The following is a 144179-nucleotide window of genomic DNA, read 5'->3' as shown; positions in this document are numbered from 1 at the left end:
ATCTCTATTTGCCCCATTTGGACCTCTGGTGCAGATAGTTGACTTCATATTCTTCACTTCATGGCATGGTATCTTCATCAGTTTGTCAAGCCTTTTGCATTTTTAAAATATTTTACCCTCTATCTTTAGTCTGTATTAAATCACTACCACTCTCCAATAACACTTTAAGATATTTTAAATATATTCTTGGGTATATATAGTCATGTGAAATAAATAGCTTTATGTCATACATATGTTTGTACTTATTTCTATATAATTCACTTACAAAAATTATATTTCTGAATTAAATACTTTTATATTTACTATACTTTGAAGTCTTCTGGCCCAAGTGGAGAAACATTTTTGAGTGTCTGTCTCTTGCACCTTTCTCTTTTTTAAGTCGATTAGTTAATAGAAGCCACAGTGTCTTAATGAAAACTTACTTTAAGAGGAACTATTTTGTGCACACAATTTAAAACAGTGTTTTAAAACAGTTAAACTGATAACATATAAACCAATGTAGGCAGTATACTTTAAATTTATCTTATAATTAGTCTTCTTTTTCTTGATTTATAAATGTTCAGTGTGTATTACTTACTCAACAGTTCAGCATAGAGAACTTCTTTGCATTTTTATAGCATAATATACCTGCAGTTTTATGAACATTATTGTTTTGTATAAACAAATTATTAACTGAATTATTAAGACATATATATTTATTGCTAATGAGTCACTGGCTTTAAAATCTAAGCTCTGAAGCATAAGTTGCAAAACTTTAGCTTATTGCAATTTGTTCTAGTGAATCAATTGCTCCTTATCAAATGTTTAAACTGGAAAAAATATGTAATGTCTCCTTGTGCTGTTTTTCCTATGCAGAAAATAGCGACAACAGTTCTTCTCAGAACTGCAGCAGTATAATGAGGGCCTAGAACATAATATGAACACAGCACACGGATATAATAAGCATTATTAAAATTATGAAGAGTATACAGATGTGCCCTTACAAATGTGCAGAAGTTATGTTTATTATTTTTCTTTATTGTGTTACACTTAGTGGGAGAGAGTATGGTCAAATGCAGACTGAAAACTTTCTCATTTTTACTTTTACTTCACTCACATCTAAAAACTCTGCATTCATCTAATTCTTATTTTCCTATTAAAACTTTAGGATTTTTAGTTTTAAATTTCATATATAGAAAATTCCATTATTTTAAAATTATAAAGCTGTTTTTCCAGGCACTACACAATCTCAAGGGTTATGTTAATGAGAGTCCAATGACAAAGTTAAGAATTACAACTTGAAGTAATCTCAGAAAAATAACAATTATCTCAATATTTGCAATTATATTTAAATAATGCCTCACATTGGAACTCGTAGTTTTCACCAATATATCATACTTTATTTATAAACTAAACATTACTCTGACAAGAATATTAGCACAGATTGAACAGGGGATAAAATTTGTAAAGAAAGAAGATATGCCAAAACAAACAAATTATATTATTTGTGCTTCCAACATCATGTGGACCAGGCATAAAAACCCACAACCTCTGCTGTTACTACTGTACACAAGAGACTGTTACTATATGTGCAATAATGCAAGGCAGTCCCCAACCAGAGATATTATATCTGTTAAAATTAATAAATCTAGACACTGAAATTTTAAAACATATATTTAAAGAAAAACAGGATTACTATGTTCTAGATATGCAATATTTTTGTGGATAATGCAAAACAATAAAAACAAAATAGAAATTCTGGCCAGGCACAGTAGCTCACGCCTGTAATCCTAGCACTTTGGCAAGCCAAAGCAGGAGGACCACTTGAGGCCAGGAGCTCCAGATCAGCCTGGGCAACATAGTGAAACCCAGTCTCTACAAAAAGTAAAAAAATAAAAAATAGCCCAGTGTGGTGGTGTATGCCTGCAGTTCCAGCTACTCGGGGGGCTGAGGCCAGATGATTGCTTGAGTCCAGGAGTTTGAGGCTGCAGTGAGCTATGAATAAGCCACTGCCCTTCAGCCTGGGCACAGAGCAAGACTTTATCTCAAAAAATTAAAAACAGGCCGGGCGCGGTGGCTCACGCCTGTAATCCTAGCACTCTGGGAGGCTGAGGCGGGTGGATCTTCTGAGCTCAGGAGTTCGAGATCAGCCTGAGCAAGAGCGAGACCCCATCTCTACTAAAAAATAGAAAGAAATTATCTGGCCAACTAAAATATATACAGAAAAAATTAGCTGGGCATGGTGGCGCATGCCTGTAGTCCCAGCTACTCGGGAGGCTGAGGCAGGAGGATGGCTTAAGCCCAGGAGTCTGAGGTTGCTGTGAGCTAGGCTGATGCCACGGCACTCACTCTAGCCCAGGCAACAAAGCGAGACTCTGTATCAAAAAAAAAAAAAATTTAAAAAAAAATAGAAATTTTATGAAAAAATACAATAGCTGTGATTAAAAACTGAATGAATTGGTTTAATAGCCATCTGAAACAAGCAGAGAATTGGTGATTAGAATAACATGTCCAGATTGAAGCATGAAGGGACAAGAAAATGTACAGTACAAAAAAGAGAGCAAGAGACATAACACGCAGAGATCTAAAATTACATGGGATTTATGAAGAGATCTAAAATTACATGTAATTTATGTCTCAGAAGGAAATTAGAAAGAAAATGGAAGCAAAATTTAAGGAGACAAGGGCCAAAATTCTGCAAAACAGATGAAATATGTCAAGCACAGATTTAAGAAACTCTAAGAAGCTAAAGAAAACTACATGAAGTTACATCACATAAAACTGCATGGATGGTTCAACATATGAAAATCAGTAAATGTGATACACCACATTAACAGAATGAAAGACAAAAATCATATGGTCCTCCCAATAGACGTGGACAAAAAAAAAGCTTAACAAAACTCAGCATCCATTCATGATGAAAATTGTCCATGAATTAGGTATGGAAGGAATGTATCTCAACACAATAAAGGCTGTATATAACAAACACGCAGCCAACAGTATACACAATGGCAAAAAAGTTGAAACCTTTTCCTCTGAGGTCAGGAACAAGACAAGGATGCTTACTTTCTCTATTTAGCATAATACTAGAAGTTCTATTTATAGCAATTAAGTAAAAGTAAGAAATAAAAAGCATCCATATTAGAAGGAAAGAAGTTAAATTGTTCCTCATTACAGATGTCATGATATTTTTTTATATGGAAAACCCTAAAGAATTTAACAAAAAATGTTAAGACTAATAAATGAATTCAGTAAATATGTGGGATAAAATTGTGAATTGTGCTGCTATAAACATTGAAGTGCAGGTGTCTTTTTAAATATTTTTTAAAATTTTTTTTACTGATACCTAATAATTGTACATATTGATGGAGTACATGTTAATACATCTTGATATAAGCACACAACATACAATGATCAAATCAGGGTAACAGGGACCTGATTCACCTGAAACATTCATCTTTGCTTTATGTTTGGAGCATTTGAAAACTTCTAGCTATTCTGAAATACAATAAACTATTGTCAACTATAGTTGCCCCTTTGTACTACTGAAGATCAGAACTTCTTCCTTGTGTTAAACAGAATTACCCCTTCACCAACATCTCTTCATTTTTCCTTTAGGTAAATACCCAGTAGTGGGATGACTGGATCAAATGGTAGTTCTACTTATAGTTCTTTAAGGTATATCCATACTCCTTTCCATAGAGGTAGTACTAGTTTTTCATCCCACCAACAGTGTATGAGTTTTCGCATCTCTCCACATCCACGCCAGCATTTGTCATTTGGGGACCTTTTGATAAAAGCCGTTCTCACTGGAGTTAAGTGATATTTCATTCTGGCTTTGATTTGCATTTCCCTGATGATTACAGATGTTGAAAATTTTTTCATATGTTTATTGGCCATTAGACTATCTTCTTTTGAAAAGTTTCTGTTCATGTCTTTTACCCACTTTTTAATGGGGGATTTTGATTTTTACTTGTTGATTTGCTTGAGTTCTTTATACATTCTAGTTATCAGCCCTTTATTGGATGTATAGCATGCAAATATGTTCTCCCATTGTGTAGGCTATTTGCTCTAATGATAGTTTCCTTGGCTGTGCAGAGTCTTTTTAATTTGATCAGAACCCATTTATTTATTTTTGTTGTTGCCATGATTGCTTTTGGGGTCTTCTTCATAAATCCTTTGTCCAGGCCAATGTCTGTAAGAGTTTTTCCAACATACTCGTCTAGAATTCTTTTTTTTTTTCAGAGAATATTTATCTTTTTATTTTTTTATTGTTTTTTTATTTCAGCATATTATGGGGGTATGAAAGTTTAGTTTACGTATATTGCCCTTGCCACCCTCCTCCCCGCCAGAATCAGAGCTTCAAGCTTGTCCATCCCCTGGATGGTGTGCATCACACTCATTGTGTATGTATACACCCATCCCTTCCCCAGCCCCATATCTGCCCGACCCCTGATTAATGTTATTCCTAAACGTGCTTTTAGGTGGTGATCAGTGAAACCAATTTGATGGTGAGTGCATGTGGTGTTTATTTTTCCATTCTTGGGATACTTCACTTAGTAGAATGGGTTCCAGTTCTATCCAAGAAAATATAAGAGATGCTATATCACCACTGTTTCTTGTAGCTGAGTAGTACTCCATGGTTTATATATACCACATTTTATTAATCCACTCATGTATTGATGAGCACTTGGGTTGTTTCCCCATTTTTGCAATTGTGAATTGCGCTGCTATAAACATTTGGGTGCAGCTTTTTTGTAGAATGTCTTTTGTTCTTTTGGGTAGATGCCCAATAACGGGATTGCTGGATCAAATGGTAAGTCTACTTATATCTCTTTAAGTTACCTCCATATTGCTTTCCACAGAGGTTGCACTAGTTTGCAGTCCCACCAGCAGTGAATGAGTGTTCCTATCTCTCCACATCCACGCCAACATTTATTGTTTTGGAAGTATTTGATAAAGGCCATTCTCACTGGAGATAAGTGATACCTCATTGTGGTTTTGATTTGCATTTCCCTGATGATTAGAGATGTTGAGCATTTTTTCATATGTTTGTTGGCCATACTTCTGTCTTCTTTTGAAAAATTTCTATCCATGTCCTTTGCCCACTTTTTGATAGGGTTGTTTGATTTTTTCTTGCTAATTTTCTTGAGTTCTAAATATATTCTTGTTATCAGCCCTTTATCGGATGTGTAGCATGAGAAAATTTTTTTCCATTCTGTAAGTTGTCAGTTTGCTCTCATGACAGTTTCTTTGGCTGTGTAAAAGCCTTTTAATTTATGAAGAAGACCCCAAAGGCAATCACAGTAACAACAAAAATAAATAAATGGGACCTGATTAAATTAGAATTCTTATAGTTTCATGCAGTTGCAAAGATGTGGAAACAACCCAAGTGCCCATCAGTATGAGTAGATTAATAAATGTGGCATGTGTATAACATGGAGTACTATTCAGCCATAAAAAATGGTGAACTGATAGCTCTTATATTAACATGGATGGAAATGGAAACCATTCTTCTAAGTGAAGTATCACAAGAATGGAAAAACAAATACTACATGTAATCACTATTAAATTGGAACTAATTGATAAACACTTATGTGCACATATGGAAATAACATTCATAGGAAATCAAGTAGGTGGGGGGGAGGAGGGGATGGGTAAATTCACAACTAATGAGTACAATGCACATTATCTGAGTGATGGACACACTTATAACTTTGACTCAAATGGTACAAAAGCAACTAATGTAACCAACACATTTGTACCCCTATAATATGCTGAAATAAAAAAAGATGTGGGATACAAAATCAACATACAAATATCGCTAGGGTTTTGATACACCAACAAAGGACTATCTAAGACATTCTATACAAGAGACATCTGCTCTAAAATGTTTATAGCAGCACAATTCACAATTACAAAGATGTGGAAACAACCCAAGTGCCCATCAACATGTGAGTGGATTAATAAAATGTAGTATATGTATATCATGGAGTTCTCAGCCACAAAAAACAATGGTGATCTATTGCCTCTCGTATTGTCCTCGATAGAGCTGGAGCCCATTCTACTAAGTGAAGTATCCCAAGAATGGAAAAACAATTACCACATGTACTCACCATCAAATTGGTATTAACTAATCAACGTTTATGTGCACATATAGTAGTAACATTCATCAGGTGTCAGGCAGGTGGGAAGAGGGAGGAGAGGATGGGTATATTCACACTTAATGGGTGCTGTGCACACTGTCTGGGGGATGGACATGCTTGAAGCTCTGACTCCAGTGAAGAAAAAGCAATATATGTAACCTAAATATTTGTACCCCCATAATGTGTAATAAATGACTATCTAAAAAATATATCAAGCAAATCCTAGTTACAATTACAAAATAAATGAAATACCTAGGAATAAATTTAACAAAGGAAGTGAAAGATCTTTACATTGAAAATTATAAAACATTGTTGAAAAAATTGAAGAAAATACAAATAAATAGAAAGATAACCCATATTCATTATTGGAAGAATTATTGTTGTTAAAATGTCCATACTATCCCAAGTGACCTACAGATTTAATGCAATACATATCAAAATTCTAATGACAGTTTTTACAGAAATAGAAAAAAATCCTAAAATTCATATGGAACCACAAAAAACAGCAAATAGCCACAGCAATCCTGAGCAAAAAGAACAAAGATAGAGGCATCACACTACCTGATTTCAAATTATTCTATGAAGCTCTAGTAATCAAAACAGCATGGTACTCCCATAAAAACAGATACACAGACAATTGAAATAGAATAGCAAGCCCAGAAATAAATCCACTCATTAAGTGGTCAATTGAACTTCTCCAAGAAAGATGATGAGAACATGCAATGGAGAAAGAATATTCTTTTCAATAATTAATGTCGAGAAAGCTGGATATCCATAAGCAAAAGAATGAAATTGGACCCTTATCTCATGCCATATACAAAAATCAACTCAAAATGGAGTAAAGACCTAAACATAATCCCTGAAACTGTCAGAATAAATATGATGGTTCCTCAATAAATTAACAACAGAGCTAACATATGATCAGCAATGCCACTACTGGGTGAATATCAAAAGGAAGTGAAGTCACTATGTTGGAGAGATAGCTGCACCCCAATGCTCATTTCAGCATCGTTCACAATAGCAGGAGCTGAATTTGGGAGCTATTGGGTGATGTCGGTCAATAGATACAAATTTCAGCTAAACAGAGAGAATAAGTACAAGAGATTTTACAACATGGTGACTATAATTAATAACAACATATTGCATATTTGAAAATTATTTAGATACTATATTCCAAATGTTCTCATCTCAAATAAACCATAAGTAGAATATAGGGTCATACATATGTTAATTAGTTTGATTTAGCCAATCCACAAGACATAGGTATTTTAAAACATCATGTTGTACACCACAAGTATATACAATTTTTATTTGTCAATAACAATTTTTATTGATCAATTAAAAAATAAATTTTAAAAATTATTATACATGGTTCTCAAAACACAAAACCAACAAAACAGCAAAGCAAAAGAAGAAGAAAACTAAAACAACAACAACAAAAAAAAACAAACAGAGATTATTTTGAAAGTAGCCAGGGAAAAAGGGAGTATATTAGCTCTATATTAGCACCAATAGTGATAGCTGACTTCCCCCCAAAAAAATACTGAAGCCAAAGAGTAGTAAAATTATATCTTAGGAATGCTGGGGAAAAATTGCTCATCTATAATTCTGTGACTAGCAAAAATATTCTTAATAATGAAGGTAAAAATAAAGATATTTCCAGAGAATCAATGTAGTGTTTGCTGCCTCCTTTTTGTAGCTTGGCTAAAATTTACCAGACGATAATGACAGAACAAAAGCAGGGTATGTATCTGTTTTGGTCAAAATACATGAAAATAGTTATTCATTGGAAAATTGAAATAAATGATTTTTCATCCTCAAAGCACCATCATAGAATGGTTCTGGGGGTATTATACCATGGTCGAATCTCCTTTGTTTAAGCCTTTGTTTGATTCAGCATTAAATATCGTTCCTCTCTACCCAGGTACGGTCCAATTGCTTCAGATTGAAACTGGTATTAATTAGTAAAGGGGTATTTGTTGGGTTCTTTACCAGTTCTCTACCTTGAGTTTCTTTTTATAATCGCACCCTATACCCATGCACTGCTTTCCTAACTATCTTGAAATGCTTGAAGAGTCGGAGCAAAAGAATATGCATAAATGACAAGGGCAAAGGGAAAAAATAAACTTATATGGTTCCCCTGTGAGCTGTATCTGTGGTCTCTGAACCTGGCAGGATTTCCAGTCCTTCTCTCCTTTCCTGAGGGCTCTTTCATAGATTCTCTGGAGATTTTGTAATTTTCTCTCCTGAAGTTCCCTACTACAGAAGAGCTAACAACTTCCTTTCTCATTTCCTAGAATCTCTCTTTCAGTTTCTTTGTTCTAGGTCTTTCTACCCACTAGACGACACTTTGAGATAGAACCCTAAATGACTTCAAGCCAACACTCCCACTCATGTGGCCCACACTGAGTGCGTGAGAACTTCTGCATTCCTCATTTCAACAAATTCAGAGTGCAGTACTATAGTGCTATAATGGCAGTCTCCTGATCCCACCTCTCTAAGAGTTGAACTCTTACTTCTAGGTTTTTCAGGCAGGAGTCATAGCCTAGACTGTGTCTCCCAAATGTAGAGTAGGATACTTCTTGAAAGCAGATATGTCTCAGTAAACATTTCTTATAAACCACCCTTCCTAAAAGATATTCTCCTCGTAAACATATTCTCTTTTCTCTATGCTCTGATCCATTTTTTAGTTCTTAATATTGCTGATGGTTTTAGGAGTTCTGAAATTTCCTATGAAAATCACTGTATGTGTATTTCTTTTCTATTTAGCTTAGAATTTAACTTTCTTATGTCTTGGAACCCACTAATTTTGATATTGTATTTTCATCAGTTCTTTGTATTTTTGAATGACTGAATAAATAATTATTTTAATTTTGATGCAAGAATTTCTAAATACTTTCTATATTAAATATAGATATATTAGTATTATTAACTTCTCATTGCATTCAATATACCCCAATGTAATTTGATTTAAGTATGGGAAGATGTTCATTTTAAGACTCAGAAAGAGAAAGTTACGGCTTTTAATTTTACTTACAGCCAAAATACATATTATTCCCTTTTAAGAATAAGAGTCAAGGAATAGTGAGAAAGTCTGGAAAGAAAAATTGTAATCCAGATCCTATTAATAGTAATAGAAATTTTATGCTTGAGAGACAAAAGAAAAAGAAGTTTGGCAAAGTTGGATAGGCTAGACGTGTATCCCAACTTGTGATGCTTATCCAAAGTGAGGCTATTTTGAGTTTTGTCAATCATTATAGTCAAGTAATTGTGACATAGTCTCTCCAGTAAAGAGCAGCTTTAAGTACAGTAAACCCATTTTACACATCAGTGCATTAAAGAGCATACTTCTATAAAATATGATTGTCATGGTTGTCATCATATCAGTGAAAAAAAGTGGAGAAAGCCATAAAGGAAAAGTTTACTGAGCATATCAGAAGGGGTGGGAGAAGGGGAAGACATTTCTTACAACCAAAAGCATATCCTATGGCTACATATGTAGCCCTTACCTTGTAACTATTTCATGAACTTTCCTTACACAATTCTGTTTACAACAACTAATTTAAAGGAAAATTAAAAAATCTATATTGATATCAGTTTTTATTTGAGAAACAAATGGACTTCACAATAAGTCCCTACAATTCTGAGGTATCTATACTGACATTCATAACTCCAAGAGAGCTCTGTAATGTGGGGATTCCTGAGTGGCTGAAGAAATAATGATATATACATTCATTGCTGCTCTCAAAAGCTAGAAAATGAATGTCTCTGCAGTATATACTCACTGAAGTTTATATTTTTAGATTGTAATTCTCTTCTTTTCTGAATCCCTCAACCCCAGCTCAACATTATTTTTGAAGGAATGAAAGGTATATGAAACGTTTGACATTCAGAAGATTCTGCTGCAGTTTTCAGGTCATCTGCATTGTCTTCTATATGTATTATGAATTTATTTCAAATGGGAAAGGATATCTTGCATAATGAGGCAAAGCTTTTAAACAAGGTGGTCTTATGTTTAAGGCATTGTTCTATTTTATGAAAGCTTAGCTCTGTCTTAGTTACACAAAAAGGGAAGATTTAAAAGCATGTAAACCAATAATAGTTATTCAATGTAAGCTGTAAAGGTAACTTACTATAGGCACTGGAGATTGAGATGGGATATTGTATTTGCATATATACAGTATATGGAAAACTATTCTACCATTTTATAGAGCAGCAATCATATTTAGTTTAATGTCTTTTAAGTCCCATAAAATGATATTAGGAAATTTTGCTATTTGGATGGTGAGCAATCAAAGCTGTGGTGTTAACTCATCATAACACTACTAGTTTGACTCTTCAAGCTTCATTAAATTGGAGATATAAATATGCCAGATCAACCAAATGAAATTGGAATGCTCCTATTTCGGGGTTTAGAGTCGGCTAAATGTGTTTGGTACCTTTTTTATATTTGTGGTTAGGTACTGTGCTTGCCTACCTTGTGATTGCATGGCCCTTTCAACGAGAATCAAGATTAATGGATATCATTAATTCTCAACTTTATATCATGACTCTCCTGAGGATCCTGTGAAACAGACATGCCCCAAATCATCTCGCTCATCTACCGCCTCATCTTTTTTTTTTCTTCGTGTGTACCTAACACAAGCCCAGAATGTGTTTTGGGGCTTGTTCCAACTAATAGCCTTTCAGAGGTAAACAGTGGCAGTACTGTGGGGAATTTTGGAACAACACAGGAGTCACAATAGTCAAATCACCTAATTCTTATAACCTATATTTTGCCAACTGAGTATTTGGAGTTTGGCGGGTCTGTCTCGGCAGCCTCCCTTGGAACTTGCTAATTGATCCTCAAAATGAGGAATAGTGATCTACACTGAAGTTAAAATATTTAAATCATTTCGACAAAGAGACCAGAAACAAAATAAATTGTCTTTTATAATTTTTAACAGGTTTTAAAAATACTTAAATGTTGAGGAGAACATTGTTATAAAAATAGGCAATATTTCTATTGTATTCTGGGGTCTATTACTAATTTTCCTTTAATTTTCTATGTCTACACATAACAAGAGCAAACAAAAGTCATCTTGAAATTATAATTCTTCCTTACTTCTTTTTAAGAAATTCTACACATCTAATGAATTAAGATTTTGGTCTTATTTTGTTCTAATAGAGCCATCGCTTGGAGGCAATTACATGACTTACACATGACCCTCACACATTTAATACATTTAATACTATGGGCGTTAAGACTCCTTTCTTGCTGCCATAGGCTCCTGTGAGATGATTTGAAGGAGAGAGTTGAAAATGAAAAGCAAATCTTTATTCATTGCTGAGAATATGGAATAGGATAGACGTGATCTTAGAATCCAAAAATGGAACATAGGCAACATTAAACAAAAACATAAATACTACTAAGTTTATAGTTGCAATACCATATACTGTCTTACAGTAACATTTATTACTCTATTTTTAATAGAAAGTATAAACTTACTCAGTTTTACGTTAAAAGATATGTTGCCAGTCAAGCCTAGAAATGTAACCAATATTTATAAAATTGTTCATTAAAAAAACATTCTGAGTTCTAAATAATAAATTTATAAATGCCAGTTTATAGACTGGTGATCTGCTGCAATTTGTTCAATAAATGGGTATTATAACCCTGATTGATCCCTTTTTATACTCTTAAAACATTTCAAACCATCTCTTTATCCATTACCAAGCCACATGCAAAGGACATTGATAAATAATTGAATAATTGTTATTTAGCAGGGTTTTATTTATATTTTTGGTTCCCTACAAGTATTTTGAGCTTGTTCAAAGTAATTATAATTAAGAAAAATTGACTGATATTCATTAAAATTTATGAATAAAAACAGACTAATTTGGTGAAAATTTTAATAATTCCTGCATTATTTTAACTTGTGATTTAATTTTCTCAGAATTCAGTTAATCTTTCAGCTTTCATAATTCAGGTTATGATTAGCCGTCAAATTGCTGCATTATTTTTTAAGCTAAAATTTATTTTAATATAAATGATTGAAAGTTACATGCAACGATTGAGAAATAAAAATAGACAATTATACTACTTTAATATAAGTTTGGATTTTTTACTAAACTATTTATAGCTAAGTATAACTCATACTAAAGAATACTGTCCTTTCATTCTTCAGGGTACAGGGAGTTCAAAACCATTTACTGATAGAAAATATCTCTTACCCTTATTTGCTTACTAGGAACATTGTCAGAAAACTCTTTTTACAGCTCAGAGCCATTATGTCCTGGAATGTCAATTGAAAGTTGTTTGCTTGGTTTCCAGTAGAGAGTTAGTTATTGTGTATCTGTCTGCACTATTCTCATTTTGAGTGACAATCATAGACTATTCTGCTGAATACCACCCCTGTCATTGTTGGCGTTTGCTACTTGACGATTTTGTCTTTTTTCACCTTACTCTTTACAAGTGGATAGAAAAATCGGGTAATTCATCAGAAGAAATACACAGTTAACTCAGCTTTCAAAACCCTGCCTGCTGTCATTTTCTATAGTTAAGATTTTTACCTGAAGCATTGAATGTCTCACCCTGACATCAGACTGCAGTAATTAATCATTAAATAGTGATTGAAGCAGTGGACCCCAGAAAATATCTCCATACACTACCATATGCCGCAGCCAGCTGCAAGCTAGTACTTAGAGAGAAACAGCACAGAGGAGAACAGTGCCTGACAGTTCCCTGCTGTGAAGTCCAAGTACAGTGTGCTTCTAACTAAGGGCCAAAAACAGAACGCTTGCTTGAGTTGACCTTCATTACCTGACACTGTTTAAAAGACAAAATGTCAGTGTTAATGTAGTGGAAGTTTAAACATTTAATCACATTTTAATGAGGACACCAGCATTTTTTTCACACTTTACATTATTATTTTTCTTAGTTCTTTTTTCTCTTAACAACAAAAACAAATCATTTTAGCAACATATATCTGTTCACAATAAAAGGAATTTTAAAATGGACTACTCAGTAAAAAGAAAAAAACGGAAACCAAATCCAATACATTTTAAAATCTTTTTTTATTTTTTAAGGAATGACTAGAGGGAGACATGGGTGTTGTTTTCAAATACTTAAAGGGCTATTTTGTAGAAAAGAAATAAATCTGTTGTCTGTTTCTCCACAGGGAGCTAACAGATCTCATGAGTGGAAGTTATTAAAAGACATATTTGAACTTAATTTAAGGTAGAATTTATTACCAATTAGAACAGTCTAATAACGTAACAGCCTCTGTCTTGAGGTAGTGAGCTTCCCAATACACATAGTGACTCCCATTTTACAGAAATGTAGTGAGGTTGTCCTAGGAATCTTTCAATGGGTGGGATGTGAGATCACACAATGCTATCAAGAGTTTTAAATTCAAGTTTATAAACAATAATGACTAACTACAACATACTTAACCTTGGAGTGGATATTTTTATTGATTTATTCAATTTCAAAATATATTCAAAATAAAAATATCAACCTTATTTACTGAGTATAGAAGATAACTCTTGTTTACAATAGAGATTTTATTTTTGCTCCAATAAAAACTCTTGGCTTGCATTAGATATAGTATGTATACTACCTCTATTTTCCTAACAGAAATGTAACTAACATTCAAGGATTTTCTTTTGAACACAACCTTCAGAGCTGACTGCCAAATTTACACCTGGAGAAAGATTTCTAATTAGGGTTTTTGTTGTAAATTTGGATAATATTTTAAAAATAGAATTATTAATCTTAAACTAGAAAGTCTACACAAAATTGTATGATTCAGAACTTCCATCTTAGGATATTATTGTATCTCCATTACATAGATGAAGCACCCCAAATTCAGAATGGTTAAATAACAGTACTCAAGGTAGTAGATAGAATGTCTGAGTATACAACTGAAGTATTTGAACATGAAGCATTTTTCATAGAACTTCAGTTTATGGGATTTTCCTGCCAACTGTTTTAGCTATTGACATATAGAAGTAAAGCTTTGCTCTTCTCTCCCAGATAAGAGCAAGAGTAATAAGCGTATTTGGAGAAATAAAAAGATATTTAATATGTTAAATCATAAATATTCTAGGTTGCACTCTTTTTGTTTTATCTAGAAACTGTTGTTTTTGTTTTACTGTTTACTTTATGCTAATACTAGAAATGTTTATACAATGACAAAAATATGAATTAGTACATTTACAACTCTACGTCTAGGACTGGCAATATTTTCCTCATGGATGATACTGCATGGCATTTAGTGGTACTTTTTATTATTGTGTGTATATATGCATTTGGGTGTATAATTCCTTCAAGTAAGAATTAAGGGATTTCGGTGAAGAAGATATTTGAGGTTATCTTTTGATTTGCTGAAATATGATAGTTTTCCTTTTTGTTATAATGAGAATTAGATTCAAGAATAGTTCACAAATGGAAATTATCTGATAAAATGTGTGAATACAAGCTCTTTACCAGTGAAAGGTCCTAGTCATGATGACCTTTAATATATTTTTTCCTTTTTCTTTAGGATTAAAGTATGTTAATTTATCATGCCTAATTTTAGATCTCAGCCCTATTTGAGATACTAGTGCTCTGTGCCACTACTTCTGCTTTTTAAAGTAACAGCTGCTTACTCTAAGATTGCAGTTAGTTGAAAATATATCTATCTTTAGTTTATAGCTTATATGCCTTTCTTGGTGGACAGATGTCCCCAGTTTTCTTGTGATTTCCCTCCAAAATTCTATATTAATCCTCAAGACCAAAAGATAAAAAAAATAAAGGTATATCTGTTAAGGCTCGATTTCCTAGTGTATATTTTTTTCAGATTGATCCAGATTTATATTTCAATTTTATGCTTTTAATTTCAGGTTATTTTTTGTTATATGTACCTAAAATATGGATATTTTCTAGACTTGTAGCATATTGGGAAAAATCTCCTAAATTAATGGTAAGCATTAATCTACATTTTTCATGAAGAATTAATACTTCAGTCAAGAATAAGTAGTAAAATAACCTGATTTAGGACTGAAACATCTGTTTCCTTTTCCCATTCTGAACAAAATTTCATTGAAGTTAGACTTGTCAGTTTCAACAATCCTTTTCTTTAATTTTTTTTGTTTATATATGACATATAGTTAAAAGTATTTGGATATATAGTTTAAAAATATGAAATCAAAAAGAAAATCTTCAGATGATCTCTACTTTTAGAAAATGCAGTTTGAAAATTCTGGGCAAATTTGGAGTATCATATAGTAGCGTTATGAGTGAGGCAATATAGGAGGTAAAAAAAAAAAAAAACGAAGTTAGCATTTTGTTTCTGTCAGTTTCTTTGTCAAACTCTTGAAATATGTACCGTTTAGTACAAAATGTAGCTTTTACAACACTGACTAACACATGTTGGCTAAAGTGGGCTTTTCATGACACTAACGAAGGCACAAATCCAAGCCCTTTGTGTGACATAAATACAAATAAATATCAATTACATTTTTTAAAAATTCAAACCAAAATAAATGAAGCTACTTGAGAGGTACTATATATCTATCTAACTTAATTTGATGTGAAAAACTGTTCCTTGAAAAACATTATACATCTTTCATAGTATAAATGTGAAGCAATCAAAATCACTTTTAATTAAAGCTCTTTCTCAGTTCACTAAGGAATACTGAGAGAGTGCCAAACTATATTAATGCACTCCATTATGACTTTGACTATATTTTACAACTTGAAAAATTTTCATTTTTATGGTGCCATCAGCCTGCTACTTAATAGAAAATGTTTTATTGACATTTATGTTCTTTACCTAATGATGTGTATTTAAATGATGGCTGTCATCTTCATTAGAAGTGACTATTGAAAGAGTAATAAGAGTGAGAATGGGGAAACCTGGTCTCATTCTAATTGTACAAACTGAGAATATAACCTTGGGCCAAACATTTCACCAATTTGGCTACAAAGTTTAATCAAAAATATATAGTTCTAGCATTTTATGATTGTTTTATTGTGACTTATTATGCTTACTGATATATGAAACATATGTGCTGGGTGTAAATATAGATGTGTTCTGTTTTCTATTTATTCTTAAAAATAAATGTACTAAATAATTATTTTAAATTTTTTAAAGTCTAAATTTACTAATATTGTCAATGATAATTGGAAAAATATCAGACTTGGGATAGTAGAAGTTATTCCAAAGATACAATCTGCTAATGTGCTCAGTATTGATTAGCATGTACCAGTGGAAGTCATTTAGAATACAATTATTTTTCAGAAAAATCTAGTTCCTTCAAATAACTATAGAATTGTAAGTTACATTCAGTTTTGATTTAGTTAATTTTTATTAGCATTGAACAAGGTAGTAAGAAAAATATTCATTGCAATCACCACTTTGTTCCTTGTCAACTTATAATTTCTGATATTTTGCTCTTAAAGGTACACTTAGTACTTTGTTTTTAAATAAAATTTGTCAGTGAAGTTTTTATCTAAAATAAAGAAGCTGAAAAACAAATATACTAAACATAACCAAAGATATTATATTCAACCTTTACTTCTATGACTAGCAATATAACATAGCTTAATTTATGTTTATGGTGAAGTATTGAATAGGAAACAAATCATATTTATTTCTAAAACTTCCCACTCACATACTCTATTTCATCTTATTGAGGAACTATATTATTTTTCTTGGTATATTACCTAATTAGAATTTCTATCATTTCTTCAAGTATAATTATAACTCTATTCTTTTCTGGACTATGTTTTTACCTTGTATATAGTGCTGCTGCTGCATGAACATACTGTTTTGTAATTATTTATTTTTGATGCCTATGGTAGCCAGCCTTCAAGGTGGCCCCCAATGGTCCTCATGTAATTTCCCATGTAGCCTACTCCCATGTTGAACCATGGTTGTTCTTGAGTGACAAAATGAATACAAAGTAAATGGTAGTGTTTGACTCCCCAAACTAGGTCATAAAAGCCAATGTAATTTCTATCTTGCTTTCTTCACTTACCTGCTCTAGGAGAACCAACTGCCATGCCATGAGGAAGCTCAAGTAGCTCCATATAGAGGGATAAAGAAATTGAGACTCCCAACCAACACCAACACCAATGTCCCAGCCATTTGAGTGAGTCCTGTAAGACACTCTAGCCAAAATCTGACTGTGACTTCATAAGAGACTCCAAGTCACATCTACCCAGTGTAGCCACTCCTGAATTTTTGGCCCACAGAAACCATGAGATATAAATAATTGAGCATTGCTGCTTTTAGTCATTATAGGTTTGAAGTGAGTTATTAGACAACCATATATAACTAATACAATTTCTATAAAAGTTTATTGAATATATGGACTATAATTTTTTCCTATTGATATTGCAGATACTTAGCACAGTGCTTTCCACAAAGTAGAAGCTCAATTTATGTTTGCTGAATGTAAATGAAAAAATTTAAAAGTGATCCCTTTGCTGATGTTATAGGTTTAGAACTAGCTCAAAAAGCATTGAACATCTATTACTCAGAATTATCAGAAAGAACTCTTCAACATAAACTTTGCCAAAAAAACCACAAATATTATTTAAAGCAAACATAATATGAAATAACTTCATGCATCAAGAAAACTGATCTATTTACTTAGAGCCAAAATTAATTAACTTATCCTAGGAAGCCTAGCCATAGGAAGGTCTACTCAAAATTAAATATTTCCTAAAAGCTATCTGAAATCTTAGATGGTCAAGGAAGTTAATTTGTAATACCTACACTTAAATTTTTCCAGGTTTATATTCTTTTACTATATTCTATGGCACAATTCACTTTTGGATCTCAACTTCTTAGGCATACCAATAGAAACAAACCAAAAATACATTTTTAAGAGCCAAGACTTGAATTAATGCTGCCTAGACATCAATTCTTTTTTTGAATCATTAGATCATCAGAAAACTGGATTGAGTTAATTATACTTAAAAACAACACCTCTTCATTGAATGAAGTTTTAGAATATTTCCTTATCTTTTATTGAGAAGTATTCTAACAATCATAGGTAGAATACTTCTGAATTAGAAAATTTTGTTAGATATCAATTTATTAAAATTGATTATATTAATAGAAAAGAACAATTCATAATGACTCAAAGAAAAAACAAACAAGAATTTTACCAGGTTTAGGTGGAAACAAGATTTTTTACAAAAGATATGAACCAGGATCAAGACTAGACCTATCATCTGAACATTTTTTGAAAAGATTTTATCAATAAACTGATGAAAAATGATTGGGATTTGATACCAGAATGTCTAACATATCACATATATTTTATCAATTATTTAAATCATAAAAAGTTTATCTCCAATATCCCTTGCCTCCAAATGAGTCATTTTTGTTGTCATTCTATATTCTCATGTTGTAAAATGACTTTGAGCATCTTTAAAAAGAGATTCCTAAACTTCACATAGACTGTAGTAGCATTTGTCACAGTCCTGATGCTCCCAGATTAGATATAAGACTTGCATAATCAACACTGTAACATGAGGAAACCTATTTGAGTCAACTTTACATAAATATACCATCGATTTTCAAATCTACTAATTACAGCTTCTCATTTTGAATATGTCTGAGACTTTTTTTATAAATTAAATTTGGTCAATTTGACACTATAATTTGATTATTTCATGATCAATACAAATAGGAATAGGAAATAAAGTTATGGTTTTTGTAAGGAGCAATTTGCTTAATGCCTGTGCAGAAAGAAAGATCACAAGGGCAATGATATCAAAGCAAAACAACTCACCAATTCATTGTATTGACTATAAGTAGATGCAATCATCTTAAGGCAGAGAATGAAAATAGAAGTGAAGAGAATATCATATTGAAAAAATAATTAAATTGGGGATTTAAAATGTATAGAGATTTATAACATGATCCTTATTGGAGATATTCCTTAACTCTTCCCAAAACCAGCTTTTAGCTTTGCAGATTTCAAAGACATGATTTTTTTCTTTGCCTTTTCTTAATCATCATAAAGAATAACAAATTGTCTGAAAGATATTCTTGGCAACTAAATATGAATGGAATCCCTCCTTTTGGTCTTTTGATTGTTCAGATGACAATATGTAAACTCACCAGTTAGGAATCCTGCCAATTAAAGAATTAATCCATATAGCTGAAACTTTCTCTCAATCGTTTACTTTATTAAGGAAGAATAATCATTTTTGTTGGCACTAGCTTGTACTTTGGATTAACTAAATACACTCCTAAAGTCATGTTTCTTTTCTTCCCTAACTTATTTCTTTCATTTTCAGGAAATTTTGCTTCTTATTTTCTTAGTAAAGGCTATAGCTCAACCCACTATTTGACAATCTGTCTGTGAAAACTACTACTTAGCATTGATTAGCTTTGCCAGATACTTTACACATCAATGCTGTGTTTATTTATTTTGTAAGTATTGTATTTATTCCTGTATTATTTGGTGTCCGTCCATTATAATGTCGGGTATGTGAGGTCAGAGGCCTTGTTCCAAAGTTCACAACAGCGTCAACCTTACAGTACTTGCTTTATAAATATTTGTTGAATAAATGAAATTATGACTGTAACAGTGAAGATGATAAAACCAAAAAATTTGGAAGTACGGTGTTTAGTGTTAAAATATTAGCAGTATTAACAATTTTTAGCATGGCTGACCTTGGTGGGAGTCAGTATGCACGATGTGCATTTATATCCTTGCCAAACTGTTGACCAGAAATCAAACTCATATCAAAATCACAGAAATGATTTCCAGACATTGAGTCCAATTCTGGGTAGTACCAGTCTAGAGGCATGTCCTGTTGGTCCTTGGGTCTAACTTAATTCCTTCTCTTGGAAAAGGGAGTAGAAATAACACATCAACAATCGATGTAACTGATTGGACTGTCCCTATTTTATTTTTCTCAAGGTCTTGGGTTGAAGGTTATCACAATTATCATTTAATTTTATTTTTAAAATGGAAAACTGAGGCCACAGAGGTCCTCAGGAAAATATGTGGAAGAACTGGGATTTGAAGCTTTTGTGTGCAATTCCAGCACTACTTATATAATTAAACAAAGCTTTTCTGTTTGAACATGGAAGATATGTAAGATGTTTGGAAACAACGGGAACTGAAAAGTTTACATCTTTACTTCTATATAAAAACATATATGCTTTAAAAGAGTACTTACCAGTGAGTCATGGGGCATAAAGATTAAATTAGAGATACAAGGCATTTTTATTTAATATATATATTTAAGAGAACAAAAAGAAGCAGAAAATATTAATCACATAATAAAATATAGTACATTATTTTAATATAATGAAACATATGATGATATTTTAAAATAAAATAATTAACATAAAAAGTACATACATTAGACATTTCATCTGAACTTTTTAAAGTAAGGAAATATATACTTGTACCTAAGACTTAGCCTTAATATGCCCCTGTGGTGCCTCTTTAATAAAATAAAGTATAAAAATTTTCCCACTCTTCACAGAATTTTACAATATTGAGTCATATTAGAGTGGATAAAGAATACAGTTTTCCCTTCATTTTAACCCACAGGTTCCTATTTTCTGGCATTTTGAATAAAAGAATACCATAATTAACAATATGATTCAATGTATAAAGGATTTAAAAATTTATTAAGCATAAACATATAATGCATGTGTGTATATATATATGAGTCAATATCTGTTTTAGTCAGCCATTTGAGCAAAAAATAGTACTTAAAATAGTACTTAAAGAATCTGTATTTATCATCTTCAGTGATTCAAGAATGGAAACCTAATCATATTTTCCAATTATAAAGGCAGAATATGATACTTTTAAAGTATTTGAATTTTTAATTTTACATAGTTTATATTAATACAATCTCAAAGCAATCTAAACTGTATATGAAATCATTGAGGATTCACAGAATGGTCCTCTCATCATAACATTTTTGAAAAACAAACAGATGTTGGGGAAGATATATTGAGGTATCAAGTTGTTTTCTAATGCCTTCAATTTGAAATACACAAAGAGCCAAAGTTTTTGTGTTTCTATGAAACAAAAGTCAAATGACACACTCCTCTCAGACTCAGAAACACATAATAGAGCTAGGAACCAATACACAACACAGAAAATTAATAATGTAAATGGCGCATTAGCAGAAACTTAAAAAACATTTGCTAGTTCATTCAACAAAGTCACTGAAGTTTCAGACATATGACAAAGACATAGACAATGTGACAAAGACACACAGACATTTGATTAGTCAAAAATTATTCATACCTGGGTGTCCAAAGAGAGTATTGTTGCCATGAATGCTTCACTTCAACCTTTTCTCCCCCTTTCTACTTTCTAATCTTCCCACTTTACACATTCATTTTCTGATGCAAGAAGACAAAATTTCCAAGGTCTGGCCTTGTAGTAAAATGACTGACCATGCAAATTAGAAAAAATAAAACGTTCCCTAATCAGGGTTGAGCAACAGAGTATTAGGTATGTGACTACTTGTAACCTCCTGTAGGAGAAGGCATGTAGAGCTGGATATAAGGGGGGAAAATGGGTGAAATAAAACAATAAGAATAGGACAGCTTGGTTGAAAGAAAAGCTATTTGTGGGAGGAAATAAGACTCTTTCAGGAATTTCTGTAATCTAAAGTCTGAATAAGTGGCTAAATATCTTTTTTGGTCAATGATGTACTTTTAGCACCTAATATATTTGAAAGAACTTTAAAATTAAAATATTATAATTCTTTGTTTTTACTTCTATTTATGTGGTGAATTACATTTATAGATTTTCATATGTTGAACCATCCTTGCATCTCTGGGATGAAGCCCACATGGTCATGATGGATTACATTTTCTTGATGAGATCCTCTCAATAAATGCAGAAAAAGCATTTGACAAAATTAAGGAATCTTTTATGATAAAAATGCTTAACAAAACAAACATAGATGGAACTTACCTCAAAATGATAAAAGCCATACATGACAAACACACAGCCAACATCATACTGAACAGGGAAAAATTGAAAGCATTCCCACTTAGAACTGGAAATAGACAAGGTTGCCCACTATCACCACTTCTATTCAACTTAGTATTGGAAATTCTAACCAGAGCAATCAGACAAGAGAAAGAAATCAAGGGTATCTAAAGGGAGCAGAATAGGTCAAACTATCACTTTTTGCTGATGATATGATCCTATATCTAGAAAACCATAAGGATTCTCCAAATAGACTGTTGAGTTTGATACATTCAGAAGTCTCAATTTAAAAAATCAATATGCACAAATCAGTAGCATCCTTATACACCAACAACAGTCAAACTGAGAACCAAATCAAAGACTCAATACTTTTCACAATAGCAATGAAGAAAATAAAATACCTAAGAATATATTTAACTAAGAGGTAAAAGATCTCTACAGGGAGAACTAAAAAACACTGAGGAAGGAAATAGCAGAGAAGGTAAACAGATGGAAAAACATATCATGCTCATGGATAGGCAGAATCAGCATTATTAAAATGTCTATACTACCCAAAGTGATCTACAGATTCAATGCAATCCCTATACAGTACCAGCACCATTTTTTGCAGATCTAGAAAAATAATTCTACACTTTGTATGGAACCAAAGAAGACCCTGCATAGACAAATCAACCTTAAGCAAAAAGAACAAATTGGGAGACATCAATTTACCAGACTTCAAACTATACTAGAAGGCTATGGTAACTAAAACAGCATGGTACTGGCACAAGAACAGAGATATTGACCAATGGATCAAAACAGAGAATGCAGATACAAAATCATGCTTGTACTACCATCGATCTTTGACAAAGCAAACAAAAACAGACACTGGGGAAAAGAATCTCTATTAAATAAATGGTCCTGGGAAAATTTGGATAGCTACATGTAGAAGACTGAGACAGGATCTGCACCTTTCACCACTCACAAAATTCAACTTATGATGGATAACAGACTTGAACCTAAGGCATGAAACCATAAGAATTCTAGAAGAAAATGTTGGAAAAATTCTTATGGACATTGGCCTAGGCAAAAAAATTATGAAAAAGACCCCAAAGGCAATCACAACAACAATAAAACAAATAGCATCTGATCAAATTAAAAAGCTTCTGCACAGCCAAAGATACTATCACTAGAATGAATAGACAACCTACAGAATGGGAGAAAATATTTGCAAGCTATATATCTGATAAAGGGCTGATAACTAGAATCTATATAGAACTCAGAAAAATCAATAAGAAAAAATCAAACAACCCCATTAAAAAGTGGGCAAAGGACATGAACAGAAACTTTTCAAAAGAAAATAGTCTCATGGTCAAGAAACATGAAAAAATGATCAACGTCTCTAATCATCAGGGAAATGCAAATCAAAACCACAATAAGGTATCACTTAACCCCAGTGAGAATGATTTTTATCAAAAAGTCCCAAAACAATAAATGATGGCATGGTTGTGGAGAGATAGAGACACTCATACACTGCTGGTGGGACTGCAAACTAGTACAACCTCTATGGAAAGTAGTGTGGAGATACCTCAAAGAACTGAAGGTAGACCTACCATTTGATTCAGCAATCCCACTCCTGGTTGTTTACCCAAAGGAAAGAAAGGCATTCTATAAAAACGACACCTGCTCTCGAATGTTTATAGCAGCACAATTCACAATTGCAAAGATGTAGAAACAACCCAAGTGCCCATTAATACATGAGTGGATTAATAAAATGTAGTATATGTACACCATGGATACTAGTCAGCCACAAAAACGGTGAACTAATACCTCTTGTGTTAAACTAGATGGAACTGGAGACCATTTTTGTAAATGAAGTACCACAAGAATGGAAAAACAAACAATACATGTACTCACCATTAAATTGAAATGAATTGATCAACAACTTATGTGCACGTATGGAAATAACATTAATCAGAAATCAAGCAAATGAGGGGGGTGAGAGGATGGGTAAATTTACACCTAGCAGGTACAATGCACACACTATCTGGGGGATGGGCACACTTATAACTTTGACTCAAAGTACAAAAGCAATTTAAGTAACCTAAATATTTATAGCCCATTATATTGTGAAATTAAAAGGAAAGAATTCTTTTTTTTATTTGTGGCTCCTCGAATATAAAATTGTTCCAAGACTGGACTAAGTGGTTATTGTTTTTCAAGGAACAGACAAGAAGCAAAATTATCACAATTATTCACTCAGATAAGAAATACTGGCAGAGATCCTGTTGTGGAAAGAGAGATGATGAATGTAGCCTAGATATTTGAAGTTGAGATACATTTGAAATGCCAAAAATGACATATAATATAGGCTGAACATAAAAGCTTCAAGCTCAGAAAAGTTTTCTGGAGAAAGGAACAAATAGCAGGTTGATCAATAATACTTAGGGCCAAGAAAAGACTCATCTATGTCTACATCATGGTAAGAATGACATAGTGTATACAAAATTGACATGTAGCATAAAGAATATTGAATTGGTTCCTGGATTTTCCTCATGCTATAGTCATTCTTAATCATTATACTCAAACTTTTGTTAAACCTTGAAATATTTTTTTTAAATGATGGGGAAAAATAGTAAATTTCATGAGCAAAGTGAAAAAGAAAAGGACCAGAAACCATAGATTTTGACATAAAAATATATGCTCAAATTTAGAGACAAAATGAATTTGTAGCAAGAGGTAACCTTGGATTATAAAATCTAGTTATTCTTAAAATTTTGGGGGGAGAAGATTAAGACTGAATGTCTTATGACTTATAAAATGAAATGCTGAAGTGGTTTTATTTTAAAATTAAAGAAAATTGTAACTTAGTAAAGATATGAGGATGTTTATTTACATATTTTAAAAGGAGAAAATAAATAAAAAAAAACCAAATTCACAAAAATACAAAAAAAGATTTAGAAAGGTACAAAAAAATGAAAGCCTATACCATGAGCAGGCCCCCAAAATAGTTGCATATGGTGAAAGTGTGGGTATTAATGTGTAAGCACAGTGCTAGAGTGGCAAAGAGTAACAATAAAAGCTGACAATCGATTAAAAATATTCTTTCTCTAAGAAAAAATGTAAAATGCTCCAGGAGAGAGATTTAGTCCAAAAAATCCTCAGTTCTTAGAACAGTGATTAGTATGTAGTTGGCACTCAGTAAATGCTTCTTGAATTAATATGTGAACACAGAGATATATGGATGAACACACACATACATACACAGAGGAATATATAAAGAGAGAGATGAAAATTACTTCACTTTTGCTGTGGAATAATATAAAAGTATTAAGCTGGGAGTGGTAGTTCATGCCTGTAGTCCAAATTACTTGGGAGGCTGAGGTGGGAGGGTTGCTTGAGCCCAGGAGTTTGAGTCCAGCCTGGACAACATAGCAAGACCCTGTCTTATAAAAAAAATTCTTAAAGTATTATAAGGGTCCACGATCCATGTTGGAAAGAGGACAGGTGAAGAAGAAACCCTCTTAGTAAGTGTAGTGAAAATCATATAAGTAGTGCATTGTTTTTAACAGGACAATCATTTAAATATGTTTCTAGTAGCTAACAATTCCCTAACAATTTTAAGAGATTTGTGTACGGAAAGCTATAACTAAACCATAAGCATAGACAAGCTGAGAGGGTGATAGAACAAGATCTGCCTTCTAAAATGGCTTCTGTTGATTTGGGGATTGAGCTGCCGCCTATGTTCAAACAATTTGATTTTTTTTCCTTATCATGTCTGCCCTCTGTTGAAGACATAGGGTGCCAATAGAGAATTAATCATATATTCTGATACAAAATGTTAAAACTTTTATTTTTTAATTAAAATTCAAGTAGCTAAAAGTGGATACAGTAGACAGTTGGACAGACTATTTGGCAAACTCTGTGTTTGAGAATAAAAAAAGAGAGAAAGAAACAATTTCTTTACATGAATGCTTTGGATCCCTCTTCTCTCAGCCATTCTTGGTGCATAAAGTGAAACTTTACCCCAAATGCATATTATTTGGAAACAGAAAAAGCTTTTCTTGTTGAAGGGTACAATGGAAAATGCATAAATCAACCTTCTCTATTTGGATGACTTTGGTAATTTGCATTCATCTGTTTAAAGAGAGATGTCTTTGGAGACTTCCTATTTTTACATAAAAATTACACTCAGCATCTCCCAGCCTCTTTTGTTCACTAAAATTAGATTTGCTCGCTTATACAATTCTCAGGGCCTAATTTCTTCTGAGAGAAGTCACATGCTATTTACAGCATGCCCTCTTCTCACTTACCTCCCTTCAAAAAAAAAAAAAAAAAATTAAATAATAATACGGACTGCAGTCCTCCTTCCATAGCAGAGTACACGTGCTAGTGATTCATGGTGAGCACTCCTGTGGGCAAAAGGCCACCTCACTATTACAAATCAGATAAGAAAAAATGGCAAAAAGTGAGGTTTGCAAGTACCATGCAAATTTGTGAGAGTAATTACACTGGCCTTCAAAATTAATGGGCTGTTAGAAGACCATCCATGAAGCAGTCCACCGAATCTGTGCCTTCAGCAATTCTAGTGTGTGTCTGCATTAATGGAGCCCTAACTCTTACAATCTCTAAGACTGCTCTGCTTATCTTGGCTGTAGTGCAGTATTCTACCCACTGGATCTATAACCACACTCTAGTTTGGAAAATTATTAGCAGGGCACTTGCGGGGAAAAGTATACCATACTGTAACAGAGAAGGAACATACCAAAAGATAATAAAAAATGAACAGCATATTGGCCTGGGGGCGGTGGCTCATGCCTGTAATCCTAGCACTCTGGGAGGCTGAGGTGGGAGGATCACTCAAGATCAGGAGTTTGAGACCAGCCTGAGCAAGAGCGAGACCCTGTCTCTACTAAAAATAGAAAGAAATGATCTGGACAGCTAAAAATATATAGAGAAAAAAAATAGCCAGGCAGCGTGGCACATGCCTGTAGTCCCAGCTACTTGGGAGGCTGAGGCAGAAGGATTGCTTAAGCCCAGGAGCTTGAGGTTGTTGTGAGCTTGACGCCACGGCACTCTAGCCAGGGCAACAGAGCGAGACTCTGTCTCAAAAAAAAAAAAAAAAAAAAAATGAACAGCATAATAAACATTAAACACATATTTTTAAGACTGCATGTACAGTACCTCTACTGTGTTCTACTAGCCTTTAAAACAAACCACATAGTACAATTGAAAGAAATGTAAAGTTATGTCCCTTGCAAGGTGTATAAACTTTGTCAACCAGTTAGATCTTTCAAGGCCTCGGATTTTCATTTGTGGAAGAGGAATCATGCTATGTACTGCATAGCATTTGTAAGGGTACCTATGTCAAAACAGCAGGCCAGCTTCATGGACATGCGACCTGTGCTTAGAAGTGTCCCATAGTTGTTTTAATGCTCTACTGTTGGTGTCTGGCGATTCTTAGTAATTTTTGACTAGGAAACTTCAATGTTCACTTTGCACTGGGCCTATAAATTACACAGCTCATCCTGCAAATTAATAAATCATCCAGCTCAGTGATTGCCATATGTTAAGTGTTCAATATCTGTCTGTAGTCTCCTCTTTGTCTCCCTTCTTCTCCTCCTAAACATGCAGGGTCAAGGGCAAAGGGAATGTCTGCTGTTTCGTACTGGCTTCTCATGCTCTTACGCTCTAGGGATCAGTTGATTTCATTTTCTCTTCTTGGCTGCCTGGAGATGTAGTTTTGGTTTTGGTGTTCAGCTCAAATCAACTTTTTGTTATGGCTTTGGCTCTGGTGTCAGGTCCTGGCTTTGGAAAACCAAATCAGAGAACTCCTAGTTTATGTCAGTTCTAGCCACTTGTGAACCAAGTTTTGTCACTAATGGCATAATCTCGTGGGTACCTTTATACCTGATTAGTGTAATGATGTTAATATTAAAAACAAGTTTGGCATTTTAACATATAGATGCACATTCAAACTTAGGTAAGCATCCAGATCCAATCTGGAGTAAAACTGGTTCTGAGGTACTTTTTGGGTTGAAATCTTATCAGTTAGTGATTATAAATGTTTACTTTTTATCAGAGTAGGAAAATGCTGCACAAATTCATGGTTGTGAAGCTGTTATTTGTATGTTCAAAAACAATTAAAAACTTTTAGATAGGTAAATAGTGAAATGAATTGAGAGCTAATATGAATACCAAGAAAGTAAATTATACAAAAATACAAAAATCTTTAAAAAGATTATATTTATTTGAGCCAACAAATTTTATGTAATTTAAATAGTAATTCTAGAAAGAACAATTAATATTAGATTATCTTATGATTTTGATTGATATATAACTAGGCAAGATAACATTAAGAACTCTATATAAATTTTAATTAGTTAATTATACTTACAGCATGAATCTTTTTCAAGAAAACAGTTATAACTGATAGTATTTTAAAACATAGTGTCAGGATAAAAACAAAGAATCAACTCCCAATCTCAAAATTTCATAAAGGAAAAAATTTGAAATTTTTTACAGCAACATTCACAACCAACAGTATATAGAGTATGAGAGAAAATGAAAGTGACATTAAAAATTAGATATCTCAAACAGATAATAGTCTTCGAAACAACAGATTTAATAAGAATGCATCATCATCATTATCATTATTATTTTACCAGTAGAATAAAATTGCTCAATAGGAGACTGAAATGGTCTTAAAGTTCTCCTACTTTATTTTTGTTTTGTTTTTGCTTTTGTTTAATAACCTGATTGCAAAATAATGTTTCACAATAGTAGATGCTGGCAAAGCAAGCCAAAAAAAAAAGAAAAATCTTGCTCCTCTACCAAATTCACTTATAAATAGCAATTTATTTAAAACAGCAGATGTGCAGCACAATGCCCAAAGCAGTAATCTATTAGATGATGGTACAAATAAATTCTTGTTTCTCTACTCATTCCAACTCTTTAAAATTTAATATTATATTATTTTGTATTAAAATTTTAGGTGTATTTGTGAATACCAGAAATTTGATATTTTATGATCATGTTAACTTTAACACTTGTTCTTTTAGTATTTGCCAAACTATATATTGTAGATTTATAACTACCTCTAAAAAATAAGAAACATGAAAAAGTTAAAAGATGAAAAATTTTTATGGTGGGTTTCCTTGCATATAGTTCCCAATTCACTTCTGATCTGTTACCTCTCTTGGACCTTTGTTTTTGGATTATTCCTGAGGATAAAGCTCCCATTCAATCATTTATTTTATCATTTATGACATTCAAATAATTTCATCAAATTTTTTCTTAGTCATTATATTATGTATTGAAATTATTTTTAAATTGGCTAAATTTTTTCTAACTATAATAACATTTGCATCAGATTGGAAAATATAGTATTAATGGCATATATCACAAAATACTGTAAAATTACTGTGTACTTTTTTGTAAATTACATATTAAAACTTCACCTTTTTTGTTTAAATTTGAAAAAATCAAATTTTAGTTAACAAATTTAATTCTTAAATTTATGTAGAACCTAAAAGTCCTTAATATCTTTATTTACAAAATTTGAAATTTTCATAAAATACATACTAACAAATGTATTCATTTTTCATATTTTGACTCTGTAAACATTCATTTCATTGTTTTCTTAGTGTTTCTTATTCTGTGTCTGCCACACAACATTAATACAAATGAACCCATATCCATCTCTCTGAGTCTTCTATCTTAACTGGGAGAGATTAATTTTTATATAAATTTATATATAAACACAGATTTTATAAATATATATACACATATATGGTATATGCTGTGGTAAGTTAGCATGTTATTAAACATATTCAATTTTCCATTTTAAATGTAAATTCAAGGATGAAATGCTTATTAAATTCTTAAAATACTAATTATTGACATCCTCTATTTGGGGGCCAATGCAATGCTAGAAAAATCAAAATGGTTCTCTATTCTTTACCTTTTGCTAAATGAGGATGAAATATATATGTCATAATAGGTGTTCTCAGTATTTAAATACATTATAGTTCTGTTATCTAATGGTTTAATATTAGAAGAAAAATAACACACTATTCTTCCCAAGTAGTATTTGCATACAGATGAAGTCAGCTTAAATCTCTTGTTTTACTTTTGATTCATTCATTCATGCCAACTATTCACAAACATTGTTGTAAAGGACTGGCAAATATAGTAATGACATAGAGAGGCAAAATGCTTAATTTTATAGGGCTTACATCATAACCTACTGGAAACCATAGAGAATAAATTAAGCAGCAGATAAAGCAGTTGGGAAGGCCTTCCTGAGCTGAGGTGAGGTCTGCATAAAGGTGCATTGGTAACCGAAAAAAACTAAATGGAACATGAAAAGCACTTGATCCCTTGAGAAGGGTAAAATGTTTTATCATAGCAGATTGTGGGGAAATTGTTGAAAGATAATGTGTCGAGAATATCTTTTATTCTGCTTTAGCAATGATTGGAGTCAGGGAGCTATGGCTTGGTTTTGCACATCTAAGACTAATGTATTATTATTTCATCCCTGGAATGTAGTGACATAGAAAAATATCTTTCTGATTCTTACAAAAAATAAGCCTACAGTCATTATTCCAATATCTCAAAATATGTATTAGTACTCCAACTCCTAGTTCTCACCTAGTTTCAAGATAAAAGATATAGTGATCATTTTATTCAATAGTAACTAAAATACTTATTTCTCCATTTATTTTCTTTATGTTCATTTAAAAAAAAGCAACAGCTTTAATGAGATATAATTCATATACCATACAAAGAATCTATTGAAAGTATACAATTCAATAATTTTCATTTATTCTTAGAGTGTGCAACCATCACTACATCTAATTCCATAAAATTTTCATCACCCCTAAGAAACCATGTACTCATTAGTAATCACTCCCTTTCTGACCATGCCTGACCTTTAGTCAACTCAACCTAATTTCTGTCTCTATATATTTGATTATTGTGGACATCTTATGTAAATGGAATCATGGAGTATGTAATCTTTCATGACTGACCTCCTTCAGTTAGCATAATGTTTGTGGAGTTCATTCATGTAAAATGCAGCAGTATTTCATTTTTTTTTTTGGCAGAATAATTCCATTGTATGAAAATACCACATTCTGTTTATGCTCTCATTGGTTGATAGGCATTTGGGTTGTTTTCATTTTTGGCTATGATTAATAATGCTGCTGTAAATATTCCTGTACAAATTTTTGCATGGATATGTGTTTTCATTTCTCTTGAGTAAATGCCTACAAGTGGAACTGTTGGGTTTAACCTTTTAAGAAACTGTTTTCTAAAGTGTCTATATCAGTTCATATTTCCACCAGTACTGTGTGAGAGTCCCCATTTCTTCACATCAACACCAACGTGTGCTATTATCCATCTTTCTGATAAGTGCCATTGTAGTAAGCGTGAAGTAGCATATCATGTTAGTTTTGGTTTGAATTTCTCTTATGGCTAATGGTGTTCAGCATCTTCCCATGTGTTTATTGGGCATTTGCATACATTTTTTGAGAAATGTGTAATCAATGTTTTGCTTATTTTTTTTTGACTTTTTATTATTGAATTAAATGTTTTTATGTATTTAAATGCAAATTCCTTATCAAATACATGATTTGCAAATATTTCCTTCTATTTTTGAGGGTTGTATTTTTACTTTCTTGTGTATTTTGATTCACAAATAATTTTTATGAAGCCCAATTTATATTTTTATTTTGTTGTTTGTGCTTTTGGTGTCATAGCTGAGAAATCACTGCCTAATTCAATGCGCAAAAATTTACATATATGTTTTCTCCTAAAAGTTTTATAGTTTAAGTCTTTGATCCATTTTGAGTTAACTTTTACATACAATAGGAGACAGGTCCAACTTCACTCTTTTGCATGTGGATATATAGTTGTCTCTGCACCATTTGTAGAAAAGATGATTATTTCTTACATTTGATTATCATGACATCTGTGTTGAAAAATCAATTGACTATAAGTATTAGGATTTATATTTTGACTCTCAATTATATAACATTGATATAGATGTCAATATTTGTGTCAATACCACACTGTCTTGATTACTGTAGCTTTATAACATTTTTTAAATCAGGAAGTGTTTAGGCATTATATTACAATTGGAAATGCTTAAATTAAAAAGAAAGAGAAGAACAATCAGATTATTAGCCTAACTTTCTAACTTAAGAAACTGAAAAAAAGAGCAAATTAAATTCAAAGCAAACAGAAAGAAAGAAAGAAATAATAAAAATTTGAGTGGAAAATAATGAAATAGAAAAGAGAAAAATAGTAAAGAAAATCAATAAAATCAAAATTGGTATTTTGAAAAGAACAATCATTTTGACAAATCTTTAGCTATACTGACCAAGAAAATAAAAAAAGGGAGAAGATTCAAATTTCTAAAATCAGGAATGAAAGAGGGGATATTGCTAGTAACTTCACGGAAATACAAAGGATTTTAATAGAATACTGTGTGTAATTATATACTAAGTAATCAGATTATTTAGATGACATGAGCAAATTCCTAGAAACTCATACATTAGTTAAACTGACTCAAGAAGCAGAAAATCATACATACCTATAACAAGTAAAGGTGTGAGACAGAGAGTTAGGATCATGGGCTCTTCTCAGGACAAAGGATTCCCTGCTTTGGTACTGTTCAGAGCAATTACTTCACCTGGGAAGAAGGATAAGGGCAGGCACTCCATTTTGGTGTTGCCCCACTCTGATCCTATCTTGTGCAACTGCTCTGCCTGAGGAAGGAAGGAATGCTTTAACAGTCTGGAAATTCCCCAGCCCAGGCATGATAGGATTTAAAAAGTGACCTAGAGTAACCTAAATGTAAATATTATGCCATTAGCTTGAATCTGCATTGTGGTTCATCCCTTAGGTGGGCTTTCAGACAGGGAGCTCATATATATGCAGATGGAATTTTGAAGACATCAGTTGATCATCTGATAACATACCACACCTCCCAAGACAGCCCTCCTCCAGAATGGGCTAATGAAAGGAAGCAATCCACAAATTCAGGGAGAGAGTGGATCAGTCAGTCAGTCAGTGAGTTGGTCTGTCTCCCTCCACTCTCAGAGACAGACTAGTTTTGTTCTACAGTAAAGAGCTACTCCAGAGAAACTGCTTCCTGCCTGGAGTTACTCCCTCATATTGGTCCTGCTAGTAACTTTTCCAGGTTAATAGTTGGACTTGACACTTTGGTGTGTCTGGTCATTCCTTGGCCAAGAGCACACCAAGAACCGAGGCCAGACTGCCACTATGACAAAATGATTAAATCAGTAATGGAAAAACTTTCACAAAGAAAATTCCAGACTCAGATGGCTTCATTGATGAATTTTATCAAATATTGAAAGAATATTTAATAGCAAGTCTTCACAGACATTCCAAGAAATAGAAGAGTAGAGAACTCCCAATTCATTCAATAAATTATTATGTAAAAATTATATATAATTATATAATTTTGAAAGAAAGGATTGTCAGGTTTTCGTCTGAAATGTCAGTTCTTGGTGCGCCCATGGCAGAAGAAGGACCAGACACACCAAAGTTAGGCAAGCATGAAAATGAGGTTTATTGAGGAGAGAAAGATAGGATTATAGGGCAAGAGCAAGATACAGGTTTACAGAGCATGATACATACTCTGTAGATGACAACCAGACCCATTGTCACAGCAAAGGGAGAGTAGAAGGAAGGGCACAAAAGGGGACTTGGTTATGGTCAGGGTCTTGTTTTATGGTGCTTGGATAGGGACCTCCCTGTGGTTCAAACATCATCATGGAACCACTTTGATTGGACAGTTGGGGAGCTGCATGACCTGAGTCTTACTGCGCATGTGGGTTCTAGGTCACTTCCCAGACTTTATGGTACCTATGCTGCTTGGCCCATGAGCTAGACAGTCCTCTGCATTCTTTTGCAGCTGGTGCACCAAGTTCTGATTGGCAGATTTGTAGAGTATTCCCTCCTCTCCCAGGTATGGAGAGAATTAGGTTGGGGCAATTACACCAAGGCAAAGCACCCACTTTGGTCCCTAGGTGACCCGGAATCCCTTACTATCTACCTAACAGGATTAATGTATATTTTACTCCTTTCTTCTCTCTTAATTGATTTTCAAAAACTCTCTAAATAACATGGGTATAATTGTGTCTTTGGGCCCATAACATGTAGAAATGTAACATATTTGGCAATAACAACACAAAAAAGCAGTCAAAGCAAAGCTACATAGAGTGAAGGAATGAAACTGAATGGAAACTTAAATCCACTAAAACAAAAACAGTAAGAAATTGTAAAAAACAAAAAGGTCAATGTAAATTCTCTGTATACACATTTGTTCTCCTGCCTTCAATCAGATTCTTAAAAAGACATAAAATTATATAATAAAAAGTATAATTATAACTATATTGTTGGTCTGTAACATACATAAATACAAGAGTATAACAATAGTAACACACACAGGAAAAAGAGGAAGTAGAGATATATAGGTATAACATTTCTATATATCATTGGAATTAAATGAGATAAACCTGAAATAAATTCTAATAATGTAAGTATTAATATATAATGAAACTTACAGAAACCACAAAGAAAATAACTAAATATATGGAGAGAAACTCCATAAAAGAATTAAAATGTTACACTAGAAAATATTCATTTAATGAAAAAGAAAGCAGTCAAGGAGGAATAATGGAACAAAAAAGACATGACACATAGAAAACAAAAAGCAAAATAGCAGAGTTAATCTGACTAAATCAATAATAACATTAAATGTGAGTAGTTTACATAAACCAATTAAAAGGCAGCGATTATATGAATATATTTAAAAAACATGATCCAACAATATGCTTTCGACAGGAAACAAACTTTGGATTTAAAGATAAAAAAAGATAGCAATTAAAAATATGGAAAAGGATCTGTCAGGTCATGCAAAAAAAAAAAACAACTATGAGAAATCTGAAATTGCTATACTAATATTAGACTAAACAGACTTTAAAGCAAGAAATGTTACTAAAGATAAAAATAAACATTTTACGACAAGGACCCAAACAATCAGGAAGATATAACAATTGTAAACATATACTCATCTTAGATCAGAGTCCCCAGACACCTGAAGCAAAACCTTACAGAATTTAAGGAAGAAATACACAATTTGGCAATAAGAGTTGGAGCTCAATACCTCACTTTCAGTAAAGAACAGATCAACTAGGCAGAAGGTCTACAGTAATATGCCACCCCACACTGTCTTCCATCCTTCTTGTCCCTGATGAGAAATCAGCTATTAATCTATTTAGGACTTCCTTTTATGTTATGAGTCATTTTTCTTTTGCTGCTTTCAAAATATTCTCACTCCTGGCTTGCAGCATTTTTACCATGATGTATTTGGGTATGTATATCTTTGTGTTTATCTTGCTTAGAATTCATTGAGCTTCTTGAACAGGTAGATTGAGGTTTTTTTAAACCAACTTTGGGAATTTTATCGCCATTATTTTTTTGAATGTCTTTCTGCTCTTTTTTCTCCTCTCTTTCTGATAGTCTTATTTCACTGCACTTTATGGTGACCCACATTTCTCTGAGGTTCTGTTTACTTTTCTTCACTATTTTATCTTTGTGTTCTTCACATTACATCATTTCTATCAATCTGTCTTCAAGTTAGCTGATTATCTTCTCTACCATCTCAAATCTACTGCTGAGCCACTCTAGTGACTTTTTCATTTCAGTGAATTTGTTTTTAAACATCAGAATTTATATTTGTTTCCTTTTTAAATAATTTTTATTTTGTATTAATATCCTCAAATTAGTTATTGTCATCTTTTTTTACATTTTTAAGTGTCATTTCCATAGGTCTTTGAAAATATAAAATTTATAATGTCTGCTTTGAAATAATTTCCTGTTAAATCCAACAGCTGGACTCTCTCATGAGCAGTTATTGTTGCCTGTTTATTTGTTTGTCTGTTTTCCTGTATGTGGGTTCTTTTCCTTTTTCTTTGAAGGTCTAGTAATATTTTATTGAAAACTGGACACTTTGGGTATGTACTATAATAATTCTTGATACTACCAATCCTCCCTTATCCAGCTTGTTGGTGGTGGTTGCTTATTTATTTCTGTAGTGACTTGGTAGGACTATTTTATTGAATTTCATTTTCTCCTCAATGTAAAGCTAATGATGGTGCTTCTCAGAAGATGTAGCCTTGTGTAACTGTACAATCACCCTAAAATTACAATGGTTTTTGACTCTTTGGCTGTCTCTTTCCCTGACCTTTCTGCCTTTTCTGCATCATTCTCAACTTTTAGGTTCCATGAATTTGTCTGCTGATTGATCCATTGTTTCAACAATATCTTAGGGACATAAATTGCTCTGTGGCCTGCTTCTATTAAATATGAGTCTCTTTGCAGGTGTAGTATTTGAGGCCAGACTCTGGGATAGCTTTAATTAGTTGTCTCTTTCCACTTTTCTTTCTGGCAAACTAGCTGGCCTATAGTTTATCTTGTTTCTCTAATGGAGATACCCGATTGCTCTTAATGCTTATCACCAAAATATCCATTTTTTTTTTTTTTTTTTTTAGAGCACTCACTGGCTTCATCTTCCCCATACTGTATTTCAAATAAAGTGAGTTCCTTTGGGGATATCTTTAAAGTTCTCTGTCCTTATGGGTTGTCTCTCCTTCTAGGCAGAATTGTGAGCTTTTGCTCCAGAAGTAGGATCAGGGACAATGGGACTGTATCTCTTAGACAAATAAATACTTCTGATGATGAGCAGAGCGCTCAATGGGGGCAATGGCCTCTGATTTTCTAACTTGCTTCCCTAGTAGTGGAACCTTTGCCCAGTGAGTGAGCTAATGAAAGTGTGATCCAGTTCCCAATATCTTCACCTGCCATCCTTAGGGTTGAGCATCTGCCCAATGAGTGTGGGCTGGGTATAGCAACTGAGACCCAATTTCTTGGCTGCACTTGCCAGAAATTTAGCCTTTGGAATTTGGAGCTGGTGGAGAGGGACTGTGGGGAGGTGGGGTGAGAAATGCTAGCAGTTTGCCCCTTCCAATAAGAAATAATATCCCATGACTGGGAGCATAGGAGCTGAGGAACTCTGTTTTCTGGGGCACACTCAACCAGATTTGAGCAACTATGCACTGAAAAGAGGGAACAGGTTGTGGTTCAAATGCCAAACATTATTATTATTCTTACTAAAATTAATAGATTTTCTTGTGTGTTTATTCATTTACTGTATACCCTTAGGAAAAATTCCATATACATTAAATGATTTGGGTTTAAAAACATAATTTTCAAAAGTTATGGCTGTTTCCTGGGGAAGGTAGGTTCATGGAGCTCCTCATGCCACCATTCTAGAAGTTTCTTCATGTATTTTTAGCACGTATTCATGCAAGTTTAGAAAGGAACTTTGCCAAGATATGCACCTGCACTGAGTAAAAAAATAAAGGAAGAAAAAAAAAAGGAAAGAGAAAAAAAAGGAAAAATTAAAAAATAGAAATAGAAAGGAAATTAAATTGTCTTCTTTCTCAAATTTCTTTAAAACTAAGATTTCAGATTTTTAATTATAGAACATTTATTCTAGGGTGGTGAATCATTGGATGAGAAACCAGTAGAGAGGTAATATCATGTCTATTTTTCTAATTGTACCTACATAGGTTGAGACAATACAAATTGTGCTTATTTTATTTGATGATATTGAATAATTATGATAATAATGATTTTAAAAGTAATGAAATTTATTTTAGAGACCTTAGATCATATAAGAAAAAATATGGAAATGAAATTTAGAGATGAAAGAGGAAATATTTTATATCAATAAGCATTATCATTAAACTTTAGCATCACGTAGGAAAGAAATAGTGTACCTTGTTTACTACTAAATTGAAGTTTTATGTTATAAACATTCTAGTGTTTCAAGCTATGAAATTTTAAATTATAATGCTATGACTTAAAGTTTTTTTGTAGATGATATAGCATTGTAAATAACTTGTGCAAAAGCAAATCATTCCACAGAATCATCTTTGATCTTCTAGAAAGTTGTGCTCACTTTCTCTCTCTCTTTCTCTCTTTTTCTCTCTCTCTCTCCCCTCTTAACAGTTTTTTTCAGTTATTTTGATGTCACTTTTTTTTTCAATTGCACATGTTGGATGGTTTTAAATGCTCTTGGTTCAAAGATCTCATTTGTTTTTCCATTCTTGGGATACTTCACTTAATAGAATGGGTTCCAACTCTCTCCAGGAGAACAAAAGGGATTCTATACAAATTGGTTTCCCTGATCATCACCTAAGTGCACATTTGGGAATAACACCAATTGGGTATCTGACTGAGGTGGGGGGGGTGGGGGGAGGGGATGGGTGTATACCTATATGATGAGTACAATGCGCACTGTCTGGGGAATGGACACGCTTGAAGCTCTGATTCAGGGGGATGGGCGGGACACGGGCAATATATATATATAACCTGAACGTTTGTACCCCCATAATAAGCTGAAATAAAAAAAAAAAAGAAATAAAAAGATTGCATTTGTGACTTTTGCCTCTTATACTTCCTTGTCATTTACAGATACTTCAAGAATATATGGCTGTGGTTCTTGAAACTGCCTGGTATTGGCACAAGTGCAGGGACACAGACCAGTGGAACAGAACAGAAAATCCAAATATAAAACCATCCTCATATAGCCATCTAATCTTTGACAAAGCAGACAAAAACATACTCTGGGGACAAGAATCCCTATTCAATAAATGGTGCTGGGAAAATTGGATAGCCACATGTAGAAGACTGAAACAGGACCCACAGATTTCACCTCTCACAAAAATCAAATCACGATGGATAACAGACTTAAACCTTAGGTGGGAAACGATTAGAATTCTAGAAGAAAATGTAGGAAAGACTCTTACAGACATTGGCCTAGGCAAAGAATTTATGAAGAAGACCCCTAAGGCAATCACAGCAACAACAAAAATAAATGAATGGGACCTGATTAAATTAAAAAGCTTCTGCACAGCCAAAGAAACAGTCACAAGAATAAACAGACAACCTACAGAATGGGAAAAAATTTTCACATACTACACATCAGATAAAGGACTGATAACAAGAATCTATTTAGAACTCAGGAAAATCAGCAAGAAAAAAATCAAACAACCTTATCAAAAAGTGGGCAAATGACATGAATAGAAATTTTTCAAAAGAAGATATAAGAATGGCTAACAAACATATGAAAAAATGCTCAACATCCCTAATCATCAGGGAATGCAAATCAAAACCACAATGAGATATCACGTAACTCCAGTGAGAATGGCCTTTATCAAAAAGTCCCAAAACAACACATTTTGGCGTGGATGCGGAGAGACAGGAACACTCATACACTGCTAGGGGGACTGCAAACTAGTGCAACCCCTGTGGAAAGCATTATGGAGATACCTTAAACAGATTCAAATAGACCTACCATTCGATCCAGCAATCCCATTATTGGGCACCCACCCAAAGGAACAAAAGTCATTCTATGACAAAAACACCTATACCCGAATGTTTATAGCAGCACAATTCACAATTGCAAAGATGTGGAAACAACCCAAATGTCCATCAATTCACGAATAGATTAGTAAATTGCAGTATATGTATACCATGGAGTATTACTCAGCTTTAAGAAATAACGGTGATATGACATCTCTTTGGTTCTCCTGGAGAGAGTTGGAACCCATTATATTAAGTGAAGTATCCCAAGAATGGAAAAACAAGCATCACATGTACTCACCAGAAAATTGGTTTCCCTGATCATCACCTAAATGTGCATTTGGGAATGATACCAATTGGATATCAGACTGAGATGGGGGGTGGGGGGAGGTGATGGGTGTATGCCTACATGATGAGTGCGTTGCGCACTGTCTGGGGAATGGTCATGCTTGAAGGTGCTGACTCAGGGAGGTGGGGGTGGGGGGAGGGGATGGACGTATAACTGCATGGTGAGTGCCAGGCGCACTGTCTGGGAATGGACATGCTTGAAGCTCTAACTGGGGGGGCGGGGGGAGGGATGGGCGAGACATGGGCAATATATATAACCTGAACTTTTGTACCCCCATAATAAGCTGAAATAAAAAAAAAAGAATATATGTTGTGTTGAGATTATATATACATACACTTACACGTTTAGCATTCATATTTGTGTTCTGTAATTCATCAAATGTGCATTGTTTACCTCCCTTCACTATTAAAAAGAATGTTAACTGAGTTTCTTTCTTTCTTTCTTTAACCATGTGATATCTCCTTTTTACTTGGTCAAACTCTTTCACCTCTAAAATAGAGATATTAATTTATAAATCCATTTTCTTAGTATAATTTTTGTAATAAAAATAAATAAATATCATAAATATCAAAGATTAAATATGTAATATTTAGGCCTGATAATAAAACATAAATAATGTCTTCTGCATTACTCTATCTAGTTAACCCAAATATCTTTGACCTGAAAAGGGTTAAATTATGCTCTACATACTCAAAAAGTTGAACTAACAACTAATGCTTAACATTTTTTTTTAACATGATTCGCAAATGGATTATTTTTCAAATGAGGCATGAAACGTCTTAAGTCCAATTATATATTTTTAAACGAATGACTTATCATTTACTTGTTTTTATAATATCTTGCTGAAGTTTATAAGCAAAATTAAGCCCAGCTAACTGCTTATTCTAGGTTATATAAGAGTTGGAGTGAGGAAGGTAATTCAAAACACAAATCCTACAACCAATGTACATTTATTACTGCCTACAGGCTATGATTCTTTTCCAATAAGGAATGTTTGAACAACTTTCACTGGTAGCATGCTGTTGCTCTCTGTTCAAGGATTAATTAAAACATGTTCCAATAAAAACCTCTAGCATGAATACATGGAACCAGAGCATGTTCTGTGTGCTGTGCCTTCTTATATGATAAGCCATACTTTCCTTCAATGGATGCACATTGCTTACGTTTTTAGAACTATTAAGCTGGAATAATTATGGAACAATCTAGGCAATGTTCAATAGCCCATGCAGATGCCTGACAGGGCATGTTGTCCCTTAATTAGAAATTTGAATGCCTAATGCTTGTATATTAACTGAAATAATTGGATAGATGTTTTACATTTCTTTCACTTTTATTGACATTGAAGCCAGACTAGCTAGACTCGTGTATCTTAAAAAGAAAAAAATATATATGTTATTATATGTTATATAGTAATTAAATATATAGATGAATATTATATTTAGCAGACATTGTTTCAATGATTCTGTTTGTATTTTTAGCCCAACATTGATAGGGAATTTTAGATTGTCATAGATCCTGAATCATCTCCTATTACTACCAGATAACTAAGCTAAATGTTTCACTTTTTTTTTTTTTTGGTAAATGCGTGCTCTAATTAGGTTGTATAAACACTGTGCATTTGTTTTAGAAGTGTGTTGTTAATATAGTATAAACATATACATTGTTTATATTTAAAATACTTGGTAACTTAGTGTTTATTCACAAGTATTAATACAAGATCAGGTTTTAAACATAACAAATTGCTCTCTATTAGGAATACACATAATGACCTATTTCCATAAACATTTTTAGTAAGAGATATCTTGATGTTCAAAACCCTGCAGACATTTTATGGAAATTAGATGATATTTCGCAGAAGTACATCAGAGCCATATTGGTTTTACTTAATATTCTGAGAAGGGGATCATTTTTGCTTGATATATGATGCAAAATAATGGATCCTAAATGAAAGTGAACAAGAGCCTTTATATGCTTAAGTATATATGTCCCTTTGTTTTGCTCATGCACCTGGTTTATGAGCAAGATTTTATGCATAAAGCAAAAAAGATATTATTTTGGAACTATGTGCTGTGTGTGCCCTCACATGTATAATCAGGTTAATGTTGATTATATATGGAAAGGAGAAGTGCCTTCATAGGCTCAAAGAGTCCTAAGAAATATCAGTTTGGGGAAGAAAAATATTTAACAATTAAAATTGCTCAATTTTTTGAAGAAAAATATAGAGTTTATCTTACACTAGAGAGTTGTAGGATTCAGAAATGTTTAATGTCAAACAAAGATATGCATATCAGCTTTTCTGTAAACAATACAAATTATTCCACTTTAGATTAATGGGATAGTCATGCAAAGCACAAGGACTAGATGCTGTGTAGGGAAACACAGCTATACTTCAGAAGAAGATGAACTCTCCTTGCAAGAAAAGAGTTGAAAATCATAAACTATCTTTCTAATTTTGTGTTATAATTCAGAAAGGCAGACACTCTTTCCCATTTTTAAGCAGCCATTCAGCATATACTATTTTTTACATTTTATTTTGTCATTTTAAAATCAAAGAATCCATATTATTAATAATATGTTAGATTGATTTAAATAGCATACCAACTCTTCTTTTGTCATTTGTGTTAGAATATATGATAAATAATGCATATATTGACCTGTACTTGATAGAAAAAGACATACATTTTAATGAAAAATAACAGCAAAATTATTAATAGAACAGGAAATGCTCAATGCCCAACAGTCATTCCTTCTAAACAGCAACAACAAAAAAGTGGAGTCATATTAATGTATTCAACAGTGCCTTGGTGACACATCAGATGCCAACTGTCATTACATGCTTGTTATGCACTAAAATAAAATTACGAGGTTTTGCTGACAATTACTGCAGAACATAGTATGTCACATTTTTAATTCTTTTTTTTTCCTTTTTTGGGAGGGTTATATTTTATTTTAATTTAGTCTACATGCAGGCTAAAGCAAAAAAAATATGTAATATTGAGATTGAACTAAAAAATTACATTCTGTGACATATAGAAAATGCACCTAGAAATGAAAACATTCTCTTCTTTGATCCCTTGTTCTTTATTTCACTATCTTCTTTTTGATAGATATAATTTTATTTACATAAATTTAGGAGAATATATTTTTAATTCAAAATATCCTTTGTTACCAAGCAATAAATCCTTTTGGAATGGAAATTTACAGAAAGAATTGTTTACAGGAATCAACTATAATTACATGTAATTCATGCTGCAGCTGCTTATAATTGTAGTTTTCCCCAGGACCTTTCTCTACTTATAACCACCCGAGAATTGCTTCCTTGAAAATGGTTAATCGGAATAATAATTTTTCTATAACTAGATGCAATGGAATTAAATGATTAGTGAGAAACCTTTTCATTAATAATCAGATGAAAAGATAAGTTTGGTGTGACAGCAAAAAATTTCTAAATACCTACTATGTGTAGAAAATTGAATAGGGTGATGCAAGTTAGGATACAAGGCAAATGGAAATTATAATCTCTAACTCTGAATAATTTAAAATCTAGCTGGAGGATTAAAAACATACCCCATCTAAAAACTTGTGTGATGGATAAGTTGAAAAAGTCCAAAAACAGAGTTATCATGTTCTGACTTTCCTAAGTACAAGACTAATTTCCTTCACAGAAGGATAAAAGCTAAAAAAATTTCTCATGCAAACTGGCCCATGAGACAAACGCAACACTGGATCTTCCTTTGTATATTTATGCTACTGGGCTTCCAAAAGACCATGTGATGCAGTGAAAATACATGAAATTAGCAGTTGGTCAAAATGTAGTTCAATATCCACACTATCACCTTGTGGACAAATTGTTCAACTTATTTGGGGCAAATTATTTGAGGTTTCCCCCAGTCAAAAAATAATCATAAATAGCTATCCCTTGATTCTCATAGAGATTCATTCAGATAATCTACATGAAATCCCAACTCGCCCCGTGCCTAGGAAAAAATAGGCTATTACAATAGAAGGAAGAATCCCGTAGGTGACATTGTGCTTAGAGCTTTGTCCACCTCTGGGCACTAGAATGTTTTATTACAACAATGATCAGAGGGTTAATATTGTCTATTTATATGCAATTCCTAGGGGTTTCCTTGATTTAATAATTTATGAAGAAAAAATATTTGTGCAGAAATTGAACCCATATTACATAATTAAATCCATGTACATTCTTATATATGCATATAAATATATAATATACATGCCGTACACATTTGCTTTTATATGACAAACATGAAAGATATTTATAGGATTCTGAAAGAGAGATATACTTCTCTCTTGCGTAGAAAATGGTGATGTCTTCTAGAATCCATTCAGACTAGGCTATCTTCTGTGTGTCTATTTAGAGAGTTCTTATGCTTTGTGAATATATTCCATCCAAATACAGACTATGTCTATTTATTGTCCCAATAAACTATCCCTCCAGGTGATCACAACCTTATTTAGTCCTGTCTCTTTGAATATGGGCTAGTCTTATGACTCATATTGAACAGTAGAATGTGATAAAGTGACTCCAGGGGACTTCCAATGATAGGTCACCCTTACATTCTGATCCCGAGTCTCTAGAAAACCCTGCTCTGTGAGTGCATAGACACCACATAAAGGTTCCAACTACCCTGAGACAAAAGAGGATATCCCGGATGTTAAGGTGACACTCCAATGCCTGCATCGTGACCAGACTTGGTTTGTGAAAGTTACAGATTTTCCAGCAGGTGCCTGGAAGGCTCTGACACCCATTCTCTGTGTGCAGCAGAGTCAAGATCCCAGGAGTCACATGTTGACCAATAAGAGACAGGAAACAGTAAGGAACCAGCAGATAAACTGCATGATCTTCCTTCCTGTAGACGGAACATTTCAAGATGTAGCCGTTTGACACTGAAGATACCCTAAGAGATTCAAACGCTAGCTGTGCTCATGGAGATTCTATGGCTCACACGTTCATAACCCTGCTTGTGTTCCTTTCTAGTCTACCACTGCTTTCTCACTTCTCATTTTTCACTCACTGCTATTTCTCTGACGTGTCCCCTCCAATAAAATGCTATTGTGCAAGATTTTGCCACAGGCTCTCTTTTATAGGGAATCCAGTGGAGACAGCCAAAAAAGGAACATTATAAAATAAACTGGCATGTATAAACATAGATTGTAGTAGGAAGACTGAAATCTCAGTCATTAGGTGACACAAAATTGTCTCTTGCAAACTGTATATTTTCCAAAATGTTTTGGAAGGCTAAGGTTTACTAAGTTTAAATGTTTTAGCTTAGTTATGCAGTCACCACCAGGCCTCCGTTCTGACTCCCACGTATTATCATTGTCTACTCTGGGTTTGATTTAGGATACAGAGGCAAAATGTTTTTTGGTATAAGTATGCTAAATTTAGACCCTGATTTTATTTGCAAGATAATTTCAAATTTAAATGCTAGCTGTATTCAAGCAATGCAAGTTCTCATATAAAGACAACTTTCAGTAAATACTATAATGAACTCTTACTATCTACATTAAAGGGAATGCCATATTGCATAAAAGAGGTCACTTTCTTGTGTAAATGTAAACATTTTATGAGGCAGGGAAAGTGCTGCTACACAGTCTGTACCTCAGTGTCTCCAAGACCAGGGCTAGAAGTCAGGAGAATTAGCTGCAGGTGCTTAGGGTTTAGAAAGCGTTGAAGGGACGAAAGGCCAATGTGTTGGCTCCAGGTTAGTTCTTATGATCAACTATTCTTTTTATCTTCCCATAAGACCACCTCTCTCTCGTTTGTTGCAAAGGATGGGAGGATGAGGGGAGGGGGGCAAGAAGGAGTTAGGATGTTTGATTTCAAATAGGAAATAGCATTTCTCAGATGATGGCCCTGTAGCAATGAGAAAAAGCACATTAGTTTAAGCAGACTACAGAGGCCACCGGGGGTGGAGAATTCGAATTATTCACGTAATTTAAAGCATCAACAGTAAATCAAGACAATGGCCTATTCGGTCTTTAGACCTGTGCAATTTCTGGCCCCTTTCCACACATTTTTCTTTTGTTTATCTCCTGAGAGATGCCCACATGTGTACAATACAAAGAACTGAGTCATAAAAGCAGAGGCCTGTTAGCCTCCCTGAGGACCAATTAATGGTGCTCCAAATCTTGTGGGCAGGCAGATAAAAAGGATAGAGCGAGTGAAGGGGAAGAGGATGAATACTCAACGAGAGTAGGGCAGGATTTTTTTTTTTTTTTTCAGATGTTGGAAGGGACTTCTTTAGCTATTCTTATCTAACTTCTTTGGGGTTTGTGAGTGTTTTTTTTTTTTTTTTTCTTTCTTGTTTTTTCTCTCTCAACTGCTTCTGTAGTCCCTCTAGTTCTAATGGGAACAGAGAGAAAAGTAGCACTTCAAAATACCAATTAGGCTTTCATCTGAACTGATGACAGCACGAGCCTGGTTGGGAAAAAAAAAAAAAATTAAAAAGGCCATTTAGAATGTTTCTGTTTCTCCTTTCATATATTGGCAGTTTTATTGATAGGTGCTTGAGTTTGTATTACCATTTGTATCTCCAAGCTGGATATTACTGTGAATGCAAGGAGCTTTGTAGTTCAACCTTTAACTCCAATCTCACCCCCTATGAGTCCACAGGCCTTTGAACAGCAACGGAATGGCACTTTGAAATCAGGAGTTGAAAGTGTTTGACATGGAAAGGGGAGCTTGAAAGTCTTGCTCTTTGAACCTTTTCTTTTCAAAGTCCCACAGAAAGTACAGGCAGGACAATAATGGGCAGGCTGGGGGCTCTCTGGGTGAAGAGGAGATATGTGGTAATGAGGTTTTAAGTGTTTCCCTGGCTCCATTCTACTCTGTTTCCTCCGTGAGAGAGAATTAAAGCTGCCTTAAGATAACACAGTCACCTTATGGTGGTAGTAGCTGAATTTTTCTTTTTAACATGTTAATTCATTGCATAATGACATTATAAGAAAAATCCAGCCAGCCAGTGAAAATTAGCGAGTGCACATGAGAATTTTCTCTTCCCCAGGGAAGTTGGAAAATGTGGCATTTGTTCCAAAACTTTCCACTGACTGGGCAGTGTTGAATCCTGAAGCTAATCTACGGAATGAAGAATGTGCTGCTTAACATTACTCAGAAGCAGACTTAGCCATTACTGCGACATTTCCTCTGCTTGACCAAAAGGTGAATTACATTAGAATCCACCACTTGTTTCGAAATCAGATTCAGATCATTGATGAGTATGGCGAGATAATATTATACCTTAACTTTTGGGAAATATAGCTTTATGTCAACATAATGGAAAGATAAAATTGCAGGGAAAACAGCTCTATGTGTATCTTCTATTAATCATTCTTTCAGTCTGAAGATGTTTTTGACCCAAGACCAGCACAGCAATTTGTTCTTTGATTCGTATACCTGAAATTTATTTTAATTCACAGATTCCCTCCTCCATATTTTTTGCAATTTTTAAAAATGCTTTCTTGTAGTGACACAATTTAGTGTTTCATAAAAGCCTTCTTTTGACCAGGGCACACTCCTTGATACAAAGTTCACGTTATGGTGATGGGATGTAGTCAAATAAGACAGATTACAAGGCAAAGAAATGGTTGACATTGAATTTGATGCTTTTAAAATAATAATTTACAAATATTTTTGTTCTGGTGGCTAAAATAATTAAGTCATATTATGTGGAAATTTAAACAAGTTATTTTATCATCCTTTGTTTAACCTTATACATGTGTGTCAAATTTCATAAAGGAAAAGAAACTGGCATATTTATTGAGCATCTATTATGTGACAGACACAGTATTTTACAAGCTGCTATACAGATGTTTTTCCATTTGTCTTTTGTATATCCCAGAGATAGAGATATTTATCCCTACTTTACAGATGATCTTGAGGTCTAAAGAGGTTAAATAGCTAAAACATTATCACAATGTTTAAAAGTAGTGAAATTCAAATTATATTTATTCTCATTTGTTTTTTGAACTGTATGGTAAATGAAAATAATTTATTAATAATTAAGACATATTTAGAGTAAGTTAAATGGTCAGTATGCATTGTCATTTCCTATGACAATTAATGCCATTATGGTGATGACAATGAACTGCCTTCTTAAAGAAAGAGAAATTAAAACACATTTAGTATAGTTTTAAGGACTTGGAGAACAAAGAACATATCCTAATTCATAAGTGCCCAGCTTTTGCAAATATTCTGATTAACCAACAGTAACATGCAATTCAGTTATCAAAAATGATTGGAAAGTCCAGGATCTGGAAAGAGCTACCTAAATTCCTTATATAGATGCCTTTTAACCATAAATTATCTCAGTAATTAATACAAATATAAGGCAAATTTTCATCAAAACATGTCATTTTGTGCTCCAGTACTAAAGTAATTTGTCCCATTTTTGTGGCCATTTCCAAAAAAAAATGGACTGGGGTATCAGAACTCTCTAGGTTGCTACAGCTTATTGATTGGCTAACGAGTACTTTTTTCCTTGAGCTTTGAAATTTTAAAACACACATTTATTTTCTACCATGAAATGGTATGTTTTCTTGCATAACTAACACTTACTATATTGTGATTACATAATAGGGGGTTAAAAATAATGACGGTTACTCTAATAATCATAGATCTTTGTGAAATCCCTTTTGGCAGTAGAACGCTTCATTCTCTCTACAGGTTTCTTGGATAACTAATTTGTGGTTTATATTTTCTCTTTTCTGACCTGTTTGAGATGAAAATACTTTGTTATAGTAAGAATATTTTTATTATTTAGTTTTACCACAAACATTTACAAACATGTATACACAGATACATTGCACAATACTTACATGTTACATACATATGCCAGTATATTAAATTAGCAGGAGTCCTGGAGAGAGACTGCCTGGGCACTGAATCCCGGCTCACATACTTCTTTTTTTTTTTTTTTTTTTTTTTTGAGACAGAGTCTCGCTCTGTTGCCCGGGCTAGAGTGAGTGCCGTGGCATCAGCCTGGCTCACAGCAACCTCAGACTCCTGGGCTTATGCGATCCTACTGCCTCAGCCTCCCGAGTAGCTGGGACTACAGGCATGAGCCACCATGCCCGGCTAATTTTTTGTATATATATTTTTAGTTGGCCAGATAATTTCTTTCTATTTTTAGTAGAGACGGGGTCTCACTCTTGCTCAGGCTGGTCTCGAACTCCTGACCTCGAGCAATCCACCCGCCTCGGCCTCCCAGAGCTAGGATTACAGGCGTGAGCCACCGCACCCGGCCCACATACTTCTTAAATATGCAACTTAGGACAAGTTACTTAATGTCTCTGTGCCTCTCTTTACTCATATGCAAAATAGTGATAATTAGTATAACAAATTCACAGGGAAGTTGTGAGGATTAAATGAGAAAACAAAAAGTAGTGCACAGCACAAGGTAAGCAATAAATAAACTAGCTGCCATTGTTATTAAAGTCACAGTGTCTTTATTAAACGCTCTGGTGGCCTAGCAACCATACATACCAAAAGTTCAAATAAAGCCATAAATAACATGAATTTCTTACATCTGAAATATTTTTTAGAAATACAAAATAATTTTAATTATGCTTTTTGTAAATGCATTATTATTATCATTGTTAATACCTGTGGATGAATTAAACAGTTTAATTAGTCAGCCCAAGAGTAATTATGTAGGTTTCATGTTAGAACACAATTTCTCACTAAATTTTATTTACTATAATACTGATGAAAAAAGAAAAAAAAACAAGCAAATAACAGTTTGACCAATTCCTAGAAGGGAAGGTAACATTCCAAAAAGCCCCTTGATTAGAATTGGTTGGCAATATAGATTTTAAAAAATATATTTATATATATATTGTTTAAATGTATATGTATGTGTATATATATATGTGTGTGTGAGCATGTGTGTGTATGTATCTTTGTTCAATGTGGTCAACTTTAGATTGGCAATATTGAAGTTTTTTCTGCCAAAAAAATCAAGTTTTTATTTTCTTCCCAAATGATGAAGTTCGAAAATGATATATTAAAGTGGAGGGAAAGATTTAGAAACACAATAATAAAAAATGAAGAGTTTTTATGTGGGTGAAAGGTTATGTCAAAATATTTCCTTCTTGCTGGGTGCCGTGGCTCACGCCTGTAATCCTACCACTCTGGGAGGCTGAGGTGGGAGGATCGCTTGAGTTCAGTAGTTCAAGACCAGCCTGAGCAAGTGTGAGACCCTGCCTTATTTAAAAATTAAAAATAAAATAAAATATATCTCCTTCAAGGAAGTCAAATTGTCCCTGTTTGCAGGTAACGTGATCATATGTGTAGAAAATCCTAAAGACTCCACCAGAAAAATAGAACTATAAAATAAATTCAGTAAAGTTGCAGAATACAAAATCAATATACAAAAATTAGTAGTGTTTATATATGCCAGGAGTGGATTTCCTGCAGAAAAAAAATCAAGAAAGCAATGCCATTTACAATAGCTACAGACAAATAATACTTACAAAAAAATTTAACCAAAAAGGTCTCTACAATGTAAACTATAAAACATTGGTGACAAAAATTGAAGAAGAAACAAATAAATGGAAAGGTATCCTGTGTTCATGACTTGTAACAATTAATATTGTTAAAGTGTCCATACTATCCAAAGTGATCTACAGATTCAATGCAATCCCTACCAAAATACCAATGACATTCTTTTCAGAAATAGAAAAAAAAAATCCTAAAATTTGTGTGAAACCACAAAAGACTCCAAAGAGGCAAAGCAATCTTGAGGAAAAAGAACAAAGCTAGAAGCATCAAACTATCTACTTCAAAATCTATTACAAAGGTATAGTAACCAAAAGAACATGGAACTGGCATAAAAACAGAAAAATAGACCGATCGAACACAATGGAGAACCCAGAAACAAATCCTTGCATTTCAGCAAATTGACTTTTGACAAAGTTACCAAGAACGTTGGATAAAGGACACTATCATCAATAAATGGTGCTGGGAAAACTGAATATACACATGCAGAAATATGAAACTGGTCCCCTATCTCTCATCACATGCAAAAATCAACTCAAAATGATTTGAAAACTTAAATGTAAGACCTGAAACTATGAGAATACTAGAAGAAAACATGGAGAAAGTGCTTCATGAGATTGGTCTAGGAAAGAAAGTTTTTGGATAGGACCTCAAAAGCACAGGCAACAAAAGCAAAAATAAATAAATGGAATTATATCAAACTAAAAGGACTTTTCACAGCAAAGAAAAGTATCAACAGAGTAAAAAGACAACCTACAGACTGGGAGAAAATATTTGCAAACTATCTATCCAACAAGTTTGTTTTTATCCAGAATATATAAAGAACTCAGACAACTTAATAAATAGCAAAAAAAAGTAGTAATATGATTAAAAATAGGCTAAAGACCTGAATATTCATTTTTCAAAAGAAGACATACAAAAGGCCAGCAGTTACATGACAAAATGCTCAACATCACTAATCATCAGGGAAATACAAATCAAAACCACAATGAGATATTACTTTACCCCAGTTAGAATGGCTACTAAAAAGGTGAAAAATAAGAAATGCTGGGAGAATGTAGACAAAGGGGAACCCTAATACACTGTTGGGGGGAAATGTACATTAGTACAGCCATTAAGGAAAATAGTTTTCGAAAAACTTCGAAAAACTAAAAATAGAACTGCAACATGATCCAGCAACCACTACTGGGTATACATACCTCCAAAGGCAAGGAAATCAGTATGACAAAGAAATATCTGCAATCGCATGTTTATTTCAGCACTATTCACAAGAGCCAAGACTTGGAATCAACCTAGGTGTCCATCAGTGGATGAATAGATAAAGAAAATGTGATACACAATAGAATACTATTAAGCTATAAAAAATGAAATCTTGTCAGTTCATCAACATGGATGAACCTGGAGGACACAATGTTAAGTGATAAAAGCCATAATGACAAATACCACATGATTCACTAATATTTGGAATATACAAAAGTTAATCTCATAGAAGTAGAGAATAGAATAGTGGTTACCAGAAAGTAGGAAGTGTGGAAAGAAAGGGGGATGGGAGCAGGTCAGTCAATGGCTACAAACTTACAGTTATGAATTAGAAGAACTAATATTGTTAAAATGCCCATACTACTCAAAGCCGTCTATAGATTCAGTGTAATACCTACCAGAATACCTATGACAATATTCTCAGAAATAAAGGAAAGAATAATAAAATGTGCATGGAAACCACAAAAGATCCCAAATAGCCAAAGCAATCTCGAGCAAAAAGAACAAAGCTGGAGGTATCACACTCCCTGACTTCAAAATATACTACAAAGCTATAATAACCAAAACAGCATGGAACTGGCATAAAAACAGATACATACATCAATGGAACAATGTCTGTTGCTATTGTAAATGAGATAGCTCCTAATATTTGTAGCTATTGTATTGCTTTTTTGATTTCTTTTGCAGCTAACTCACTACTCACTATTGATATAAAGAAACGCTACTGATTTTTATATGTTGATTTGTATTCTGCAACTTTACTAAATTTATTGAGTTCTGTTTTCTTGGTAGAAGAATAAGGTATACTGTATTATTGCATAGTAGTGTGACTATAGCTAATAACAATGCACTGTATATTTCAAGATAGCTAGAACAGAGGGTCTTGAAAATTTATACCACAAAGAAATGATAAAGCTTTGAAAGGATGAACAAACTAATTACCCTGATTTGACATTATATAGTGTATACATATATTGAAATCTCACACTATACCCCATATCATTATGTGTCAATTATGAATATTTTAAAAAATTCCTTGGAAAACATTTTGAAAATTAATTAAAAGTGAATATAACTCTCTTTATAATAAAGTCATTTTAGTTTTTTCAAAGTTTTAGAGAACTAACAATGGTCATATGTTAATTTTTTATTTGTCATTAAATCTTAACAATCTGAAACTCTGTTTACAGACAGTAGCAATTCTTTACACAGCATTCCCTTGTGTGTTTGAGATTTCTTGTTTATTTTCTTCTGCAAGCTTTGGGTTTGGTTTGTCCTTCTTTTTCTATAATAGTTCCTTGAGATGTGACATTAAGTTGTTAATTTGTGATCTTTCTGTCTTTTTGATGTATACATTTAAAGTTATGAACTTCCCCTTGGGAACTGCTTTTTCTGTATGCTATAGATTTTGAAATCTTATCTCCCCTTTGCCATTTAGTTTGAGGAAAATTTGATTTCCATTTTAATTTCATCATTGACCAAAGTATCAGCCAGCAGCAGACTGTTTAATTTTCATTATTTTGTGTATATTTGAAAGTTGCTTTTGGAATGGTATCTAGTTTTATTCCACTGTGGTCTGAAAAGATATGTGGCATATTTTAAATTTTTTTTGAATTTGCTGAGACTTGTTTTGTGGCCTGACACATGATCAGTCCTGGAAAATGACCCATATCTTTGTGAGAAGAATGAATATTCAGTAGTTTTGGGGTAGAATGATCTGTAAATATCTGTTAGGTCCATTTTTTTCTAGTGTCTAATTTAAGTTCAATGTTTCCTTATTCATTTACTGCTTCAATAATCTGTCCAGTTATGTCACTGGGCTTTTGAAACTCCAGCAATTAAGATGCTAGTGTTTGTTTCTTTACTTAGAACTAGTAAATTTTCTTCATGAATCTGGAACCTCCTGTGCTAGATACATATATATTTAGGATTGTTACACCTTCTTGTTGAATTACTCCTTTTACCATTATGTGATGATCATGTTTGTCTTTTTTTTTTTTACCATTGCTGATTTAAAGCCTATTTTATCTGATATGAGAATGGCTACTTTCTCACTTTTGGTTTCCATTTGCATGGAATATTTTTTCTATCTTTTTACCTCGAGTCTGTTTGAGTCCTTGCATGTTAGATGTGTTTCTTGGAAACATAAATGGCTTGCATTGTGTTTTTTTATCCATTTAGCTAGTCTATATCTTTTAATTGGGGGCATTCAGAACATTCACATTCAGTGTTAGTATTGATATGTTGGATACTGTTCTGTTCATCATGTTGGATCATACCCTGTTTTTTTGTTTTCTCTCTTTTGCTATTGTTGTATAAGGCTGCTGAGCACATACAAATTTCTGTGTGTTTTTATGCTGGTGGGTTTCCATTGTGCCATTCCATGTAAAATGCCCTTCAGAGATTTCAACAATTTCCTTTTGTTTGGAGCCCATTGCTGTGGATCTATTCTGATCCTATGGGGATTTTGAACTACCTTATTTTTCATGTTGCCAGAATTCTTTTGCTGATTTCTTTTCATCTGAAACTTCTTCTCTCAACTCAGGGCAGATAGGGTTGTGGGACACCTGGTCTCCTTTGCTGGGAGCTCTCCTACTTAGTGGGAATAAGGAGAGGTCCCTAGACAGTGTTTTTGTGTTCTACTCAAGAGGAACCACCAGGCAGGAGAGGGGGGAATGCACTGAGGGCAGGTAACACAGCTGTTTTCCCTGTCATCCCTTTCTTCTATGGTTGTCACAGTCTGAGCCAGTGCCGGGAAACTTTTATACAGAGTGGTGAGTTGGTCCCCAGGCCACAGTGGGAAGCTTTGGCAGTGGGCTAGGAGAGTCATTCTCCACAGGGATGTATGGTGTGGGAGTTTGATTTGCATGGGCCTCCCTGTGGTGGTAGCAGTGGTTGCTGGGTGAGGCTATTTAGGCAATGATCCCAGATGTGAGGACTCTGGGTGTTCACTCTGCTCAGTCCCAGAGGAACTTACGGCATGCTGATCTGCAACAATGTGCAGGGGGCAATGTTACAGCAACCATGCAATGCTGGATGTGATTGAAGTTGCTGATGTGCATTGGACCATGTGCTATGCCAGTGAGCTTGCAGTACTCAGGGCCACTGGGACATGTGGGGCACTCGGCACAGTGGTGAGTGGGTTTCAGGACATTGGCCCGTGCGTGGGTGGGTCATGGGACATTGGTGGGTGCCTTGGCATACTGCAGGGCTTCAGCCGGTGGTGGTGTGGTTTACAAAAACTTTGTGGATGTATCATGGGGCTTAAGGTGGTGGCAGGGTGGGTTGTGTGACCTTTGTGGGTGGCTGGGCACATTGTGGGACCCTGCCCAGTGCCTGGGTGGGTCATGGGATCTTGGTGGATGTCTGCATGGCATGTGGGACCTTAGTGGGCCCCTGGGAGGGTAATGGGACCTTGGTAAGTTCCTAGGCTCATCACAGGATCACAAGTGGTGGTGGGCATGTCATGGGACCTTCACAGGTGACTGAGCAAGTCACAAGACTGTAGCCATCAGTGGGGCTGGTTGTGGGACCTTGGCAGGATGTTGGGCACATCTTGGGACCTTGGCCAGTGCCCTGGACCTTGGTAGGTGTCTGTGTGGGACACAGGACCTTGAGGAGGCACTTGAGTGGGGTGCAGGATGCAGGACTGCAGCCAGTAGTTGGGCAGCTCATTGTGTCAATGGGTACCTACTTTGTTCAGATCCCTTGGAGGCAGATGGTGTGGAAGAGGGATGAAGGGCATGCATAGCACTCAGACACAGTGCATGTGAAAGCAACCACCCTCCCTGCTCTGTCTCTGACCTGGCATGGGTAATGGGGAGGTGGCTCCAGTGGAGCCAACCCCTCTCCAGACCACACACTCTGGGGCTGAGAGCACAGGATGGCATCTATTGCAAAGACCTTGGATTGGAAGCTGGCAGGACTTCATGGTGCCCACTCTCGGGTGCAATACTGCTGCAGTTTCCAAGCAGCTCTCTGATCATTTTGGAGGCCTACTGTTGTGGGGGATCCCCCTTGCAACTTGGGTTGCAGTGTCTGCTGGGGAGAGTACAGAGTCCCAAGGATCTTTCCCTTGACTCTTCCCCACATGTCAATGCTTCCCCCAGCTATCTTCTGATCTTGCCAAGCAGATTACCCTGTCTCTCTCTCCCCCACTTTGGGTGTCTCCCATTGCTATCTGAGGATTCACAATGCTCTGTCTGAGATGGTTCATCTGCAGGTGAACCTCTACCCACAGTCCTTTCCTTGAGATCAGTGAGTGCAGGCTGCAGCTAGTCAGCCATCTTGGCCCCATCCTACTATAGAAAGTTGTTATTATAAAAGCACTTTGATTCTGGAGCATATGTCTTTTTCTGATTGACCTTTTAGTAAGCTAGTTAATTGATAATTATTTTTTCTGATTTTATTTTAATATTGTAGTTTCTTAATGAACAGAAGAATTTTTCTCACAAATCAATCAAACCAATCCTTATACAAAAAACCAACACATATACTTTTTGTAAAACAAGAAGGATTAAATGTTGTTTAGAAAACAGCTAACCGAATTCTCACCATATGCAAGTTTCTTTCCCCACATTTAATTATTTTGTGAACACCTATTAGAAAAATCTAAGTCACTAATAAATTGATTGAATTCCATCTGCCAGATTTAATCTTTATAGGGGAAGTTGAAGAGTGAGTTTGATTTTCACTAGACCTCAATTTTTCCATAGGTCAGATGAGTTTTCCTAAAATTATATTTTAGAAAGTCTTTTTGAGATTGGCAAAAGAAAGTAGTTATGGGTTGCTCAATATGATTCCCAGGTTTTCAAAATGGTACTAACTTAGACCAAGTCTTAGACATTACTGGGCATACCTGAAACTTTATACTCATTGAACCTATGTCTGTAAAACTATAGTGCCTATAGTTAATGAAACTGTATTGTGCACTTACAAAATATGTTAAGAGGGTATATTTTATATTAAATGTTCTTACAACAAAAGACACAAACAAACAAAACAAAAGGGCATGGAAACACTTTTGGAGGTATATATATATGTTTTACCTTGATTGTGGTTATAGTTTCATAGGTATGCATATATGTCCAAACTCATCAAATTGTATGCATTAAATAGGTGTAGTATTTTTTTATATATGAATTATAGCTGAATAAAGCTGTTTAATTTTTAATGGAAGAAAGAAGAATTAGAATTTACTAAAAAATGAAATAAAATGTGTACTAACAAAATTTGGGCTACTAAAAAAATTACTAGACAATCCCCATAGACATTGATAAAAATTAAAATTAAAATTTCCTGACTTATTCCTGTAGTTTCTGACTGTTTAGGTCTTGGATGTAGACAAGAAATTGTATAGTTAAATATGTCCTTAAGTGATTTTAATGTGTTCCTAAATTTCCGAAATTTAAGAAACACAAGTCTAAAAACATTTTCTTCTTCTAAAACATTAATGTGTCTTTGTGATAAATTATTTTTAAATGACAAACAGTAAAGAATTTGATTGAGTTTTCACTCAGACTCACACACCTTTCTAGCTCCTGGCTTTAATTTCTGATTGTTAGGCTGAAAAAATAAATTGAGAGTGATGGAAAATATAACTGGGTAACTCAAAATAATTCATTTTTAGTATAAAGTGAAATAACCAGTCTTATGAGAAAGAGTTGAAAGAACTTCCCCCACCCCGGAGCTCTGAGGTTTCATAAATGAAATGAAATTGACAAGCTACTAAATGAATATTTTAAGTGTATTGATGCATTCTACCATCAATATATTTTTCATTTATTTCTTTATTGTTGTTGCTGTCATATAGATTAACATTTCACAACAGCTACTGCCACCATATTCAGCAGCTGTCGCATGGAATCATAACCTAAAAGGTTAATGGCCAGTGTTCTGAAGTTAGATTTCTTAGTTTCAAATCCTGGCTCTACCTTAAAATTACTCTGTGACTTTGGTAAAGTTTAACCATTTGATGAAAAAAATTCAGTATAATGTTTTTATCTACCTCATAGAGAGGTGATGAGGATCACATGGGATAATGCACATGAAGTTTGTATCTTATCACCTGGTGCATAAAATACATTCAATAAATATTGGCCATTGTGATTAACATTATAATTATTATGAAATGATTGGCTTTAAGAAACCTCAAAACAAAACAAATACTTTCTATGACACTGCTGAGTAACTAATGCATTCGTGCTTTCATTTAAAAAATATTGCCTACAGAAGATCCTATAGTCTCTGTTGTCCAAAGGATATATCACATTAAATATGACTTTCATTATCATTGTTAAAAATAGTTTTTTTTTCATATTTAGATTTTTTTATCAAATTATGCATAATGCTAATTTAAAGAAACACCTAATACTATAAGACTTATTACAAAGAACAGGAGTCTTCTCCTTTTATCTGCTAATTTTACAATTCCTAGAGGGAAAAATTTTCACCTATAGGTAGTTCTCACATAGCTGCAGACCCGAATCCCAGGGCCAGGGACCAGTAATGGTCTGTGGCCTGTTAGGAACTGGGCGGAGCAGCAGGAGTTGAGTGAAGCTTCTCCTGTATTTATAGCCACTCCCCATTGCTCGCATCACCACCTAAGCTCCACCTACTGTCAGATAGCAGTGGCATTGGATTCTGCAATATGGTGAGTTTTATAATTATTTCATTATATATTACAATGTAATATTAATAGAAATAAAGTGCACAATAAATGTAATGTGTCCATGTAAAAATTGTCTTCCATGAAACCTGTCCCTGGTGCCAAAAAGGTTGGGGACCACTGTCACATAGAGTGGCAGTACTGGACCATAGAATGACTGTGCAAGGTGACACTATTAAAGCTATGTTAATAACCAATGGGAAAATAAGGATTGGTCTGTACCCTTTAAAAATGTTTGCCAAAACAATAAAGACTCTTAATGCCAGTTATAAATATTTAGGAAAATGAAAAAAGTAAAATTAATATTTCATTATGATATTATAATTTAGAATTTATTTTTTGGTAAAAAACCCATCGAGTAGTTTGAGCAGTACATGCCTTCTCATTGTAAAACATACAATAAGGAATGAGCATCTTTTCTATGCCTTTATTAATCGTCATACTCCTTTCTGAACATTTTACCCTTTGCCCTTCCAATATCATGAATTATCTCAGGGGTTATTAATGTGAAGTTTTTACTGACATCACCTCCTCTGGGAATCTTCATCCCCTTTGTCACAACTACTTTTCTCTTTTATGTTAATAAATTCTCCTTCACTAAGTTACTCTAGCTGCATACCTAGAGTCTTTGGAAATGCAGTGGTGTTAATGCTCTCATGGTTAACTGTTTTTTCTATAATCCATTTATGTCTTTCTTCAGAATTCACTTCCAGCTTTATTACTTTCCATTTACTTGTGTACTTTCATCCCTTTAAGCCAATTACCTGTTTTACTATGAATTCTTGTAAAATATATCATTGAAAGACAATTATGCTTACACTGAATTACAGGTGTGCAATGACCAAGCACCAACAGACTTTGAAAGTAACACTGAGTTCAACCACTGATCATGATACACGTCTTTTATTTAGGTAATGATTTGTGGACTGAAGAGCTAGCAGTGGAGTTTTTACAGTATGTAGTTACTCATAGTACTCCATGGCAACTGAAATTTGAACCCTGTGTCGGGGAACTTGTATTATTTAACTAAATTATAGTTACTGAAATTTGCACATGTTGGAAAGCTACAAAGCAAGGACTGCCTAGAAGGGCTGAAATTTTTGGTACTTACTTCAATGCATCTAAAGAATATAGTTATATATCATAATATTTGTACTCAATTATATTTCAGTTTTAGCCATTTTCTTTTGGCCTTCCACTATAGAAGAGAGTAAGTTAACTTTCTTTCACCACCATTTCACTGTTGTCACTACATCCATACCTACACATGTGTGCACACACACAAACACATGCTTTCCTTCCCCACAACGTCCCGTTAAAATATATCACAATTTGTTTTTTTTCAATTAATTTATGCTAGATTTTACTATAGTAGCAAACAATCCTAATATATCCATGACTTTAAAAAAAAGTTTCATTTTTTTGCTCAACATCTTCAGTGAGTAAATGTACATCTTAGGCTTGGACAGAGCATTAGAATATTAGTATTTCCCTAAAGCTGAAGGGCAGGAAAATCAGTGTATGCGTTCTCATTATGTACTCTTCACCTATCTGCCTGTTTTCTTCTTTCTTTTGTGGTGTCTGGTGCTCCAATCATCACCACTGGTAAACATAATCATAATAATGGTGTCTTTAATAGAAAAATAAAAAGGAAAGGAAGTAAGGAATATTTTCTTTTTGGAATTCTGCTTAAAGAGATTTGTTTTTCTACTTGGGAGTGGTATAGATAATTAGATAGATGGATAGATATATAAATATATAGATAAATGGATAGATATATGTAATTATAAATATTATCACTCATGAATATTGGTTGAGTGGCTCTACAACTAGGATTCTGTATAGAGAAAACTCTATAGCTCACATTAGCAAACCAAAAAAAAGTTAAAAATACATAAATAGAGTAGCAAGGAAATAAAAATTTTTTAAAGCCATATATTTTTGAAATAAAGATAAATTTTTGTGGAACATATGGAAAGAATGAGAGCATGGAATCAGCATTTCCTTCTATTCTCAATACTCTTGGTTAGAGAAACATTCTTAGCCATTAAAAAAGTTTTACAGACACACTGAAAAAGAGTTTTATTTTATTGGAAAGATGTATTGGCCTCACTCTCATGGCATATATATTTTTGCATTCATACTTCCTTTATCTAATTTTATCTTTTGTATTTAAGGGATAAAAATATCTACCTGTAGCAAATATACAAACACTCCCTCACTCCAGACATAAATTCTAATAAACGAAAGAGGTAGGCCATAAAACCACAGATTGTTTAAATATATGGGGTCTCTGTGATAATATGGCTTTTCCTTTTACTTCTTAGGAAACTGAAACTTAGAGAAGTTAAATATAAAAAAAAATGTCGTATATCAAATAAAGCAACTGCTTCCCACTTTGCTTCTCTATTCAGTATACTATAGTGTTTTTAAAATATTATTTTTGTATGAAATTATTGTTCTTTACTAGGTAAATCATTATATCCCCAAGGCACATGATTATTTCTAAAAGTCCCAGGCCTCTCAAAAGTTATTACTCTTCTTTGATTGCCCCTCAACAAATATTTGCTGCTATGTGTGTTTACCCTATGCTAAGTATATCATTAGTAGGCAAAAAAAAAAAGGTCAATTTGATACTCTTCACCAATGTTTGAATTGACTTTTAATAAAACAGAAGGAGATGTTCTACTAAAAAGCTTGAAAAAACTGAATTTATATCTCCACCTTCACCTTCTACATTAAAACATCCAAGGGTCCCAGCTTCCTTCACTGATGAGAAATTGATCACCGCACAGCCTGGTTAGAGTGATGCAAATGCTTTAATCAACAACACGTTCCATGAGGATGCATTAATCAGTATAGGTTAAATAATAAAAATTTTGATATTTAATATGTTTTTCTAGAACAATGGGAAGGTTCAGCACCAAGGCAGCAATCTAGGTAGCATAAGGAAACCACAGCAATGTCTTGCGCCTCCCAGGGAGAACCCTGCACCAGAGTCGACTTGGTTCATCACAAGCACCACAGAGAACACCAATACCAATATCAAATAGAAAACGCAGGTAAAGTTTTAAAGGGCCACAGAAATGTCAGCGCAGCTGGGTTTTAGATGATCTCTACAGAAAGCACAGATTTAAGAAAACTCCAGGACAAATTAACACTTGGAATATTCATCGTTACATAGTGAGATCTGTATTATGTAGGAAAAGAAAAGGAAAATGCCTGAAATAAACAACTAAATTTTAACTTTCAAAAAGGTATTCAAGTGTACAATGTAAATAGTTCTAAATATATGTTTATATATCCATCACCAGCTTCTTGGAAATTTTATTCAGAGCACACATACACCCCCCAAAAAAAACCCTGAAAACTGGGTTCACTTTTGAAGCTCATACTTTATTGAGGATTCACTTCACAAATATAATTTTTAAACAAGAACATGTAAGTTCAGATTTAAAAAGACCCACAACAAACATTTATTTCATTGATCCCCTACGTTGTGTGAACATTCTGCTAGATATTGTGTGGAAAAGATGAATATGAAACAATGTTTGCACCTTTAAGGTGCTTATATTCCACTCGGGGAACAAACACATAATATATTTTAATATTATCTAGTAAATAGAATACTATACAAAATGTAAGAAGAAAACAGAGAAAGTACACCCAAAGCCATCTATGTATTTAAGAAAAGGCCTTCTGGAGGCGGTGCCCTGTAATTTGAGTCCTCAAGAGTAAGATTCAAATAAAGAAAGTCGGTAGAATAATTCAAGCAAAAGCAATATGTCACAATGTGTTATAGAAGAGGAAAAATAAATCGCAAGCACCTTGACAATTCAACTCTAAAGTGGGAGGCAGTTTTATTCTACCTAGTAGAAGCCCAGTAAACAAAAGGTACATCTGTATGTCATGTAGGGCTTATTCAAATATAATTAAATGTTATCCCGCTGAAGAAACAAAGCTGAAGATAATTTTTAGTTATTCTTAGAGTTGTATTATATATCCTTTAGATCAGAATGTCAGGTTAGATTGCTTACACAGAAATAAAAACATATTAAGTGTTTAGCACATGTTATGGAATTAGAAAACAGTTTAATATTTAAAGAACTTTCTTTTTTTACTCTTTCTTATATTTTTCTGCATTTCAAAATGCAATGCTGTTTAATGAGCTTTAATGTATATTTTTATGTTTACATTCTAAGATCTAGATCTAACTTGTAATTTAGTTTACAGAACATATTTCAATATCTGAAACATAAACATTTTTGTTACTTTTTCGCTAAGATAACTTTAGTAGAAATTAAGTGGATTAATGAATTTTCTTTTACATTGCCATCATATTCATCTTCACAAACCCAGCAGAGAGCTTTTCCTTTAGTAATATTAATACAGCTAATATACACTGAGGCCTTCTTCTAATCTCTTTACTTGTAATAACTCATGCAGTGCTCACCAAAACTCCAGTAAATAGATATTATTATTGTCTTTATTTTAAAAATAAAGAATCTGATGCACAGAGAGGTTAAATGGTTTGCCCAAGTTCACATGAGTAATAAGTAATGAAATAGTCCACTTTAAACCTCTGGATTTTAAATACTAAGTTTCGCTGCCTCTGAGAATCCAATATAGGTTTATGATGAGAATAAGCTAATGCAGAATAAAAAAAGAGTTTATATAAATATTTCCTAATTGATTTTTAACACTATTTCAAACTAAACTTAATGTATTTGTTACATTTAAGAACCTCATTAAATAACCTAGGAAGGTTTCTAAGGACTAATTACTGATTATCAAGAAAATAACATCAGTTTCTGTCATATTAAATAACCAATGAACAGGATAATTTTCTGGATGTTTCTCACTTCTTCAGAAGAGTTGAAGGCAAGCAGAATAACTGCAATGGGATACATGAGAAGGACATATTTTTATTTGTTATATTCCCCTAAATAAAAGATTTCCATTCAGGGAACTCGAGCTAGCCCATGAATTTAGCCAAGAGTATAACAGTGGTTCATTTCTATAACAGAGAAGAAAACATAAGTCAATACAGCCAAGAAGATCAACATTTTAAAATGAATGATGATAAGTGATGAATCAATTTTGCCTATTACCATGTTATAGGACCAAGAGAGAAAAAGGATACTTAAGAGTTGAAGGGTAGTAAATATGGAACAAATAAACTAAAACGGTATAACAAAGTACACAATCAACCTATGGAATACACTACCACAAAATGTAATATCATTGAATAATGTGAATTGATTTTTCAAACATCCAGGGAATTTTATGACCATAGAACACATTTGTCTTCATATAAGTTAAAAAAGATGGTAATCAAATCTCATGTTTCTGGAAAGAAAATGATTGCCTATTAGACATTATTTTAGATAATGTTTTTATTTGGTTTCCTCTGAATTATAGGCTGGCAGAGGGAGGATACTAATAAATTGCTCTTTATTCTTTGGTATATTTTTGCTTGTCTCATGTTGTGGCACTTGTCTCATATCACTTTGTATTATAGCTATTTTTGCACATATCCAAGTCTTTTTCATCCTCCAATTGTTATCTGCCTAATGGGAAAAACTTAGTGTATTCGAACCTATGATTTCCAAATTATTAATGAAGTGATATACTATTATAAGGGATCAATGAGTGTTCTCTCTTAGGGAAAGAGTGAGCTATTGGAAAGATATAAAACATAATTTTAATATTCTTCTGAAATGTTGCTTAGAGAAAGAGAATATTTCCTTCATCTGTATTTAGGTATAAGTAACATGATTAATAAGATATATTATGCAGCTTTTTTCCAGAAATTTTACTATTTTATTATTTTTTCTGAGATATGCAGTAGATATTATTATCCTCAAATTATATAAGGGAAGTTGAGCACTAGTGACAATGTTACAAGTTCTATATAATTGTTGGAGGTAAATCTGAGAACCCAAGAAGACATAACCCCTAATTTCCAGCTCACGATATCCCTGTATACAAGGCTATATCCTCAGACATTTTAAAAATCTCCAGAACTGAAGTATCCCCCGTAGGTAAATAACCATTGTCCCACACCAAATTATAATTTATTTCATTGACTTTTTAGCAATAGACTTTACTATTTTATCAGTACAAATTTGGCATGAATGTTTAGATACACATTTTGGAGAGAAGGATGTGAGGAGGCCCCAGTACTACTGGTAAGAGTGACCTGATTGTGAAATAATAAAATGATTTAGTGGCACAACACTTGAATGAGAAAATAATTCAAAGAAATACCTGACCATCCTCTGAAAACCAAGCTTGTATATCCCACTACCTTCATAACACATCACATAGGACATTTTATAGATACTTCAAACTTAATGTAGATACTCTAAACTACTGATATTTTATCCCAAGTGTTCTTGTCCCAATTCTCATAATTTCATTAAAATGTCAGTTCCATATTTTCTGTTTCTTAGACCTAAAAAATCGAATTGATCTCCATCTGCTCATGCTTTCACATTCTACATAGAGTCCATTAGCACATTCATCCAGCTCCAGTCTGACCTTACCATACACACTTAGACAAGTGCCAGCTCGGTCCAAGCCCATCATCTCCCACGTGGGTCACTGTCACCTCCTGATTGGTCTCCTTGTCTTCACTCTTCTGATTCATCTCATTTTAGCAACTAGAATTATCCTTTCACAATAAAAGAAACATCATGTTAATCTCCTGATCTAAACCTTCTCTTGGTTTGCCATCTCATTGATAGGAAAAATCAAAGACTATCTTCTACAGGGCCCTACATGATCCTCTGGACTCTGATTACATTTTCAACTTCTTTTCCTGTCACGTTTTCTCTCTTACTTTCATCCAGTCATGTTCTTCCTGCCATTCTGCAAGCGTGCCTAGCATGCTCACTTTTACTCCTCTTCTCCTGACACTCAAAAGGGTGCATATGTCATTCTGATCAAATGTCACCACCTCCTCAAAGAAGTCTTGTATGATGATCTCTAGCTAAAGCAGGAACCCTAGCCATAGTGATACCATTTATTACTACTTGGCATTACATTTTATATTTACTTATTCCTTGTCTGAGTTCTTCACTAGAATGTAATTTCCATGAGCACAGGAACTTCATCCACTGCAATATTCCTAGTACTAAAAATAATAACTATCACATAGTAGGTGCTCTGTAAATATTGGATGAATAAAGGAGATTATATTTATTTTTATTTATGTAAAATATGTTTAAAGATTACATATATTGCTTGCTAAGCTCAGTTCAACCAATTTGAATGCATGTACATACATACAGGTGCTCCTAATTTGTTAGATGTTTAATTAGTTAAGTGGCAATTTAATTGGGAGGGAAGAGCAATATAACAGACTAATGATAAAAATGGAGAGAGGCAAATGAGCAAGAGAAGAGAAACTCAAGGAAAGAGGAAAAGGAAAGAAAACACATGAAAATAAGGAGAATCATTAGGCTGACACTTAAAACTAAAGTAGTGTATGTGGGGACAATGAATAAAGTACAAGAGAAACTTGTAAAGAAAATACATGGTTGGTTATTCTTCATAAAGTGTGGATATTGGGTTGTACCAATGGGCAAAACAGAGTAAGTAGTCAGCCCAGAGACTGGAGGTTGCTGGTTAAGATGTGTTCCTTAATGTGTGCTTTTCTTCTTGGCCGTCTGCCTCACCAAGACACCCTTCTTATAATAACTGAGAGAAGAATTGCCAGCAATGTTAAATGACTCTGGCTCCTTTCTTTTGCCCCCAGATTCTTAACAACGATAGTTGTTCAGGTCTGTAAGTCAAATCATGACATCTCTTTAAACTCATACATATTATTTCCCTGGTGCCAGAAGTTGATGTGTCATGGAAAGATGGCCTACAGCTATGCTTTATAAAGCTGAAAAAATAAAACACAAAATGTTCTTCCGGTTGTCAGGCATTCTCCTTATAGCTAAACCATCCTGTCCCGCTTCATTCTGTTTGTTCTGACACGTTTGCATGTCAGGCCATCTATTCCCTTTTAGAGTGCTCTGTTGATAAAGTGCTTGGTCATACTAAAAGTCCTGGAGAGCTCATCGGTGCAAGATTTTCACTGAACTAGCTGCTTAGAAAATTTTTCATGGCAAGTCAGCAAAGCTTAAGTGCCTAGCCATTGCCAGAGTACAGCTTCAATGAATTGGCCAGGCAGTTGTTCTGTGAGTTGTTTGTAACATGCAGTATGTCTATGCTCCATGTTTTGACATACTTGTAAATTTATCACTTGAGCCCTAGAAAAAAACTGAACTCACCTTTTTTATTTTTTGCTATTTTGAAAGTGATCACCATTACAACTAAATTCCATTTATTGAACTCCATTAGACTCTTGATATTATCAAGAGACACCTCCAGAAATGTAATATAATGCCCATGTGCATTAATGTCACTAAAGTACTTTCCATGCAATATAAGAGGAAGAGTTGAAAAAACTCCAATTGGCTAAAGATGCTGTGTGGTTTGCTGTACTCGCTTTTGAAATATCAGCCCTCAATACTAATTATTCACCTATTTCAGAAAATTACTATTTATTTTAGGCTGTGGACCCCGGATCTCTTGCAAATACTCAAATCTGAGTATGATAGTTCTTGGGTATTAAGATTCTACTACATGGCAACCTTACATATATCTCAATCTACTTGTTCCCTTGAACAGTGTGGAATGCCCTAAGCTAAACTAAGAAAAGCAGAAACTGGTTATCAATTTAAAAAATTAGCAAAAAGTAAATCATTCTGTTCTAGGTTAATATGACACAAAATCAAATGTAGAGTTGGAAATTATTTTATGAGAAAATTACTAGGATAATTATTGAATTTCACTAGTGTCGTTGACAAAGGGAATTAATTTGGTTAACTATCTCAATTTTCATTTAATTTATCCAATTTTATGAATGATTCAAAATTAAATTTTTGATTGAAAATCATTTCAATAATTTGCTTTCAGAAACTAGCCCAAAAAGTATGTATCTGTACATTAAACAAATCCTTAAGATGGTTTGTAGATCAAAACTCATTAAAAGTTAAATAGTCTCCCTCATATAAGAAACTATACTATGAAGTACTACTCAGCCTTAAAATAAAATGGTGAATTAATACCTTTTGTAACAACTTTGATGGACCCAGAGACTATTCTTCTCAAGTATTGGAAGAATGGAACAGCAAATATCACATGTACTTGCTATTAAATTGAAACTAATCAATCAACACATATGCACATATGGCAGTAAAACTCAATGGAAACCAAGCAGATGTGGGGGTGGTCGGGTCAATATGCACCTGATGGATGCAATGGATGCTATCTTGATGGGCATACTTACAACTTTGACTCAAACTGCACAAAAGCAAATCATGTAATCAAAATGTTTGTACCTTCCTAATATTCTGAAATTTAAAAGAACAGTTAAATAGTCATATGCTATAAAAGTCTAAAGTTATAAAGAGTAATAATTAAAAATTTTGAGAAGATAAATTAGTCATAATATCTATATTCCATTAAAAATTGATTTGAAAAAATTTTCTTGCAAAAAATTTCTTTTAAAATACTGAAAATATCTAGATTACTTGTTTATGTACTTCAAATTTACCCACTAAAACCATCTATCACTCCACTTTTGTTTATTCATGTCCATCTTTGAGGAAATAGAAAAAAACATCTTGAAAAATAACATCTTAAAATTTCTAGAAGAAACACGGAATGGTCAATGGAGTTTTAGACATTTAAAAATATCCCTTTAATGTTTTTTTTTCTAATTGGTGTAACTTTATGGGAATCAGAAGGGATATTGAGAGATTCATTATCTGTACACTTAGCAGTATGCAATTAATAGATCTCAGAGGCTGTATAGGCTTGGCATTCCAGTATTAAAAGTTTCTTGTTTATCATTTCTTTGTAATAAGACAGATCACCATGCATGTTCAAAATTAGATAGTAATTAGATAATAGTAATACATAAAGCAATAGTACACTTGTAGAGAAAGCATTAAATTTAATAACATCTGCTACAACTGAAGAAAGGTATCAAATCTAATTTCCTGTGAGATCTAGATCAATTTAATCTTTGGCAGTGAAAAGAAAATTACATAAACTCATCCATTTATTATTTTTTCTATACATATTTCTATTGCCAGATAGCCTAGATTTCAATCCGTATTTCACCGTGTGGGAATTGTATAACTTTGAACATTTTTTTTTTTTTTTTTTTGAGACAGAGGCTCGCTTTGTTGCCCGGGCTACAGTGAATGCCGTGGCATCAGCCTAGCTCACAGCAACCGCAAACTCCTGGGCTTAAGCAATCCTACTGCCTCAGCCTCCTGGGTAGCTGGGACTACAGGCATGCGCCACCATGCCCGGCTAATTTTTTCCATATATGTTTTAGTTGGCCAGATAATTTCTTTCTATTTTTAGTAGAGACGGGGTCTCGCTCTTGCTCAGGCTGGTCTCGAACTCCTGACCTTGACCGATCCACCTGCCTCGGCCTCCCAGAGTGCTAGGATTACAGGTGTGAGCCACCGCGCCCGGCCAAGAATTGTATAACTTTGAACAAGTCGCTTAACATCGGTGAGTCTTTACTTTCTTATCAGTAAAGTGGGCATAATAATAGTAATAATTTCATAGGATTGTTTAAGATTAAATAAATCAATTCATGTAAAGCACGTAGCAAAGATCCTGAGATTTTGGAAACATTTGACTTCTTACTAACATTTTTATATTTTTATGTGCCAGAACCCATAAGAGACATTAAAGCTATAAAAGTAAGTAATAGGGATATGGTTTCTATTCTCATTAAAAACTAGATTAAAAGCTAGTGGTTAAGAGGGACAATAGCTAAATAAATGCACATCATGTAAGATTATGACTGTGACAAGTGACATAAAGAGGTATAATTTTCTATGAAAGCTGTAATAGGGAAATTTGACATAGTAAGAATGACTAGAAGCTGTTTTTGTTTTTGTTTTTAATGGCAAAGGGCAGAGCATGGATTAAGTATTTTCAAAAGGAGATGCATATTTAGTACAAGAAGGCCTTAAGGTAATTGTCATTATGCAAAAACCAGCATCTACAAAGCAGAAATACTCTTTGGTTTTTTTTCGATAAAAGGTATTTGAACAACACCTAATAGAACATTAAAATACCCCCTCCTATCATGAATAAATTCTCAGCGTACCAGGTGAATGCAGTTACAGGGACTCAGCACTTAAACATGAGACCCAGAAAGTTGCAGCAGATGCAGAATTTCTCACAAAAGTTTTAAGCCTTATTGAGGTATAATCGACGTGTAAAAATATTGCACATATTTAATGTATACATTTTTATGAGTTTGAACATATGTAGACACCATGATACCATCACCACAATCAAGGTTCTAAACATTTCCATTACCTCCAAAAATATCCCTGTGTTATTGTGTGTGTGTGTGTGTGTGTGTGTAAGAATGCCTAACATGAGATTTACTCTCTTTACATATGAGAAAGTACACAACGCTGCATTGTTAACTACAAGAACAGTAGATCTCTAGAATTTATTCCCTTTGCATAACCAAAACTTTATACCCACTCAGCAACAATTTCCCATTTCCTTCTCCTCTGCCCCTGGCAACTACTAGTCTCTTCTCTCCTCCTATTGGTTTGACTATTTTATATACCTCATCTAAGTGGGATCATGAAATATTTTTCCTTCTATAACTGGCTCATTTCACTTAGCATCATGCCCTCTAGATCATCCACCTTGTTGCCAATGGTAGTATTTCCTTCCTTTTTTAAAGGTGAATAGTATTTCACTGTATTTACATACCACTTTTTCTTATTCATTTATCTGTCGATGGAAATTTGAATTGTTTCTATATCTTATTATCATGAATAATGCTGAAATGAAATGGGGGTGCAGATACCTCTTTAAGATCCAGATTTCAATCCTTTAGTATTTCACTGTATTTACATACCACTTTTTCTTATTCATTTATCTGTCGATGGAAATTTGAATTGTTTCCATATCTTATTATCATGAATAATGCTGAAATGAAATGGGGGTGCAGATACCTCTTTAAGATCCAGATTTCAATCCTTTTGTACAATTACCTAGAAGAGGGAGTACTGAATCATATAACAGTCTTATTTTCAATTTTTTGAGGAACGTCCGTACAATTTTCCATAGTGGATGCACATTCAACATTCCCACTAACAGCATATAAGGGAAAGTTCAACCTTACATGGAAGCCAAGCTATCCGTTCCCATGACAGGTCTTAAGTTGAGCAATGTGCATTGTGCAATGGGCTTGGGTAACCAGAGAGGCATTAATTTGTGCAGGCTGAAACCCATAGAGTGTGCAGGTATACAGCTTTCGTTTTCTCAGTATTTTTTGGAAAGTCAAGCTTTGGTAAGAGTTGCTGGGCTCCCCATGTTCTTACAAAGTAAAAGCGGAACATAGCATTTCATCCATTTTACACACAACATTGATTCCACCAAATTAGGAAGAAGATTGCATGTTGGATGACCAAAATAAGGTATTTAATTTTTAGTGCCTGAGTGGGAGAAAAACAAAGTAGAATAAAGGAGAGGTAACTAGACTCTTTCAGAACTGTTCCCTTACTCAGTATTTCCTAAACTCCTTTGAATATAAATATCTCCTGACTCACTTGTTAAATATATGGTTTCCAGACAGCTATCTGGATGAGACCTAATATTTTGTATTTTAAAAAGTATCTTTATCATAAGAGGATGTTACGGAAAACTGCATTTAACCATGCTGGCAATTACTAGTGAAAAGGAAATAGTGACTGGTATTTAAAAATAGGGAATATCATTTATACTTTGTTCAATAAATACATATGAAATGCATAAATCCTTGTTTCACAGTGTGGATGTTATCTTTCTCAACAAATTCTCTTGTCATATTCATGAAGTTGCAAGTTCAAGAACTCTGTAGGATATTCTTGTGGAGAGAACAGTACTGGATAGAGGTATCATCAAGATTGTGGTGCATAGAATCAGTATTCTTTATATATTTTATCTAAAATATTTCCTCTAGTTTTTAACTCAAGAAAGCTATATAGTGAGCAGGTATAAGGTGCTTCTTATTTGTACATATAAGTCATTGAAGAAATAGATTTTTATTCATAGTCTTCATATATGCTTTGTATTTTACTTTATTATAGCAATGCTAGTTACATTTTTTCAAGCCTAAAACTTTGAGCTGGTTCAGCTATCTTATATTCTTCTTTCCTCCACGTGTAAAGCTGAGAATCCTAGAGACTGGTCAGTATGGCTAAACAGAGATGAGCTATATAGTGTAACTCAGAGGTAAGAGCCTTTAATCCCTAAAATAACCTCCTATACCCTTTAGTCTCTTGATTCATTAACACTTTTATTAAAAATTCTGAAAATCTATTGGAGAATATTTGACAGTATTATAAGATTTAAAAGGTGCGACTCTCTCTCAACACACTGATTTATGCCATTAAAATTTCCCAAATACCTGAAACACCTACGGTTGTTGCTTCAAGGCAATCTTTATAATCATATATGCTTAAAGTGTGTGCTCCCATTTCTCTTTCTTCCATTTCAGGCTGTAAACTAAGTGCAAAGATATAGTATCCAACGTTCTTTGGTGTCTGTTAGACCGAATCACATCCTAGGATACTTTTGCTATTCTTAAGAAGTTTTTAATTTTTAGTCTTTGCTATTTCTTAAAATCTATGTAGGAAAAAGAGATGTGAAAGAAGCAAGAAAATAAAGTCCACCTTTTTGACAATGTTCTCATATTTTCATTTCCCTGTCTCTTCAAAGGGTTTGGCCTGATTTGGGTTTCCATCCCACTAGGTCTGTCCACCTATGCTAATTCAACTTTGCCTTGAGTAGCACACATATCAAAAGTATATCCTGCTGCTTAAGTATATTGCACTCTTCATTAAGGATTGAGGGATATATGTACAAAGTAATGAGTACCCATGTGAATTTCAAAATCATCATGAAAATCACTTGTTTTTTCGTGGCTGTTTCTTGTATGCTGATTTCAAAGGCTCTTCAATGCTTTTCTCCCTCTTTCTCACTCTCTGTATCAATTCTTTTAATGAAAACCTCACTGATAATGCACTGGTGATGCATTTAAATGTTAAATACTTCAAAGAGCATTTTAACATTAATTAAATACATTTTTAATAAATTTAGGTTCAAAAATGTTTGCTACTCAATTTGCCAACCGTTTGCTAATAAAAATAATGAATAAAAGCAACTACCTCTTTCCTAATCTAGCAGTTTTTTGTTCCATGGATTTATGCAAGTACATAGAAACTTCATACTCATCTCAACCACCTTCATGCAACAAATATATTTTGAAATTTAAAACAATAATTGAAATGACAATTTTGGGAGTGTTTGCTTTCTAGTTGCTGGAATATTAATCTAAATGAAGTCAAAACCTGATATTTTACTTATATTTCCATCACTAAACAATAGTTCTTATTTCTATTTTCTATTGTTCTTTGTATTTTTCATATCTATTATACTCCTTAGGAGGTGAAAAGAATAGAGGCATTCCAGGGATCCAGAAAGATTATTTATACTGCTAAAGGACTCACTGGGGTCCACTGTAACTCAATATAACATCCTGTGGTCAATGGGTCAGTTGCCAATATTTTACCTTAACCTTCCTAAAGAATGAAGATTGTAACTCAGCCTGACTCACCTGCATAGTCCCAAGAGAGATGCATCAGATTTGCTGTGCTCAAAGATATCATGACTGAGAGTAACAATCTAGCCTGTCCTCACAGCTGCATGGATATCATGTTAAAAATAATATGGAGGAGGGTTCAAGATGGCCCTCCAGATGCTGCTAGTACATGCCTCTTCCATGGAGAGGAACCAAAATATCAAGTAGATGCTCACATTTCAAATATTAATAGGATAGTCTAAGAGAGAATGCTGGCATTCAACAGAGAAGCTATGGGAGACACTGAGGATAAAACAGACAGAAGCAAGTCTGCCTGTTTGTCTGGGATCTGGAGCAGGTGCTTGTCTGGGATCTGGAGCAGCTCCCAGATCTAGGAAGAGGGTAGGTGAGAGACTCTCAGGGTTCCACATTCCTGCAATTGACTTTTACAATGCAGCTACAGAAGAACTTCTGGACCCTCACAGGCCTCCACGCTGGCATCAGGAGACTGTACAGATGCAATGCTGGAACTCACGTGGAGTCCTGCAGGCTTCTGAGCCCTGAGCAGATACAGCATGGCCCCATTCTGAGAACCCAGCCCCCGAAGCACAGAATCCTACCCTGGGGCCACTGCTGCAGCCATCAGCTGCAGGGCTGGGAAGGAGAGGGGAGGCCAGGTGCTTTCACACGCCCCAAGGACAAATACCACTGCCACTGCTGCAGGCTGCTGCAAGACCAAAGTGAGAGCAAACCGTGCACCCTACACCTTCATGCCTCCCCCACAGTTGCTGCCTAGCTGCTCCTGCTGACAGGGGTTCACCCTTCCCCGTGGCAGTGCATCTGCAGCTGCCCCTACCAGAGTATTCCCTCTGTGACCTGGAGCAGGACCAGACTGGGAAGGGTGCAGCCTGGGACCCCTAGGGAAGTGAAGGTCATGCCCTGGGGCAATTCTGCAATCTGAGCACACACAGTTTGGGACTAGGATAGCTGTTTTGGCCTACTGCCAGCGGCCCATTGCCAGTGACACCTGCAGGGTCAAGGTGATAGGAGCTAGGGGGGTCCCACTACTACCTGAGAAACTGTGGAGCCTTGGCTGTCCCTCTCATCCCCATACAGGCTTTTGGCATGGCACGGGCACCCAAGTCCCTCCCTGAAATTTGCCTCAGAGACCTAAGAACTGCACCCAGACCCTTGTCCATCATTGCCCTTGGGCCCACCTATAGGAAGCCTGAACATGGGAGCTCCTGACCCAGCCCCACCCAGCTTTGCCCCCAACACCCACCTCAGCAGCAGAACACAGGACAGGGAATTTTATGGCCCTGACCATCACCTGGGACATCCCAGTACTTCTCCTGGTTAACAATGGCCAAGCATAAATCCCATGGCCGCCACTGCAGCTGGCTCTGCCCTGCAGGCAACACCTACTGTCTGGGAGGTCAACCTGCAAAGCCCATTACTTCTGACGCAATTGCACAGTGCTTAGGTAAGAGACGAGCTACTGGGACCCCCAGGTACTGCTATCCCCCATTATACCCCAGCTACTCAGGAGGCCCCGAGTCCACTCACCACCAGGTGTATTACTACTACAGTTGGCATTTGAGAAAGCCACCACAGTAAGGCTACATATAACCAAAGAAATCATGCAAAGTCTATGTCACCCACCCCCACCACTCCCTTCAGGGCTGGTGCTTGCTCCTGACATTGGCAGACCCAAGGAGGGGTCTTCCTGGTCTAGATCTGCTCAACATTATGTCCCCTCTGAGGCTGGGAGCTTAGACCAATCCACTGCCTGAGACACTGAACAGCTTCTCTCAAAACACAAAGATCAAGCATAAATTCTGCTACCTCCATAGCTGGCTCTTACTGACAAGTGCCACCTACTGGCCTGAAGGCTGAACTGCACAACCCAGTACAAAACCTGCTGACACAAGTACACAGTGTTGGGGAATGAGATAAGCTTCCTGAAATCAAGTCATCCAGACCGCCCAGGAGGCAGGAAGTCTGCTAACACCCCCAGCACGTTGCTACTACAAGCAGCATTTGAAAAAGCCACCACACAAAGGCTATCTATAACCAACGAAATCAAACAGAGGCTTTGCCACTGAAAGTACCCAGAACCAAAGACAAATGATCCCACACGACATGTAATATAATCACATCTTCGGGGGCGGGGGGAGTCCTGTGCAAGTGAAAGTAAATTCAAATATAAGAAGAGATAGTTTACCCAGATGAGAAGGAACCAGAAAAACAATTCTGGGTTATGAATAAACAGTGCTACATTACCCCCAAAGGATCAAATTAACATTCCAGTAATGGATCCTAATTAAAGTAAAATCACTGAAATGCAAGATAAATAATTAAAAATATTGATTTTAAAGAAATTCAATTATATTCAAGTAAAAGTTGAGACTCAACACAAAGAAGTCAGAAAAATAATTTAGGATATGAATGAAAATTTTAATAAAGAGATAGATATTTAAAAAATCAAACACACAGAACTTCTGGAAATGAAAGAGTCCCTGAAGATATTACAAAATACAGTTGAAAGCTTTAACAATAGAATAGATCAAGTAGAAGAAAAAATTTCAGAACTGGAAGGTAAGTCTTTCAGTAATCTAGTCAGACAATAATAGAGAAAAAAATAACTAAAAAAAAAAAAAAAGGAACAAAGCCTTTGAGAAGTAAGGAACCATGTGAAATGACTGAACCTAGAATCAGGTACTCCTGAGGGAAAAGAAAAAGTAAAACATTTGGAAAACCTAGTTGAGGTAATAATTGAGGAAAACTTCCCTTTTCTTGCTAGAGACTTAGAAATCCAGATATAAGATGTTCAGAGAACACCAGGGAGATATATTGCAGGACACACTTCACCTAGACATATAATTATCAGACTACCTAAAGTCAAGACGAAGGAAAAATCTTATTAATAAAACTAGCCATAAAAAATATCTACTCATCTATACAGGAAATCCGATCAGACTAATAACAAACTTCTCAGCAGAAACCTTACATACTAGTAGAGACTGGGGTCCTATTTTCAATATTCTTAAGGAATAAAACTATGAATTTTGTAGCCACCTAAACTAAGCTCTAAAAGTGAAGGAGAAATAAAGTCTTTCCCACATAAGCAACTTCTAAGGGCATTTGTCACCACTACACTGGCCCTACAGTAAATGTTCAAGGGAATTCTAAATATGGACATAAAAGGTCTATACACACCATCATAAAAACACATGAAACCATAAAACTCACAAGTCTTATAAAACAACAGAATTGAGACTACAAAGCAACTAACATTATGACAGGAACAAAACCACAAATTAACATGACAAGAACAGAACCTCAAATAGTAATATTAAGTTTGAATGTAAATGTACTAAATACTTTGTATAAAACATATAAGTTAGTGGAATGGATAAAAATTAAAAAAAAAACCAAAATGCAATCATATGCTGCCTACAATAAAACCACCAAAACTGGAAAAGATTCTTATAGACTCAAGGTAAAGGAGTGGACAAAGATATTCCATGCAAATTGAAACCAAAAGCAAGCAGGAGTAGCTATACGTATATTAGATAAAACAAACTTTAAATCAACAACAGTAAAAAGAGAAAAAGAACATCATTATACAATGATAAAAGGATCAATTCTCCAGGAGGATATAACAATCTTCAATATATATCCAGCCAACAGTGGAGTTGGCTAATAAACAAATAATACTAGACCTAAGAAAAGAAATAGACAGAAATACAGTAATTGTGGGGGACTTCAATATCTCACTGAATGCACTAGACAGATTATTGAGGCAGAAAATCAACAGAGAAACACTGCACTCAAACTGCACTCTAGATGACATGGAGGTAACAGGCATGAATCATTTTGCAAAATAGACCATATGTTAGGCCATAAATCAAGTCTCAATAAATTTTTAAAAATTGAAATCATATCAAGTGTCTTCAGATCATAGTGGAATAAAGCTAGAAATGAATTCAAAGAGGAACTCTTCAAATTATACAAATTCATACAAATTAAAAAACCTTCCCCTGAATGACTTTTGGGTCAATGATGAAATCAAACAGAAACTGAAAAAAAATTTACAAAACCAATGCAAATAGTGACACAACATATCAAAACCTCTGTAATACAGCAAAAACAGTGCTAAAAGAGAATTTTATAGTGTAAAAAGCCTATATCCAAAAGACTGAGAGATCACAAATTAACAACCTAATGTTGTACTTCAAGACACTAGGAAAACAAGAACAAACCAAACCCAAAGCTAGCAGAAAGAAAGAAATAATAAAGATCAGAGTAGAAGTAAGTGAAATTGAAAAGAACAACAATAACAATAACAAAGTACAAAGAATCAACAAAACCACAAGTTGATTCTTTAATACGATAAAATTTATAGACAGCTAGCTAGATTATCAAGGAGAGAAGAGAGAATCTTCCAATAAGCTCAATAAGAAGTGAAAAAAGAGATATTGGAATTGATATCACAGAAACACAAAAAAAAAATCACCCAAGGGCTCTATGAATATCCCTACACCCACAAACTAGAAAACCTAAAGGAAATGGATACATTTCTAGAAACATACAACTTCTCAAGCTTGAATCAAGAAGAAATAGAAATCCTAAACAGATCAATAATGTGTAGTGAGATTGAATCAGTAATAAAAAATCTCCCAACAAGAACAACAAATAAAGCCCAAGACCAGATAGATTCACAGCCAATTCTAGCAGACATACAAAAAAGAACTGGTACCAATACTCCTGAAAATTTTTGAAATGATTGAGAACGTGGGAATCCTCCCTAACTAATTCTACAAAGCCAGTATCATCCTGATACCAAAGCCAGGAAAGAACAAAACAATAAAAGAAAACAACAGACCAATACCCCTCATTAACATAGATGCAAAAATCCTCAAAAAATACTAGCGAACTGAAACCAAGAGCAGATCAAAAGGTAGTTTGCCAGATCAAGTGGATTTCATCCCAGTGATGCAAGGAATCTTCAATATAAGCAAATCAATAAATGTGGTCCAGTACATATACAGAATTAAAAACAAGAAACATGGGATCACTTCAATAGATACAGAAAAACATTTGATAAAATCTAGCATCCTTTCATGATAAAAACTCTCAACAAACTAGGCATAAAAGGAATATACCTCAAAATAATAAAAGCCATATATGGCAAACCCATAGCCAATATCATACATCATGTGGAAAAGTTGACATCATTCCTCCTAAGAAGTGGACTAAGACAAGGATGCTCGCTTTCACCACTTCTATCCAACACAATACTGGAAGTCCCAAGCAGAGCCATCAGGCAAGAGAGAAAAATAAAGGGCAATGAAATTGGAAAAGATAAATTCAAATTATCACTGTTTGCTTATGAAATGATCTTATACTTAGAAAACCCTAAAGACTCCTAGATTTGAGTAATGAATTCTGCAAAGTCTCAGGACACAAAATCAATACACAGAAATAAATAGTATTTCTACACACTAACAATGACCAAGCTGAAGCAATTAGAAATTCAATCCCACGTAAAATCCCCCCCCCCAAAAAAAACCCAGAAAAAAACTTAGGAATATATTTAACCAAGGATGTGAAAGAAGTCTACAAGGAAAACTACAAAACATTAATGAAAGAAATCACATATTACACAGCAAATGAACAAACATCCCCTGTTCATACATTGGAAGAATCAATATTGTTAAAATGACCATATTGCCTAAAGCAATCTACAGATTCAATGCAATTCCTATCAAAATACCAACATCACTTTTCCCAGAATTAGAGAAAACAATCTTAAACTTCATGTGGAATCAAAAGTCAGCCAGAGTAGCCAAAGCACTCGAGAGCAAAAAGAACAAGTTTGGAGGCATCACAACATCTGACTTCAAATTATGCTACAAGGCTGCAGTAACCAAAACAGCATGGTTTGATCTATGTGTTTACTGGTATAAACATAAACACGTGGATCAATGGAACAGAATAGAGACCCCAGAAATAAAGCTGTACACCTACAACCAACTGATCTTTGACAAAGTAGATAAATATATACAATGGGGAAAGACACCCTCTTCAATAGATAGTGCTGGGAAAACTGGATAGCCATATGCAAAAGTATGACACTTGACCCATATAAAAAATTAACTTAAGAAAGACTAAAGACTTAAATGTATGAACTGAAACTATAAAAATTGTAAAAGAAAACCTAGGAAAAACTTTTGGATGTTGGCTTAGGCAAAGAATTGATGACTAAAACCTCTAAAGCAAATACAACAAAAACAAAAATAGACACATGGGACTTAATTAAACTAAAAAGTTCTGCATACCAAAATAAATAATCAACAGAGTAAATATACAACCTACAGAGTGGGAGAAAATATTCACAAACTATGCATCCAACAAAGGACTAATATCCAGAATATACAAGGAACTCAAACAAATCAACTAGAATAAAAACAAACAACCCCATTAAAAAGTGGGCAAAAGATATCAACAGAACTTTTTTCTAAAAAGATAGACAAATGGTCAACAAAAATATAAAAAAATATTCAACATCAGTAATTATCAGGTAAATGCAAATTAAAACCACAATGAGATAACATTTTACAGTAGTCAGAATGGCTTTTATTAGAAGGTAAGAAAACAACAGATGTTGGTGACAATGCAGAAAAAAGAGAACTCTTATACACTGTTGATGAGCATAAAGTTAGTACAACCTATATGGAAATCAGTATGGAGATTTCTCAAAGAACTAAAAATAGTACTTCCATTTGATTCAGCAATCTCACTAATGGGTATCTACCCAAAGGAAAAGAAATTGTTGCATCAAAAAGATAACTGCATTCATTTGTTTATCATAGTGCTATTCACAATAGCAAAGATATGGAATCAACCTAAGTGTCCATCAGCTGATGAGTGGATAAAGAAAATACTACACACACACACACACACACACACACACACACACACACACACACCCCATGGGATACTAAGCCATAAAAAAGAGTGAAATCATTTCTTTTGCAGCAACATGGATATGACTGGAGGCCATTATCTTAAGTGAAATAACTCAGAAACAGAAAGTCACATACTGCATGTTCTCTTGTAAGTGGGAGCTAAATAATAAGTACATATAGACAAAGTGGAATAATAGGCACTGGAGACTCAGAAGAGTGGGAAGGTTGGAAGGTGGGAGAGTGGTGAGGGATGAAAAATTACCTAGCGGGTACTATGTACACTAATCTGGTGTGGGTTACACAAAAAGCTAAGACCAGCACTACTCAATATATCCATGTAACAAATCTTCACATATAGTGAATTAATGACTCCCTAAATCTATACAAATAATAATAATAATAAAAGAACATGTAGCTTCTCAGGCAATACTGACTCTTAATATTTCCACTTAGGTCCCATGAAACAATACAGGCCACTGAGTGCTAATTTTCAGAAGAAGAAACTAGGAATAGAGATTATTTAGAGATTTGCACAAGAACTCACATTTTCAGTTCCCCATCTATTCTCATATATCATGCAGATGAATATATGCTAAGAAACACAATGGGAATAAAACTTCTTATCAAACAACCTTTTATTAAAAAAATGGCTTTGATAAATCATGACACAATTAGTATTTCTCTTTTTCTTTTTTTTAACTTTTTTATTCTTGCCCATGGTAATCTAGCTAGTAAGAGCATCTACATTTCATATCTAGTGTCCAAACCCATGCAGAAATTTGGAAAAAGTTTGGCCATCTTGAAACATTACATCAGGTAGTATTTGGGCATGGATATTGGCAGTATTCAGTCATATTTAAAGCAAAATAATTTCAACAAATTGCATACCACTTTACTTTGAAAAAATAAAACTAAACATATATTACATAAAATAAACCATATTTCACTTTGTAGTTAATTATTTTTTATACTGGAAAAAGTCATTGGGTATTTATAGCACAATTTGGTTTAACTAAATTAATTGTCCATGATTTTTACCCTTTATAATCTTTTTACGTTGTATATGTATTGTGTAGCTTTGTTTAGAAAGTGTATCCACTAGCTTAGTAAAAAAAAAAAAAATTAGCAAATTATCGTAAATGTGTTAACCTTTTGTCTTTTCCAATTCCATTTTACATGTATTTGTCATATGTCCTATTTCATTAAAATAAATTATTTTAGTATTAGTATGTCTAGCTTTTTAATGGTTCCTAAAACGTTTTACGATTATTTTGAAAATTGTGGAAGATGCTGAAATCTATGCAGTGGCTCTAACAATATAAAACTTTCTGTTCTAAAAAATTCGAGTGATTTGCTTGCCAATTTCCACATTATGTGAGAGGCGGAGTGTTAAATCCTAAGCTAAAGTTGGTCTGAATGAGAAATACCTGAGACGATTTTTTTTTTCTTGCTCCTTCATTGTCTGAAAGCATCAGGCTTCGGTGACGGTCACTGATTTAAGTAAGCTCTGCTCACTTACATCCTTGCTAATAAAACCAGAACACATTCAACGAAACGTTACTTTTAATCATTCTGTTCATAAGTAATTCAAGTCTTCCGCCCCCCCCCCCCAAAAAAAAGCAAGACAAAATAATATAGCAAAAAAACCAGAGAAACCTCTCCAACTTCGCAACTTGCCTGAGTTAGGATTAGCGGTGCTTTTACATTGCTGTGCCACCTAGTGGCTCCCGCCTGGAACGCCATCCGCTAGCTAGTTTCGGGGAATATATTGAAAGGTGCTGCTTTTACAGCGAAGCATTCGCAATTGATTCGCCTATTGTTTTAGTCCTTATTTCAGCAGAAACATGTCCTAACAAACAGAAGAAAAATATTTCTCATTAAAAAAATTCTAAGTCCTTCATCAACAAGGAACAGAGAGGGTGATAAAATTCAATGAATGCTATGCAGAAATACAGATCGTTATCTAAATTGCATATGCAAACCTACCAAAGCCTCTCTTTTTATCTTTTTATGTGATTTAACACTTTCTGTTGCTGTTTCAGGTAGTAGATGCACTGGCCTCCACAAAGTAAAAAAAAAAGAAAAAAGGAAAAAGAAAAAAACAGTAGAGATGGCTGGAAAAAGAGAGAAAACACTTGACTGAGATGAGCTGTGTGTTTTCTCTAGTAATTGGTTGCTTTGTAAGTCACTTTCTAAGTGATGATTGTGGTTGTTTATGGGTAGGCTTTACCCCCATTTTCTGGTTGTATTATCTGCATTGTACAGAAAAGAATGAACCTTCCAGAGATTAATCCTGACTGTTTGTCAAGTAGGTCAAATGAACCAAAATCCTTGGAAATGATTAAAGAAAAAGAGAACACCCCTTCTGGTCTAAGGTAATTTCAAGGAATAATTAATTTGTTAAATAATTTCTGAAGGAATAAATGACCAGGACTTGAAGGAAGATAGGTGTTTAGAGTGCAGGAGGGAAGACTAGAAGTGCATAATCTGGTGGCAATACAAAAAAGCAAAGGACCAGGAACATTTTATGTACTGGGGGAAAAAAAGATCAAAATGTTATCAGAATTGTTGAAAGTATTCAGATCAATTTTAGCCCTTCATCACAAAAGCTGATGATAATTGTCACATATTCTTGTTGCATATTCCAAAATATCATTCTATGCACTGAGTTTGCATTGTATGTAAGTCTTTGTCATAAGCAATAGGTGCTGAGATCCTATGATGAGGAGAAATGGAAAATATACATTGTAAAAATTAATGGGAAAGTATAACATGATAATAACGCAATGGTAATTCAGACAACACTTGGGTAACATATCAATCAAGGTACAATAAAAAATAGAAAGCACTCTAGGTATTTAAACAAAGGGAATTTCATACAAAGGCTTATGACACAAATGATGAAATAAATGGGAAACCACAACTAAAAAATTAGCAAGTGCAAGAAGCTGCTACTACTCCTATATTTGATCATCAAAGGACAGGGTTGGTGGTATCCAAAGGAAAGGGACAGAGCCACCTAAAAGAAGCTGTATACGGTGGACTTGTCTAGTCACTGGGGAAGATTTGAATAAGATACAACTGTTGCTAGAAAAGCAAGGAGAAAAAAATCTCTGATGCTTCCTTTACCCTGATCCTACAGTCGTAGGAGTAGGCTTTCAGTTGGCTGAAAACAGTCAGAAGACAGATGGAAAGGGAGCCCGGAAATGCAGCCGGCAAAAGTGATTTCCCAATATAAAATAGAGCTAAGAAACAGTGAGGGATGAATTTAAGATCAAAACAAGCCAGGGACTGACATCAGTTAGGACAATAAGAAGCAGGAAAACCAAAAGGTCTGGCAGAGGAACAGTTCATAAGCTACATAAGCTGAAAGATGAAGGAATAGAATTTAAAGAAGAAAGGAAGGAGAAGAACATATCAGGGCAGCAAACTACGTGAGACAGGATGGGGAGGAAAGACTGTGAATGGTGTTAACAGGAAACAATGAGGAGACGACTAGACAATTTGGAAAAGAGTACAGGGCATTTGGTTAAATTTGGAGAGTCAGGAAGCCTTGAATACTAGCATAAGTAGTTTGAAATCAATACTGTAGGCTAGCTCTTCCCAAAAGCCTGTTGCGCAGGGTGATAATTCTAGTTCTGGAAGACACTGAAAGATCTTGCTTGTTAAAAGGCTGTCACTGTCAAATAATTTGGGGAAATATTAGAGTTTTCAGAGTCTTGTATATGCATATTTGTTCTTTGAATCCATCAGGTGTATCTCATAAGCTAAGTTTCACAAGTTTATTTGACCACAATTTATTTATTTGTTTATGATACATCTTATGGGTCTAGTGTTTTGCTGCAACTCTGAGAAAAGGCACTCTGAGAAAAACTGCTAAAGGATTTAGAAATCCTGCCACTTAGCAGCACACTGAATGAGAATTGAGAGGTTCTTAAAGCAACTAATCCCCAAATATTTAAATAAGTAAAAAATACTATTGTAAGAAACCAGAATTGATTCAAATTTCAAATAATTCAGTGTTTATGATCCAATACCTAGAATTAAGCTATTAATTGAAAAATTGTTTTAAAAAACAAGTGTTTAAATGGATTTTAATGATTTGATATGAAAAAAAGAAAGCTGATAATTACAAATAATATTTATTCACTGAAGCACATGTAACAAGATCTTTCCTTAAATCAATAGTTTTAACTACTCAAATATTGGTAAAACAAGTTTAAAGTTATTGTAATTGAAATTACTATATAATTCAGAAATTGTTCTAATGATGGAAACCTTTGTTTAGAAGGTCAAAGTGGCTCTTGACAAAAGTGTTAAAGAACTTCTGAAACAAAACTCATTGTTTGTGGCTATCTAGTGATAGGAAAGGGAAGAGAAGGGCAGGGCAGGGCAGGGAAAGGAAGGGCCTGATAACTTAGCAGGGTGAAGGTGTTCAGATGGCTATTGAAAAATAGGAAAAATGAGGAAACCGATGGGCCTGCTATTGAGCTGATAGGATGTAATAGATGCTTAGACATTTGGGGGGATAAGAAAGCTGCTTTGCCTCCTCCCCACCCCATACCTCTTTAAAGTGTCCCCTGAATCTAGTCAACATATATTAGTCTGGAAGATTCAAAAACAGTCATGAAGATTATGATTTAGAATGGAGAAACATAAACAAAGGGGTGAATTGACCCTATCAATTAAAGTCATAGATTTTAAAAATACTAACAGGTTGGAATCTACTCACCCTAGCTCGGGTGGGGAATCTGAGCCCTTTTGCTTTGAAATGATCTGAGAATGGTATACAGCACTGTTTAAATTACTAGATACACTCTCTCATTGTATAGGAATTCTCGTGGAGGATAGAAGGAAAGTATTCAAAAAGGTCAAAGGTAAAACTGGAAGGTGTAGAGATGCTGTGATGGTAGGTAATGATATGATAGTTGTGCTACAAATCAGAACATCTGGCTAGAGTAAATATCAAATATTATGTGGTTACAATGTTGTTATCTGAATGCATAATTGGAATGGATAGTGTGTGTTAATGAGAAATTCTGCCTTTACCACACTCCCATGTGTCAGCCCTTCCCTCAGTTTTAATTGGACATGATAAAGGAGAATCTTTGGAATTGCCCTTGTTGGATGGCAATTCCAAAGGTTCTCCTTTGGAAAAAACTTCTTGGATGTAATAAATAAGGAGATATTAGTAGATGGAATAAAGGGAGTGTTCTTAACTTTCTTTTGCACAGCCTGTCTGGTAGGCACATACGCAAACTGCTCACGGAGACTAATAGTGCATTATTAGGGATCAACTTAGGTGCTCCCCATTATTTCTTTAGCTATGCTTAATATGGCAAAGACACAAGAAGTACTAGAAGTACAACCAGTTAGAAGTGATTAGAAAATCATGATAGACTTGGCTAAAGGCTTCTTTTCCATACCCATTTCAAAGTCCAGCCAGGCACAAACAGCATTTTTGTAGAATGCTATTCAACACATATGTATAATATTTTTCACATGGCTAGTTGAAGTTACAGTCACACTGTCATAATTTAATGTGACATGCATTGAACTTAATGACAATTAAGAATAATTTACTGCACTATATACATGATATCGTGATAATGGCCCCTCCAAGGAAGCAGTGCAAGAGTTGTTAAGGATTGTTATACTATATAACCTGCAGAGACTGACTGATTCTATTCAAGATCTGGCCCATTCTGTGAAAATTTGGCAAGTTGTGTGGGACAGAATGACCAAAGATATCCTTCAAACTTTGAGAAGTAAAATATCTCTTACTTACCCCCCTGCTAAAGAATAAGCCCTGAGATTGGTGAGACTGTTTGTGGAGATCACATCAAGCCACCCAGAAATAGTACTGAACTCTATTGACTAAGAAGCCCAAACCTCTCAAAAGTTCTAGATTGCAGTTAGAAAATTCACACAAATTGTCTAAATAGACATTTTCTCTAAGACACAGATTGGATTCTTTGCTTTGTGCCCTTGGAGATACTGGAAAGTAGCAAATATGAACCATTCAGAACAGAGAGGGAAAATTAATTTCTTTTAAGTCACAGTAGTCCATGAATTGACACTGCTGCCAAGCAAGTGCAGGCTGGTAATTTAAGGTAATCAAGTAAAACTGAACTATGGAATAGCAGAAGAGCCACAGATGTTCCCACTGCCACTGTTTATCTGTGCTCCTCTGTGCTACCTCTCGTGGCCGATTCCCAGTAGTTAAATTAGATGACTATGGTAGAAGAGCTTCTCAACTTATGCATAATATCGGTTAGATCACCCTGTTCACTCTGCCCAAAGTTGTTTTCTGCAGTACTCATTGGTAGACTTGGGTTCAATGGAGGAGATATTTAGACTATACTATTAGTTCAGAGGATGACCCTGCGGAGGTTCCCATGCACACATACTTACAGTATACTTATAAGTAGTGTGGTCCAAAACAAAATACTACAATAGATTAGCCATGCTTTTGACACATTGTGACGTTTCTTAAGCAAAATATTAAATACTCTGGGTGTAATGTTTTAAGAAAAACTACCAACTCCTAATTCTTCAAACATGTACTGGAGTAAGAAAAGTAAAATATATAAAAGATCAAAGGTCAATGTTATTTAAATGCGAGACTGAAGAGAACAGCAATATATAGAGATTGTGGGCCCAATGTGTGATCACACTCCCCATGCATTTTAAGGGCTGTGAAAGAATATCTGATTTCTTGGTTTTATTTTTTTTTCCACAAGTCATATAGTAAATAGATAGCACTAACAAAGTCAAATATTAATAACCAAGAACTACAGATCCTCAAATCCCCTTTCCCCCAACCAGCAAAACCCATAGAAATTTACACTGACCAAAGTAAATAGAAAATAAAAGTCAAACCACTTAAACGGTTGACATTTAGGGATAGAGCCAGGCACTTGCTTTCATCTTCAGAATCACCAGTGTTACAACATTAACAGAAAATAAGTGATATTATAGAGACGGTGTAAAAGTTAGAGATAATGTCCAAAGACCAATACTTTAATTAATACCTGATGATGATTAACATAATTTTAAATTTCACCTTGGCAAAGGAGAACCACTGTGCTTTCTTTACACATCATAGCTGCCTTTTCTTTTGGCTTTCTAAATAAGAAAGAACTATTTGAAAGAAAGATAGCACATAGTCATGGCCACATAGACTAAACCAAAATTAATTTTGAACTTATTAGTTATAATGAGCCTAGTTGTCTTAGAATATAGAATATCTAATTTACCAAATGTGTTTTTCTTTATTTTTCTGATATGCTTGCCGTTTTGAATATAAATTTACAAATTCATTCTCTTGTAAAGTTACTTTACTGATTCAGAACAAGTGTAAGTTTTGCCTTATTAAATTGTTACAGTGTAGTCCAAAGCTAGTCATTTTGGGAAAGTACTGCTGATAGATGACTATGGCCAAGTATACAATGACTGTTGTCTTTAAGCATTGACCTCAGGTTCTGGCTTTCACCTTGTAGTATATTTTGTGAGGGTGCATAATTAGAGAAAGAAAGAAAAACCATTTTCTTATCCCTAGCCAGGCAGTACTAGCCATGATGATTTTTGTAGTCATGTGAGTACTGAAAACTATCACATAAAAAAGCAAAATGAATAAGACACTAAATCTACCTGGTCAGAGTTGTGTTCTGTAGGAAAAGAGAGGGCCCAGTCCTTCACCATTTGAAACTGTTTAAGTACCAAGTAATCACAATCAAAATATGGCCAGGAATATCTCTTCTTTTGGACGTGACTTGCTGCTCTACCCACTTTCTTTAACTCTGGAACCTTTGATGCACTACTAGTTCTCCTGAGAAGGGTGATTCTTTATAAAAGAAACTTTTCGTAGGAGTTCAACAGAAAGAATATTACCTAACCCTCTGAGACCCAAGAAATCGATGCCTGTTAATCTCTCAGTGAGAAAGAGAAACTGTGTATGAAATCATTAATTGTGAATTCACTGGTTATGGCTATAAAAATCCTAACCTGTAAAAGAAATATTAGATTTGGAAAAAATAATTTTCATATATGATTTATTAGAATTGCTAGAAATTATTTGACTTTATTATTATCATCTAGCTAAAAATGTTAGACACTGAACATGAGTTTTTAATTTTTTGTGATGTCTACATCAAAATACATAAAGCACTATACAAATCATGTAGTCTGTGGATCCCAGATTATCATCATTATCATCAGAAGAATAAAATGAAGAAGAAAAAGAAGAGAGACAACACAACAACAATAACATGAATAAGAAATAAGACCAATAAAAATAACTAAAAGCTTATTATATGCTTAACACTGGAATAGGCACTTTGCATACATTCTTTTTTTTCTCCTTTTACTGTTTCAGTTATTATGCTATGAATAATTGTTATCTCCATTTTATAGATAAAGAAAACGAGGCTTAGAGTAGTGAGGAAACCTGTTGAAATTTATTAGTAATTTATTAATAATAACATATCTTTGGCTTTCATGATCAGTCCAACCGCTCATATCCTTCCTATAGTTTACAGAGCAACTCTCCCAGAAAGTGTTTCACTGGGCTTAGGTTCTAAGACAAGAATTCTCCATAGAGCTAAAAAATTTCTACAAAGAAAGGAAATAAGATTCAAGATAGATATCTCTCAAATCATAGCCAGACACAGTTTAAAGTAAACTTTTATCACCCTTTATGCCACCAAATACTAATGCAAACTAAAGCCATAGAGGGAAAAAAAAAACAGAATATTTCATATTTCATAAGTAGTTGGAGCACCTTCGATAACAGGTGGTTTCCCAGCAAAGCTTGCTGAATGTGAATATCCTCCTTAATTCCCTCCAACGCATAGTCTCTTGTCACCCAAAACCTGTCCTGAGACAATCCTAGAAATATTCAGAATTTGCAAATGGAACCTTTTGTGGAGAGGATTATGTACCCCTTTTGTGCCTTCTTTTTACATAATAGTAAAAATTTGAAAATGATAATGAATAGTTGTCTTTCAGTGAACATGGGAACTATCAGAATATGGCTACAACTTTACCCACAGTATATTGAAATCAAAAAGAAAATGCTTACAAATACTACTTTTAAGCAAATATCATTAAATAAAAGATGTTATTTTTCTTTGGAAACATTTTCTTCCCTATTCCTTCAATAAACCTTTGGCCAAAGTCTGTCCTTGAAAATACACAGAAGATTCCCACTGAAGTCACACATTATGCAGACACATTTCTAGGACCAAATTTGGCCTGATGCTTAATTAGTGTCTGGCTGTGATTACATCTGTGGTGTTGAATTTTCAAATCTAAATTTTCAGTGTTGCGACAAAACTTTGTAAAATTCCTTTAATTTCTGTGGGGGAAAACAACATCAAGAGTAGTTTGGTATTTCAGTCAGAATAAGAAAATGTTTTTCCTAAACCTAAAAGCAATTTCTCTCAAATTTAAAAAAAGAAGAATAGTGATTGAAATAAACCCTGAAATACTGTGAATAAATAAGTACTGGTCTCTTAAAATTGACTTTCGAGTACTAAAAGACTTTCAAGTAACAGTGTTCTTGGCAATGAGTACTGCCTTTTTTCTATCTCCCTTCTCTGAAGAATGAAGAACATTTTCCCTTTTCTTTTTTTCCTATATATTTTTTCCTCCTAGTTCATTTATCATTCACAAGTAGCTCACTAGTAAGTACAATTCAACTCTTGTGAGAAAATAAACACATCTTTCCCTGTGCCTTACTGCCCACATTTTTCATTTTGTACCTCACACATCAGTTACAAAGCTGGGTTGAAAATTGTCTCTCTTAGGAGGGGTGTACATTACTATTAAAGAGTATATACTTATATATATTTCATCATGGTTTGTCATTTGTTCTTGTACCTTCAGTTGCAAAATCTTCCTTCCTAACTGAGTTTGAACTTGAAGGAATAAGAAATCCGTATTATGAAAACTTTCCTAAGTACAGCTTTCAGCTTCAGGTTTTATATCTGTGTTCTCCAGGGATCAATTTAGTCACTATTTGCAAGATCAAATGCCTTGACTCTAATGCACATTAAATTTGAAATACTTTATCTGAAATGACCCAACTCGTGAAGGCTGGCACTTTCATATTTATGGCCTTCTAAAATAGAAATTTGGAACTAACATGCATTCCAATTGTCTCACCCCAAATTCACTCTTGAGTCAACAATAGCTAGGCAAAATTTAAGTTGATCATGATTAGCTATCCCCTATTTCATAATATTAAGCATCAACTCTATTGACTTGGCATCAAGTGTTTCAGTGACATTTGATGTTCAAACAATGCTCTTAAGAATTCGCATCACCTCAAGGCTACCTTCATAGCTCAAGGCTGTATCCTCACAATGCCACAGAAGCTGACAGGGAAGAGAAAATTTCTTTCAACTGGCTGTTACTGATCTCAAAGTAAGGATGTATTCTTTGGCACTCCTGTGTCTATCTTATTTCTTATTACTTTTTGGGAGGCAATTATATATTTCTTAGGGACTGGAGTTAACCTATTTTACATAAAAGTATTTGTAAGGTCTGGATAGCTCGATATCAATTATGGGCATTTGGGAGACTAGCTGTTTGTTGGGTGAATCTTAGACTTTACTAAAACCCAAGCTAAGGAGTAGCCCCATAGAATTAAGAAACCAGGAAAAAGGACTTTGTATTCAGTTACCTGATCTGAATAATCCAAGGTCATAAGACATTACTGTGTTCCCAGATTATATATGTGGAAATTGAAACACACTGTTTGTAAATATTATAGCTTATTTTCAATGAAAAAATATATTTTTTCTGTAACTTGGTATTGAATTTTATAAAGGCAGGCAAATCTTTCCAATACTCTGTAATTGATGCTGCAGACTTCGTATGACATGCTCAAGAGCTATAACTTAACTGAACATATATTATTTCTAAGTTAATATGACTGATAATCAGTATGTCTGAATTCTGTTACACAGAAGAACCAGGAAAAAATAATTACTTCTATTACAAGCCTCCAAAATCTTTTTATAGACTATAATCAGTGATATGATTTACTCTTGAAGTGCCACTCTGGGACAAGGAACATTGATAAAAATTCTATTCTTCATTGCAATGGATGATACTACTGACCTATTACCAATATGAGCTTTCTATCATCTTTTTCACTGAATTATCCACATCCTGTCTCTTTCTTTTCCTTATGACCAAAGCACTTGCTTTTGCAAGTAAGGGACATAGCATCAGTCTCTCTCTCTGTTTCTCTCTCTCTTTCTCTCTCTCTCTCTCACACACACACACACACACACACACACACACACACGTATATGCTTCAAATATAGTGTGCAATTGGTACAGTTCAAGTTTTCAAAATCAAGAAAACATATGGATTCTTAATGAAGTAAGAATAAAAATGTAAAAATATTACAACAGATATGTAGAAATTCTTCTATTTATAGCCGAGTCATATTCAGAAATTCACTTAGAGCCATTTAGAAATATTAGAATTGTGATTAAATGACATCTGGCAAGCCAAAATCAGTAATTTCCTGACTTTCTTAATTCTTTAAAAGTGAATGTAGATCCTGAATATCTCTCAACGAATGAGATTTATTGTTTAATATACTTCTTTAAGATCTGGGTATCTTCATGTGTGTAGCTTTTAAAAGTATTAATATTTCCTTTGTAACCTGAAAAAAACTATTAATATTACTTGGGCATTTTGTGCATGTGAGTAGGACAGATTGAGTTGAGCTGCAGATGGACTGTCCACTTTGTGGAAGTACTAATTTCTACTTCTAGGTCCTGAAAATTCATGCAACATCAATAAGAATTTACTGACAGCATATTATTTGCCATGAACTGTATTAAGTATGGGGCCTCAACAACAATAATTAAAAAATAAACTTTGTTTCTCCTCTTCTGGAGCTCATAATATAATGAGGAAAATGGATGAGTAGGCAAATTATTACCATATCATGTGAAAAGCAGAACTGTTACAGGCTTCAATGGAAGCATAGGGTTGGGAGTTACAGGGAAGTTTTTGGTAGGATATGATAGGGGTCAATAGTGCTTGAAGATGCCAGTACCAGTGGTGACACCACTTAACAGAGTACATGTTTGAAACTCTCTTTGCTTTATGGACTACTTACAGGACGTACTTCAAGAAAGTCAACTTATACCTGGTTGTAAAATTTTCAACTGGTTTGTAATTCCCTAGAAATGCATATAAAACCACATTGTCTGTAGGTAGACTTAAATGTATCTATAAAACCTTTGTTCTCACCTTGTTTTGAAGTTTCTATTCTTCTTTATAATGCTGTTTTCAGGCCATACTACAATTATTCTTTCTCCAAATATATCCAATCTAATAGATCTGGGCAGGAATTAATGCTACTTGGTTTATCCAAATCTTTGCAGATGGTCTTTGAGTGAGTAAAAATAGGTGCATAGTAGAATTGCATGCCTAACAGGAAAAGTAGTTTTCACAAAGGAAAAACAATCCAAATAAAGATGATGAATAAGTTCTGTTATCTGGGGAAAAGCCAACCCAATTTTGATTTTATGATTTTTTCCTAATTTTTGAACGTATTAACTGCAGGAAAAGACCTTGTAATACTGTTAATATACCTAGGTAAAGCAAAATAAACTATAAAAAATACTTAATACTTCACTTGCCTCTCTTTATTAGTATATAAGCATAGCATTCTTTTTCTTAAAGTTATATTGAATTACAGCAACATTTTCCTTACTTTAAGTATACAAAACCAGCACCATAATCTAATTTAGGCCATTTTCATACCCCCAAAAGATCCCTCATGCACATTTGCAGCCATATCCTGATACTTTTTTTTTAATTTTTTAAAAAATTTCAGCATATTATGGGGATACAAATGTTCAGGTTACGTATATTGCCTTTGCCCCACCCGAGTCAGAGCTTCAAGTGTGTCCACCCCCCAGACGGTGTGCACTGCACTCATTAGGTGTGAATATATCGATCTCCTCCTCTCCACTCCCATCTGCCCAACACCTGATGAATGTTATTGTACTTGATATTACTTTTTATCCTTAAAAAAGTTTTAATATAATAAAATATTATAGGCAATACCCAACTTACAGACTTTGTTCTAAAATTCAATTTGTACTTACATATTTGAAACTTGACATGCCAAGAACAACTCATATGTTTATTGGGAACTGTTTTATTTAGAGTACAGTCTAAGCAACTGTAATGGAATGACCCAAAGTAAAATGTCTTCATTAAGACAAAAAGTTTTATTTATTTCAAGTATAATAGGTAAGTAGTCTGGGCTGCTAGGAGAGTTCTGCTGTCTTCTACACATGGTTTCTCTCTCTGAGTTCAAAGGCAAAGCTACAGGTTCTTCATTTCACAGCCAAAGAGGTAGGAGAAGGAAAGGGCAGAAACTGTACCTCCAATTCGTACAGGACAAGACTTGGAAGTTACATCATGTTCACTAAAGGAATGTGGGAGAAATGGCACTGTCCAGCTAAAAGTGAAAGGTTCTGTTATTAGAGATGAGAACATAGATAATAAGGAACAAATAGTCAATTCCTCCACAGGCATCTTGTATATTTAAACTCTCCAAACTTTAAAATTCAAGGATTAATTTTTAAAATTCATTTTTGCCTCCTCCACACTGTTCCTCTCAGGTACTTAAATAAAAATTATTTTAATTAAATTTAAAAGTAAAAGCAGACATAAAACAGATATTTATGTACATGATATTTATGTAACATATTAATGAAAACATGTCTTGATGCTTTTATTGGGTTTTCATTTAACTACGGATAGGAAAAACTTAATAGCTTGACAAAGCCAATCCATTGAGAGTCAAGAAAAGGGACAAAATGAAAGGTAAATTGAATCCTAAAAATCTCTATATAAACTACCAGATAAAAATGTCTGCTCAAGAAGTTGGGGAATTTAGCAAATGGCTTTGACATGAGCAAAGATGTTGGGAATTAAAAATATATACTGACAATTTGTATATGCAGCATTGTTGCAAATCAGATATATGATTTGTTACAATGTACTGCCTGCTCTGGTAAAGATGTTTAGCTCCAAGCATTTGGGGGAAAGAAATGTTTAATTTTCAGAAGAAAGTTGAGAAATGGAAAAAAAAATTATAACTCATATAGATCAAACTCCTTATTTTAAAAACCAACTTTTACTAAAAGATAAAACATGGCTGTCCCAAAGATATATATATACTTCTTTCATTGAACTAGAACTTATGGAACATTTACTATAGAAACAACACTGTTCTATTAATAGATTCTGGGGAGTACAGCCTTAAATCAAACAAATAAAGTCCCTAATCTCAGGTACTTACATTTAAAAGGGAATGGGTAGAATAAAAGCGAACAACAATTCTTAGGAGAGTAATAAAAATGTATCAAATATATCATGTTACTTAGAGGTAGGCAGGGAATTAAGGTATGCTGGTGTAATGGTGGGCTACTGTAGATGAGGTAGTCAAATTGAGGAGACAATATTTAATCTAAGATCCAGTTATGTGAAGTTGAGGCAGAAGATCATTCAGGCAAAACAAAGAGCTAATGTAAAGGTCCTGAAGCCAAAGCAAACCTGATCTGCTCAAGGAGGCCAGTCTGTGTGGTTTTAGGAGGAAGACTAGCATAACAGGACATAAAAATGGCTTGGTCTGGTAGGGCTTTGTAAGACAAGAAAATTGTTTCAGTTTTATTCTACACACAGCACGTAACGCATTGAATGCTTTTAAATAAGACAATTAGATGCCCTATTTTGCATAAGATCATCTTGCCTTCTGTGTTGAATAATTTTGTGTGGGAGGGAGGGAAATCAGGGCTAATGATGCACAGTTCTAGATGAGAAATAATGTTGACTGGGATAAATGCACTTGTTTTGGAAAAGGAAAAAATGTGGTGCAGGCATGAAATGTATTTTGGACAGTTAAATGAACAAAAGATGAAGATGGTTTAGAGATTTGGGGAGGGGAGGTAAGGGAAAGAAAGGATTCAAGAATAATTTTTAAATGTTTTTGGCATTGCCATTGTAAAACTGAGGAAGAGAGGAGGAACATGTTTGCCAAAGATTTAAAAGTTCGTGTGAGCCAAGGAAAAGTGGGGATGCAATTTAGATATCTACATAAAAGTATCAGAGCAGGTCTTGATATCTGAGTCGTGGGTTCTGAGGAGGAAACAAGTCCAACAATATATATTTGGAAGACGTTGGCATGCAGATGTCATCAAAGCCATGGGACTTGAGGTTGTTTGAGAGTATGTATAGAGAGAGAAGAGTAAAGGGTCCAATTCAGACAAAGCTTTGGGGGATTCCAACATTCAGCAGGTAGCTAGAGGAGGAGAATTTTACAAAGAAGACTATGTCAAAGCACCCAATAAAGGTAGGAGATAGATTAAGAGGCTGCAGTCCAGAAATGTGTTTAATACTGCTGTAAAGGAAACACTGGATTTGACAACATGGAGTCTTGCCGACTTGAGTGAAAGATTTCTTGGAAGCAGCATCTGAATGGATTGTAACTGATGTAGTAAGGAACATTTTTTTTTCATATAAAAACAGAGAGTCATTTTTCTTTTCCAGAATTTTTTTCTGATAGGTCCAGTTGAAAGTTAAAATGGCAGCTATGCTCACATTTTATATTTGAGGAAATGGCAAGGTAGTGGCAACATTTGGTTGAAAAGCCTCAATTGCAATTTATTCACTGGTTTCCTGACCTCCTCATCCTCTGATAAAGAAAGATAATGTTTATGGACATTTCTCAAGATATGTTGACGTAGGTAAAGTTGTCACAATATAACTGAGAAAAAAAAGAATAAAAGGAATGAATTATCTCTGTCTAATGAAGGGTATCTAATTATCATAATTTTTAAACTAGAACACAGAGCACTTATTTATCACAGATAGCATATAATTTTTGAAAGAGAAAGTTTTCCAGACATGGATGTTTTAACAGTCTCATCATGATACAACCAGCAAAATAATCTTAACTGAAATTAGTTTAATTAAGTTTAGCAAACAATTTTTAAGTATATACTACATTCTGGAATTCAGATTGGTTCTAGGGATAGAGAAGACAAATAAATAAACTTAGAATCTGCTTTCAAAAAGTTCCTGAGCTTATTAGAAGCAATGTCTACTTAAAGGAATTTTTAGGAATCATAAATGCAAAAATGTGATGATGTCCAAGTATAAAAAGATGTCAGAGGATATTATGAATTATGTGTGGGATGGAGGTGTTAGAATACCTTAAACAAGCCAGGTTTTGAAAATTAAAAAAAATGAATAAATCTCCAGGAAGATCTAGGATAAGACCCAGAGGTATCCCATGTACACCAATATATTTTGCTCCTGAGAAAATATAAGCAGCTTGGTATTTGCATGGAGATCAAAGTTTGAGTTCAAGTTCAAGAAGAGTTAGGAGCCAATACCCATATCTTCTCAGCACTAGCAACAAAACAAAAACAAAAAATAAAAGAAAGAAAGGAAGAAAGAAAAAGAAAAAAAAAAAGCTACATATCCCAAACTTACCAAATTTTGTCCAGAAATTTTTAGAGTGAAAATATTAATAAAATTCATATGATAATTTTGGGGCAATTAATTAGATAATAATGATACTTAGATCATTTTAGTGTCTTATTGACTCTTCTTAGGCCACTAGTCACTCCTGATATTAAGCCAGCCAGCCATGCTACAAACATTGAAAAGTTCCTTCTCATGACTCTCTGGGATAGAGTACAATTTGTTGTCAGGTGAACTCACTTTTAGTGTTATCAGTTACTGCCTTAGGAATTTTTTTGCTCAGTTTCTCATTTACCTAAATAATGATAATGTGAGAGAATTCTCAAACATTGACCATTAAAATCTGCTTTAAAATAATCACATTTGGGCTTCATCACAGTCATCAGGAAATTATCTGATAGAAAAGTATAATTTCATTCTTGAGCATTTAATAAATTAAACATAATTTATATGATATATATGCATAGATACATATATTTTTTTTTCTCAAAAAAAGCACCTGTTAATCCCTCTGCTGTCAGGGCAGCTGGACACCCAGCCTCTCAGGCATCAGATTTCTTAAGTATGAGTCAGACACTGTCCACTGTGTCTATCAAACTGCCAAAAGATACATTCAACTACATAGCCTTAAAGTTTCAATTCAACCATAGAGTAAGAAGCACGATCCTCCTCACAGACAGCATTCTCTAAAGAAATCCCAGTCTAATCAAAACACTGCCAATTTTATTCTCTCACTGTGAGTGAGGGGGCTAAGAGTTAGAAATCCATTTCTCTAAACTGCCTGTTGCATGATTGTCTCTCACCTCACTTTAGAATGTTGACATCAATCATCTTGTGGCCTCAGCAGAAACTGAGGCTACAATAAATTTATTTTAACATAGGTTGACACATATTTTATTCTTCATCTTCATTTTTTGTTATTCCTTCTTTTTTTTTTAATTCAGCTAAAGTTCAGATGACTACTTTGATCAGATTCTGTTTGAAACCCTAAAGGAAATTTCATGAACTTTGCATTTTCTTTTTAAAATTATTGATAAGAAGGTTTTTTTAAAAAAAAACTAATTCGTGCTTCATAGCAAGATAAATTGAAAACAGTTTTAAATTTCACCTTATTCTTTTGACTTGCAGGCCTCAAAACAATGTGGAATTAATTGAGGTTTTATTATGCCTAATCTTGCAGATAAATGGCATAATAAGCTTTCCTTTTAAATGCAAATCAAATAATCACAGTTTAAGAATTTTATAGCTAGAAAAGATCATAGAGTCTATACTAACCACTCAACTTTAGGAAAAAAGACCTGAGATCTTTAAATTACTTGTTCAACATTACAAAAGTGTTTAATACTAGAATCTGTTTACTCACAAAACTCCATTATACCATGATGTTCAGTGTTTGTATAAAACTGCAAATAAACATTAATAATTATTAAAACGTATCAAATGTTTAAATTTAGTGCCAACTTTCCTAAAAGAGCCATTTAAAAGGTAAGTAATATTCAGGTGCACCAAAAATATTAGTAATTATACTTAACAAAAAATAATTGTAATCTCAATTTACAGATGTTTGATAAGGTGAATTTTCCATTTCTTAATTATTACCCTTCATATTTTGGAACATGTGTACTACGTTATTTGTCTTGGCAGGATAAAATTCCTTCTCGCGGTCCCAAATTATGTTTTTTTTTCCTGCTAGTAGAGTGAATGGATGTCATTATTAGTGTTGGTGAATTTAGAAAAGTGTCTAGATGGGAATTTCCATCATGATTTGCCTGGCCTTTCTGACTCCCTTAGACCTATGCATTCACTCCGGGGCAAGAGAGGAGAAATGAGAAAACACAGGATCAGGTCTGCCACTGTGTTTCCATTAACCTGAGTGGTCCCTTCACAACCTCGGAAGTTCAGAGAGTGAATGATGGCCCAAGTGGGGCAGGACAGATCGATTCTGTAATTTTTACTCACTGTTTCTCCTCAGCTCTAACTGGCTATTGATTGGATGAGCTAGAGATGGGTAGTGCCTCTGGGACCTTAGAATGACTCAGAGGAAATTCCCTCCCTCCACTGAGCTACACCTTCAGGCTCTTGTAGGCATTCGCTTTTCAGAGGAGAGTAAAACAAAACTTAACAACAAAGTCATCTCAAGAGAAATTAATTTCATCCTCCAATGGGAAAGTGAACTCCTTTTAATACTTATTTAGCTTTCAGATTCCAATTATATGTTTAAACTAAAGAAAGCAAGCATTTCATGTAAGTGAATAAACTTTTAAAGTGGGTAGGGTTTTCTTAAGATTATTTGGTCTAATTTCATTACTTAACAGATGTGAAAACTGAAGCCCGGAATTAGTAATCCACTTACCCCAAGACTTGGAGTAACTCAGAGTAAACTTGGTTTTTTAATTCTCATTCTAGCAATCTCTATCCTTAGAAATGTTTTCTTACTTCTACCAGAGAGCCACAGAAAGACAGTCTCCATTCCTTGTTTTAGATCTATTAATGTCATTTTGTAACACCTTTAACTGATGTAGCCACCAATTTCCAGTGACACCCTATGAACGTCAGACTAGAGAAATGAAAAGAAACTAGGACTTTTGACGTTGCTGGGCCGATGTACCAATGCTGAAGCTTTCCCGACCTCCGCAATCTCTGTTTTCTGAGCTTACATTTTTCTATAAGGTTTAAGAGAATTTGGGTCAAGAATCCTTTCCTTTTCAGCTTACCTAGGACTAACTAAAAAAATTATTTTTCTTAACCTTATTCTTTCCTCTTTTTCTCCAATGCATGAGCCATTTAGGCCTCTATAAGGAACAGAGAGCACCTTGTGGTTCTTAAGGAAAAAAGAAGAAAAGAAGACACTGGCTTTGCTGGTTCAAGAAATTCAAACCAGTTGTGAGGACAGCACGGTCAACTGCTGCAGCAGAGGGGATTCCTGATCTAGATGTAGTAGCACAAGAAGGTCTTCAGGGATGAGATTCTTTGGGGATGAAAGCCTAGAGGGATTCACAATGACTTTGCCAGTTTGCAACAGAAAATCATGTGAGCAACACTAGGATTTTAATAAGTTGGTAAGTTCTCCTAGGTCAGTGGTTCTCAGGTACAGGTGATTTTGTTTCCTGAAAATTTGTCCTGCCAAGGAACACCTGGCAATATTTAGATATATTTTTTGTAGACACAACTCAGGAGAGGCGCTACTGGCAACTAGTGCGTAGAGGACAGGAATGATGCTCAACACTCTACGGTGTACATGAATGCCCCCACAAAAAAGAATTATGCAGCCAAAAAATGTTATATTTCTCAAACTGAGAAAATCTGTTCTAGGCCACCTGCTACTTATATGGATTTAAGTAATCCTATCATTTTGAATGATATCTTGTATTCCACCCAACAACACATGATTAGTTCAGACAGAAAAAAAAATGGTTCGGAAAAAGAGTTTGAATTTTTTTTTAATAGGACACTGCCAGATTTCTAATGTTTGATTTTCCTACATCATAGAGTACATTAAAAGACTATCAAAAGGTTGGGAAAAAGGTGACTCAGAGATTGAAGACCATAATTAAAACTTGGGGACAGTGGTTTGTCTCTTGGGTATTTAATTCATTTTTTAATAATGCATTTGTTCTTTTTATTTATTTATTTATTTTGGTAAATGGTAATATTGTATTTCCTTGCTCTCTTTGCAAATTCATGAGCCACGTGACTAGTTCTGCCCAGTTAACTATGGACAGATAGAGTGGAGCATTTAATTACTGGTTGGAGACTTTTCAACTCTCTGTATGTCCTGGTACTCTGACTGGCAACCTTCTAAATAGTGGAGTTTTCATCCCCATAAGGAATGTGATTTGAGCAAGCAATAATGATTTCTTTTGTTTCAAGCCACTGAAACTTTGAGCTGGGTTATTTCAGCCTAATCTAGACTTTTATGACAAATATACTTATTAAAGCTTTACCACGGGTCATTTTGAGTTGCAAATGCAACTCAAAGTTGAAAAGTTAATTTAAATTAAAATTTTTAAAATCCCATTAACAGGAACTAGAAAAATCTATGTCAATTTAATCCCCACTGTATAGCAGGTAATGTGCCTGCTTTCATTTCATAGGCAGTTACTGATTATTAACTGTACAACTCACCAAATGCTAGGCCCTGCTGCAGGAGGACACTCGAGAGGCCAAAGCTTTGCCTATTAAGGCTCAAAGCTTTAAGCTCCACTTAATGAGAGATTTTAGCCGCTCTGTTCACTATATTAGCCTAGCCTCTACTACAGTAGTCAGCACATAGTAGGCCTTAAAGAATATTTGTGGAATCTATTAATAAATAAAGATTTCAACATCCCAAGTTTAGGGGACTATGAGCTGCCATTGCTGAGAGGATCATTTCAGGACAATCAGTATTGTCACTATCAACTGGGCGAGAGAAGGGTATGTGTATTTGGGGGGTAGTTTTGATAAATAAATACTACCTCTGCAATACATCTTCATGTCGGAGAGTGAGAGAAACCTCAAGAGAATCATTCCTAAAACTGAAGGTGCCTTTCCACTAATTTGGGGATATTCACCATGTTATATCAGAAAGTTTCTGAGGTGCTGGATAAATGAGAGCCTGATACTGCGGGGGCTGAGAAAGAGCAGGAGTGGGAGCGGAGGCTTGACAGAGGGTATTCCAGTGCTGCAGCCCACCTTTGGAGCTACTATGGCAAGATACTACTTTAAAAGGTGGTTATCCTATCCATGTTATCCACCCCCGAGGCATTATTAACTAAATCTGGCAAAACTGACATTAGTAACAATGAGTGCGTGTGCATGCACATGTAGGAACATAGACTGAAACACATCTGGTCTCCCTTGACAGGAAATTAGATGGGTGCATTCTACTCCATTTGTAATCTTAAGGACCATCAAATGTGCCCCTTGTAGATATGCCCCACAGAGGATGACTATCAATAGTGTTACAAAGAGAAGCAGGGACAGAGTAGGGAAAGAATAGAAAGTGTTTTTAAGAAGAACATTTAGTTAAATATTAAAATAAATATTAAAGCAGATGATCTGGGTCTTAGGAACTAGAATTTTGCTCTTCTAATGGCTAAAATCATTGACGTGTTACAGAAGTGAACAGAGTTGTCATTAGAGGAAGCCCAAGACCAAGTGAGAAAGTGGGAAGTGTTGAATTGGGTGCTGTAAGTTATAGGAAAAACAAAACCATTTCATGCCTCACTCCAGAAAGTTGAGAATCTTAAATAAACTAGTCTCAAAGAATGAGATACAGCCCTTGCTTATGAGATTTGTACATATAGTAGGGTGAAAAAAGACAAACAATACAACATGATATAAAAGCAGGGTTATGGGGATGCACTAGCTGCAGGGGTGCTCAGGGTATTTACACATAGACTGGGGAGATGAGGGAAATTTCCTGAGAAGAGGGCATGGTGAGAACTAAAGTTTTAAGGATGAATAAGAGTTAGCCAGGCAAAGAATGTGGGGAAGTGCATTCGGGGCAGTTAAGCAGCGTGAGTTAAAGCACAGAGCTGTGAAACAGCATGGTGCAAGAGAAAACAGCAAGTCATTTGATTTTAAGTGCATAAAGTAAGAGGCAAGTCAAGGCAGGAGTTAAGGTAAGAGAGTTAGATACATCGTGGAGGGCTATACGGTATATAACAACCACGATTTTACAGGCAACAGGGTTCCACTGAAGGGTTTGAAAGCACACAAGTAATGTGATCAGATGGAATATTAATGGTAATTTCATGGAAGGCAGATTGGAGGAAAGAAATGCTGTAGGCAAACACAACAGTTTGGCACCAATTAGTAAGGCTACGGATGAGGAGGATCTAAACTAAGGGGATGATGGTATGGTTTGTGGAAAGATTATAAATGTATAAATAATTTAGTACATAAACTTAGTAGATTACCTGGAAGTTGGGGTAAAGAAAATGAATTTGATATTATAACATAAATTTTGTATGTGGACAATTGTTTTATGAGAAGTAGATTATACAGGGACAGGAATAATTGATGGGGAAAGATAAGCTACGTCAACCTTGAGATAGTTTTAAAGATATTTAGCAGGCAGTTGGACATATAAATCTGACCTTCAATGTAGATAGTGGTGTTGGAAATATACAGAGGAGACTCATAACGATTGGTTTGTAGTTAAAACTAGGTAAGTGGGAAAAATTTCTTCATGGAGTGTATGTGGAGTGGAATAACCAGAGATCAATGTTGAGGGACATTTAAGGAGTGAGCAGAAGAGAAGAACCTGTTGGAGATTGACAAAGACAAGTCAAAGAAACTTGTTTCTTTCCTGATTATAAAGAAATGACTTGAATTATTGCCAATGTTCTATTAGGTCAAGAAAAATTAAACAAACAAACAACAGTGGGTTTATAATTTGGAAGTCATTATTAACTCCAACAAAACAGTTTCTGTGAAATGTTAGAGTGTAAAATTCACAGGGTACTGAAGAATGAATGGGAAGTAAGGAAAAGCTATCTTATTTCTAGAAACATGCTTGTAAAGGGAAAAGGAGAACACAATGAAAACAAGGGGCATTAAGTTTCAAATAAGTTTCTTTCTAGTTACTTTTTCCCTTGGGAGGAGGAGTTGCTTAGACTTAGAGAGATTATACAGATTTGAAGGCTAAGGAGAAAGCCAAGAAAAAGCGAGACGGAAGATACAGAAAGAAAAGGGTGTAACTGATGAACTAAAACCCTGAAGGACATTTAGAAGATAAAGACCAGATGTCTGCTCCATGACGGGCCATGAAGAGAAGTACACACTTCTCCCAGAAGGTAAGGGTGACTATAGAAAAGCTGAAGGTGAGGGGACAGAGAAGCAAATAATTCATGTTTCACGAATTCAAATTTCCTAATAATATAGATGTTTGACTAGTAAGAGTAAGAATGAGGGAGTGGAGAGGCCTTGAGGATAAAGGTGGAATAGTTGCTGAAAGAAGTGGAAAAGAGACTTGATCAAGGAAACAAATGATTGTCAAAAGATCTGAGAAACTACCCTTGAATTCTATAAATTAGTGGCCAGAGGAATGTTTAAATGGTGGCACTTCTCTAGCAGTGTTGAGCCTCTGCCTTATAGTAGAGAAGGTAGATATTGGGATCAACTCAAGATTGGAATTTTATCAGCTAGGTGTTCTGTAAAGGTGAGGGTGTAAAGCATTGAATTTATTGGTGAAATAATTCAGGTGATGAGCAGTGGAATCCAGGCTGAAGGGAGAAGACATCAAGCCCTGGGATGCCTAGCTCAGCTAAGAGAAGAGAGTGACGTGGAGTCAAGCAACTGGGTGTTTCTGTTAAGCTCTTCAGCAAGGGTTATGGGAGTCTGCAAGATGGGAAGTTGTGGTTGAAGAATGAGATGTCAGCATTTGAGGTTCAAATGTAGATAGATTTTAGTTTGGCTTCAATGCATGGCTCTTTGGCTGTACCGGGTTACATATTTTTGTGCCCTGTTACGACAAGGAAACTGATTTGGAGAGATTAAATGATTTGTCCAAGTTTAAACAGCTAGTAGGTATGAGCACTGAGCTCTGATCCATGGTCTTTCTGAGTCCAAAGTTTCTGTACTTTCATTGCACTATACTGTCCTCCACAGTTTAGCTTTTCAAGAAAGCCAGAGGAATGCACTTTTGCTTATACAAGTTTGTACTGTTTTAACCTGTAAAAGGATCAATATAATTTGGATAATAAATCGTTCTACTTACTTTGTCTCATTCTGCTTATAATTGTGAATGTTCATGCCTGGTTGCTTTGGGTCTGAGTGCTTGATTTGGGAACATCTTCAAATATGTTACTGTCCTTTTTATTTTGGAGGTATGTGGCCTAATAACATTTTGTTCATGACACAGTGTTTAGCACACTGATGAAGGTCGAATTGGTTTCAGGATTATACATAATTAAGTAAGGTAGTAAGATGCCAAAATCAAGTCATTTTAGTTCAAATTATACAATGGCATAGATATGTTCATTTATATTTTTCCAAAAACCTTGTTTAACTAAATTAAGCAAATGCTTTTCTTGTACAGCACCTACTGATTCTTCATAAAATCGCAAGCATCAGATTAATGAGTTCATTTAACTTTTTAGATAATTAGAATGCCCCTCAGCTTAACAGCACAGGGCTGAATCAGAACTTTTACTAGTGAAATCATGAAACTTGTTTTCCTTAGTGACAAAATATAATATTCTTAATATCAATGCTTAAATTCACATCACTTTAAATGAATTTTTTAAAAAGTCATTTCTTTAACTGGATCTCCAATTACTTTGATCATAGTTTCCCAAATTTTAAATGTTCTTGCATTTTTGTTTTTGCATTAATTCCAGAATTAGCTCCTATAGTGGCACACTTCAGCAATAGGGATATTAAATATGTATTTCTTTTATCACGAGGTTAATTTTGGTTTTGTTTGTGGCATTCTTTTATTACTTGATGATTTTGGTAGCATTTCCTTTGTACTGCAGTGTCTGTTTTTTTTGTTAATTTATGTGTGAGATCCCAGTAAAAATAACCCATTAGAAAAATGTTCTCAAGCCAAGTTGCTATTTATTTATTTATTTTTGCAGAGGATTTGTAGCCAAAATGCATTCTCTAACTTAAATAAACTTCTTCATCTTATAGATTAAATCATGTATAAAAAGAAAATGCAAAAACATGGTTAAACATTTAAATATTAGGTCATTAAAAATCCATTCTTGCCTTCCTGCCCATTACTACATCTTTCTTCAGACCTGTCACCCATTTCATTTAAGCACTTAGCTCGCTTCTAATGAATGAATTGGCATTTCATATTACCTTATTATCCTATAAAACAAAATGCATACTCAATAGCATTAACGGTAATTTCTCATAAAGACACATTATCGATCCGGGAGCTACCTGTAAGCATTGAAAATTGCAGCCTGCACACAGAGCCTTTCACATCTGGGCCTGAAGAATTAAAGAAAAATTAAATTTGACAGCAGTAAATTCACAGGCACAATCTAGGCCCCAATTTATATGCAAAATGAAATGCTTTATGAAAATTTCTTCTATTTTCTCACGGAGATTTGGGAAAAAGATTTCACTCGATGCTTCTTTCTTTAATATGCCTCTACTTAAATATTATACTGCAGTCACTGCAGACTCTCTTTGATGTATAAATAATCAAGTTAAATTATGTGCAGCAAGGAGACTAGTGCTCTGCCATTCTTATTTTACAAAGTAATTTCTACCCTGGAGGGTCAAATTTCCCTGACAAATTCTTAATTACTATGTTGCAACAGAAGCAGAATCTATTTGTGCATAAATCCTGGGCATTCCCATGTGGCAAATAACTAATATTACCAACCATTTCACTTGGCCTGTTCACTGAACTCCATAATTAGATAATACTTTTGATGATGGTACATTTGAAGTCTTAATCCATTTAATTTTTTATGAGATTTTTTTATTTTAATAGGGATATGTTAGTGACCACTGCCTATTTAAAAATCATTAAAATTCTGTCCACAGCAGTAATAAAGATTAAAGATCACTAATATGGCATTCATAACCTTGCTGGTTTTCCAGAAATCCAGGGCTTAAGGTAAATGTTAAAGGTCATTTAATATGTTAGTCACTAATTATAATCCTGGGTAATAGGTTCCTTTTCTAATTATCATGGTATAAAAGTTCTATTGTTTGGGTCTGTGCTTCTGATTTTCATATTTAGCTTTTTTGGTGATGAGTAATCCTGGAATTAAGCTCCCAAACATTGATGAAAGTAGGTAATGCTCAATGATTAACTGGATAAAAGCTTATATTTGAATGCAGTATGATATCTTCCCTTGAAGTTACTTACAAAAGAACTTTCTGGGACCAAGTTCAGGATAAAGGTCATTGTAAGATTAATGCATCCATATTTTAATATCAAATTATGATAAATTTGACAACAGCCTTTCGGTACTCCTGCCAAAACATTAAGAAGAAAGCTTAAACAACCTGAAAAACCAGGAAGACATGTCTAAAAAGTGGACTAGATTTTGTCTGTCTTTTAATCTAATAAAAAAGTACAGATTTATCTAATTCACTTGGCAATAAATTGCTCACTCCTTGTTTAAACATACATACATACACAGGCATACGCATACATCTTGCAAGCTGGAATAGCTGCCGGAGGAAACACTAGCTCCCTTCTCCTCTAAAATCCCAGGCTCATGATAAGCTAAAGCCATGATGGACTAATTATAACTCATCAGTATTTTGGCTAGTACTCATCAAAAAATTCAGACTCTCTTGTCATTTTCCATTTAGTTATACAATGATTTTGAAATTATTGCATATCATTTACCCATAAAATGTTCACATTTTGAATTATTTCATTAACATATGTTTTTCCATGTTTTAAAAATAATTTTCATTTCTTACCTCTTCAGTCTTATTCACTTGGAGGTACTTTAATCTTTGCATTTCTCTTTGCAGAAAATCTTTTGCAAGTAGCTAATGCAATATCAATTATGTCTTAGATTGTTAGAACTTTTAAAGAAACTTAAGGATATTTTAAAAGAGCCCTGTCAGTAGATACACTTTGATTAATTAATTCATAATTGTTTATTGATCATTTGCTGTGCTACAGACACGATTTTTGCTATCATGAAACTTGTATAATATTCTACTAACAGGAGACATACAATAGATGGAATAAATAAAGCTGTATATTATATACATATGTGTATATATACACACACATATGTATGTGTGTGTGTGTATATATTTATAATGTTAAAAGTTTAAAAGTACTATAAGCAAAAGTAAAACACAGGAGGAATACAAGGATTGATGATTAGGATTCAGGAAGAGGTTTGTTATTTTAATTTAAGTAACAGTAGAAGGACTCATTGAGAGAGTAGTATTTGGCCAAGAATTGGTAAAGGTGACTCAGATACATCAGGTATCCCAGGAAGAGCAAACAATGGGTATAAAGACTCTGAGGCAGGAGCATGCTTGGCTGCATTGAGAAACAATGAAAATAAGTATGATTAGAAAGAAGTGAATGAAAGGTAGACTATTAGGGTATTTGTTCAAAAAAGGATTTGAGTCCAGTTATGTGTGGCCTTTATGCTTTTGTAGAAACTTTAACTTTTTTACATTTGTGAGAAGGAGGTCATATGCATATTTCAAATAAAAAGTGACATAAGTCTACTTGGGTTTAAAAATGATAACTCTGGCTCCTAGATTGAAAATCTGCTAACAGGGTTACAGAGGTGAAGCAAGGAGGCCACTTAAGGAGCTTTAAAGATCATCTAATAAAAAGATCATTATGCATTGGATCAGGGTATCATTCTGCATATTGACAGTCAAATTTTATATGATTTTAAGTTAAAGCAAAAAATTTGATAACTGATCAGATATGTGTTGTCAATAATGCCACTAGAATTTTGGACTCTAGTAACATGGATCTCATTTGTAAACTCAATAAAAGCATTTCCAGTTTATTCTGGAGTCAAGTGCCTTAATGAAGTAGATTGAAGGAAAAATGGGAAGAGAGGAGTTTTACTGTTAAAGGTAAGGAGAAAATGGAATAGCAGCTAAAGTAAAATATAGGCTTAGGAAGTTTTATTTTTAAGATGGAAAAAAATTGCAATATATATGCACAAGGTATATACTGATCCAGTAGAGGGAGAACATCAATGCTTAGTTGGCATTAATGGTTATGAATTTACACTGAGACAAAAGGCACATCCAGATTCAGACCATCCAAAGTAGTTTTAGGTGGAGAGTGCAATTTTACTATGGTTAGAGTTATGCCAGGAGAGAGTTACAAAGAAAAAAAAAAAAAGGCCCAAAAGTTGACAGTGTTTGCACACAAAAGATATAATGTTGGTATGTAATATTTAGAGAGGGCAAGGATACTAGTGAGGGTAGGACATTGCACATGCATAGGTGTTGTAAATATCTATCCTAACTATTCCCATATCCTTGGGGGCATGGGATACACGAATGCATAAATCAATGATCTTTTACAGCAGTATGGTTTGCTTAGAAGGGGGCAAATAATAGGACTGGGGGAACTATGAGAACTCATAAAATTGAGGGTAGAAGCACAGTGGTAAAAAACAAAAAAAGGGAAAAATAGAGAGGCAACTATGAATGCCATGACAGAGAGGTGAAAACTATGAGTTATGCATTGAATTGTGAATTGAGATCACAAAATTAGCACAAAGGCAAGCTATTGTTGATATTGGAGGTTGCGTTTACACAGGGATGGCTCAACCTGCTTGTGACCTGTGCACGGGCACAGGACCTCATGCTGAGACTGACCTCGTAATTGGTTTAATGTTCTGCTGCTGTGGTCATGAGACTTTTAATAACGTTTGACTAACGGTATTTTGTGGTGTCCTGCAGAGGGTAGGATCAACCCCCTACTCAAAATTGGTTTAGACGCTGACATATGCACCAACAAAGTATGAAAAGATGCTACACGCATAATGAGGGTTTCTGGAGAGAGTGGTGGGCTCCCAAGCAGGTTCAAAATGGCTTGAGTGAATGAGAGGAAAATGGCTTTTGTTCTTGCTGTGGTTGAGACAAGCCTGGATGAGAGTCTCAGCATAGAAGCTGGTTTGATCTTCCTGCCTCGTTTGATCCTCCCCATATGGTAATAAGGAAGGGAATGAGAGCTTTCTTATTGGCTTGTTCCACTATTGGGATTGAAAGCTGTGAGTAGTTAAACATCAAATATGCAGTCAGACACTTTATTAAGAAGAGTCTCTGGGATTCCTTCTTGCACTGACCTCACAAACTATGTAGTTGATCCTGGTTTTATGGAAGCAGATACTAACACACAGTTTTGGGTGCAAAAATGTTTATTAGGGATTAACTACCATGAGGGAAAGAGGGGAAAGCAAAATGGAAAGGAGAGGTCAAATTGCCATTCATATCCAAGAACAATGTTACCTATCATTAACATTGCTTATATGGGGCAATATGCCCACACTTTTATATTCCCACGTGCTCCTTCATGGATGTGGAATTGCACACTCTTCCAAGCGGGGGGCAAATTCTTCTCTGAAGGGGAATCTGGGAAGGCTCATGTCTCTATTTACCAGAGTTGAGTAACTATTCCATTTCTTGATAGTTGTCCTAGATTTTGATCATTCGTAGAAAAACAGTACAGTTTTAAATTTGTCAAGGTATATTTCTTAGTCTTTCAGTGTCTTAAGAAGGGGTTACTGATTATCTTATATAAGATACAAACATTTTATTTTTCTCAAATTATATGAAGTTGTGTGTTATTTAACTACTTCTTGTTTTCATAATGCAATTTATGGGCTTTCACAGAGCTTTTGATGCTAAATCTTTGTGCATTGAACATTCTCTGTAGCTCAGAATTTCTTATACTCATATTACACATAAAAGTATAAAGAAAGTTTGAACCCTTACTTAGGTTACCATTGGTAAAATAGGGTCACAATTTTGTTAAAACATATAGAAACTCAAGTCCCTCAAGTACATATAGCACAGGTCTTTAGTTCAGGGTTAAAACTCTTAGTGAGTGGGAAATGAAATAAACAAACTCCAGGTTTGAATAATGAAAGCCTGAAACTTGCTTCAAATTCTCTTATAAATCAGGCTATGCAATCTCATGATGTTTCTGAAAGTCTGAACAGAAAGATCGATTTCATCATAATATATAATATTGTCTATATTTCTTTCAGGTTCCCACTTTCAAACTGAAGTCTTAAGATAGGGTTGGATGCTTAAAGTTTCAGTGTTTTCATCACTTCAAATTCTGCAGTTGTTCTTTTATTTTTCTTTTTAATAGTTTTTAGTGTCATAGGCAAACCCTTCCTCAATTTTACAGGGAGAGATTTGTCATCCCTCATTTTTGAAATAGCAAAAAATACAATTAGACATAGAAGGTGTGTATATTTGTACTTACGTGAGATTAGAAATGCTAAATAAAACTGTATATACACTCTTGATAGGGATCTTTAATAGGAAAATGATCATTTTAGAATCTGATCTTAAACCTGATTTTCTATTTATGTTTTGGTTATTTTAAAACTTATAAAAACAAAAGAAACCTTCAGTTCACTGATATTTTGAAATAAGCTAAGATCTTATTTGGGTATCCAACACCACAGTTCCAGGACATTTGACAATGTCAAGAAAAAAACAAAAACAAAACGCAATTTACTATTTTTTCAATGATTCTTTCTTTTTCCTCTCTGTTACTGTTACTGAATCCAAAAGGGGTGCTCTAATTAATTTGTTCAAGTACAGGTCTAATGAGGGCCTCAGGAAAGACTTTTCCTTCAATTATAAACCATTATTGGTCATTATATTTAACAAACCCCATTCTTTAGCCCTTTCTAAATCCATGGCTTTTATCAAAATGTCCCAAGACAACAAATGTTGGTGTGGATGTGGAGACATAGGAACACTCATACAGTGCTGGTGGGACTGCAAACTAGTACAACCTCTGTGGAAAGTAATATGGAGATACCTGAAAGAACTAAATGCAGAACTATCATTTGATCCAGCAATCCCACTACTGGGTATTTACCCAAAGGAAAAAAAGACATATTATAAAAAGACAGCTCACTTGAATATTTATAGCAGCACAATTCACAATTGCAAATATGTGGAAACAACCCAAGTGATCATCAATACATGAGTGGATTAATAAAATGTGGTGTGTGTGTATATATATATATATATATATCATGGAATTCTACTGAGCCACACAAAAACAATGGTGATCTAGCACCTCTTGTATTATCCTGGATGGAGTTGCAGCCCATTCTTCTAAGTGAAGTATCACAAGAAGGAAAAAAACAAGCACCACATTTACTCACCATTAAATTGGTATTAATCGACTATTGGGTGTCTGACAGGTGAGAGAGAGGTGGAAGGGTTGGGTATGTTGGATCTTACCTTTAGCTCCACCTTTTGGATTACAACTGGGGTCATAATTACGGACAGCCAGAATAACCCCAGTGCTCACCTGGTCATTCAGGTCTTCTGTGTGTAGACTTCAACCTCCTCTCAGGCTTTTTCTAAGACAATATGGCATTCTTCAGAGGTCAGAAAAGGTTGAGCAGGCTGTGTACATCTGCCAGTGGGATAATGTGTTCAAAATAGACTCAGAAAGATCATTTATTCACTTTGGGTCTTCAGTGTATGCAGGGTTATTTTGTTTCCAATTAGTTAAATCAGAAGTGGTAAATAAATTATAAAACCCCATTAGTCCAGCAGGTTGTCCGTTTGCATTTAATCCCTCTATGGGGACCTGCCTCACAGGAAATTGCCCTGCTAGGAATGGAGAAGGACCCCAGCCAAACTGGGTCCCATGCTGCGCACAGGAGGGAGAGACCATATCTCCACGTGTTTCAGGACTGCTCTCAGAGAAGATGGGGGGTTCTAAGGGGACAAGGTAGGTGTCCAAGATTCATAGATGAGAAAAGGGGAATTAAGAAAGGGATATCCAGAAGCCTGTGGGTTGAGATGGAGGGAGTTGGGACAAGCAGGGACACAGGTGGAACCTGGGTCATGAGTAAGATCTAGGCCAGGGCTGAAGCTGTGGAAGAAGCCTTCGAAAGGACTTCCTTCTTTCAGGAAGGAATTTTTCTCAGATTGTAGGATGGGGTTTAAGTGTTTAGATTCCCATTTCCCAACCTTCCTAAAGACCTCTGTCCATTGTGCTAAAATTTTACATTTAATCTGATCTGGCTTGTTTTGATAAAGGAGTATAATAGTTGAACACAGGAGACTTAATTCTATTTTCAAATATGACAACAAAACAAATCTAAGTGAAGGATGGTGTTATAATTTAATGACCTGTTGAGGGACTAAGATCTTTCAGATTCAAGAGAGTTCCTGGGCCAAATAGTATCACAAAAATATGTGTATCATTTTCTTTTTCTTCATTGCTTCATAACCTTACTCAGACCAAGTTTGGAGAATGCATCCCAAAGGGCAGCATTCTGGGATCAAATTTGGTTTCCCATGGCCACACACTAACATAGCAGAAGTTCAAAAGGTTTTAAACAAATGAACTGCATTTTCAACAAATAAGCTTAGAGAATGCCAAGTCAAAACAGTATCATTACTATGCTGGGTCTAGATGTCCTGTTTAATTCCTGATTGAGAAATGTAAAATGTCATTGTCTTAGTCTATTTTTGCATTGCTATAATGGAATACCACCAACTGGGTAATTTATAAAGAAAAAACATACTTCTTACATTTCTGGAGGCTAGGAATCCCAAGGTTCAAGGTAGAAGGACCTGTTTCTGGTGAGGGCCTTCTTTCTGTGTCATCCTACACAGAGGTGAAGGGCAAGACAGCTTGGGAAAGAGAGCCAGAGGGGGGAGGAACTTGCTTTTAAAACAATCTACTCTCCACTCTTGCAATAAAGACATTAATCTATTCAGGAGGGCAGAGCTCTCATGACCTAATTACCTCTTATTTGGCCCTACCTCTACACACTCTTGAATTGGGAATTAAATTTCCAACATATAAACTTTGGAAGACTCATTTAAACCATAGCAATCATACTACTAAATTAGAATGGTAAAATTTTACCTTTCTTGAGTGTATTACCTAATGAAAATCCTGCACCCAACCCTAATCTAATAAATGAAAAAAAATGTTTGTATATTTATATATGAATTTACTTAAACCTAGAAATACATACCTTGAAGGAAAAGAAAAGGGGTGTGGGGGGGAGAGAGAGAATCATTAAGATATAGGCAGAAAAGTAACTTTGAAAAGTAACTTAAAATTTTACTTCATTCACTTTGACTCAAAGAAAAGTTGGCCTTATTATCAATTATCTCAACTTGATACTTTCTGTGAAACATATACTCTACCCCTTCATAACTGTTAAAAAGATTTAAAGTCATGATCACAGCACTTGAAAAGAACAATGCAAGTTCATTTTGGCTAATCTGATATCTTAAAATAGACCACCATAAAAATTACTTCAGAAAGATGAGAATCTATTTTTAAATGCTTCCAGAAAAAAACGGTCTATCTTCCTCAGTTTATCAGTCCTGACCAAGAAGAAAAAGACATTGTAATTCTAAATTGAACTTTTAATTCTGCCTTTTAATCATATATTTTTAAGCTGGATCTTAGTGAAAATATAAACTCACTTCCCTCAAATCCTAGAACTTTTCTCTCAGCTTTCCTTTCTTTTTCTAAGGCACTTACTCCAAGCATGGCCCTTGAACAATTTGCATAAACATTACCTCTCGCAGATTAGAATATCTGGAGAAGATAACAGAAAAGGTATCATTTTATTTTATTTATAAAGAGCTAATGATCTAATAGTTATTAATGTTGAGAACCGCTTTGTCCTGATTACTTATGAATTTGACCAAAACCTTTCAGTAGGATAATTATAATTTTGCCTTGAATTGTCTTCAAAAAATTCACCTCTCTAAACAATGTCTCATGCTCTTATGAGACCCGTGTAGACTTAGAATTTTGTCATGATTATTCAAAATAGTCACTTACCTTACGGATCTATAATGTCACAACTCATACCTATTGAGAACTTTTTATGTACTATAAACATTAGGGATACAATAGTAAAACAAAGAAACAAACAATAATCAATTTCCTCATGGAGCTTACTTTATAATAAGAAGGGGTGCATCCAATAAAATAAACATATAACCAAACTATATAGAAGGTAATATGTGCTAAGGACAGTGGGGATCTGGAAGGGGGTTGCAATGTTAAATAGGGCGGTCAGAAAGCATTTGTTTTTCAAATTTGTGATTGAAAATTTTGTAACTACTATCTTCTTTATTTCTCTTTAACTCACTTGAATTCTTGTAAAAACTTAATGTAACATAGACAAATTTGAGCACATTTTCTATCACATACCACCTTCCCCTGATTTATCTGATCCTTTTAATAGAAGCTGTAACATCTCAAAAAGCGTAAGTATTTGAGAACTTTTTAAGTTGGATAAAACAAACCAAACTCCTTTAGGGATCTTCAAAATATATGTGGATATGAATGTATAACAATTATTCACATCAAATAATGTATTTGTATCATCAATGCCATATATTAATTCTATTTAAAAGTGTAGGGACTGAACATCTTTAAAATTATTCCCATACTAAGTGGTTAAAACACATTTTAAAGAGCAAAGGTATAAACTCATAGTGATCTAGAGTTCTTAGTTCTAAGAATAAAACACTTCCAAGTATTATCTTGCTTCAGACTACAGATTAAATTTGCTGGTAACTTAAATAATAAAATTCAGTTCAAATATTCAGAGACATGTCCACATTTATTATTTCAACTGTTTAATTTTCCTCTGGGTGCATGTATTAATTAATTAATGTGCTGCCCTTCTTATGTGATGACTTGCTTAGAAAGGTAGAATTATTAATAAAGACTTTTTCCCTTGCTTTAGCATATTTAGGGCAAAGACCAAATGCTTGAGATATTTAAACTTATTTTAGTTTATGATGAGCCTAAAAAGAGCAGGAAATGTGTCCTAGATACACTATATAAGATAAAAATTGAGAAAGCAGTGACACAAAACCTGGGTCGGAAGGAAAAAAATGCACACACACACACACAAAAATTATTTTTAAAAGCCCAGTTTCTTTTAACACCAAACTGACTAAAGAGAAAAAGATAATAAAATAACAAAAATAATAATAATAGGTTGAATAGAATCAGAGTTTCAAAATGAATACTAATGACACAAAATCATCTAAGGAAAGGAAAAGTTCTGGCTTAATCTGAAAAACAATTACTGGTGGGTGTTCAAAAGAATCATACCCCCTCATTTAAAAACAAAATACCTTAAGAAACATTTGAGGGATGAGGAATATGTTTTTTAATTGATAGGAATTAATGATTTTTATATTCTTTATGCATTAAAATAATCTTATTTGAAAAATTCTAATAAGTTTTTAGATAGATAGATACACAATGGGCACACTAAAAACCTTGACTTAAGCATTACACAAGGTATACATGTAACAAAAACATTTTCACCCCCCTAATACTTTGAAATACAGAGAGAGACAGAGAGAGAGAGAGACAGAGAGAGACAGAGAGAGACACACACAGGGGGGTCTTGCCTTGTTGCCTAGGCTGGAGAGGGCAGTGGGTACAATTATGGTTTACTGCAGCCCAAACTCCTGGGCTCAAGAGATCCTCCCATCTCAGCCTCCCCAGTACCTGGGACTATAGGTACGCACCACCACACCTGGCTAACTCGAGATTCTTAATCACACATGCAAAATACCTTTTGTTGTGTACGGTAATATATTCACAGGTTCCTGGGATTAGGGTGTAGACAACTTTGTGGATCATAATTCACACAAACAATCAGAAACTACCACTTATATCTCAAAATTAGCAGTTTGCTTTACACATCTACCCACGTATTCTCTCTGGGTCCATCTATCATTTCATATTTTTTGATATATTTCAAAATAAGTTCAAGACACAAATATCTTCCTACACTTCCCCTTACACACCTCAACATGTATACCATTAACTACAGTTTAATATTTGTTTATAGTTCAATTTATTTTTGAGGTAAATTTATGTATAGTGAAATGCACAGACCATAAATATGCCATTCAAAGAGTTTGGACAAATGCATACACTTTCTTCCTATTAAGATATGTGATATGACTATCTCCCCTGAAAATGCCCTCATTCCCTTTCCCAGTCAAACCTTTTTCTATTCGAAGTTCGATATTTTTTTCACTATAATTTTAATCTCTTATAGAACTTTAAGTTCAATGTTTTTGAGATTCATTCATGATGTTACATGTATCGGTAGTTCTTTCCTTTTATTAAATAGTATTGTATGTATCTATTGTGTGAATATTGCACAAGTTGCTTAGCTATTGTCCTGTTAGTGCACACCAATTTTTGGCTTTTATGAATAAAATTGCTGTGAACATTTTTGTGGAAAAAAAATAGATAGATACAGGTTTTGAGTAACCTGTATCTTCTATTATTCAGCATCTTAACACTGTATGAACATTCTTCCTACGGATATGAAAAGGACCAACTTATCCATTAGGCATTGTAGGCACCGTAGGTCAAAGAAAATGTTATTATATAATACTAATATATTATTATACCAACGGTGTTGTAAAATATAATTTTGAATATGTGTTTAATAGAGGAAGGGACATATGATGGCAAAAGTGCTCAAGGCTCATAAAAGTCATAATTCAGCCCTAAATTGTGAATCAAATCATACAAATCAGTCCCCATATTCTACTACCAGGTAAAGGGAAATTTCCTCCCTCCTTTTGTTAAAAGTAAAGTTAAGCCCCTTTGCCTTCAATTCCTAAGGAAACCAAAAGGTGAGACCAGACCTTGAGATTGTATTACTGAATTCTTCTCATTTGGAAAGCTTTCATTGTTTTGAAAGGCTATTAGGCTTACCTTGAAGAAGGTAGAAACAAAGAAAGTAGTTTACCCTCTCTGTGGTGGAGAGTTAAGAGATGTGAAATATGCAGTGATCACATATTTTGAACCCATATGACACGATCTCTCAGCTCTGGTCCTTTTAGGCATATAAGTTTTGGTGAATTTAAAAGTATCTCCAAGCCAACTTTTCTGCATATGTAAAAATAAATGCTATATGTAGCTAACAAAATTGTTCTCATATTTAATTAGCAACCCCCAAATTACAATAGGCTTTTTTCCCAATGTCTCTATAGAAGAAAATTCTATCACTATTCACAAATGTAAATTTAAACAAAATATAAAAAAACACAGCACTTGACCTGACCCATGATCCCTGTCTTTTCTATTCCATAAGTCTTTCATCTCCCATCGGCTCTACTTATCTAGACCACCAATATCTCTCCTCTGGGCTCTCTTATTAGCCTTAAATAATTCCTTCTTTGTTGACTTTTTAATGCTATAATCTGTATACTATGTAAGAGCCAGAATCATCTTCTTAAAATGAGAATAAAATTGTAATATCACCAATGCTTCCGATCAGTAGAGTACACAATATCTCTGTTAAACTATGGTCATCAAGCAGGAGCACACCCAGGTCTAAATAGGCAGGTCTAAATCGCATCGCCCCAGGGCACAGAAGGGATATTTGTGAACAAGACTACTGAAGTGTGCATGTCTTCAGGGGCAGATCAGCATTCTTGAGGGGCAGCCTTCCTCCCACAGGAGGGTCCTGCGCCCAGCTCAAGCTGCAATCTTGGTCAGAGACCCGCCCGGCTGCATCACAGCCAGGGGAGATCCACTGGCTTGAGGGCCTGCCTGCTGGCAGAGCCCTGGGAGAATAGGGGAGGGTGGAAATAGGGGAGGGTGGAATAGGGGAGGGTGGAAAGGAGTGAGGCCTAGCCCGATGCCCACACATAGACTTTTTGGCGGAGGGGGGCCATTTCAGTCCCTCCCAGGGGGCTTTGCCCAGAAAAAGAAAATGGACCTTTGACCTCTGCTAGCAGCATTTGTGGAGCTTGAGAGGGCAGTCACCCAGCCCAGCTCTGCCCAGACTCACCCCAGCTGAGGTGGAGAATAAGGATCTGGAAGTCCCAAGGCCCCACCCACCAACTGAGGCACTAGGGTGCCTCTCCAGAAGAACAAGAGCTGGTTACAGGACCCCAAAACAACACTGCAGCCTGCTCCTCCCAGCAAGTGCCACCTACTGCCAGCCAGGTCATTCTGCACACCCTTTTACTGCATGTACTGCCTCATCATGCAGCCTGTGGTCAGATCTCACCCACAAACACCACCTACTGGCTCATTTCTATTACTGTGTTTTTGGTTTGTAGCATAACCTTTCTGATCCCTTAAAGTTTCCATCTCTTTGTTTACATTATATATATTTTGTATGTTGTTTATTTTTTAGAACCTCTAACATATTAATCATAGTTATTTTTAATTCCCTACTTGAAAATTTCAATATGGGTGTCATATTTGAGTCTGCTTCTGATTGCATTTTCTCTTAAAAATATATTTTTTCTTATCTTTTTGCATGCCTTGTAACTTTTTGTGAGAAACCAGATGTTATGGTGAGTAAAGGAACTGAGATAAAGTAGACTTTAGTGTAAGAATTTATATAAATCTGGCCAAAAGGTGGACTATTTTTATTGTTTGCTGCTCAGCCCTTGTGTTTTTTTTCCACTCAAATTTTAGCTTGATTTTTATATTCATCAGAGAGTCTGGACCTTATAGCTGTTCCAAATGTAATCTGCTGACATACTGGAGCCGGTTGATGTTGGGAGTAGGGGGCAGGGAGAGAGAACATTCTATACTCTCATTATTGAATCTCAGTCTTTTAGTGGATCTGTGTCTCCAGGCTTCACCTTCATGAGTGTTTCTCTAGTGGCATATTTGTTTGTATTCTCTGCCCGTTAGTCCATTCTTTGGCTGAAAAATTTGCAATTTATTTATTGGAATCCCTAAATCTTGTTGACTATGTTATTTTACCACCTTAAATGAACCAAGAAGGCTGGAGAGGGCTTGAATGCGGAGGAAATCCTTTGTTTTGCTAGAATAATACTTAAGAAATAAATTTTGACACAGTACATTTCTCTGGAGGATAGACTTTTGTTATGGAGAAGGGAATCTGGGAGGATTCAATAGTGATTACTCTTCCTTTCCCCCTGTCAAAGCCAGGTTGGGTCCCTGGAAGGAAAATCTATGAAGCTATCGGAGTCTCCCCAAGACTGCCTCCCCAGCAGCTCCTGAGTTCCATGCTAGGCTACACTCATCCTCCAGCCATTCATCCAAGTCTTAAATGCCCATATTAATTTATTTAAATGCCCCCATCAGTTTTTCATTCAGGGACCTTTGCTCCAAGTTAGCAAACCTCAGTTGTTATATTTCTGTAGATGTGTCTGTCTCTCTAGATTCCAAGGTGCCATGGTGTCCTGCAATTTCACTTCTCTGATAGGTGAAAGAAAAGGTATTGGTTTTCAGTTTGTCCAGGTTTGTCTTATCGTAAGGATGAGAATGTCAGCTTCCAAGTTCTTCACATGTTGAAGTTAAAATGGGGAATCTTTTAAAAGTCAACCTAAATAAATATATATAGAAAAAATATATATTTTTTCTACTTCTCTTGAGCTAAACTGAACATCTCCAATTCTTAAAACAAATCTTTTTAAAGCAACTTTAATGTGGAAAGCTTTGTCACATGAGTGAAATTGTCAAAACCAGATGTATATCATCTTTACTTACTAAAAACTCAACTATAATGAATATTTGATTATATTGGCAAATCTGAAAGGGCACAGTTAATCATGGAAAGATATATGAATGAAGTCTAATATTTAATAATTGAGAAAACCTTAGTTTTATCTTCTAATTAAAAATATTAATACTAATAAGTACCTATTTCATAATATTGCTGTAGGAGCTAAATGACACAATAGCTATAACACACCTCATGGAATAGCTGGCAAATAGAATTGGTTATTATTTCCCTTTACCCCACATGTCTAGTAAGGAATGGAGCTGCAGTTCTTTTACAACATAAAGGATAGAAATTTCTGTGATTAATGTCCTTCCAACATTAGTGATGTCTGTAGTAATACCCCAATTAAAATCAATTATCATTTATTATGTTTTCCATTTATAATACGCCCTTGATTTGTTAGGTGCTTTATACTATAAGTAGAAATATGACATCATCTAATGTAAAGGAAATGGTATTTGTGAAGGAATGCATAGGAGATCACTCGGTCATGAGTAACCACAGAAAGTTTATATTTTATGTTTCTGTAAACTTTATAAATGTAGACATAAATAATTTATTTAAATAGCTTGTAAAAATAGAATTTTGTATCCACTTGACATATAAAATTACTTGAATATTATAGAGATTGAAAACTTTAGGACATCCCTGCTTTAGTAAAAATTTGTGCATTTTCTTCATGTTGCAATTTAACAATCATATAAAGTCATAGATTCCAGAGACATAATTTTGCAAGACTAGTCCAATTAAGTCAGAAATTTGGTGACCTGGAAATAGATATAAACTCATGATTTGATGCCAAGTTGGGTGGTAAATTTAGGTTGGGCAGCATGAAAAATGTCTTCCCTCATTGTTCCATGTACCCTTCCCTAAAACCATCCCCAAAAATCTGCTTCTCTTGACCTGAACTGAACATCTCCAATTCTTACAACAAATCTTTGTAAAGGAACTTTAATGAGGAAACCTGACGTACCTTTGTCACATGACTCAAATGGTCAAAACCAGATATACAGCATCTTTACTTACTAAAAACTCAATATTCTTACTGACAAAAACATAATAAGTTATAAGGCACAGGGCATAACTTCATATGTCTTAGGATTACATTGATAGCATTTTTTTTGCTTGAGCTCTGTGGAGAATTTAGATGGTATGTCCTTTCAGATTTATGCCTATGTCCTGAGTTAGCACACACAAAAATATCTGCCCCATTAATTCTCACTTGGTATGGGCACGTGTGTTTGTGTGTGTGTATTTGTGCGGATGTGTATGTGGGGAGGTGTGAAGTTGTGTTTAAGAGATAGAGTTGGCCCTGATCAGTAGAAATTGGAAATATAGAACTCAAAAATCAAGGTTCTGTCAATTACACTTTCCTTCTACATAATCATTCCTCAACCCCCAAATATCACCAACTTACAAGTCTTTTCCTTTGAATTCGTAATGTGCTTAAGAGTATGTCTGAGTAGAACTCCATGGTATACATGTACCACATTTTGTTGATCCACTGATGAATTGATGGGCACTTGGATTGATTCCACATCTTTGCAATTGTGAATTGTGTTGCAATAAACATTCCAGTGCAAAAATAAAACTCAGTGGAAATCAACTAGGGGGAAGGGGGGAGAAGGGGAGGAGCAAAAACCTACCTAATGGGTACAATGAACACTATCTGGGTGATGGGCACACCTATAGCTGGAAGTCAAGCATTACAAAAGCAATCCATGTAACCTAAAGCATTGTACCCCCTCAATATTTTGAAATAAAAATATATAATTTCAAAACAAAAGAGTATTATCTCAGTGAAATAACATTGCCTTTCTAGTCTCTTCTTCCAAAGAGATAAACCAGAATGGAAACCATTTTCAATACAATTTAGTCCAGTTATGAAAATCTACTATTCTATGATTCTTTGAGTAATTTAGTTAATTCTGAAATGCATAAAACTTTTCATGTAAATATATATTGACTCACTGACTCTAAAGTTAAATTTTGAGTTAAATATACACATTTCAAGAAACTTTTTATGTAAGAATATTACCAAATGCAAAAATATTATGAAACAAAGTTATTAGAAAATATATTTATTTAAAATATAGTTTACAAACTTTTAAAAATACATCCCAGATTTTTAATCACATATATTTTGATTTTTATTTTAAATTCATTTCATTTTATAAGAATGAAATATCTTCTAATTTTTCCTGATAAAAATATTAGAGATCATCAGAAGAAATCAGAAAATATTGAGTGTAAAAATTAAAAGGACACATAAAACTAGATTATGTATACATATGTATTTGTATGTATTAATTTTTCCAAATATATATATGTACATTATACATTCATACATGTATGTATACATAAATATGTTCACATATATGTGTATATATCTTATGTACATATATACACATATTGAAATAAATATTATAACAATGGAAGCATATTGCTTTTTACATTGGTCTCTTCACTGACAAATATTATGGACCTTCCTCTATGGCTGTGACAATAAGCCCTGAATCATCATTCCTAAGGGTTGCATAATAATTTGCTAAGTGGACATACTTACCATTTTTAGTAGTGGTCTCATATGGGCGGGTATTTAGTTTTTACACAATTGTTTCCTATTAAAATAAACTCTGTGGTTAATAATTTAGTATTGTATATTCTATGGCTGGATAATAGATTTCCTGGATTTCATGATATCTTCATTTATAATGCTAAAAGACTGTACCAGTATTACTTAAACAAAGGCATAAATGTTCAATTTTAATTGCACTCTACATTTTGCACATTCAGTTATTAAAAATTGTTGAACTTAAAAATTTTTCAATTTAAATATTATTTCAACTTATTTTGAACATAGATGTGTATTTTGTGGTTTTGTGGAGAACAATAAACTGCACAATCTTTATATATATATATAAATTTCCCCAAACCCAAGTAGCATTTATAATATGTATTTTACCTTATATCAATATAAATAGTAACATTTTACAGGGCCTTCCCAATACTCATTGCACGTAGAATAACAGTATTTCTTTGGGTGTGCCTGCTGAGTAGTTACCTAGGCTCACTCTCCAGCTGTGTGATTTTCCATCTCTGAGTTTGACAGTAAAACATTTAGAACCTAGATTTCAGTAAAATTATAGATTGCTAATTCTCCTGGATCTTTGGGATTACATTAAAAACTATAAATAATTGTCTGGGAATACCACAATCTACAATATTTACAAATTTTTTATCCCTATAGTTAGCAAAATAGAAAAACATTCATTCTCTTATCAAACTATCATTTAAATATTTTAAAAGTGACTAATTTTTATTTTTAAATATTTTCTTGCAGCAATAAATATGAGGATTTTCAAATACTAAAAGTAGCCATGTTTGAGATGTAGGCTTGAAGAATCTTGTCATGCCAAACACTATAAAGTGTTAAAAAAGTATTTAATTATAAAAAACATTTTTCTGACATAATGGACTTTTTAATAAGAAATATCATCTTTTCTAATTTAATTTCTTTTTAAAAACCTCAGCATCTTGAATCATAAAAACAGGACTACATTTTATAAAGGTTACATTTGTTTTCACATCTGGAAAAGAATTAAATCAATAGTTACATTTGGAAGAACAAAAGTTGGATAGTATATTCCACTGGGTGAAGAAAAAGAAGATACCACAAGGTAAAAGTAGATGTTAACAGACTAATGATCATTTTTTAATAACAGAAGGACCTTTCTGTGAAAATATACCAATATATTTTTTTCATTGCTGTCTTCTCTTTCAGCTAACCTTTGAATGAGAGAAACTTCTGCTGATGTCAAATGACCACAAGGATATTAACAACTGGACTTGGAGCCTGTCGGCCGCTGTTGGGTATATCTCCTTTACCAAGCTGGCTTTCTTCACTACTGCCACTGACCTTGCAAACAGCTCCGACAAAGGTCGGAATGGATTCATTGATCAGCTAGACCAAGCATATGACAGTCTGTGCCTTAATTGAATCCCAAAAGGGGGCAGACTGGGTTTTTATTACAGAGGCCAGCCGATAGCACTCATTAAAAGCTCCACAGACTGTGTGGTTTACTAATTAGTTTATTATACAGACACCTTGACGATGGGCAAAGTTGTCATTTTGCCCTTTATCGCACAGGGGATGTTGTTAAAAGTTTAATCAGCTAACACTGACCAAGTTAGCTTGGCAGGCTGTGGATGGTCATTACTGAGGTCACCCCTGCTGTAGCAATTCTGACAGGGTCACAGCATGAACTTACAATAAAGAGAGTGTTACATAAGGTAAGAACGCACCTGAAAGGGACCCCAGAAAAGAGATGTGCTCTGCGGGGAGTATGAAACAGATGGGCTGTTAGGACAAGTGAATCCTTTTAAAGTTTATCTTTGCTTGCCCTGTTTAACATATGCTTTCTTAAAAGATGGGGCATACAACAATTGCTTTGATATGTTCATCAGAAATAAGATCGGTAACAGGTTTTTTAATTTGGGCAAATATAGGGGCACTTGATAAAAATTATTCTCCTGTGTTTTATTTAAACTTTATATAGTTCCAGAGAAGTAGGCAAGATATTTCCGATGATTTAAACTTACCCTAGACAGAGCCAAGAAAAAGTTTTACTATAGGGTATTATTATTATTATTTCTACTTAGAAAATCATTTTGAGCACTGGCCAATCTGATAAAAAGTTCTCTAATTCACCAACTTCGTCCCATCTATTCCAGGCGTTCTTTTCTAATGGTCTGCTTTTTAAAATGTATAGTATCTTGAGCCCATTATCCAAAGTGAGGTATCACGAGATCAGAAGAATATGTTCCACGTGTACTCGCCATCAAATTGGCACTGACTGATCAACCCTATGGTGCTCACACGGTAGTAATATTCTCCAGGGATTAGGGAGTTGGGGGGGCGGTAAACTCACAACTCATGGACGCCGTGAGCATTGTAGAGGGGAAGGGCATGCCTCTAATCCTCGCTTGGGTGAGGCAAAGACATAAAATGTAACCAAAGTGTTTGTACCCTCATAATATCCTGAAATTTAAAAATAAATAAATAAAAGCCAAGAAGGAACAGAAAAAAATAAAATTTAATGAAATAAAATGTATAGTATCCAAGAAAGATTTCCTCCTACATCAGCCTCCCAAGTGGCTGGGACTACAGTTGCACACCATCATGCCCAGCTAATTCTTTAATTTTTTTTTGTAGAGACGGGGATCTCACTATGTTGCCCAGGCTGGTCTCGAACTTCTGGTCTCAAGTGATTCTTCCACCTCAGCCTCCCAAGGTGCTGGGATTACAGGTATGAGCTAATTATGTTTGTTTTGGGACTGTCTATTCTATGTTCTCGATAGAGTCAATCATGTGCTCAATCTAGCTAGCCCCAAATAACATTTTTCAACACATGATTTTGATTTTCTAGACAGAACCTTAGTAGGAGTGCACTTTACAAAGGAGCTATGTATGTACTTTAATAGTGAATTTTAGCTCTATGTATAATCAATCTACTAAGGGACAGATCACCAGTTTAGAAAGAAGTATCTGCATTTTCTCACTGTGTTTTCCCAGAATATTCAACTCTCTAGACATCTGCATAAACCAGAAGTTTAGACTTAGGTTATGAAATATAGAAATTGTGCTAATCCAGACTTGATCCTTTGAAATTGACACTTTTACTCGTATAAAATCCTATATATTTTTTCAACATCAGTTATCATATCTGAAATATTATCTGAAGCTTTGTGACAGTAAATCCATATGGGTTAAATGAAATAAGTTCAAACTATGCATTTATTTTCAGTACAACAAATTTTTATTTTGACTATGTCATGAAAAATAAAATGCAACACTGGCATCCACCCTGGAGATTAAAATATAATTTAATAGATGTGTGCTCACACTGAAGGTTTTATGAAAGTGAAGAAATAGCCTGTATTGCACTCACACTGCAGAAGAAATTTTAGTAAGCATTGTGTATTTTCCAAATTGGAATTGATCCAGGCATGTAGGCCTAACATTGAGGCTAACTATAGGGTTTGTAGAAAAGAGGCATCTTCAGGGGTTCACACGTCTTGGTAGTTCTGAGGAAGCTTCCCACAGAGACAGATTGCTCCCTCAAGCCCACACAGGCAAATGTTTCATCATTAACTGACTTTGGAAGAAAAAACAAACTTTTAACAGTAGAATTAAAAATGTACTGTTATTGTGTCTATTTTCCCCCAAAGACCATAAAGAAAATTATGACAAAAATTTTTAGTCAGATACCTGAAACCTCATCTTTTCAAAAGCATCTCAACAGCCTATGTTATTTCAAATACTTCCATGACATTATGTTATATAAAAGATTGACAAATTTAACTGTTAAACATAAAAGTTTTGGTAAATCACAAGACAACTTAAAGAAAATGAAAAGTAGTACTATAGACTGTGAAAAGATATTTGCAATACACAAATCTTATAAAAGCTCAATATTAAGAATATATAAGCAATGCCTATAAATTATTAGGGTAAGGAAAAAATACTAATGGAATAATGCACAGAGGACAACTGAAATACATTTAATAGAAGCAAGAAGACATGGAACCAAAATACATACATCTATTAAAGAAGTTCAAACTTAGGGTGAGCAGGGAAATACAAACCAAGATCATTTCATACACATTTTGTTTGGCAAAAAAATTAGATTTTGCCCATCCCAAAGGTAAAAGACAATGTGGATACATACAATCTCATATGTTAATAACACTTGTGAAAAAGTTTTGGCATTACATATACTTTAACATTTGCATACCCTTCAACCCAGAGATCATTCTCCAGACACATATCTCATAGAATTTTTTGAATACCCACTTTGTCTCTCCCAGAAGTTTCTTTTTATCACGGGAGCTAACATTATTTATTCAAAATGTAAATCAAATTAATCATATTTTTCTTAACCTCTTATAGATTCTAACTAATTAAACATAAAAACTAAATTATAAAGTACAAAACTGTCAAACATTTAGTAGAAAACATGATAGTACCTTCTATGACATTACAGTAAGGAAGGATTTCATGAACATGACCAAAAAATCCTTAACCCATGTTTAACTGATCACAATGATTCACCTTCTGAACTAGCCTGTGCAGCCTCTTGATGGTACTGGACATCGTACACAGTTTCCTCCATAATCCCAGTGGAAATCAGGGTTTCAAGCCCTTTCTCTGAGTTTTCTGAAACATCCGTGAATTTTTTTTTTTGGAGAAGAGATTGCAAGTACCTGTTTTTCCACATCTTGTTATTATTCATCTCTTTTTCTCTCTCTCTTGTTTCTCAATAAAATATAAGCAGGACTGTTAAAATTTTGTAGAGAATATCTTTCTCTACATTAAAGCAACAATGAGACTCTCTTAGATCACCTGCCCTTTGCTTGTTTAAAGCTTTCCAATGTTTGTATCCCTGGGTGATTTATTAGGGTCGGGAGGGAAGAGAAAAATTTAAAGCTATTCATTCCAGTTAAATAAGTGAAAGTTGGAGTTTAAAATACAGTAAACAAAGCTTAAATTCTTATGTAGATAATATAAAAGCAAAAAAATAAAAAGGAAATAAAATGGAGTACATGAGGTAAAACACATGGACAGAAAACAAGATATTTATAAAGAAAAATAGCCCTGTTGGCCATTCAATAGAATAATAGGCAGGAAACAAAATCATGTAGCATTTGTGTAACTCTTGATAGAAATAATTTAATTTGCTTGATAAAGTAAGTGAAATCAATGAAATTTTACCCCCATTATTTCTCATAAAGTTGCAATGTAGCATTATTTTAATTGATATTCAGCATACTATAAACCTAAAGATTCAATTGTTTAAAGTAATAAAACATTATTTTCTATATAATTTAAAAGTGATTTCACTGGTGTCTCATTTAATCCTCCTACCAACCTAAGGTGGGCAGGAATTTGAATTACCAACCTGAGATATGAAAATTGAGTTTTAGTAAGTCAAATTGAATTATCATCCTTATGATAATACATATATATATACATAATCATTATTTAAACTGTTGGATTTTTTTTTTTTTGAGACAGAGTCTGTCACCCTGTCTGGGGTAGAGTGCAGTGGCATCATCATAGCTCACTGCAACCTCAAACTCCTGGGCTCCAAACAATTCTCCTGCCTCAACCTCCCAAGTAGTAGGGACTACAGGCACACACCACCATGCCTGGCTAATTTTTTCTATTTTTAGTAGAGATGGGGTCTCGCTCTTGCTCAGGCTGGTCTCAAACTCCTGACCTCCAGCAGTCCTCCTGCTTGGGCCTCCCAGAGTGCTAGGATTATAGCCATGAGCCACCTAGCCCGGCTAGAAATTTTCTTTCTTTTATATGACTTCATAGTGTTTGCTGCAAGAAAGGGTCAAAAATTGGCATGCACCCCAATGGAACATTCTAGTACCTAATATCTCAATCTGGTATACCTTGACCACAAAATGAGCCCATCTTGTCATAACATAATTGTCCTTCCTGGTATTAAGCTTCAAGTCTAATTATATGTATCTTAAAGCACTTGACTCCATTTACTTTGATGAATCACCTGGCAAAAGTACTTAGAGAAAGACTGGGAAGATGAAACAATAATTTAGAATCCTAAGTAAATACAAGTGAATGACAAGCAGGCATCCTAATGTATTAGAGGAAATCTAAAAGAAAATTGTAAAAAGAAATGAAGAAAGAAGAGGGTATCCAAAAAAAGAGTAAATACTCGACAGTGAACGATGTTGCAAAAAAATAAAAAAAAACTGGAAGAGAAATTTAGGGCATGATGTGTATATATGACTTAAGATCTTGTAAAGGAGATAGCCAAGGTCAAATAGTAGAGGTCCACGCAGGGCACATTAAAGATTTTGATTTTTAGCTGCCTTATTGAGGCATAAAATATGTTCAGTTACCTATACCCACTTAAAGTATGTAGTTCAAAGCATTTTGACAAATGTAAATACACCTGCACATCAAGGATTTTGAAATTAAATCTAAAAAGCAACGGGAAACCATCAGGTTTAGAAATCAAGGTTAGCAGAGGCCTCTGAGAAATAAATCAATGAAATTTGAGAATTAGTAGGTTATAATCACCATGAGTGTCTTCTGGAAACTTTCTTCTTGTGTAGTGTTTAATTGTGACATATGGCCTAACAGCACAAACATTTGAAATGATATCAGACACCTTTTTACCAAAAGTTATTTTTTGTTGTTATTACATGCTTTTTTTCCCCTTTTTGCATTAGTCTTTATTATGACAGCTTTACAAGTACCGGTTTAAAAGGTAAATCTAACCATGCTTTCTAAAGTGCTTTTAAAAAATTTAATTGTATACGTACATAACATTTATATAAATATGGGGTACATGTGATATTTTGATCCAAGCATGCAATATGCAATGATCAAAACATGGTAATTGGAAACCCATCACCTCAAACATTCACAATTTCTTTGTTTCAGTGACATCCAGATCTAGTCCTCTAGCTACTTTGAAATCTACAGTTGATTAATGTTCACTGTAGTCTCTCTGTTTTGCTACCAAACACCAGATTTTATTCCTACTATTGAACTCTATTTTTGTACTAATTAACCAGCTCCTCTTTATTCCCCCACTCCCGGCTACCTTGCTGAGCCTCTGCAAACCAATATTCTATTCTCTACCTCTATGAGATCAATTTTTTTAGCTCCATATAAGTGAGAGAAAACATGCAATATTTATCTTTCTGTGACTGCCTTATTTCATTTAACATAATGTCTTCAGTTTCATCCATGTTGTTGCAAATGAAAGGATTTCATTGTTTTTTATGTATGAATAATATTCCATTGTATACAGGTACGAAATTTTCTTTATCTATCCATCCATTGATGTACACTTAGGTTGATTCCATATCTTGGCTACTGTAAATAGTGCTGCAATAAACATGATAGCAGAGATGTCTTTTTTATATATTGATTTCCTTTCTTTTGGATATATACCCAGTAGTGGGATTGTGAGGTCATATGCTGGTTCCAGTTTTACTTTTTTGAGGAACCTCCATACTGTTTTCCATAGTGGCTATACTATTAATAATTTATATTCCCACCAACAATGTATGAGGGTTCCTCTTTTTTTGCATCCTTGTCAACATCCGTTATTTTTTGGCTTTTTAATAAAAAGCATTTTAATTGGAGTGATGATATCTCACTGTAGTTTTGATTTTCATTTCTCTGATGATTAGTGATTTTTGAACATTTTAAAATATACTTTACTATTTCCATGCCTCTCGAGAAATGTCTGTCTACTAAGATCTTCCCCCATTTTAATTGGATTATTTGATTTTTTGCTATTGAGTTGTTTGGGTTCCTTATATATTCTTGTTATGAATTCCTTGTCAGTTTAATAGTTTGCAAATATTTTCTCCTGTTCTTTAGGTTGTCTCTTCATTTTGTTGGTTATTTTCTTTGCTGTGCAGAAGCTTTTTAACTTGATGTGATCCATGTGTCCATCTTTGCTTGGTTGTCTGTGCTTTTGAGGTTTTACTTAAGAAATCTTTGACCAGACCAATGTCCTGAAGCCTTTCTTACATGTTTTCTTCTAGTAGTGTCACAGTTTCAGGTCTTACATTTAGTTTTTAAATCATTTTGATTTGATTTTTATATGGCAAGATATAGAGGTCTAATTTCATTCCTCTGTATATGGATATACAATTTTCTCTGTACTATTTGTTGAAGAGACTTTCCTTTCCTCAACGTATATTCTTGGTGGTTTTGCTGAAAATGAGTTGACTGTAAATACATGGATTTATTTTTGGGTTCTATATTCTGCTCTATTGCTCTATGTGTCTGTCTTTACGATAGTATCAAGCTGTTTTGGTTACTATAGCTTCATAGTATAATTTGAAGTCAGGTAATGAGATGCCTACAGCTTTGCTTTTTTTGCTCAGGTTTGCTTTGACTATTCTGGGTCTTTTGTGGTTCCATATAAATTTTAGGATTTTTTTTTCTATTTATCTAAAGAATGTCATTGGGATTTTGATAGGAATTGCTTTGAATCTGTAGGTTGCTTTGGGTAATATGAACATTGTAACAATATTGATTCTTCAAATCTATGAGCATAAAATATCTTTTATTTTTTGTGTCCTCTTCAATTTCTTTCATCAGTGTTTTAAGGTTTAGGTCGTGGAGATCTTCCACTTCTTTGGTTAAGTTTATTCTTAAGTATTTTTTTCATAGCTATTGTAAATGGGATTGCTTTTTTGATTTCTTTTTCATATTGTTTGCTGCTGGGCTATCAAAATTCTAGTGATTTTTGTATGTTAATTTTGTATTCTGCAACCTTACTGAATTTGTTTACCAGTTCTAATAGTTTTTTGGTGGACATTTTAGGTCTCATCATATAAGATCATTTTTTTTCAGCAAACAAGGACAATTTGACTTCTTCCTTTCCAATTTGGATGTTCTTTATTTCTTTCTCATGTCTAATTGTTTTCATTAGGATTTCAGTACTATGTTAAATAAAAGCAGTGAAAGTGAGCATTCCTATATTATTCCACATTTTAGAGAAAAGGCTTTCTGTCTTTTCTGTTTAGTATGATACTAGCTGTGGTTTTGTCATATGTTGTGTTGAATTATGTTCTTTCTATACCCAGTTTGTTGAGAATTTTTATCATGAAAGGATATTGAATTTTATAAAATGATTTTTTGGTGTCTATTCAAATGATCAATAGTCTTTTAATTTCAACCCTGCATGAATTCAAAATTTTGTGCTACAGATCAGTGATCAAATCCAAATAATTTGTTCAGCCTATTTTGGAATAGCCTAAATATTGACTACTTGGCCTACAAAATGTTGTGCATGTGATTGTCTACATTTTCAAAATTATCTTTAAGATACATCTGTACAACTACTTTTTGTGGCACAAGAAAACACAGTGAATTAAGTCAAGGAATCAATGTAGAAAAGCCCTTGCTTTTCTACTATCTCATACTAACTTCTCAGTACCTACCTCTTTATAGTTTAATTAAGTAGGCACTAAATTTCTTCCATTATTTTCTATATTCTTCATTATAATGGCAACAAAATCAAGCATAGATTTATTAAGCATATTAGTTAATTTTTTTGGACAAGTATGCTATATATGGTAAATATATGTTATATGTGTCTATAATTATAAATATTTACATTTATTATAAATATGTACAATGTTATATTCTAACATATTTTACTTTCATATATTATATTTAAATTATGTTTAAATATAAAATTATAATTTATTTTATAAGATTTTTATACTTATAAATCTGTATAGTATATCTTTTATAATTTTATCATTAATCAAATGTAATCTGCTAGCAGAAAATATACATAAACTCACATATTTGAGATTTTGTCATTTCTGATATAGATTTAATATACTTCATTCCTCTCTTAGTGTTACCCATTTTAAGCATAAATATTAAATAGATAACTTTCTATTCATTAACTTTTTCAGAGTCTTATCAAGTACAATTAGTAGATTAATAATTTTACATAATAAACAGCTTAAGTAAAACTATGTTCTTTAGAGGTAAAACTCTGAAATTGGGTATCACACTAAATATTGGCAAAGATAAATGTTTTCTTTTAACTCAGGAGTTAATTTCTATTGAAGTTCTATATAAAAGCTTTTAATTTTCAGTATTTTTTTATGATTTGAGAAGATTATTTCTGACGAATGAAGAATGCAGCACATTTTAATAACCATAAAATTTGGCTTTAATATTGATAATGTCTCAACAATTTTCTTTTGACATCTGATGTTCAGAAAAAAGAATTCTGGGTTTCCAGCTGTGTTTTTGAAATTGCTTTACTTTTTTCCAAGACAAAGATAATTTATTTAACTCAGCTGACAGTAACAGGGGATTTTAATTTTTTGCTGTGTTATTAATGTTGAGGTTGGCATTCATCAATTTACAGTAATTTATTCACAATAAGTGTATGGCATAAATATTTTCATGACTTAGATAATAGAGTCTCTGAGCAGAGTAGGAATGGGTGGAGGTCAATGAAAGGAGTCTGTGACAAGAAAGTAAGAAGCTTGTAGGAAATTGGGAAGACAAATTGATGTAGTATATTATTTTGGAAAGTATGAGCTAACATAGGAATAGAGAATCATAAAACTGAAAAAATGTGGGCAAGTACAAGTGAGAGAACCATAACACATGGATAGAAAGGAAAGTACTGATTTTGTATGAATTCAAATTATTAGACAAGATATTTGCTTTATACATTATCTTCTCTTCAAATTATAAGAAAATCACCTGAAACATTGTTGATGATAAAATGGTAAGTGGAGCTAAAAATAAAGCAAAATTCTGTAGTGTTTCTACATCTAAAAAATAATCAGAAAATATACTTGAAGCAATATAGTGTCTAAAAATAATCTGAACAAAAAGCAAAGAGTATATAAACACATCTCCATGTACTTTAGGATCTTAGATATTGTTAATCTATGGATATTCTTTTAATTGACCTGTAACTTAAATGTATATTTATCAAAATTCTAAAGACATTATTTTAAACATAACAAAATAACCAGTTCAGAAAAATATATTCATGCAATGCCACATACACATAAAAAATGGTTAGGAAAGAGAAGAGAGGGAAAACGCCACGTTAGTAATGAATTATAATGCTACAATAGCTAAAATGCTATGATGTTGTCAAATTAAGAAACAAAAAAATCAGTGAGTCCAGAAATGAAACACATCTTGTATGAAAACTTAATGTAAGGTAAAGATAGTAATTTTACAATGGTTGAAACAAATAAGATTTTTCTCCCAATGTTATTTCAGAGTATTTAGTTTTAAATTTGATTGAAAATATAAAATATTAATATATATTATAAATATAAAAATATAAAATGTATATTAACTAATTATAAAGAAACTAAATCTTACAATTATTAGAAAAATATAGGTGAGGTTTTATATTATCCTATTGTTGAAAAGTCATTTCTAAGTTCATCAACATTTTAAGAAAAATATTGATAAATTTGAGAAAAAATGAACACACAATTTTTTTTCCATGTAGAAGAAGATTACCACAGTTAAACAGCAAAGAACAAAGGTTAAAATAACCTGCTACACCTAAAAGAGGCAGAATTACCACTAACAATAAAGAACTATTACTAAAAAAAAAAAAAAAAAACAGAAAAAAAGATTCTGATAAAAAAGTTCTTCAAGGAATCAAAAAGTAATTTACCACAGTCATTGCACCAAGAAATATAATCAATAAATACATGGGTTTCCACTTCACAAGTAATTAAAAATTGAAAATTAAGACAGACTAGTATTTCCCTCAACTACTTTTAGAACTTTGCAAAATTTAACATTCATAAAGATGGTGATAAATTCTTAGTCAAATTGATCACTACTGAGAGTATGAAACTACATGAACTTTTTAGAAAACATTTTGTCAATATTTATTAAAAGCATTAAAAGTGAGTGAAATGTTTGACTTACCCTTGCATCATTAATGAATTTATCTTAAAGAATCAATTGTAAAAATGCACAAATAATTAAGTAAAATATTATTCACAGTGTCACCATACTAAAAAATTGGATTTATCTTAATACTTTGTTATGGAAAACTGAAATGTCCAAAGTTATTTGTTATTTAGATTCTTTCTGGTACATCTATAATGTGGAGTACTATGCAGCCACTTAAAACAGAGAGAAATATATAAGATAAATGTTGTTTACATATGATATTAAGTGGGAAAAAGAGTACAAGGAATCAGTATGAATTATATAATTTTCTCAAAGCCGTGAATTCCCTTTTCAAGTCTTTTTCAGAAGCATTTTTTTTTTTTTTTTTTTTTGAGAGAGAGAGTCTTGCTCTGTTGCCCTGGCTAGAGTGAGTGCCATGGCATCAGCCTAGCTCACAGCAACCTCAAACTCCTGGGCTTAAGCGATCCTCCTGCCTCAGCCTCCCGAGTAGCTGGGACTACAGGCATGCACCACCATGCCCGGCTAATTTTTTCTATATATATATTTTAGTTGGCCAGATAATTTCTTTCTATATTTAGTAGAGATGGGGTCTTGCTCTTGCTGAGGCTGGTCTTGAACTCCTGACCTCGAGCAATCCACCCGCCTTGGCCTCCCAGAGTGCTAGGATTACAGGCGGGAGCCACCGCGCCTGGCCCAGAAGCATTTTTAACATATAAGTAAATAACACTTTAAACTGTGTATATATGTGGATGTGAGAAAATAATTCTACCACTGAACAGTTTTAGATAAAACCACATTTTGCTACTTAATTAACTACTTTGCATTTACAGAATATTTTTAATATGGGGAGTATATTACATTAAGGTTACAGATCAATTAACACTTTAAAAGCTTCTTTTATTAATAGTTAATAAATGTGATTATTGATCACAATGGGTTAATGTTAAAATGTGCTTGTTTTAAATATTTTTTTTTTTTAAATCCTCTATCTGGCATACTGGGAAAATCACCCCTGCTGAATTTCACCTGCTACTTTGTCTAAGCCTTCTGGTTTATGGAAACAATGAAGAGGTGTCCTGCAAACATCTCACTGCACTGCGATGTTTTAACATCTAACAATCTGAGTTGGCTCTATAGGTATCTACATGAGAATATTGGTAGGCAAAACCAAATACTGCAGGAAATTTTCTGGATAACTCAGTAGGTAGGCATTCTTTCATCTAGCTTAGAAATAAAATCATGCTCTGAGTTGGCCTTTGAAACATAAAGTCTAGCTAACTATAGTTTTTCTATGGTTACAAAAGAAATATTGATAATATATCTTTTCTATTGTGTCTGTTTATAAAGCATTAAACTACAAGAACCATAATGACCTGAAATATATTAGTATAGGAAATAAATTTGTTTACTTTTTTAATATTAATATATTTTTAACTATTATAATAGCATATCTTTAAATCTAAATATTCAATAATTCAACCAGAATTAGCTAGCTAGCTATTAATCTTATATTAATAACAATATTGTTTTTTTTTCTTCCATAGAAATCATTGCTGCTTCTGAGCTTTCACTGTGCCTTTAATGATTCCACATACTGCATTGTCCTACCACGTACTACTTACGTAGTGGAGTACATAATTGTTTACATATTTTTGTTCTATACTAGATTTTTACCTGTTTGAGGGTATGGATTGTCCTCATAGGTCTGGCACATAGTGTCAGTCAACAGGTGTTTCCTGACTCATGGTTTTCATTACGCACGTGTGAAATCAAAGTGATCTAGTCATGAATAGAAAAATTAATAGTTGTATGAAGCAACTGGTCAATGAATGAATATAAAATCAAGGGACTAACCATAATTATATTTTTACTCTTGCAAGAATATCTTTCTTCAATGAAATTTAAAATATTACCTTTGGTAAGTTAAGAGCTCCAGTTATTTGAGAATTATACTCAATATAAATCCAAAGAGGTCAAAGTGTTTACATGTGGTTTCATTATAGGTGATCTTGGAAAGTGACTGAAATAATTAAGTTCTGCCTCATTAGAATAAAATTTTAAAATTGGAATGATACCAAGAATAAAAAAGTTTTATCTGAGATTGTTGATTTTTTTAATGGTTTGCTTGTTTTATAAATAACAAGTAATTGAATCTCTATAGAAATTATAAAGAACCACCATCATAAATCTAACCCTGTTGCTAAATTCTTGACATTACCAAAACACAATATTTATATTTAAGTTATGATGTGTATGGTGAAAAAATGTTGTTTAAAAAGTCTGATGTTTTAGTTCCTCCTTTAAACAGGATATAAAGAGATTTGGTAAAAACATAACTCTCAGATTTTACTCTATGATAAATATACATCAATTTAGGAGGGTCTAAAGATTATGGAAAGATAAGTGATATGAGAAAGAGCCACATAAAAATCCCAACCAAGGCTTTTGTTTGATCTTCTTTGAGTTATTTACCCATTTCTATTATGAGTTTTACCATCTGTGAAATAGGTACAAAAATGGCAAAACTCATAGGGTCATTCTGATAATTAAACAGTATAATATTTGACACATGCCTAGCAAAATACTTGTGCTCAACAGCTCTCCCTTCTCTGAAACATCATTCTAATGGAAAAAAAAATAAGTAGCAAAATCTGAATATATAAGAGCTGATCACCACTGTTATTAATATTATAAGTGTATAAAATATATAAAATCTACAAATATATCAAAATATTTGCCTTATTTAAGATTATCATTGCTCATAAAATACAAATTTTATTGTTTTGAGTTATGTTGCATATTATTATTTGTCTCTTTAATAAGAATGAAGCACTTGAAAACAAAATATGTGTCAATTACTGTCAGGAGATCAGGATGTTTAGTTACAATAGGATTATCATAAGTAGATGGGAAAGAACCAAAATAAATGGGTAGAGACTATGAAGTACAGTGTGTGCTAAAATAAGTGTGTTTGGAGCAAAAAAGTAAAATGACTAAAGCTAGGTCTAAAATCATTCTTAAAACTTCTTTTTTTTTCTCTTGTCCTAAAGTGCTTTCACTAAAAAATGTAAATATGGCAATTCAACTGGAGGTATAAAGGTAGTATAAAACAAAATGTGGAAAAAATAAAGAGGATTGTCCTTACATAATGTAGACAACATATGTGGATGTAGTCATATTCATACATTGTTCAGAAGATCATTGTACAGTATCTTTCAATTTTTTTTTTTTTTTTAAGACAGAGTCTCACTCTGTTGCCCTGAGTAGAGTGCCCTGGCATCAGCCTAGCTCACAGCAACCTCAGACTCCTAGGCTCAAGTGATCCTCCTCCCTCAGCCTCCCGAGAACCTGGGACTACAGGCGCTTGCCATGACGCCTGGCTAATTTTTCTATTTTCAGTAGAGATGGGATCTCACTCTTGCTCAGCCTGGTTTTGAACTCCTGAACTCAAGCCATCCTCCTGCCTTGGCCTCTCAGAGTGCTAGGATTACAGGCATGACCACCACGCCCAGCCAGTATCTTTCAAATTGTAAGTGTACATAACAAACAATTATTTCTTAATTTATGAAACAAACATAAAAATATAGAGAAAATAGATTAATGACTCCACATATACTCTTCAACTAATTTTGACGTTTATCAACTTCTAACTCTCCCCTCCAAATTTCTTCTTTCTTTATTCAGTTATTTTGAAGAAAATGGAAAAAAAAATCCTATAGGTATCTCAAAAATATGAAAACACAACCTAGATTTAGGTAGATTTCTTAAGAAAGACAAAAAAATATAATCCATAAAAGAAAAAAAAATCTGTAATATAAACTTCACTAAATTTTTAAAAATTAAAAATAAAACTAAAAAGAAAAAAATTAATTTAAAAAAGCTCTGTAAAAAGAATGCAAACTCATTTCTCCCACAGAATGGGAGGAAAATATTTTCAAATCACAGAGCTTAGAAGAGACTTGTATCAAAAATATATAAATATCCAGTTTGCCCCACAACATTTATTGAAGAAGCTGACCTTTCTCCATTGTATATGCTTGGCAACTTTGTCGGGAATCAGTTGGCTGTAGATGTGTGGTTTCACTTCTGGGCTTTCTACTCTGTTCCATTAGTTTATATATTTCTTTGTATTGTCAGTATCATGCTGTTTTCTTTACTTTAGCTTTATAGTATGTTTTGAAGTCAGATAGTGTAATGCCTCCAACTTTGTTCTGTTTGCACAAGAATGCTTTGGTTATTCAGGGTTTTTTGTGGTTCCATAGCAATTTTAGGATTTTTTTTTTTTTATTTCTGTGAAGAATGGCATTGGTATTTTGATAGAGCTGTCAACTGCAAACAAGTAATATTTTATTTCCACCTTTTCAGTTTGGGTACCCTTTATTTCTTTTTCTTGTCTCATTTCTCTTGGTAGCACTTTATGGTCAATAAAAGTGTGAAAGTGCTCTGGGAGGCCAAGGCAGGCGGATCGTTTGAGCTCAGAAGTTCGAGACCAGTCTGAGCAAGAGCAAGACCACGTCTCTACTAAAAATAGAAAGAAATTAGCTGGACAACTAAAAATATATAGAAAAAATTAGCTGGGTATGTGGCACATGCCTGTAGTCCCAGCTACTCGGGAGGCTGAGGCAGAAGGATTGCTTGAACCCAGGAGTTTGAGGTTGCTGTGAGCTAGGCTGATGCCACGGCACTCTAGCCTGGGCAACGGAGTGAGACTCTGTCTCAAAAAAAAGTGTGAAAGTGAACATCTTTGTCTTGTTCCAGATCTTAAAGAGAAAACTTTTAGCTTTTCCCTATTCAATACGATATTAGTTGTGTGTTTGTCATATGTTGCCCTATTTTTATTGAGCTATGTTCCTTATATACACAGTTTATTGAGAATGTTTATCACTAAGGGACGTTCAGTCTTGTCAAATGCTTTTTCTGCATCTGTTGAGATAATTATATGCTTTTTGTTCTTCATTCTGGGTGATGTGATGTATCAAGTTTAATGATATATGTATGTTAAATATAGATTTTTATCTCTCATTATTTATAAAAATCAACTCAAAATGAATGAAATACTTAAATATAAGACCCAAAACAAAGAAACTACTGAATAAAAGAGAGGGGAAAAGCTCCATAACTGGTCTAGGCAAGAAGTTTTTGGATAAAACCTAACAAGCATGGGCAACAAAAACAAATATAGAAAAATGGGATTACATCAACCTAATAAGATTTTAAACACCCAAGGAAACAATAACAGAACAAAGAGATGCCCTATAGAATGGGAAGTATATTTTCAAAGTATAGATCAGATAAGGGGCTAATTAATATCCACAATGTACAAGGAACCCAAATAACTCAACAATTAAAAAACAAATAACCTGATTTAAAAATTGGCAAAACAACCTGAATGGACACTTCTCAAAAGACGACACACAAATGGCCAACAGACATATGAAAAAATTCTCTATATTACTAATCATCAGGGAAATGAAATTCAAAACTACAGTGAGATGTCAACTCATTCCAGTCAGAATGGCTGCCATAGAAAACCCCAAATATAGCAAGTGTTGGTGAGGACATGGAGAAATAGTAACCCTTATACACTGCAACTGGGAATGTAAATTAGTACAGCCATTATGGAAAACAGTATGGAGGTTCTTCAAAAAATTAAAAATAGAACTACCATATGATTCAGCAATCCAACTACTGGGCATATGTCCAGATGAAATGAAACCAGTATATGGAAGAGATATCTGCACTTAAATATATATGTGTATATATATATATATATATATATATATTTAAGTGATAAATATGCTATTTTCCCTGATTTGATCATTGCACAATTTACTCATGTCTCAAAATATCACATTATACACAATAAATATGTACAGTTATTATATCTGTCAATCATAAAATTAAAATTAAAAATAAAACAAAATAAAAATCAAAAATACATGAAGACTCTTTAAATTCAATACTTAGGAAAAAACAAGTCAATTGGAAAATAAAAAAAAATGTGAACAGTGATGATATAAGAATGACAACGAAACAAATGAAAAGATATTTAACATTTTTAACAATTAAATGTGTGCAAGTTAAATGTACAATGAGATACTACTACACATTGATTTGAATGACTAAAATGGAAATAACAAAGCAAGTGATGATATGGGAGTGGAGGAATTGGATCTATCATACATTACTGGTGAGCAGGTACACACAACAATTTGGATTACTCCCAAAGCATTATAATGTATTAAAAGTTTCAATCTCAAAACATTATACACAGTATGATTCCATTTATGTAATATTCTCATAATAATAAAATGATAGTGATAGCAGGTTGGTGCTTGGTGTTAGGGTTAGGAGAAGAGTGTGACTTTGAAGAAGTAATACCAAGTATTATCCTTTTGGTGTTAGAAATGTTCTGTACCCTAATTTTGTGGTAGTTACACAAATAGAAATGTGTGATAAAACTTCATGGAACATAAATTAGCAAGAGAGGGAGCACATATAAACTAATGAAATATGAATAAGTCCCCTTTTTGGTTTATACTACTGTATCAATGAACAATTCTAACAGGAAACTAAGAAAGTAATTCCATTTATAATAGTATTTAAAATAATTTAATACTTAGGAATAAATCTAACCAAGGGAGTAAAAGACTTGTAGACTGAAAATTACAATGGATTGATAAAAGAAATAAAAGAAGACCTAAATAAATATAAAGATATCCTGCATTCATAAATTAAGTAACTTGATATTACTAAGATAAACATTATCTAAAATTATCTACAGATTCAATGCAGTCTCTGTCACCATCCCAATGATATCTTTGGCAAAAATAGAAAAATCCAATCTAAAGTTTATATGGAATTTCAAGGGGTCCTAAATTGCCAAAACAATATAAAACTAAGAAAAAAGTTGGAGAACTCATCCTTCCTCATTGCAAAACTTATTACAAAGCTATAGTAATCAAAACTGCAGCACTGACATCAAGACATGTATAGACCAATGGAATAGAATAGAGAGTCTGGAATGAAACTTTCACATTTATGGCTAAGTGATTTTCAGCAAGGGTGTCAATATGACTCAATGGGGAAAAAATTTTCTTTTCAACAGAATAACTTGACATTCACATGCAAAATGTGGTGTTTACCTTACACCATATTAAAAAATTGACTAAAAATGAATTGACAATATTTATATATAATAACTAAAATCATAAGACTCTTGGAAACATGGGGCTAAATATTTATGACAGTGGATTTGGCAATGTATTCTTAGATATGACACCAAAAGGATAAAAAGCAAAAGAAACAAATAGATAAATTGGATTCATCAAAATTAAAAATTTTGTGCATCAAGGGACATTATCAAGAAACTGAAAATAAAACCTATATAATGAGAGAACACATTTGTAAATCTGATCAGAATCTAATGTACAGAATATATAAATGACTCTTACAACTCAATAATCAAAAGGCAAACACCTATGTAAAAACAGAGCAAATTCTGTTTGAAGAAATACAAACTGTCAATAATGCTCAACATCATTACTCATTAGGGAAATGTAGATCAAAACCCATCGTGAGTACCACTGCATACCATTCTGTTGTACAACCATGTTTATAGCAGCACCATTCTAAATAATTAAAAAGTGGAAAGAGCCTAAATGTCCATCAATGGATGACCAGAGAAGCACATTGTGGTATACCTATAGAATGGAATATTATTCAACCCTTAGAAGAAATGAACTACTGATACAGGCTACAACATGGATAAACTTCAAAATTATGTTAAGCAAAAGTACCTAGAAACAAAAGGTAATCTATCATATTATTCCATTATATGAATTATCCAGGAGGGGTAAATCCATAGAGCAGAATGCAAATTGATGGTTGTCTTGGTCTGGAGGGAGCAGAAAATTAGAAACAACAGTTTAATGGGTACAAGATTTCCTTTTGGGGTGATAAAAATGTCTTGAGACTAGATAAGAGTTGGAGGTTTCATAACATTCTGAATGTACTGAATGCCACTGCATTTTTCACCTTAAAATGATTAAATTTCTGTTTTGTTAACTTCACCTCAATACAATAAAATAATAATGAAGAATAATTTTAAAAATTTTAGTTATCTACTTCTTATCAACCCCTATGTTGTCAATCTAGGTCAAGCCATTATCCTGTCTTATCTATATTACCATGCTACTTTTCCAGCTATACTTGCTGCTTTCACTCTTACCTAAACACAGTGTATTCTCCACAGAGCCACAAGTTACCATGTTAAAATATATATCTGACTACAGCATTCTACCGGCCATGCAATGGCTCCTCATCATACACAAAGTAAATCTAAAGTCCTAGCTATGCCCTCTAAGACCAGGTATCATCCATTACCTGTCTATCTCACTTTTCGCTTGCCCCTCCTGCTTCAGCTATACTGATCCCCTTGTAGTTCTTTGAACATGCCTGCCTCAATACTCTTGTCTTGTTGTTCTCTTTTCCTGATAGCCTCCTTCCCAGAGACACCTGCTTGGTTCATGTTCTCACTTTATCTGGGTTTCTGTTTAGTTGTCACCCTTCAGAAGGGTGTTAAGTAGCATCCTTCATTGCTATCTATCTTTTTCTTTACCTTACTTTATTGTTGTTTTCATAGTACTTGTCCTATGTGTCATTCTGTGGTGTATTTGTTTATTCATTTATTTTCTATCTCTTCCTCTAAATTTAAAGGTCCTAAGTATCAAAGTTTTGTTTTAAGATCTTAAGTCTAAAGATTCTGTCTTTTTTTTCCTCTTTTTTTTTGTGTTTGTGTCCTCACTGCATAGAAGAATATTTAGTACATAGAAGTTATTTAATTAATAAATATTTGCTAATTTTTTCTTTTTTTTTTGAGACAGAGTCTCATTCTGTCACCCAGCCATGGTATCAGCCTAGCTCACAGTGACCTAAAACTCCTGGGCTCAAGGGATCCTCTTGCCTCAGCCTCCCAAGTAGCTGGGACCACAGGAGTGTACCACTACACCTGGCTAATTTTTACTATTTTTAGTAGAGACAGAGTCTTAGTCTTGCTCAGGCTCTGAACTCAAGTGATCCTCCCGCCTTGGCCTACCAGAGTGCTAAGGTTACTGGTGTGAGTCACTGCGCCTGGCCAATATTTGCTAAATTAATAAACTTATATAATATCTATAATTTTTATAATTTACATGTCTAGAATAAAAAAAATTAGTAGTTGTAAGACCAATCCCAGCCTAGAGTTGCACTTCTTGTAATTATTTTAGTAATCTTCCTAAATTTCAAACTCTTAATATAAAAGTGAATGGGATATATTATATTTTCATTTCCACCTCTAAGAAAGGTGGTGTTTCTTTGTAAATTTAACAGTTTTCATCATATATTTATAGCCAGTCCTTTTAGAGTAAAAAACCTGATGATATAATTCTCCAAGTTTACTTGGATCTATGCATTATTGTTGCTTCACTGGTTGTTTTGTTTTGTTCCATTTATTTACTTTCTTTAAAGGCCTATGTTTAGATGAGGTCCAAAAGAAATTGATGCAAGTAGAAAACAGTGATATCGTGAATTTTTATCTTTGAGACTTTTGGAAAAAATTCATACATACATTCCAAAAAGGAAAAAAAAACACAAAAAGAAAAATAAACATAATAAAATTTATTCTTTTCTCATTGTTGTGGGAAGGCTCATCCAGTGGCAAATATTTAGGCCTACCTAGTCTGATCATGGAGATACTGACTCAACTCCACAATAGTTCTGTTGGTAGGGTGAAATAACTACAGAGGTTATCAGGGCCATAGAAAATTTTTATGATCTACCAGTTCATGCATGTCCACGGAGACATTCCGTTCAGCTGCTCCTCAAAACTGTAAAAGAAAGAGAACTCATTTGAGGGTCTTACAGACGAAGAAATCTTTTGTGGAATTTTCTGCAATTCCTCATTTCGCACCAGACCATGGTGAGTAGAGCTGGACAGACTGTATAATAAGGCACACTGC

This window comes from Lemur catta, chromosome 6, assembly GCF_020740605.2.
Source record: "Lemur catta isolate mLemCat1 chromosome 6, mLemCat1.pri, whole genome shotgun sequence".
In the NCBI taxonomy this organism is placed as follows: domain Eukaryota; kingdom Metazoa; phylum Chordata; class Mammalia; order Primates; family Lemuridae; genus Lemur; species Lemur catta.
This window is presented reverse-complemented; position numbering follows the sequence as displayed.